At 44.6% G+C, this 144179-nt stretch overlaps 1 protein-coding gene across 1 annotated transcript; it reads right to left on the bottom strand.

Moving 5' to 3' along the window:
- Positions 1–25626: 25626 nt before the first annotated feature.
- ralba (v-ral simian leukemia viral oncogene homolog Ba (ras related)) lies at positions 25627–99163 on the bottom strand. The gene is made up of 5 exons (XM_072470198.1): positions 99031–99163; positions 56852–57014; positions 50015–50223; positions 30653–30830; positions 25627–29966 (listed from the first exon to the last, which is right to left on the bottom strand). The coding sequence occupies exons 2-5, from the start codon at positions 56963–56965 to the stop codon at positions 29847–29849; spliced, it is 621 nt and encodes a 206-aa protein (XP_072326299.1). The 5' UTR covers positions 56966–57014; positions 99031–99163; the 3' UTR covers positions 25627–29846.
- Between the last annotated feature and the right edge of the window lie 45016 nt (positions 99164–144179).

The following is a 144179-nucleotide window of genomic DNA, read 5'->3' as shown; positions in this document are numbered from 1 at the left end:
TACACCACTAGTAACTGGACTCCAGTCTGAACATTTCCCATCAACCACCACCCTTTGTCTTCTTCCAGCTAGCCAATTTCTGATCCAAACTGCTAAATCATCCTGAATCCCATGCCTCCGTATTTTCTGCAGTAGCCTACCGTGGGGAACATTATCAAATGCTTTACTGAAATCCATATACACCACATCAACTGCTTTACCCTCATCCACCTGTTTGGCCACCTTCTCAAAGAACTCAATAATGTTTGTGAGGCACGACCTACCCTTCACAAAACTGTGTTGACTATCTCTAATCAAATTATTCCTTTCCGGATGATTATACATCTTATCTCTTATAAACCTTTCCAAGATTTTGCCCACAACAGAAGTAAGGCTCACTGGTCTATAGTTACCGGGGTTGTCTCTACGCCCCTTCTTGAACAAGGGGACAACATTTGCTATCCTCCAGTCTTCTGGCACTGTTCCTGTAGACAACGATGACTTAAAGATCAAAGCCAAAGGCTCAGCAATCTCCTCCCTAGCTTCCCAGAGAATCCTAGGATAAATCCCATCCGGCCCAGGGGACTTATCTATTTTCACACTTTCCAGAATTGCTAACACCTCCTCCTTATGAACCTCAAGCCCTTCTAGGCTAGTAGCCTGAATCTCAGTATTTTCCTCGACAACATTGTCTTTTTCCTGTGTGAATACTGACGAAAAATATTCATTTAGCACCTCTCCTATCTCCTCGGACTCCAAGCACAACTTCCCACTACTGTCCTTGACTGGCCCTACTCTTACCTTAGTCATTCGTTTTTCCTGACATATCTATAGAAAGCTTTAGGGTTACCCTTGATCCTACCTGCCAAAGACTTCTCATGTCCCCTCCTGGCTCTTCTTAGCTCTCTCTTTAGGTCCTTCCTAGCTAACTTGTAATTCTCGAGTGCCCTAACTGAACCTTCATGTCTCATCTTTACATAAGCCTCCTTCTTCCTCTTGCCAAGTGTTTCGACTGCTTTAGTAAACCACGGTTCCCTTGCTCGACCACTTCCTCCCTGCCTGACAGGTACATACTTATCAAGGACACACAGTAGCTGTTCCTTGAACAAGCTCCATATTTCCATTGTGCCCATCCCCTGCAGTTTTCCTCTCTCTCCGATGCATCCTAAGTCTTGCCTCATTGCATCATAATTGCCTTTCTCCCAGATATAACTCTTGCCCTGCGGTATATACCTATCCCTTTCCATCACTAAAGTAAACGTGATCAAATTGTGGTCACTATCACCAAAGTGCTCACCTACCTCCAAATCTAACACCTGTCCTGGTTCATTACCCAGTACCAAATCCAATATGGCCTCGCCTCTCGTTGGCCTATCTACATACTGTGTCAGGAAACCCTCCTGCACACATTGGACAAAAACGGACCCTTCTAAAGTACTCGAACTATAGTAATTCCAGTCAATATTTGGAAAGTTAAAGTCCCCCATAACAACTACCCTGTTGCTTTCGCTCCTATCCAGAATCATCTTGGCAATCCTTTCCTCTACATCTCTGGAACTTTTTGGAAGCCTATAGAAAACCCCTAACAGGGTGACCTCTCCTTTCCTGTTTCTAACCTCAGCCCATAGTACTTCAGTAGACGAGTCCTCATCAAACGTCCTTTCTGCCACCGTAATACTGTCCTTGACTAACAATGCCACCCCTCCCACTCTTTGACGACCTTCCCTGCGCTTACTGAAAGGTCTAAACCCCGGCATCTGCAACAACCATTCCTGTCTCTGCTCTATCCATGTCTCCAAAATGGCCACAACATTGAAGTCCCAGGTACCAACCCAGGGACTGATTAGCACAGGACTAAATTGCTGGCTTTGAAAGCAGACCAAGGCAGGCCAGAAGCATGGTTCAATTCCCGTAACAGCCTCCCCGAACAGGCGCCGGAATGTGGCTTTTCACAGTAACTTCATTTGAAGCCTACTTGTGATAATAAGCGATTTTCATTTCATTTCAGTTCATGCCGCAAGTTCACCCACCTTATTCCAGATGCTCCTGGCATTGAAGAAGACACACTTTAAACCACCTTCCTGCCTGCTGGTACACTCCTGCAACTTTGAAACCTTACTCATGACCTCACTACTCTCAACCTCCTGTATACTGGAGCTACAATTCAGGTCCCCAACCCCCTGCTGAACTAGTTTAAACCCTCCCAAAGAGCATTAGCAAATTCCCCCCCCAGGCTATTGGTACCCCTCTGGTCCAGATGTTGACCATCCCATTTATAGAGGTCCCACCTTCCCCAGAATGAGCCCCAATTATCCAGAAATCTGAAACCCTCCCTCCTGCACCATCCCTGTAGCCACGTGTTCAACTCCTCCCTCTCCCTATTCCTCGTCTCGCTATCACGTGGGACGGGTAACAACCCAGAGATAATAGCTCTGTTTGTCCCAGATCTAAGTTTCCACCCTAGCTCCCTGAATTCCTGCCTTACATCCCTATCCCTTTTCCTACCTATGTCGTTGGTACCTATGTGGATCACGACTTGGGGCTGCTCCCCCTCCCCCTTAAGAATCCGAGACATCTGGCACCTGGGAGGCAACACACCAACCGCGAGTCTCTCTCGTTCCCACAGAATCTCCTATCTATCCCCTTAACTATGGAGTCTCCAATGACTAATGCTCTACTCCTCTCCCCCCTTCCCTTCTGAGCAACAGGGACAGACTCTGTGCCAGAGACCTGTACCCCATGGCTTACCCCTGGTAAGTCCCACACCCCCCCAACAGTATCCAAAGCGGTATACCTGTTACTAAGGGGAACAACCACAGGGGATCCCTGTACTGACCGCTTCCTCCCAACCCCTCTCACCGTCACCCATCTATCTTTATTATTCGGAGTAACTACATCCCTGAAGCTTCTATCTATGACCACCTCTGCCTCCCGAATGATCCGAAGTTCATCCAGCTCCAGCTCCAGTTCCCTAACCCGGTTTCTGAGGAGCTGGAGATGGGTGCACTTCCCACAGATGAAATCAGCAGGGACACTGACGGTGTCCCTCACCTCAAACATTCAGCAGGAGGAACATTGCACTACCTTCCCTGCCAGCCCCTCTAGATAAAAAAAGAAAAATAATGAAAGAGCTTACCTGTTATTCACTCCCCTTCTGAGCAAGCACTCACTCAGCAAACTCTGTGCCTCGCACAATAACACCTGAGGGAAAATAAAAGAAAAACTACTTACCAGTCACCAGCCAATCCCTTACCTGCAGGCTGTGACGTCACGGTTCAACTTCTTTTTACTTCTACCTGCCCTCGAGCCTTCCTCTTGATCTTTACAGTGGTTGGGTTTTTTTTGGTTAGAGGGGGTAGGGAGGGAAACACTGAAGAAGAGTTTCAGGTTTAAGTGTCACTTGACAACAGCTCCTCCACAAACCACCTTCAAGTTAGGGTGAGCACAACGGTGTATGCAAATTTCCCCCACAACAGCCAATCAGCAGCTCCGCTCTACTGCCCTCTGCTGGATGCTTGTCTTCACTTGAACAGCTAGGGTCTCTTGCTCAGGTACACCTTAAAGTTAGGGTGAGCACAACGGCGTATGCAAATCTCCCAGCAACAGCCAATCAGCAGCTCTGCTCTTCTGTCCTCTGCTGGATGTCGGGAGAGAAAAATGCAGTACATGTAACAACTGTAAATGATTACACCTGAACAAACCCTAGCTAGCTTCAAGCATGGCACCTGTTTGCTTTGTAATTGGGCGAAAGACTTTCCTTCAATCAGGAAGAGCCGGAAGGTGCTTAGTTTTCTGTAGATAATGGTCAACTGTCTAAGAGGTGAATGTTCATTTCAAGCGAATGCATTGACACATTCCTCCTTTCCGTGCTTAATAAAGCCCGATTTTCAGAACGGTGGATGTCATACCAGGTCTGGACATTACTGTAGGTACCACATGTTCAAAACTAACCGTATTGACAGACTGTAAACGTGAGTACCATTTGATGTGTTTATCCTTTTTAATCAAGGATCAGTAGGAAGATGCTGCTTTATTTATTTGCTGGTATCATTTTAGGCATTTGGATTCTGGATGTTACGAAGATGAGTTGGCCCATCATCGTTGGAGCTGCGAGCTGAGAAGAGCCTGGGTCCTGATGGACTTCATCCTAGAGTCTTAAGAGACGTGTCTCATGAGATTGGATTTGTTTATTGTCACGTGTACCGAGGTGCAGTGAAAAGTATTTTTCTGCGAGCAGCACAACCGATCATTAAGTACATGGAAAGAAAAGGGAATAAAATAAAATACATAATAGGGCAACACAAGGTATACAATGTAACAACATAAGCACCGGCATCGGATGAAGCATACAGGGTGCAGTGTTAATGAGGTCAGTCCATAAGAGGGTCATTTAGGAGTCTGGTGACAGCAGGGAAGAAGCTGTTTATGAGTCTGTTTGTGCGTGTTTTCAGACTTCTGTATCTCCTGCCCGATGGAAGAAGTTGGAAGAGTGAGTAAGCCGGGTGGAAGGGGTCTTTGATTATGCTGCCTGCTTTCCACAGGCAGCGGGAGGTGTAGATGGAGTCAATGGATGGGAGGCAGGTTTGTGTGATGGACTGGGCTGTGTTACAGAGATAGCTGTTACATTGGCTTTAATTTTCCAAAAAACCCCCGGTTTGGGGAAGACCCTATTAGATTGGAAGATAGCAAATGTAACTGCATTATTCCAAAAGGGAGGGCGACAGAAAATGGGAAACTACAGGCCAGTTAGCCTCACACCTGTTGTCGGGAAAATATTAGAAAGTATTATTAAAGTAGTTTTAGTAGGGCACTTGGATAAGCACCAGGTAATCAGGAAGAGTCAAGAATGTTTTGATTCTTGGTGGATGTAAGGTATTCTGATTTCCAGAAAACATTTGATAAAGTGCCATATCAAAGGTTATTGTGGAAAATAAAAGCTCATGTTTAAAGGGGTAGCATATTCCATGGATAGTAGTTTGGCTAGTCAACAGGAAGCAAAGACTAGGCAGTAATGGGTCTTTTTCAGGTTGGCAAATGTAACGAGTGGCATGCCATAAGGATCAGTGCTGGGACCTCAACCGTTTACAATTTATGTAAATAACTTGGATGATTGGATTGGATTTGTTTATTGTCACGTGTACCGAGGTACAGTGAAAAGTATTTTTCTGTGAGCAGCTCAACAGGTCATTAAGTACATGGGAAGAAAAAGGAATAAAAGAAAATACATACTAGGACAACACAAAATATACAATGTACCTACATAAGCCCCGGCATCGGGTAAAGCATACAGGATGTAGTGTTAATGAGGTTAGTCCATAAGAGGGTCATTTAGGAGTCTGGTAACAATGGGGAAAAGCTGTTTTTGAGTCTGTTCGTGCGTGTTCTCAGACATCTGTATCTCCTGCCCGATGGAAGAAGTTGGAAGAGTGAGTAAGCCGGGTGGGAGGGATCTTTGATTATGCTGCCCGCTTTCCCCAGGCAGTGGGAGGTGTAGGTGTAGTCAATGGATGGGAGGCAGGTTCATGTGATGGACTGGGCGGTGTTCACGACTCTCTGAAGTTTCTTGCGGTCCTGGGCCGAGCAGTTGCCATACCAGGCTGTGATGCAGCCAGATAGGATGCTTTCTATGGTGCATCTGTAAAAGTTGGTAAGGGTTAATGTGGCCATGCCGAATTTCCTTCGTTTCCTGAGGAAGTATAGACGCTGTTGTGTTTTTTGGTGGTAGCATCGACGTGGGTGGACCAGGACAGATTTTTGGAGATGTGCGCCCCTAGGAATTTGAAACTGGATGAAGGGATTAAAGGGATGGTTCCCAAATTTGCTGATGTCACAAAGATAGGTAGTAAGGTGAATTATGAAGCAGACACAAAGAGGCTACAATAAAGACATAAATAGGTTAAGTGAGTGGGCAAAGATGTGGCAAATGGGGCGTCTTCTACGAAAAGGTTGGACAGGCTTGTATCTGCTGGGGTTCAGAAGAGTAAGATCCTGAGGGGTCTTCACAAGGTGGGTGTGGAGAGGAGATTAGAAGAGTAAGAGGTGACTTGATTCAAACGTATAAGGTCTTGAGGGGTCTTGAGAGGGTGGATGTGCACAAGATGTTTCCTCTTGTGGGAGAATCTAGAACTAGGGGCCACTGTTTAAAAATGAGGGCTTGCTCATTTAAATTGGAGATGAGTCAAAACATTTTCACTCAGAGAGTCATGTGTCCTTCCTGAAAAGATGGTGAAAGCAGATCCTTTAGTTGATAGATCCTTAATAAGGGGGGGTGGGGTGATAGGCTATCGGGGGTAGGCAGGGTGCAGATTTGAGGTTCCTATCAGGTCAGCCATGATCTTATTAAATCGCGGAGCAGGCTTGAGAGGCTGAATGGCCTCCTCCTGTATTCATTAAGCTCTGAATCTAAAAGGTATTCTGTAGGGACAGCTGCCTTGATGGGAGTTAATAACCAGATGATGTTGTACTGAGATGAATGCGATGCTTAGCTCGAGACCATTAAAACTGAAGATACTTAAGTTTCCAAGTTTTCAATATGATCCAGATCTCATTGTTTCAGATGTAAACATAATATAATAGCATTAAATTAAATCCCCATGGTGCCCTAAGGTATTGGCCCGTCATGATACGCAACTCATAATAAACACATGTTTGCATTATTACCAAGCAACATAGAAAAGAGACTGGTCTTGTGACTTTTTTCACACTAAGAATTGATAAGAGATTTGCAGTCTTGTGAAGGGGAGGGTGAGATAATGTTGTGACCTGCATTGAAATCAAATGGGCTTTAGGGTATTAGTGGCTCATATTTCGGGAGGGGTGTTGGGGGGGAGGATAACAGGGTAAAACAGCTTCAGATCAGATCGAGATCATATGCGTGTCAGAGATCACAAAACTGCTGCTGGGTTATTATAGGCCATCATGCAAAGACGACAGCTGCTGTAATTAACATATTTTGTGCGGTTTTTTTGCACACCATGCAAATTATTTTGATTTGTTTTAATTAAAAGGTAGCAGAGAGCGATACTACCCTCTTATGTGTCCTGTGCTGTCAGCTTTTAATAATCTCCTTACTTTACAGAGTATTCATATATTGAAGGGCACATACATCAGACAACATTGTAATAATCCATGTGAAAGTAAATCAGACATGTCATGAATATCAAATAGGGATTCGTGCGGGTCATATGCTATATACCATTGTGCACTTGCTTATTGGCCAAGGTGTAACATTACTCTCTTGGACTCTCTTGACTTTGAATTGCTTTCCAGCCCTTACTTTCAAAATTATTTTTCCTCCTTGGCGTCCATTCTTTTTCCCCGCACCAAAAATGCTTTTCCCACAGGGAGACATTATACACTGATCAGGAAAAGCCATTTTCTTTTTAATGCCTTTTCCCCTTACAAACCTCTGGCGGGGGAAAGGGGGGGGTAGATTCAGTGACAGTGCCCATGACGCTACTGCTACCTTTGATTGTCACATAACTCCATCCCCCCCCCACCCCCCACCCCCCCCCCCCACCCCCCCCATTTTGGTTTACTAATATCCTTTGGGAAAGGAAATCTTTTAAGGATGCACAGCAAGAAGGAAAAATACTTTGATGGGGTCATGGGGGTAGGTGTGGGGAAATGGAAGGACTTGAGAACAGAGTTTTGGGTGAGCTCTGAAAGTAAAGGTGGCAGGGTGGCACAGTGGTCAGCAATGCTGCCTGACCGTGCCAGGGTTCCAGGATCAATGCTGGCCTTGGGAGACTGTGTATAGTTTGCACATTCCCCCAGTGTCCGCGTGGGTTTCCTCCGGGTGCTCCGGTATCCTCCCACCGTCCAACGATGTGCAGGTTAGGTGGATTGGCCATGCAAAATTGCCCCTTAGTAACCAGGGATGTGTGGGATAGGGTGGGGTGAACATGGATTGGGTGCTCTTTCGGAGGGTGGGTGCTGACCCGATGGGCCGAATGGCCTCCTTCTGCGCTGTTGGAGTTCTATGATTCGATCAGAACCCATATTCAATGCTGCTGACATCTGTCTGATTCACTTTTATGTGGATTACAGTGTGTGCGATGGATGTGCCCCCCAATATATAATACTCTGTATGACAAGATTATTAAAAGATATTCTTACCTGGTCTGGCTTACATCTGACTCCAGACCCAAGGTAATGTGGTTGACTCTTAAATGTCCTCTGAAATGGTACAGTAAATCACTCAGTTCAACGACAATTAGGGATGAGCAACAAATCCTGGCCTCGCCAGTTACACACACATCCCATAAAAAAAATGCATTCTGTTTTCGCATTAAACAATATTTTTTGCAAATGTTCCTTTCAAAGAATATTCATATTCTCTCCTCTTCCACTCCTTTATCACTTCAACATTATTTCTTTCCACGTTTATGCCAAGAAAAATCAAGATTTTATTCAAGTTAAAATAATAAATGATGTGCCATCTCCAGACCATTTCAGGTTGTGAGCTGGGCAATTGATCCAAGAAAAGGACCTTATGCTGCATTGAAAAACAATCAAACTGTCTATTGATCTATTATACATGACTCTTCTAATCCAGGGTGATTGATGTGTGACTACTGCTTATTGTTCCCTTGTAGCCTTCCTTATTTGCTCAATTAAGTGTACATCAATTCCAACACTCTCTCTTTTTTACAAATATTTTTATTCAAGAAGAGAAAAAAATTCCAATACTAACATGCAAAACAAAGTTATACATTTTAAGAAAAACCTTCTCCCCCCACTCCAAACCAGCACACCCAAGTCCGACTTTAACAAAACCCTTACCCCCCCCCCCCCGCCCCCCCCCCCCCCCGCCCCCCAATCCCCTTGCATTTCCCCCCATGTAAAATGAACATACAGCCCTCAACTCCACTTACACAGGCAGGTAAAAATGATACTTGAATTACAGAGCATCTTTCTGCTGGTAGTGAGGCTCCTACAGATCCTGTCCAAAAGCCTGTCTCTATGGTAGTTTTTACATGGCCTCTCTCAATCATTCCCCAAATCCTTCTGCTTCCACCTGTCCAAAAAAAATTATTTTACCTCTCTGAGCTCCACTCAGCCCCGCTCAAAGATGATGCTGTCCAGACTTGAACTCCTCATCACTCTCTGTATTTTTGATTGCCCACTCCTATTTAGAACAGGGCCATGCTATGACTATGCAACTAATCTCCAATTTACATACAAGAGGCCATCAGACTCAGTAATGGGCTAATGGCTGGTCAGACAAGTGTGTCCCGGAGGATAATGGATCTTGAGTGAATCACTCCGGCTGAACAGGAGTATCCTGCTCATTTACATTAAGAGTTTAAGTCGGAATGGGACAACGTAACTCAGGCCAGGTGGGTGTATGCTTCTGACTTGGTGCTAGCAGTTTTACACTCAGGTTGTTAACCCCTAAAATTCCCACTACATCTTTGATGCAATTTCCTAACATCTCCCAGTTGTCACACACCAGAGCGCCAACCAGCACCCCATTCACTATCACATATCTCCATCCTGCATCCACCAAAATATCAGCCACCAAGAAACCATCCTCCTATTGATCAACATTGCAGCTCCCCATATCCTAGCATTAAAACTCAAGCAGGGGCAGCACGGTGGCGCAGTGGGTTAGCCCTGCAGCCTCACGGCGCCAAGGTCCCAGGTTTGATCCCGGCGCTGGGTCACTGTCCGTGTGGAGTTTGCACATTCTCCCCGTGTTTGTGAGGATTTCGCCCCCACAACCCAAAGATGTGCAGGCTAGGTTGGTTGGCTACACTAAATTGCCCCTTAATTGGAAAAATTAATTGGGTACTTTAAATTTATTTTTTAAAAACTCAAGCAGAGCACTTCCCCTTTCCACAGCCTTGTCTGGTCCCTCACTTTCAGATCAGTCTTCTGCAAGAAAACCACATCCACCTTCAAATTTTTCAAATGGGCAAATACCCGGGACCTTTTAACTCGTCCATTTAACCCCCTCGTTTTCCATGTGACTAACCTGATCGGGGCCTCTGCCCCCCCCCACCCCCCTATTATGCTCAGCCATACCTCCCCCACACGGAAGCTCAACAGACCCTGACCAGCACCCACTCCAGGTCCACCCAGGACCTAAACAAAGGAACTTTCATTGTCAGCAATCTACCCACCCCCCTTCCAACTCCTCCCTCTCCCCCCCCCCTCCCAACCTCACTTTTCTCTGGGCACCAAACCATCCATCTACCAAAATCCAACACCACCCGCCCATCCCAAACAAACAAAACCCAACAACCCTAGGCACGTTACCTTAACAAACAAAAGAAAGAAAGGGAACCCCTCCCCCAGGTAACCAGTTGCAGCACTCTCCCCCACTCCGCTCCCGTTAACTAGCATAACTGTTAGCAGGGTGGCCCCCGCCTGGGGGAAAAATCACACAATGGCTCAGCAAAATAGCCCCCCTACCCAAACCCAACTGTAATATCAAACACCACAAGAAAAAAACCATAACCCCACCCCCCACACACACACATACACACAGTTCCAACAGCACAGTAAATATCCCCAAATTCACCCAAATACCACCTCCTCCATAACTCCCCTTCCAGCCTTCCTTCAAAAAAAGAAAAAAAAAGAACCATAAATACAGAGCAAAGAATAATAAAATGAGAAAAAAAAACAATCAAGGACTTCATCCTCAAATCTGCCCCAGTTCATGCTTCTTCAGAAAGTTATTCACCTCCTCCGGCTCGGCAAAATAGTGGTTCTTCTCTGCAAAAGTGACCCAGAGGCGAGCCGGGTACACCACACCGAAGTGCACTTTGCTCCTGTAGAATCCACGGTAGCACACATGGCTAGAACTGTGGCTTCACAGCACCAGGGTCCCAGGTTCGATTCCCTGCTGGGTCACTGTCTGTGCGGAGTCTGCACATTCTCCTCGTGTCAGCGTGGGTTTCCTCTGGGTGCTCCGGTTTCCTCCCACAATCCAAAGACATGAAAGTTAGGTGGATTGACCATGCTAAATTGTCCGTAGTGCCCAAAAAGGTTAGGAGGGCTTAAGTGGGTTGGTGCAGATGCGATGGGCTGAATGGCTGCCTTCTGAACTGTATGTTCCATGTAATCCAGCCTTGGTGAATCCAGCTCACCCTTTTGCCAGCTCTGACCCGACGTCCTGATCAATTCTGACGGGCTGCGCTCACCCATCTGCACCCTCAAGTGTCTTTCATCCACCTCCGAACCTGTTCCTTGTCTCAACAACCGGTGGGCCCGGTCAACTTTGGGAGGGTTTGCGAAGACCCCTCTTCCCCACCAACTTTCCAAACACCTTCGCCACATAGTCCGTGGCATTGGTACCCCTAGGCCTTCTGGCAACCCAACAATTCTGAAATTCTGGTGTCTGGAGCGATTCTCCAGGTCATTGATGTTTGGCCTTCAGTACCTTCTGCCCATCCACCAGCCACACCAACTGCGCCTCCAAAGAGGCAATCCAATAACTGTGATTCGCAAGCGTCTCCTCCACCTTCCTAATCATTGTGCCCTGTACCTCCAACCGCTGCGCCACCTAATCATTGTGCCCTGTACCTCCAGCCGCTGCTCCACCCTGCCCAAAGTTACACAAATGGTTGCCACCACTGCCTCAATCGCCTTCGACAGGTCCTTGGAGACCGCCCTGTCGCTCTTTTTCTGAACTCTCTCGTTGTGAAGTCCACCAACTTCTCAATCAACCACTGACAGGGTAATGACGCCACAGAGGCCTCCGCCATGTTTTCCACCTCTGAAGCCCGAGGGGCCTCGGAGTCAGACGAGGACCCCTTGTTCGACTTATTCCTCATGCTATAACCTCCAGACATCACACATATAATTCTGTCACTTTTGTCATGGAACAACAATTAGCGAGAAGCTGCCGCAAGCCAGTAATTCTGTTTGGTTGTTCAGATGGGAGGCATGACCATATTACTCATACGTGTAGAATAAATTAGGAGAAGAGTACGGGTGCAATGAAATGAAGGATATATGGAAGAAGGGACTTGGATGCTCTCTGATTTTAGTCTTGCTTGCTTTTGTGTTATAACTCCTTGTCTCCTATAGCTGACTTTCTTTCTCCCCGCCTATTTGCATCTTTTTCTTACCATACCTTGATCGAATAGGCTGACCATCCCAAACAATTGAGGTGTAAAGAAGGGGCTGGAGGTCTTGTGGTGCAGTGGGTTCTTATCCTTGTCGCTAAACCAGAAGCTCTGGATTCGAGCCCCACCCCTGGACTTGATGGCCAAGGAAGGTGTGTTTACAACACAGTCAAACAGGTTCTCAACCTGCAAATTCCTTCCAACATGCCAACTGGCAGGTGGCAACAGTGGGAGAGACTCCCGGTCAGCCATGCTTGATGTGGAGTGGTGCCCCTCAAGCTTTGAGAATTAGTGGCTATGGAAACGGACAACAGTCTGCCTTGTTGCACCCATTAGGTGCGGGAGAGAAGAAGAATGAAGAGTATTGCCATGTTAGCATTACCAATGGATACTGAATGGAGCAGGATTTGGAAAAGCTTCTTACTGATTAAAACATCTTTCTAAATGTCCTCAAAAATTCCCAATTAATATGTCATCTGTTGTGAATTTAAACAAAACTACTTTATTAACTTTATTAAAATGCCAGTGCTAAACGACAAGCTTTTCCAATTTTCCTGGCTATCTTTGCTCTCTATTAAGACCATGGGACATAAGACATAGAACTAGAATTAGGCCATTCGACCCATGGAGTCTGCTCCGCCATTCAATTACGGCTGATACGTTTCTCATCCCCATTCTCCTGCCTTCTCCCCATAACCCTTGATCCTCTTATTAATCAAGAACCTGTCTATCTCTGTCTTCAAGACACTCAATGATTTGGTCTTCACAGCCTTCTGTGGCAGAGTTCCACAGATTCACCATCGTCTGGCTGAAGAAATTCTTCCTCATCACTGATTTAAAGGTCATCCCTTGAGTCTGAGATTGTGTCCTCAGGTTCTAGATTTTCCTACAAGTGGAAACATCCTCTCTATGTCCACTCTATCCAGGCCTCTCAGTATCCTGTAAGTTTCAATAAGATCCCCCCCTCATCCTTCTAAACTCCAATGAGTATAAACCCAGAATCCTCAACCGTTCCTCATATGACAAGCTCTTCATTCCAGGGATCATTCTTGTGAACCTCCTCTGGACTCTTTCCAAGGCCAGCACATCCTTCCTTAGATATGGGGCCCAAAACTGCTCACAATACTCCAAATGGGGTCTGACCAGAGTCTCATTCAGCCTCAGAAGTCCATCCCTGCTCTTGTATTCTAGCCCTCTCAACATGAATGCTAACATTGCATTTGCCTTCCTAAATGCCAACTGAACTTGGACGTTAACCTTAAGAGGATCTTGAACTAGGACTCCAAAGTCCCTTTATGCTTCTCATTTCCTAAGCCTTTTCCCTTAGTCTATGCCTCCATTCTCCCTACCAAAGTACATAACCTCATGCTTTTCCACATTGCATTCCATCTGCCACTTCTTTGCCCACTCTCCTAGCCTGTCCCAGTCTTTCTTCAGCCCCCTGCTTCCTCAACACCATCCGTCCCTCTGCATATCATTGTATCGTCTATAAACTTTGCAACAGTGCCTTCAGTTCTTCCAGATCGTTAATGTGTATTGTGAAAAGTTGAGGTCCCAACACCGACCCCTGAGGCACACCACTAGTCACCAGAATTAAGGAGTAAATTCTATGCTTTTTGTCATTTTGAAGAAATGTATCATATTCCTTCAAGTCTTTTCTCCAGTTTTGTCATGAGACTGTCATTCACTAAGATTGGTATATTTTCCACCAATTCTTTTTACGCTATACATTTATATATGGAAATTGGGTGAGAAAAAATCTGCACCTTCATTCTCGGTCTCGCCATCAGTATCAGTACAAGTTTTGCTGACCTTCTGATGCACCCCAGTACACCCAGTCACCTTTTTAATAACTGCCTGACACCAACCAGATGGTTTCAGAGCACGATCACTCCCAAATTCTTTTTCTTCTATTTCAAAGACCTGTATCACGCGAATGGAAATCCTTTCAAGTTGTACACGTTTGCTGTTACTTGATCCTGGATGCATTATCCTACATTTATCCATATTAAATTCTATCTGCCATATCTCACTCCCACCTAAGTAATTGGACCAAGTCTCTCTGAAGATATTCAGTCTCCTCTCAGCTTGCCCACAAATCTCTGTATCATCAGTAAATGTAATACTGGTCCAGGTACTTCACAAATCCTGTAAAAATCCTGTAAAAAGCTGGGGGGGGGGGGTCCCAGACTAGATTCTCATTGAAATCCATGTTACTTTTCCTTACGTGGGGCATTATCCACTTGGCATTGATCAGCATTTTGTTGTGGTGCTAGCCCTCAATCTATTTAAATATTGGGTGTCACAGTAATACAGTGGGCGGCATGGTAGCACAGTAGTTAGCACCGTCACTTCACAGCTCCAGGGTCCAAGGTTGAATTCCCGGCTTGGGTCACTGTCTGTGTGGAGTCTGCACGTTCTCCCCGTGTCTGTGGGGGTTTTCTCCCACAGTCCAAAGATGTGCAGGTTAGGTGGATTGGCCATATAAATTGTCCAAATAAAAAAGGTTAGGTGGGGTTACTGGGATAGGGTGGAGGTGTGGGCTTAAGAGGGGTGCTCTTTCCAAGGGCCGGTGCAGGCTCGATGAGCCAAATGGCCTCCTTCCGCACTGTAAATTCTATGATGGAATCAATAATAATCTTTATTGTCACAAATAAGCTTACATTAACACTGCAATGAAGTTACTGTGAAAAGCCCCCAGTCGCCACGTTCCGGCACCTTTTCGAGTACACGGGAGGGGGAATTCAGAATGTCCAAATTACCTAACAGCACGTCTTTTGGAACTTGTGGGAGGAAACCGGTGCACCCAGAGGAAACCGGGAGAACACAGACACAGGGAGAACTATCTCATGAACCTTCAGCCTCATGTGACAAACTTTTACACAACAACCAAGTGAACATTATGTACTGGATTATCATCATACACCAGCTTAGTTACCCATTCAAAGAATTCTAGTCAGTTTGTAAGTTATGAACTGTTACTATTACAGGTATGCTGACTGCTTTGTGTAAAAAATTAAAAATATATTGTCTATATTAAATGTTCAGTTATAGCAGGTGTGAAATACTTCATGATTTCCTCATTATAACACTTAAATGGGCCATTTAAGCCAATCAGTCTATATTGGTGTTTGTTCTATGGGAAGTAGTAGTTCAAACCACTGAGCCAGCTCGGTTCTCATATCACTTCACCACCCATTTATTTCAACGTGCTATCTCATCTGTTCATAAATATTGACATGTACTTTGCATCAATCATTAACTCCAGTGTTGCATTCCACCAACCTTCTGCATCAAAATAGTTTATCCTGCTCTTTGTCCAAAATCTTTTATATTTGATCTTATAGCTGTAGAGTATTAGAGTATTCAATGACCGAAGTCTGTTTCCATGTACTCTGTCCCATATCTTCTGAATTTCAAACACCTCCACGAACCATCCCATAATCTCCTTTGTTCTAATGAAAACAATCCTGGTTTTCCAAGCCTTTCAAGTGAATATAATTTCAATATTTTTTTTAAATATGAAAAACTCAAATTACAGGCCAGTTGGGTACGCCTTGGAATTAGCAGTTGTGTGCTTTACTATTTTTTAAAAATAGATTGAACCTACACTAGTTATTGTCCAGTCCTGGAGAATATTTGCCACTGCATTTCTACTTTCTTCCTTGAATTCCCTGAAGGTTCTTGGGTATATTCCATTTTTGCTCGGAATTTTGTGGATATTTAGTCCTCACAGTTTTCACCTATAATATTCTTTACTAAGCTCTAAGTGCTGTAAGTCACCTATCCCTGTTTACTAGGACTGGAGTTTGCCTGCAGTCCTTAATGAAGACTGATGTGGAAAACCCATTTATATCGTTGCCTTATCCTGTGCAACTGTAACCATTTGATCCAACTTATCCTGGCCATATGAAGGAGCTGCACTCCGAAAGCTAGTGATTCAAAACAAACCTGCTGGACTTTAACCTGATGTTGTAAGACTTCTTACTCTATCCTGGCATAGACTATCTGCTTTTCTTTCTACTTCTAATGTAGTTGTGCCCACAATCTGACGTCAAATAACTCGCATAATGCCTTCAGCAATGTCAAGACTTAGATTCATGCCCCCCATCCCATCTCTATTTCTCCAGTAAAAAAACCTAATTGCTGCATGTATCGCCCCATAACTTAGAGCAGTGTCCCAAAACCACCTCCTTGTTCTGCAATCTCTCCAAGATGCCAATGTGCTTTGGCGAGGGGTTCTAATGACCGGCCATGGACTGTTCCCTCGCCACAAATGTTGCCAGATCTGCTAAGTGCTTGCAGCATTTTCTGCTTTTATTTCAGATTTGCAGAATCTGCAGTATTTTGCTCTTGCTTTGAAGACAGGTTGCCCAGAATTACACACTACATTCCAAAAGGGACCTCAACGGCAACTTATGAAAGGTTGGAATAACGTGTCTTGACTAATGTTCTGGTGTCTTGCTTATAATTACAGTACCTTTCAAAATGATAACTGGAATTCTTTGTAATAGTCATACCCACAGCTTTTTCCTTTCCCACCTTTGCTAATGGACACACCTTCAGTATTGAACGTTTGATGCGTCCCGCTACAGCAGACACATCGGGTTGGGTGGATTTTCCTCCACCCCTGCCCTGACTCATTTCCCCGAGTCAGCCATTGAAGACAAATTACAGGTTTCCAGCGGGACTCTGGTAGCCAAGAGTCGGGCCTGCTGCCGCCAAGTACTTGAAGGAACAGAAAAGTCCCAAAGAGGGTGGCAGCTCTCAACGGAGACCGCTGCTTACACAGGAAACTGTGGGAGTAAGATGTTCCCTCTTTCCATCCAGCAACAACTTGTATTAACCCTCTAACATAGTAAAACGTCTCAAAGATGTTTCACAGGAGGCAAAGCTTGTTACCCTGCAAGAGTCATTCGGATTGGAGGCCAGGACATTGGTCAGGCTGGTGTGGAAGAACGACAGAAAAGAGAGGAAGGAAGTCCAAAACTTAGGGTTTCAGCAACTGAAGACACATCTGACAGTAATGGAGCAATGAAAATCACAACCGTAACTAGTCTTACACTGGCATACTATCAGCTTACACACAGTGCCAGTAACTAGGGCAGGCAAAAGGAAGTTGACTCAGGAAACCAGGGTTCAGCCTCCTTTTAAGCTTTTCCAAGCAGTGGGCAGAAGCAAGAGCAGCCAACTCGCTCCCAGGGTGGGAGGAGGAAGGGATACCTAAATTTAGACAGTGAGGCAATACTCTCTGCCAGATATTGCCCCATTCCCTATCCTGCTGAAGAAGCAGCACGGTGGCACAGTGGTTAACACTGCTGCCTCACAGCGCCAAGGTCTGGGTTCGATTCCCGGCTTGGTTCACAGTCTGTGCGGAGTTTGCACATTCTCCCCGTGTCTGTGTGGGTTTCCTCCCAGTGCTTCGGTTTCCTCCCACATTCCAAAGATGTGCAGGTTAGGTGGATTGACCATGCTAAATTGACCCTTAGTATTCAAAGGTTAGGTGGGGTTATTGGGTTACAGGGATAGGATGGGTAGGGTGCTCTTTGAGATGGTTGGCGCATGACTCGATGGGCCAAATGGCCTCATTCCACACTGTAATGATTCTATTCTTTTCTAAGCACCAGCCTATTATCATACATTTAAAATTACATTGTATGAAAATCATTCTGCCACTCATTAACTGGTTCAAATCACATACGGCAGCAAGGTGGCACAGTGGTTAGCGCTGCTGCCTCACGGTGCCGAGGCCCCAGGTTCGTTCCGGGCTCTGAGACTCTGTCCGTGCGTAGTTTGCACATTCTCCCCGTGTTTGCGTGGGTTTCACCCCCCCACAACCCCAAAGATGTGCAGAACAGGTGGATTGCCCCTTAATTGGAAAAAATGAATTAGGTACTCCCAATTTTTTTAAAAACTGATTCAAATCACATGAAATGCTAATGCTCGCCCTTATATTGGGTCACCTACTTTATGGCTTGGTACTACCATACCCAATCAATTAAGAAATAACCAAATGGGAAGGGACTCCTGTAGTCACAGTCCCCAGATAGTTTTCTCCATTTTCTTTAAATTATCCGTTTCATAGAGATTGGGGGGGGGGGGGGGGGGGGGGGGGGAGTCAGGGAACCAAGAGGTGAAGTAATCAGTGGGAAGCGTAGCTGCTGAGGAATACAAAAAAGCACGAAAAGACAGAAATCAGGAGAGGTTACGATAGTCCCCATCCCACAAAAAATGACACAGTGTATGGAAAGGCTCAGTAAACCAAGGTCCACCACACTAAGAAAACAAAAAGGGACGGTCAATAGAGAATTAAAGGTGCTATATTTAAATGCGCGCAGTGTACGGAACAAGGTAGATGAGCTTGTGTCCCAGATTGCGACTGGCAGGTATGATGTGGTAGGCATCACAGAGACGTGGTTGCAGGGGGTTCAGGACTGACATTTAAACATCCAGGGATTCACAACCTATCGAAAAGACAGAGAGGTGGGCAGAGGGGGCGGGGTTGCCTTGTTAATTAGGAATGAAATTAAATCAATAGCACTAAACGACATAGGGTCAGATGATGTGGAGTCTGTGTGGGTAGAGTTGAGGAACCACAAAGGCAAAAAAACCATAATGAGAGTTATGTACAGGCCTCCTAACAGTGGTCAGGACCGGGGGCACAAAGTGCACCACAAAATAGAAAGTGCATGTCAGAAAGGCAAGGTCACAGTGATCATGGGGGACTTCAATATGCAGGTGGACTGGGTAAATAATGCTGCCAGTGGACCCAAGGAAAGGGAATTCATTGAATGTTTACAGGAGGGCTTTTTGGAACAGCTTGTGATGGAGCCCACGAGGGGACAGGCCATTCTGGATTTAGTGTTATGTAATGAGCCAGACTTGATTAAAGATCTTAAAGTAAGGGAGCACTTAGGAGGCAGTGATCATAATATGGTAGAATTCAATCTGCAATTTGAAAGAAAAAAGGTAGAATCAGATGTAAAGGTGTTACAGTTAAATAAAGGTAACTACAGGGGCATGAGGGAGGAACTGACGAAAATCGACTGGGAGCAGAGCCTAGTCGGAAAGACAGTAGAACAGCAATGGCAGGAGTTTCTGGGAGTAATTGAGGACACAGTACAGAGGTTCATCCCAAAGAAAAGAAAGGTTATCAGAGGGGGGATTAGGCAGCCATGGCTGACAAAGGAAGTTAGGGAATGCATCAAAGCAAAAGAGAAAGCCTATAATGTGGCAAAGAGTAGTGGGAAGTCAGAAGATTGGGAAGGCTACAAAAACAAACAGAGGATAACAAAGAGAGAAATAAGGAAAGAGAGGATCAAATATGAAGGTAGGCTAGCCAGTAACATTAGGAATGATAGTAAAAGTTTCTTTAAATACATTAAAAACAAACGGGAGGCAAAAGTAGACATTGGGCCGCTCCAAAATGACGCTGGTAATCTAGTGATGGGAGACAAGGAAATAGCTGAGGAACTAAATAAGTACTTTCGTCAGTCTTCACAGTAGAAGACATGAGTAATATCCCAACAATTCAGGAGAGTCAGGGGGCAGAGTTGAATATGGTAGCCATCACAAAGGAGAAAGTGCTAGAGAAACTAAGAGGTCTAAAAATTCATAAATCTCCGGACCCAGATGGGCTACATCCTAGAGTTCTAAAGGAGATAGCTGAAGAAATAGTGGAGGCGTTAGTTATGATCTTTCAAAAGTCACTGGAGTCAGGGAAAGTCCCAGAGGATTGGAAAATTGCTGCTGTAACCCCCCTGTTCAAGAAGGGAACAAGGAAAAAGATGGAAAATTATAGGCCAATTAGCCTAACCTCGATTGTTGGCAAGATTCTAGAATCCATTGTTAAGGATGAGATTTCTAAATTCTTGGAAGTGCAGGGTCGGATTAGGACAAGTCAGCATGGATTTAGTAAGGGGAGGTCGTGCCTGACAAACCTGTTAGAGTTCTTTGAAGAGATAACAAATAGGTTAGACCAAGGAGAGCCAATGGATGTTATCTATCTTGACTTCCAAAAGGCCTTTGATAAGGTGCCTCACGGGAGACTGCTGAGTAAAATAAGGGCCCACGGTATTCGAGGCAAGGTACTAACATGGATTGACGATTGGCTGCCAGGCAGAAGGCAGAGAGTTGGGATAAAAGGTTCTTTTTCGGAATGGCAACCGGTGACGAGTGGTGTCCCGCAGGGTTCAGTGTTGGGGCCACAGCTGTTCTCTTTATATATTAACGATCTAGATGACGGGACTGGGGGCATTCTGGCTAGGTTTGCCGATGATACAAAGATAGGTGGAGGGGCAGGTAGTATGGAGGAGGTGGGGAGGCTGCAGAAAGATTTAGACAGTTTAGGAGAGTGGTCCAAGAAATGGCTGATGAAATTCAACGTGGGCAAGTGCGAGGTCTTGCACTTTGGAAAAAAGAATAGAGGCATGGACTATTTTCTAAACGGTGACAAAATTCATAATGCTGAAGTGCAAAGGGACTTGGGAGTCCTAGTCCAGGATTCTCTAAAGGTAAACTTGCAGGTTGGGTCCGTAATTAAGAAAGCAAATGCAATGTTGTCATTTATCTCAAGAGGCTTGGAATATAAAAACAGGGATGTACTTCTGAAGCTTTATAAAGCATTAGTTAGGCCCCATTTAGAATACTGTGAGCAATTTTGGGCCCCACACCTCAGGAAGGACATACTGGCACTGGAGCGGATCCGGCGGAGATTCACACGGATGATCCCAGGAATGGTAGGCCTAACATACGATGAATGTCTGAGGATCCTGGGATTATATTCATTGGAGTTTAGGAGGTTGAGGGGAGATCTAATAGAAACTTACAAGATAATGAATGGCTTAGATAGGGTGGACGTAGGGAAGTTGTTTCCATTAGCAGGGGAGACTAGGACCCGGGGGCACAGCCTTAGAATAAAAGGGAGTCATTTTAGAACAGAGATGAGGAGAAGTTTCTTCAGCCAGAGTGGTGGGTCTGTGGAATTTATTGCCAAAAAGGGCGGTGGAGGCCGGGACGTTGAGTGTCTTTAAGACAGAAGTTGATAAATTCTTGATTTCTCGAGGAATTAAGGGCTGTGGAGAGCGGGTAAATGGAGTTGAAATCAGCCATGATTGAATGGTGGAGTGGACTCGATGGGCCGAATGGCCTTACTTCCGCTCCTATGTCTTATGGTCTTATAGAGCATCTACTTTTCAACCTATGCAGCTAATTTGGGGATGTTGATATTGGCCTTCAAGAACCTGATATCAGGAATTTATAATAATAATCATTGTCACAAGTAGGCTTACAGTAACACTGCAATGAAGTTACGTGAAAAGCCCCTAGTCACCACATTCCAGCGCCTGTTCGGGTACATGGAGGGAGAATTCAGAATGTCCAAATTAGCTAACAGCACGTCTTTCAGGACCTGTGGGAGGAAACCGGAGGAAATCCATGCAGACACAAGGAGCTCGTGCAGACTCCGCATAGACAGTGACCCAAGCTGGGAATCGAACTTGGGACCCTGGCGCTGTGAAGCAACAGTGCTAACCACAATGCTATCGCGCTGCCCACAATTTCATCTTGTTTGAAATTTTCAGTTAGCTTGCCAACAGAATAGATAGGAACGTTTATGGATTACTCTATGCATTTTTATATGGGTGGCATGGTAGCAGAGTGGTTAGCACTGTGGCTTCACAGCACCAGGGTTCCAGGTTCGATTCCCACTTGATTCACTGTCTGTGCACAGTCTGCACGTTCTCCCCGTGTCTGCGTGGGTTTCCTCCGGGTGCTCCAGTTTCCACCCACAAGTCCCGAAAGGAGTGCTTGTTAGGTGAATTGGACATTCTGAATTCTCCGTGTACCCAAACAGGTGTGGTAGTGTGGATTTTCAGTCACTTTATTGCAGTTTTAATGTAAGCCTACTTGTGACAATAATAAAGATTATTATTGATGGAAACACAGTACCCTCTGAAGGCATTTCATTGAATGTCCATGCCAAACTAATTGGCTGCTCCTCTCTTTTTCCTGCTATCAGAATAATTCTTAACTTAGGTCAGTGCTTCTTCTCTGCAGTTATATTTTCCCCTTTCGAGGCATTGACAGGTATGATACTGCAATGGTCATCAGACGAATAATACAAAGCCCTGCATTACCAGACCATCCAGACAATAGTTTAAATCCCCCCACAGCAGTTTGAGAATTTGAATTTAGCATATCAGTAATCACCATCAGGTTGATTTTAAATTCCTAACTCGTTTATCATGTCCTTTAGTGAGATTTTCTGTCTGCTTGGTCCGACCTGTATGACATTCCCAAATTCCCAAACATGGTTCACTTCGGCTTACCCTCTGAATCAGCCTAGCAACTCACTGAAGTTGTATCAAACCATTACAATAGCTCAAGATGATGGCCTACCACCTCCTTCCTGGGCTGGCTAAGAGTACAAGTCATTGATGCCCAATGTGAGAGAAACGTAAAAGACGATGTGCTCTTTGTATTACATTTCTTAACTTCAGCCAGAGGAATTTGGTGGAGAGAGGAAATGAAAAGGAAATGATTAAAGAAAAACAAATCAGGTCACTGAATGAGTTGAATCCAACAATTTAAAAATTAATTAAGTGCCATCCAAGAAGCGTGACAATGGCCTTTGAATGTTGCACCCCTCACTAATCTACAGTTTATCGTCAGGAGAAAATTCTTGGAGCTCCTGACCTCTCTTCCATGATTGATCAGGGTGAGAATCCAAAGTTGGAGGCCTTACTGCACAGTGATAACGTCCCTACCTCTGGACCAGAAGCGCTGGGTTAAGAGTCCAAATTTAGGACTTATCGGCCATGGAAGGAGCGTTCAACAGGGTGACAATCAGCTCGGGAATCCTTCCACCACTTACCCCCAAAAGGGTAATAAAGTGAGAGTGTGAAGATATACTTAAAAAGAAAATCCAAAGCCAAATGAAAATTCTGCCTTATGGCAGTGGGAATTTGCATTTCAGAAGGTTACAGCGTCTGGCCGATGAGTATAAAATAATTATTTTTATATCAGTGCATCTTATTTCATTTTTTGTTACTGATTGGTTTCACATTAAGACTATCAGTTATCAGAATGCTCGGTTTGAGCTGTGTGAATCACTTTTATGTAGAAGTACAAAGTGAAAAGCCTTAGGACAACTGTCACATGAAACCTACATTATCAAGATGACAAAGACAATTTGTAACAATTTGCTTCTTCCCACATGGGTACAATTTATTCAAAGTAGTCGTTTTCACTTCCAGTCACATATTATACTCTTGGTGACACTGGCTGAGCAGAGATTCTCCATCTGTTCAATGAGTACAAAATTCATTACTGAAATTAAAGTATACGGCTTGACAGGTACTTAAACCCATTAGAAGATTTAGTTTCAGCTCACTGGCAATCAGCCATCGCTATACAACAGGTGTGGATCGCCAGAGTAACAGCAATGGTTATCTTTCTTACAAAACATTAAAAAGGGGAGATTTTTCTGGATTTTTAAAAGCCTGAAGATTGGAGGAAGACTCCAGCAAGTGAGAATTTCAGAGATTTCCCTTGGGAAAGGGGAAATTAGAACAGCAAAAATTGACTAACGCAGTGAGGGTACAGGGCACCAGGAAAAAGCATTCTTCAAAGGAGTGCTGGCATATGGAAGTTTTTTTTAAAAACGCAAGAGATTGTGATGGACGCAGAATAAAATACCAAGAGTATAAAAGCATTGGTGCTATAAAAGGGGTCTAATTTTTGAAAAATATATCTGCACATCAATTCTTTTGTTACTGAGCATTATCGAAAGAGAAAAATTGAATCCTTAAAGTGGGTGGAGCGGTAGCACAAGTTGATCCACAGCTCCAGGATGCCAGGTTCCAACTCCCGGCTTGGGTCACTGTCTGTGCAGAGTCTGCACGTTCTCCCAGTGTCTGCATGGGTTTCCTCCAGGTGCTCCGGTTTCCTTCCACAGTCCAAAGATATGCAGGTTAGGTGGATTGGCTATATACTAAATTGTGCTTGGCATCCCCCAAACAAAAGTGGTTAGGTGGGGTTACTGGGTTATGGGGATGGGGTGGAGGTGTGGGCTTGAGTGGGGTGCCTCTTTCCGGAGGCTGGTGTGGATTTGATGGGCTGAATGGCCTCCTTCTGTACTGTACATTTGATTATTCTAAGTGAGTGCAAATATAAAACTTGTTACAGGTTCCTTTCTGGGCCAGGAGAAGCAGACGTTCTTCCTCCAGGCACCACAAGGTTTGGACCTCTTCAGAAGCAGGCATCCACCAGCCATCCCCCAAATAACAATTCCCCTTCTTGAACTCTGATGGACTTGCCTCGAGACATGGACAATTCCCCTTCCAGTTTGAATGGTTGAGCAGCCTACTCGTACTGACCCTTTTGTTGAGATGTAAACAAGTAGCATCCAAATAAGGCTAGGCCTTTTAACACTGGTCAAGCCTCACTGCAATCCCTTATTCGGCTGCATTGCCTTCCGGGATTAAAAATAAATCAATCCCTTTGTGCATCAGATCAGTATCAAATAAAACTTGTGTCTATATCCCAACTCTTCTCTCCCGAGCTGTCAAACTACTTTATATGATTTAACGTGTTTCTATAAATTCCTATAACTCATCCAGGGAATCCATTTCCTCAGCAGGATTGGTAGAGAGCATGGGCTTGATTTTACCAGCCTCTTTTGGAGACTGGCAAGGATTTGAAAGGCACTGCCCGAGATTGGTTGGTCGATACAGATTCCGGAATCTTCAAAAGGAAATTAATAAATAAAGGAGAAGAAAATCCCTGCAGGGTTGCAGAGAAAGAGCACGAGTGGGGTTCCAACTAGGCTGCTCTTCAATCAAGGCTCCCGACTCGATGGGCTGAATGATCATTTTCTGTGCAGCACGGTGGCAGTGTGGTCCAGGGACCCAGGTTCAATTCCAGCCTTGTGGCTGTGGGTTTTGCACTTTCTCCCCATCTGCGTGCGTTTCCTCGCACAGTACAAAGATGTGCCGTTTAGGTGGATTGGCCATACCAAATTGCCCATGTCCAAGAATGTGTAGATTAGGCAGGGTTAGGTTACAGGGATAGAGTGGGGGGGAGTGGGCCTGTAGGGTGTTCTTTCAGAAGGTTGGTGCAGACTCTATGGGCTGAATGGCCTCCTTTTGCATTGTAGGAATTCTATTACTCATATGATCAGCTTGAATTATCTGATACCACTAACTGGAAAGCAAAGACTAGGTCATTTAATTACCTTGTCACTCACCATGTAGACTTGGGGCTTGCCAGCCTTTTAGAGCATTAGCTGGACCTAAACATGCATAATGATGGGAATGGATGAAAGATATTTGGGGAAGAATGGAAGGGGCATAAAGAATAGGCACAGCCCAATATAATGGTTCAAACCATTTTTTTTTTTTAAAAATGGATATTTAGTAACATACTTTACCATTTCAGAAAGCACATGACTCGTAAAATATAACTGGCATCTTGGGATTAGTGAACAGGTTTTCAAACTGAAATGAAGCTTGCAAGCCAGAATCTAATAGCATTCCACTACTCATGATAAATGAGAATTTCCATTACATTCAAAGTCAAAAGAATTCAATTTATTGCATTTGCTATTTATAGTTTATTGTACATGTGTACATGTCAAGTTATAACATTAGAAAATTAACTAAAACGAACCAAAACATGCCTTAATAAAAAAAGAGCATTGAGATACAGGTGAGCAAATATTCCAACTCGTGCAATGAAGTTATGAGATATAGTTTTAACATAACACATCAGGACCCACTGAAAATTGGCTGAATTACAAGGGTAGTTAACATTTTAATATATACATTTAATAACTCAAAACAAGAATAGGTTTGGCAAGTAACCTATGCTGAGATCATGGTTAATTATATAATTGGATGAATCAAAGGATTTGAAAAACACGCATAGTGTTGAAACAAAAATCTCAATCAACATACTACCAGAGTATAAATGTGCAAATATTCCTTCAAGAGTATGAAGGTTGGAAAAATCAGGATGTAATTTGTAAAAGGGGCAATTAATGTAATAGTTTATACATGGCAGCACTTTACAGTTTTAAAGAGTAAAGTTTCACATTACAATGGGGCAAAGTTACAGATAGTGAGTAAAATTTCCTATTAAACAAAATGCTGGTTTCATCTCACTCAAGCTTCAAACAGCGCTTTGTAGTTGGTCCCTCGAATTGAAATATTAATTCAATGTATTTTGAGCTGCGGGCATTCAATTTCAAATCAGGGATATTTTAATAGAAAAGAATGGTCCAGTTACCCGCTTAAAAGGAGTACCAACTAAAATACTGATCAGAACACTGCTAAACGTTTGGTCGTCAAAGCTAGGATACAATAAACCTGCTCGAGGCAACTTTCCCTTAAAATATCATATCAGTTGCCTTTTATCTTTTGTTATTTCTCTGACTTAACAATTCAACATCATTTTGCCATGTGCACTGTTCTTGAATATAAAAAGAAAATTGGAAATTATTCTACTGAATCTTGTAAGATGTACAATAATAGCCAAGTGTTTCTGGAATGTGCTCCAAGCAAAGAATTACTTTTACGTGGGCCCAACAAGCATGTCCAGACTAGATTTTTGACCAACACAGGCTATTCAGAAAGCAGCATCTGTTGGACTTCAGGTATAAATAAAGTTGTCAATATTCTAATTCTTCCATTGCATGGACACAGAATGCCTTCTAGATAAACACCAAACACTATGAAATCACCAAAATTCATTTTGTGCATGTTCATTAAGACACTCCCCTCGAGAAGGAATTCTCATTCCTGTTCATTAGGCAAAAATTTAGGCCAAGGTACCCAATAAAGAGGAACGGTTTTGATGGCTATTGCACCGAGCAAAATGCCCTTTTATTCGAGCACCAGCCTAGAGTTAGGCAACTGATTAAAACTGGATAAGGTCGAAAAGCAACAGATGAAAGCAAGATGGCAGTATTTAAAGAAACAGTACACTCAGTGAAAGGTGTCTGGCGAAAGTAGGATTACCCTAAATCTAGCGGGAAAAGTGCAAGATTAACTTTTATTTAACAGTTGTCTTTTACCAAAATAAGAGACTTCAGAAGATTATTCTCATGACCACACAGGTCAACGTGGTTTTGCTTTTATTACAAGTCATATCAATAGCATTAAAACCACTAATGGCCTTACTTCATCTGCTGGAAATATAGTTAAGACCTAGGTTGGAAGTGCTGATACAATGCTGCATGATCACCCACAGAGAATTGCCAAAACACAACTGGTTGCCTCGAGATGCAAGAAGTTTACTGAGACAGCAAGGGAAAGTCAAACAGTACTGATTGAGTGAGCCAAAAGAGAAGTCATCAGGCTGGCTTCATCAGCAGCCTTCCTCTCCTCATCAGGATCAAAAGGTGCAGCAGAAAGAAAAATGCAAGAAATAAAAAGGGAGGATGCATGGGAAGAAGAAGCAGCATTAATCAGTAAGATTTAAATGTTCCAGAATCAAACAGTTAAATACTTCTAGTTCACATAAAACATACGATAGTTTGCAGCTCCTCAATCCTGCAGCTCCTCAATCCTGCAATGTGCATGGAGCATACCCAGTCAGACCAGCATCACACCATAGCAACATTTCTCTTTCACACTCCAGCCATCCTTCTGACCAGCAATGTTAAAGGAGGACTGAATTGTACACCGTGCACTTGTACTTACTGAGAATTTACAGGATTGGCTAAACTCCCTTTTCTTAGCATCTTTCCATCTATCGGGGAGTGTGGGGGGGGGGGGGGGGGGGGGGGGGGAGAGGGAGAAGGAAAAGACTGCATCAGATTTTAACAGATCCCAGGATGTGAAAACAGTATTTTAGAACACTATGATATCTTCTTTTTTTTTATTCCTAAAATTGGTTTCAAGGAATGCTGGAGACAAGATATTAGTCAGGTTATGCTATCGGTTTTATTCATAATTCATGTCAAAATAATTCACATTTTCATAATGACATTAGTTTTGTCTCAATCAGGAAACTTCCATCTTGAAATTATTAGTTTTGTTAAGCAATGTAAACAATCTGGGTAACTATTAGTTTTTGGCAAATACAATACCACAGTTCATTACTGGCATAGAACCCTAACCCTCTTCAGCTCAACAGAAACGTTGTATTAAATCACAAAGGTTCAGTTAGTTATATCTACAATCAAAAAAAAAAGGTGAAGTTCATATTACATGCAATTTATGTTAAGGCAAATGTAGAAAAATTAATTGCTGTACTGTCCCAATAACCTAGTGTTTTAATGGATTAACTACACTAACAATCTACCTCCATTCAGAAATCATTCTTTAAAAACACAAGTCAGTATAGCCCAAGGTTTGTACAAATCATTCACATGATACTACATAAAAACTAACACCATCCAAATCTCATTTCTTTACAAATGTCTAAAAATCAGTGCGAGATATTGGTCCATTGCACACGAGTCAATTTTTGTGTTCTTAAAAACATCTGAAGAATTGGATTATTTTTCATTATTTTCTTTTACCACAAGACCAAAAAAAAGACTATGTACTTTAAAAAAAAACTATGAACTCTAAACCTATGATTGCTACTTGTGTTTCATATGTGCTCAGTCATTTGCAGTATTTGCTCCCACAAATATTCAAACGTATTTTCTCCATGCCAATGCTTTACCAAAAAGACAGACAAGCACACAATCCAACTCCTTGCTAACACAGGTGCTGGTCTGCTGAGTAGACATAGAATACTCTTCAGTGCCAGTGATGTGTTTGTGTATCAGATCTTGGAACTCCAGCACTCTTGATACATCACACGAGGAGGTAGAGAATGCAATTCATTGACAGAGCTACTTACAATATTGGGTGCAGAATATCAAAACCGTGAATGGGTGGCTGGGTTAGGAGAGGAGGAGGTTGTTGCGCACGAATTTGGTCCAAAATAACCAAAGAGTAATGTTTCTTTAAGTCCAGTAATTACACTAACGCTCAATTTTGTGGAGAATGTACCTCCAATCTATTACAACTTAATGAGCAAGAATAGCAGAAAATGATCATACTGTACATGGGAAATTATTTCTTTGGACTTTTTTTAATGCCAGGAAGTTGTCCTAATAAATCTGACTTATTACAGTTGGCCTGCAGCAGTCAGAAGGCTAGGTTTTTAATAATTTGCCTCTCCCTCCAATGAATGGCACAAGTTTGAGTTTAGCTTCTCTGCAAGACCACATGTGGTGCGATATAAAAGAGGATCAGAGTGTTCAAACTACTTTATCAAATGTCATTTTAAACACAAGGTCTTCACATTAAAAGAAAATTAAACTTTGAACACGCTTTTTTTTTTTATAGAACAGCTTCAACTTGCTGCTTTTTAGAAATCTGCAGTTTGCTTTTGATGCATTAGAAATCTGCCCTTTAATTACTTCCCAAATTGATTTTGAAAGGAGAGGTTATGATAATTAGCTGTTCACTGGACAAGGGAATCCAGGGATCTACATGGAAGTTGGAAGCATGTTACTGCTTGATAAGAACAGTTGCGCAAAACTAATTGTGTTTGCAATAAAAGGCAAAGAAATGCACATCCTACAAGTAGATCCAAAGGATACAACTCACTTTATAGTTCAAAGAGCACTGTATTGGTAATGAACCTAACATTACTCAATGCTTTGAATAAACACCATTTTACTATAAAATAAACAGTGATTGATTATAAACAAATTGAGTGGCTAAATGAATATTAAGTGCCCAAGTTCAAATTGCTGCCAATTGATCCCCCCCACCAAAAAATTAATCACAGTATGCAACATCGTTCTCGGAAGCTCTTTTTGTTCCGGGTGCTTTTCTTCCCATTTTTGTCCTTATTTTCTGACATCTTCTTTGCTCGAACCTCTCTCATCAGGTCAAAAAATACCTAAGGAAATTAGAAATATCATTTTATACAAAGCCAACAGCAATTTAAAAATATACAAATTGTTGCTTACAGTTGAATTCTATCCCAAATGTCCAATGAACTTTAATATCATTGAACTTTGACAAAATCTTCACTGGACCCAAATAGTCTGCATGGTTGGCCCTAAAAAAGTTATATCATAGAATTTACAGTGCAGAAGGGAGCCATTTGGTCCATCGAGTCTGCACCGGCCCTTGGAAAGAGCACCCCAAATAAGACCAGACTTCCAACTTAATCGCTGTAACCCAGTACCTTTTTGGACACCAACAGCAATTTAGCATGGCCAATCCACCTAACCTGCACATCTTTGGACTTGTGGGAGGAAACCGGAGCACCCACGCATACAGGGGAAGAACGTGCAGACTCCGCACAGACAGTGACCCAAGCCAGGAATTGAAACCTGGGACCCTGGAGCTGTGATGCAACTGTGCTAACCACTGTGCTACCGTGCTGCCCTTTAAAAATGTTGGAAGCAGATAGGTTACAATATTTAATAACCATTCAGCAGAATGGATGAAGGTTCATTTGGAATTCCTGTGGAAATATTACATCAACAGTAGGTTAAAACATCTCCCTTTCAGATGCTATTGCACTATTCTTGATATTTTTTGGTGGAGAAATTATACAAACAAAATGGGAATTCTTACCTTATCTACATTGGCTCTTGTTTTAGCTGAAGTCTCAACATACTGAACCCCCCACTCTTCTGCTTTGCTCCTTGCTTCGTCAACAGACACTTGCCTCCGATCTTCCAAATCAGACTTGTTACCCACTAGAAGCAAGGGGATTTTATCTTCTTCTGCTTTCACTCGGAGGATTTGTTCTCTAAAAATGAAGAATCATTCATTACCTACCAAACTGTATTTTTGTTTTAGAAATTAACTAGCCAACAGTACACAGCTGGAACAAGTTTAACAAAATACATTGTTTAATAAAATGGCCATTTCAGCACCACTGAAAATTTGGAGGAAAACAATGCAATGCCAACAAGGAAAGTCACAGATCTCTTATGAGTGATGAGCAATGATTCTCAGCAACTGTGTTAACTGAACCTGATTTTGAATTTATTGCCCATGTGCGGAAATAATTACTTTACTACAACAGCCTCGACTTTCAGTCAACCAGTGCAAGCACTGCTGAAGGAGGGCTCCCAATCGTACATAGCAATCTGGAAATGTATAGACGCATCAGGAAGCCAGAGAATAAATAAATAAACCTGCAAAAGAGCCCAGGAGAGAACCTTGTGCGATCAGGAGCTACAATATTTAGGAGCAACAGTAACCACAAACTTTTTATTTTCAGTAAAATGCGCTACTTCATTGCCAGAGCCCTTAAAGCAATGTGAAACAGCAGCACAGTATGGCTAACTTAAAAGGGAAGAAACATTAAATGGGGAGTGTGGTAGGCTAAGTGAAACTTAAAAAAAAAAAATCTGCACTAAAGGAAAGTTACTTAAATCGAGCAGCAACTGAGATGCATCGAAGAGAATCAACTAAATAAGAATTGAGACACCAGAGAGAAGCACAGAGGAATAAAACAAAGGGGACATGGTGAAGGGTGGCATTTAGCACTTTTGCCTCAGCGCCAGGGACCGGGGTTCAATTCCCACCTTAGGTGACTGTGTGTAGTTCATACGTTTGCCCAGTGTTTCTGTGGACTTCCTCCCACAGTCCAAAGATGTGCAGATTAGGTGGATTGGCCAAGTACACTTGCCCCCTCGTGTCCAAAAGAAGAAAAGTTAGGTGGGGTTACAGGGATAGGACGGGGGGCATGGGCCTGGGTGGGGTGCTCCATTGGAGGGTCAGTGCACTCGATGGGCCGAATGGCCTCCTTGTGCACCAAAGGGCATGATTCTATGACAGAAAAGTAATAATAGTTACATGAATATAGGAGAATATTTTTTAAATGAGCACCTTAGGGGAGCATCTAGGATGATTAAAAACTGCAGATGCCAGAAATCAAATAGACAAGTAATTTCAGAAGTGGATCCTTTGAATATGGGGACATCTGATAAAGGGCCCACACTTGCAACATCTTTCCTGTTTGCTTCACAGCTGCTGCCTGACCTGTTTGCAGCACTGTCAGTTTTTGTCCTGGAAGCAGAGGTGCTTTCTGGTGAGAGGTCCCTGTGCAAGAAAGTTGGGTATAAATAGACAGGACAGAAAGATACAAAGATATATGTTGATTGATCTGGACAGAAAGTTGACAAATGTGCCAAAACAGACAGGGGAGGAGATCAGTACGCCATTAACAGGGTTATGAGGGGGTCGGAGAGATACCAGTAAACTAGAAACAAACAAAAGTGCCCTTTTCCCAAAAAGGATGTTAAATAGAAAACTGCAGACCCAATCTACTTTGGTAACTTGTCAAATAATGGGAAAGATCAAGAATAACTATACGTACAAATAATTTTGAAAACAGCAATAAAGATGGGTTCAGAAGGGACCAGACTCTGAATGATGAATGTCCTTAACTTTTCTGAAGAAGTGACATCTCAGTGGAAAACCCAAGACTTAGATCAGAGAAGGGAAGTAAACTGGTAAAAGTTACAAGAATCGGCAGGGTGGGTGTGGAATGCTCAATTTTTGTAAAATTAAAGCGCCTAGGATTGGGGGTAGTGTATTGAGATGGATAGAAAACTGGTTGGCAGACAGGAAACCAAGAGTAGGAAGATATGGGTCTTTTTATAAATGGCAGGTAGTGACTAGTAGGGTACCACAGGGATCAGTGCTAAGACTCCAGCTATTCACAATATATATGAATGATTTACATGAGGGAATGAAATGCAATATCTCCCAATTTGCAGTTGACACATAGTTGGGTGGGAGGGTAAGCTGTGAGGAGGATGCAGAGATGCTTCAGTGTGATTTGGAGTGAGTAGGCAAATGAATGCCATGATATGGAGATGCCGGCATTGGACTGGGCTGGGCACAGTAAGAAGGTTTACAACACCAGGTTAAAATCCAACAGGTGTATTTGGAATCACTTGCTCCGAAATCTAGTGATTCCAAATAAACCTGTTGGACTTAAGCCTGGTGTTGTAAGACTTCTTACTGTAGGCAAACGAATGGCAGATACAGTATATGTGGATAAATGGGAGGTTATCCACTTTGGTAATAAAAACAGGAAGGCTGATTATCTTAATGGCTATAAATTGAATGGGGAATGTGCAATGAGACTTGGGTATCCTTGGGCAGGTGGCACTAAAAGTAAGCATGCAGGTGCAGCAGACAGTAAATAGTATGTTGACCTTCATAGCGAGAGGATTAGAGTACAGGAACAGGGATGTCTTGCTGCAATTACACAGGGCCTTGGTGAGGTCACACCTGGAATAGTGTGTGCAGTTTCAGTCTCCTGATCTGAGGAAGGATGTTTTATGTTCTTGATATAGAGGGAGTGCAGCGAAGGCTTACCAGACTGATTCCTGGGATGACGGAATGGACGTTCGAGGATCGATGGAGTCGGTTAAGATTATATTTGCTGGAGTTTAGAAAAGGGGGGAATGGGGCAATCTCACAGAAATGTATAAAATTCTAGCAGGAAGAATGTTCCTGATGACTGGGGAGTTCAGACCAGGGATCACAGTACAAGGACACTGGGTAAAACATTGAGGAAGGAAATAAGGAAAAGTGTCTTCACCCAGAGAGTAGTGAGCCTGTGGTACTCACTACCATAGAAAACAGTTTAGGACAAATATATGTATATTTTCAAGGAGTTAGATATTGCTTCTGGGGCTAAAGAGATAAAGGATATGGGGAGATAGCGGGATAGGTTACTCAGTTGAGTGATCATCCATGATCATAATAAATGGCAGAGCAGCCTCGAATGGCCAAATTGCCCACTCTTGCTCCTATTATCTATATTTCTATGTTATTTCTTGAGAGCCTGGGTTTGTTTTCCAACAATGGATATTAAATCTGAATCATGGAAAATATATGCAAGATAAAACAGTTCCAAATTTTCTTCATGGCTCCCAAAGATGATCTGTTTCATCTGCAAGCAAAGGAATAGGCAGAAAGCCCATTCTGAAGCTTTCGTTACACTACCGCAAGATGTGCACCCCATTGTTCAGTGGCACAGTGAGTCAATCCACAAATACACATTACAACAGACTAAGTGCTTAAGAACTAAACAGAGGTTCACAGCGTGGTAAACCACTTGTCTAACAACTGGCAATTCATCCTATAACCATGGGTGTGGTTTATTTTCCACTTTGCTGACTTCTGAGAGATCATAGAGCCTTGGGTTACAATTAAACACTACAGCATGCTGCACTGCAAAGTGCATAGGTCACACATCTTTACAGGGACAGACCATAGTTTCCGAACAAGGAAATGAAGTTTAAGTGAAATCTGGATAAAAAAGACAAAAAGTGAGCCTTCAAGTAAAAATGAAAATATGTTTGGAGTTCCTGCAGTGATACAGTACAGCACCGAGAGAAAGCACATGTACTTTGTCTTCAAACCGCATGAGATCAGGTTTGATACAAGTTTTACATTGCGGATTCAAACAGTAAAAAACCCTCCACATACACTACTGACCCATCTCAGAAGCTTCTATTTCAACGTGAAGTTTTAAAAACTTGATTTTTCATAAATCAGTGTAGTCTCATTCAAATTTCACACATGTGCACAAGGTTCCAGATTGGTCACGGTAGCAGTGGTTAGCACTGTGGCTTCACAGCACCAGGGTCCCAGGTTCGATTCCTGACTTGGGTCACTGACTGTGCAGAGTCTGCACGTTCTCCCCATGTCTGTGTGGGTTTCCTCCAATTTCCCCTCTCAACTCCCGAAGGACACGCTTGTTAGGTAAATTGGACATTCTGAATTCTCCCTCGGTGTACCCAAACAGCTGCCGAATGTGGTGACTAGGGGCTCTTCACAATAACTTCATTGCAGTGTTAATGCAAGCCGCCTACTTGTGACAATAAAGATTTTTTTTTAATTAATTAATTAATTAATCACCTGCAATTGCTGACTAGTGATAGATAGCTATGTTGTAGTATCTTGGGAAGATATTAAAGAGCTCATCTGCATGCTAACTTGGATTTATGTAGCATCTGTAATTGTGCTTCATAAGAATGTTAATCAAATAAAATTTTGCTCCAAGCTACATAAGGAGGTATTGAGGCAGGCGACCAAGGTGAAAACATAGCAAGTCATTCCCCACATTACCAGATGCATACTTTTTTTTTTTTTTGCAAGGTAAAGAATGTTTAACTAAAAGCTTGGTCAAAGATGTGGGTTAAGGGATTTAATGCTGGAAAGGAGATGAAGCAGAGGAGTCAAGAAAGGAGTTCCACAGTGGGGTAGAGGTGGACAAATGCATAGCTGCCAGTTATGGGATGCAGGCACCAAGAAGGGTGGGGGCAACGACACACAAAAATGTCTGGGGAAAATGTGCCTTTCTTATCTCTAGACTGGACTGTTCCAATGCTCTACTAACTGGTCTCCATGTACTATCCTCCATAAACTTGAATCCAAACCTCTGCTGCCTGTGTCCCAAGTCCTGTTCACCTATCACCCCTGTGCTCGCTGGCCTATACGGATTCCCAGTCAAGCACCATCTTAGATCATAAAATTCTCATTGCTGTTTTCAAAACCGCCAAGTCTCGCCCCTTGCAGTGTGTAATCCAGTCCAGCCCCACAACTCTTCGGACTTCTTGAGCATCCCTGACTAATCACTCCACCATTGGTGGCAGTGCCCTCGACCCTAAACTCTGGAACTCCTTTTTGATATCTTGCCACCTCCCTTTCCTCCTCAAGACACTCCTTAAAAAGCTCTTTCTTCGTCCAAGTGTTTGGTCATCTGACCCAATATCTGGTTTGGTGTCATGTTGTGGTTTATAATGCTCCTCTGAAGCAGCTTGGGATGTTTTATATGATTACGGCACAATGTAAATACATGCTTTTATTAGAGGAGACAGCAAAGGGAGTGATCATGAAGGAATTTAAATATGAAGATGTTTAGATAAAAACAAAACAAAAACCCATGACAACAATTTAAGAGAAGCAGAGAATTCACCCCATGTTCTCCAAATCAACACCACCAAAAGCAGATTAACTGGTCACTTCTGGTTTGCTACTAACTGGATTTGGTTTTGTACAAGTTATCTACTATGTTTGCCTCTGTAATGAAAAGCATCTGCATTTCAAATTAAATCCACTGGTTGCAAAGCACTGTGAAGCATCTTTAGGTGACAAGGCACCACATCAATTTAGATTCATTTTTTAATAATTCTTTCCAGTTTGCAGCCATAAAAAACTCAGTTACTACACTGCACTGTTAAAATGCACTAATTTGAGTTGCCAAGCATGCTGGAAGTAACTGATAGTAAAATGGTCAGAAAGTGACGAAAGCTGCTTTTGAAAATCAGTATAAAAGGATAGCGCACAGAAAGGCAGAAATTAGCAGTGGAAACTGAAAGGATATTTGAGAAAACGTGAACACACGCTTAATCTGTTGTCGTTGTCATGGTAGACCTGCTCTTCAATAGTTGAGTAAGCTCTTCAGCTGTTGAAACTGCAAGTCAGATTTCAAGCATAAAAGCACCTTAATTTCATTGCTATTAGAGATATACTCAAACAGCTTGCATCCTACAACCAGATTGGCAATCCAACAGTTTATAATTACACACCCTTTTTTTGATTTGTGAAAAGGTGAAGTTTGATTCTTTATTCTTGCACTTTGAGGCCACTATTATGGAACTCAGCTTCCCTCCAGAGATGCTAGTGTCCAGAAGGGAATGTCCCTCATGCCAGAAAGCCTGGTTTACTACTCGCACCACAGACGGACAATTCGAACTGGGTGGACTAACAGCGTACTGCTGTGCATTAGCCAGCAGAGGGCTTGCCAGTGCCAAGGAACTCGGTCAGCCACCAGGAGTTGGCTCCTATTTAAAGAGTGCTGTTCAATTCATAGGCAAACAATCCTTGTAACTAATGTCAGAGGGAAATACAATGTAATAAGCCCGTCTCCACAGGGGGTAATTTAAAACCAAAAGGCCTAAGTTTTTCAAAGTAACAGGCGGCGGAGGGTGGTGGATATGAAGTGTTTCAGTCAATAAAAAAAAAAAAGGGAGCTTTCCCAATTTAACAGCGTTGCCTTTCAAACATTAAAAAAAATGTAATCATGCTGCCATTTCTTAACTGTTCCATTACCGACCAGTGTGAGGCTGACTCAAGATGTGATTCAGCACCTTCCTCTACTCCTGCTGCCTTCACAATAAGCCACTGTACGGTGTTCTTTCAAGCTTAAAAGTTTAGTCTGGGTCTAAGCAATTTCATTTTTCTTAAAACAAAGTGATTATCTACATTGTGCAGATCATACTGGCAGCTAGAAACGGTCATAATGGAAGGCCATTAATCACTCAGACCGGTTGATTAACATTTGGTAGCTTTAAAGCAGATTTATTTCTGAAAAAGAGCCTTTGGTGCACAAAGCAGAAGCTTCAGGAGTTGTAAAACTATCCAGATTTAGAGAGGAAGGAAGGCAGGATGCCTTATAGTTACCATGGGGAGAAAGAAAATGCAAATAGGGAGTTCCCAAAACCTCCCGAGTTATCTTTTCCATTTCTGCAGCTGACACTTTGAAATAACTAAAATCTAGTCACAGACAAGTCATAACCAGTCACCAGGATTACAAGACTGAGAAAATGTGTTTAAAAGTGGCTCATATGTAAACACTAGCTGCAACTTGTTTAGTAGGCAACATCTGTGCAGAATGGACATCAACAGACAAAAATCTGCATTCTTAATGGATTAGTTGCAACATTGGTGATCCTTCAATGAGTATCATATTTTAGTCCCCCCCCCGACCCTCACCCCGATAGCGTTAACCAGAGTCGCACCTCAACACAAATCAATTTGCTCATGGGGTCAAAGAATAGCAAGTCTCACCAGTACCCAGAACTGCTCAAAGTGAATAGCAATGCACATATCCCCCAGTAATATGCTCAAAAGCTCAGAGTAGTTTCAACTGACCAAATTTGTACCCATATATTTTGGGGACGTGGGGGAAGGAAGGAAAAATCACAAAAGAATATTACAAGTTGTTCAGTCATTCATAAGGGCAGTTTTCCAAACACTGAAAAGACTGCACACAAGATTTTTAAAGTGACATTAAAAATACATAAATAAGTAGCATTTACTTGCCCAAGTGTGCAAACTTTCAGAAAATGCAGAACAGCTGACAAACATTTACTTGTAACAAAATCAACAATGAATACTAAATTGAACTTCAATAAAATAAACCATGATTATCAACTATAAAAATAATCCAAACTTGCAGCAAACACGTTGCAGTCTCGAGGAGGACAGAGTATAGGAAGACTGTGCATGACACGAACAGAAGATGATTATGTGGCAATGTTGTAAAGCGGATTCTCATCGAGTTTATGGAAAACTGCTACATTTATATTAAAAAAGGGAGAAATCAAATAAGTTATGAGAAAGATACACAGCTCAAATACACATCCCTGCCAATATCAAAGGCAAAGATAAAAGCAAATTACTGCGGTTGCTAGAATCTGAAAGAAAAACAGAAAATACTGGACAATCTCAGCAGGTCTGACAGCATCTGTGGAGAGAGAAGGGAGCTAACTTTTTGGGTCTGGCAATGAGAATTATCCAGACCCTAGGGGGATCTGTTCATAACCAAATCCAGCTGAAAGCAAGCCTATTTATATTCATGCACCATCACATACAGTATGTCTGTTTATACAATTATTGCAAAGTTACAACGTGTTTGTCAATTATTTTTCACCTACATGCCAAGGACACATTTCTAATTCGCATCAATTCCAAGGAGGAAGTTTCAGCTATTAAAACAGCAAAAGTTATAGTAAATGGAACAGCACGATCTTCCCAGTTTGTAAAATGTTTACGGAGTAATTAAAACTTCAAATTTATAGCTCAAATATATTCATTACATTGCTTCTTTTTAATAAAAGGAGACACTCTTATGATGATGCAATTATCTGGTTATGTAACACATGCCTAGACGGTAATATGTTCAGACCAAGTATTTTACATGTGCTCTTATGGCTCGGTTCTGGAATTTGTTAACAAGATGAATAACTTGCGCAACAGTGCCACAAAATTCAGTTGGACTCATTAGTAGTACTCTTGCTTCCGAGTCAGAAGCTTGTGGGGTCAAGCCACACTCTTAAGGCCTCGAACACAATGTAGATGAAGCTTCAGCGTGTACGGAGTACTACATTGTGAAGTGCTCATTTTTGATGCTTTGAGTGGATGTGAAAGATTCTATGGCATTCAAAGAGGAGCAGGGGAAGTTCCTCTGACCAATACCCATCCATCACAAAAATGTAACAGCTTCAGTTTAGACCACAAGTTTATACAAATCCAGCATGCCATTGGCACAGATTACCCAAGACGGACTTGTGCGAAGCTGGTGACATTTTTACGGTATAAACCCAATATAAAAGTAGCTTTACTCAAAAAGATCCAAAGCACCATAAATATAGATCCATCCAAGGTGCAGTCTGGTAAGAAAATAGAAGGTTATAACATGGAGCTGCGAGAAAACACAGGCAGCAACAAGTGTGGCAGCTTGAAGTGGACTGGTGGGAAGGACAGTATTTGATCTTAAAGTTTACATAAATCTTTTCAAACATCTGCCATCTTTAGCCTGGGGTCTGATCTTAAAAAAAAACTTTTGAACTTCAATTGAGAGGGCACAGTAAATCAGAGTAATTGTAGCTCCTGGAAACCCAGAGTCAATTCAGTTCAATTTTCATTCAGGGTGTTTGCAGCAGGCAATTTGTCAAGCTTGGCTTCCTGGACAGAAGAATCGTGCGTTGCATCATGCAAATGTATGCTAGTAGGTGGAAGATAAGAGTACTGACAATGTTGTCTGTTCAGGGGGTATAGAGAATTGCATAGTCCTGACAGTAGAATGTGTGAAAAATATCAAGGCAAGAGAAACAAATAATAAAAGGGTCCAAGTAGAAAAATAAAGAAAGGACTGGAAAACAAAAAAGAAAATAGAGATGGACATCTTTCCATGTGCAAACCATCTTTCAGATATGGTTGAGAAGATCCTGCCTAAGATTTCCTCAAAAATGTACTAATTCTTTACATCAGCTCGACATTGTCAGACAAATTCTCATCTACTCACAAATATGACAAATCCCCTCCAAATAAAGGATTTACAGACAGGTTACTTTGCAGCCCTGGGTTGACAGAATAGCACCAAAGTTGCACTGTATTGCTGTCAGAGCATAAATGTTGCATCTACGTAAAATGAAGAATATGCAGCAAATTAAATAAGATGGGGATGGTTGCACTTTTGTTGATGATTGAAGAGCTGCCTACGACCAGTACCACTTATGAAGTAGTTTGTTGTTGTTGTACAAAACACAGATATGTCTAAAATTACTACAGCTTGTTTTTGGTTTTGACACCTGTTACCAAGTCACTATAGCCACTGATAGTCATGGCGGTCCAGGTCAGCTCACAGATGATGTCCCCTCTCAAGTGTGAGCATCGATGTTCAGGCCCTTCATGTCACCTTCACAAGCATCCTTGGGAGTGAAGCTACTGGTTGTCTGGCTCAGTTGCCATGCCATGAAGAAATTCCTTAGGTTATACAACGGTCTTCCATTTTCAAACATACCCAAGCCAGCAACGTTGTCTGTTTGATGAGTGCCAACATTCTTGGGAGCTTTGCGTTGGCGAGGACTGTCACATGAGACTTTGTCCATCCAAAGGTTAAGTGGGGTTACTGGGTTATGAAGATAGGGTGGAGGTGTGGGCTCGAGTAGGGTGCTCTTTCCAAGGGCCGGTGGACTCGATGGGCCGAATGGCCTCTTTCTGCACTCTAAGATGTCAAGAGTGCATTGCAAACAACAACGGTGGAAATTGTGGAGGTTCCTTTCCTGATAGTTGTAAAAGTTATCCACGTTTCATGTTGATAAGTCCCCAGGGCCTGATGGGATCTACCCCAGAATACTGAAGGAGGCTAGAGAGGAAATTGCTGAGGCCTTGACAGAACTCTTTGGATCCTCACCGTCTTCAGGTGATGTCCAGGAGGACTGGAGAATAGCCAATGTTGTTCCTTTGTTTAAGAAGGGTAGCAAGGATAATCCAGGGAACTACAGGCCGGTGAGCCTTACGTCAGTGGTAGGGAAATTACTGGACAGAATTCTTCGAGACAGGATCTACTCCCATTTGGAAACAAATGGACGTATTAGCGAGAGGCAGCATGGTTTTGTGAAGGGGAGGTCGTGTCTCACTAACTTGATAAGAGTTTTTCAAAGAGGTCACAAAGATGATTGATGCAGGTAGTGCAGTGGATGTTGTCTATATGGATTTCAGTAAGGCCTTTGACAAGGTCATGGCAGACTGGTACAAAAGGTGAAGTCACACAGGATCAGGGGCGAGCTGGCAAGATGAATACAGAACTGGCTAGGTCATAGAAGGCAGAGAGTAGCAATGGAAGGGCGCTTTTCTGAATGGAGGGCTGTGATGTTCCGCAGGGATCAGTGCTGGGACCTTTGCTGTTCGTAGTATATATATAAATGATTTGGAGGAAAATGTAACTGGTCTGATTAGTAAGTTTGCAGACGACACAAGGGTTGGTGGAATTGCGGATAGCGATGAGGACTGTCAAGAGGATACAGCAGGATTTAGATTGTTTGGAGACTTGGGCGGAGAGATGGCAGATGGAGTTTAATCCAGACAAATGAGGTAATGCATTTTGGAAGGTCTAATGCAGGTAGGGAATATACAGTGAATGGTGGAACCCTCAAAGAGTATTGACAGTCAGAGAGATCTAGGTGTACAGGTCCACAGGTCACTGAAAGGGCAACACAGGTGGCGAAGGTAGTCAAGAAGGCATACGGCATGCTTGCCTTCATTGGCCGGGGCATTGAGTATAAGAATTGGCAAGTCATGTTGCAGCTGTATAGAACCTTAGTTAGGCCACACTTGGGAGTATAGTGTTCAATTCTGGTCGCCACACTACCAGAAGGATGTGGAGGCTTTAGAAAGGGTGCAGAAGAGATTTACATGGATGTTGCCTGGTATGGAAGGCATTAGCTATGATAAGCAGTTGAATAAACTCGGTTTGTTCTTACTGGGACGATGGAGGTTGAGGGGCGACCTGATAGAAGTCTACAAAATTCTGAGGGGCATAGACAGAGTGGACAGTCAGAGGCTTTTTCCCAGGGTAGAGGGGTCAATTACCAGAGGGCATAGGTTTAAGGTGCGAGGGGCAAGGTTTAGAGGAGATGTACGAGGCAAGTTTTCTTTTCTTTTTTATACACAGAGGGTAGTGGGTGCCTGGAGGAGGTGGTGGAAGCAGAGACGATAGTGACATTTAAGGGGCATCTTGACAAATACATGAATAGGATGGGAATAGAGGGATACAGACCCAGGAAGATTTTAGTTTAAACGGGCAGCATGGTCGGCACAGGGTTGGAGGGCCGAAGGGCCTGTTCCTGTGCTATACTTTTCTTTGTTCACTACCATACAGCAAAGTGCTGAGAATACAAGACTCAAAGAGAGCCAGCTTGACGTTAGCAAATTTGAGTGTTGGCCAAGTAGTTGCTTTCCCTATGCACGTGTTAAGTCCTGCATCCAGATTGCTTCTCGGCCTTTTCACTAAGATAGAGTGAGTGAGTACTGCATCCAGAGACAGACTGTGTCGAGTCACCTGTGGATCCAAAACGACAGACATTGCTAACAACTTCTGCAGAGTTGTTATTTAGTGTGTTCAAGGCAGAGATGGGACACCTTGTCCCATGACCATGTCTTCTTTGACACGGTTTGAGAGAAAAAATACACCCCCTCCCCCCCAAATCAATGTCACAACCCCTCCCCCCAAATTCAACTCCACACTCCCTAACCCCCCCCAAAAAAAAAATCGACGTCACACTCACACCCCCCCAAAATCAGCATCACACCACCCCACCCAACAATGGTACTTTCAAACGTCAATATCGCGGAACTCATTGTACTTATCAAATAATTAACTTTTTAATACAGGAAAAGAACGTTCACCAGAAGTATTTGTGACAGGTATTGTTAAAACTATTTTCAGAATGGTTTCCACATTTGGAAAAATTGCCTGCACACCCATCATGTACAAGTCTGTACAAATCATCTGGTGATCTCAAAACTCAGAACTCATCATTATCGATGAAATGAATGAATGGTTTTACTTCTTCAACACGACTGGTGCCTGGGTCCTCTTTGCAGAATTCACTTAATTTCTTACTGCAGTGGCTTTTAGCACTCTCATCCAAACATATGCCAAAAAGCATGCAAAATAAATCAGTTTTCTTAGCGATTAATTCCTACTCTGCACATGGGCACCATTATTGGGTCACAAATGACATTGCCAATGCAATCTCAATGATGATCTTCTCTGTCCCTTTCAAAGTGATTTCATTGTCTCTGGTTTCGCGAATAAACCTGCTGTGTCTTGTATGCTTATCGGAGGGATTTTTGGTTAATATTAGTGCCTCTGCTTCCACCAAGCGATAGTCATTTCGAGCTTCCATAAGCAGTATTAAATAAAGTTGAATTAACACTTTGAAGCAATTTGCCGGCAGCATTAATTCTTTGAAGTACACGGTTCCACAAAACAGTTAAAACTGAATGTCGTACTTTTCAAACTTCCTTATTAAGGATTTTGCTTTGGCTTTCACACATTTTTTCTGAATTTGATGAGGTAATGTTAATAAGATTTCCTTTATATCAGCAAAGTTAATTTTCAAAGCCAAAACAACACCTGCTAGAGTGAACCACCTTGACCAAATGTTTTCCATTTGCCTGGTCCAAGCGTGATCGCAACATATTCAACCGATGTGTGGGAACAGGAAAAAAGCATACATGTTTGAAGTCCAAAAAATGTACAGCTCCCACACAGGATTCAGCTGCAGCATCGCAGATTAAATTCAAGGCGTGACTAGAAGATGGGATGAATAATGCACAGGGGCTTGAATTGTTCAGTCTTACTTGTAGACCCGAATATATTCCTGCCATATCTGTGGCATTAACAAAGCTCTGCCCGCGACAAATTTTGCAATGATTTCCGAAACAGTTGTCACTAGGCACTCAGAAGTGTGGGATTGTAACTGGACAAAACAGAAATCGCTCTACAACTTTACCATCGGTCACTTATCTTTTATGGAATAGTATTTGGCATCTTTTACTTGGTGAATTGGTTTCCAAGCAGCTCTGCCATTTAGTGATGAAGTTATCATAGGTATTGTGGATCAAAATATTGGTCTTCCCTGAGCCACAACATTGATAAATTTTTCAAAGGCTCGTTGGAGAAGCTCATCAAATTCACGGAGATATTCAAGGCAGGCTAAAAAAGTAGCTCTTCGATTTGACAATGATGACTCGATGTTGCGCCGAGTCCACTACTGTTGCAGGAGGGGTCCCATCCAGACCAGTCATAAGGGAAGCGAAGTTGGTCATTTAGCCCAGTCATTTTCAAACTCGGGGTCGCCGGCAGGGTCTCAGGGCGTCGCAGCTTGCACAATCGCGAGAAATAGCGGCCAGCGGCCGCTACCGTCTTTTAAAGATGGCCGGCTGCAATCGGTTTTCAGAATGCCAGCCGGCCCGTGCATGCGTGCCACCTCAGCAGTGCGCAGGCTCGGAGCCCAGCAGGGCAGACTGCCTCCTCCGGACATCAGCTTTAAGAAAAAAAATAGATGGAGTCTTCTGCCTTGTGTGTCGGCAGATAGAAGGTCAAGTACCCCGTACATTGATGTCACGTGCCCTGGGCTGAAGAGAGATCCGTCAATTTTGTTAGCAGCAAGCAAGCAACAGGACTGCAGAATTCAAAATGGGTCGTTTTGTAAAACAGAAGACAGGGCCAGGATCTCGCAACTAAATCTGGAGAGAATTAAGGAGCTGAAATCAGGAACAAAGCGTATGAAGATGATTTTACGTATTGCTTTATTAATTCTGCCAGTGCAAATCAGGATGCAAAGTCCATGTGTGTTATATGCAGGGAAGCACTGGCAAATGAAAGTTTAAAACCCTCAAAACTTGAAAGGCATTTGAAGACTAGGCATGGCGAATTAGAGGAAAACCTCTTGATTTTTTTCAACAGATACAGTGAGAACATAAGTCGTTAACTGAAGTACTTAGCAGTAATGTAACACTGAATGACAAAGCAAGTGAGACCGTGAGGACCAAGCAGGCTCACCTGTCACATCAAAGGTAAGTGAAAATGGTGGGTGGTGAAGTTTGGGTTGTGATGGTCGGCCGGTTGGTAAAAATGGGTCCCGCGCAAAAAAGTTTGAAAAACACTGATTTAGCCCATCAAATCCATGCCATCACTCTGTAGAGTAATTCAGTCAGACTCATTCCCCTGCTCTATCCTCATAGTTTATCGCCATCAATGTTTTTAAAAAATCATTCCTCATCTCCACTTCCACCATCCTGGTGAGCGGTAGTGCCCTTAAATACACCAAATGCTTAAAAGAAATGTCATCCTCACATTTCCCCTGCACCTCTTGCCTAAAAATCTTAAAATCGATGTCCTTAGTCCTTGTGCCATCAGCTAATATGAATAGGTTTACTGTTTGCTTTACCTAAACCTACCATAATCTTCTACACATCTATCAAATCTTTCCTCAAACCCCTTCGCTGCAGGAGAACTACCCCAGCTTCCCCAACCTAACCATTTAACCAAATTCCCTCATCCCTAAAGCCATTCTCCTCTCAAGGCACCTCATATCCTTCCTTATTGCTATGACTGGAACTGGACACACAACTCTAGTTGTAGCCGAACCAGAGCTGCATAACTTCACTGTTTTTATACTCATTGCCTCTTTTGTGAAGCTCAGGATCCCATATGTGTTGCTAATTAGTCTCTAAATGTGTCCTGCCACCTTCAAACGTTCTATGCATATGAATTCCCAGTCTTTCTATACTCTTTGGAACTGTGGCACTGGCAGAAGGAATAGGGAGAGCCAAATACACTTAAATGACAGAGTTAGTGGGGTTTTGTTCACAGCTCCATTTTTGACCACTCCAGCCAAGAAAAAGAACTCCTTTAGACCAGGAGACCATAAGATATAGGAACAGAATTAGACCACTGGAACCCCTCATCTGTTTTAAAGGATCGTCCCTTCAGTCCGAGATGGTGCCCTCTGGTTCTAATTTTTGCTGCGAGGGGAAACATCTTCTCCACGTCCACTTCATCCTCGCAGTGTCCTGTAAGTTTCAATAATATCCCACGCTCATCCTTCTAAACTCCATGAGTATAGACCCAGAGTCCTCAACCGCTCCTCATATGACAAGGTCTTCATTCCAGGGATCATTCTTGTGAACCTCCTTTGGACCCTTTCCAAGGCCAGCACATCGTAAGCACATATTAAGAATTCAAGCTCTTCTCTCAGTTTATGATTTTCCCATGACTTCCAATGTGCTACTTTATGGCTTGGAATACCCATATTCCCACCCCCCCAAAAAAAACTATGCACCACCCTGGACAGAATATATGCCAAAACCACATCATAAAAACATAACTTTAGGTGAAAATATAAGCAAAGCCATTATACTAAGAACTGCTAAACAATGTCAATTGAATAAGAGTTCCAGAACATTGCATTTTAATGCAAGTGAATGGACAACTTATGCTGTGCATTTTTCTATTTGCAGTCAGGAAAGAAGAAACACCTAGAGAGAGGATTAGGAACTGCTGTCTGTTGACCAGTTTCTGAAAGGTGCAACATTATGCTTAAAGAATTCTAAAACATTACAAAACGGTATCCAGAAGGACCCCTGTAATAAGTTTAGCGAAAACTCGAGAGTCGGTTGGCCGGATAAAATATCACCCTCACTAAGCCAATTCATGTTCGAAACATGGTTTCCGTTTCAGAATGCACAAAGTCTGTTTAATGGCAGCCAGAAGTCTCCCTGATCTGCTTCAGTAAACCCATTCAAACTTGGCACTTACGTAGAATGGTGGGCAATTGGCCATCATTGCGCCCTACGGCTGTGCCTCAATGACACAGGGGCGCCGTACCCCAACAGTGGAACTGACAGCATTTATTTGGACATTGAAAGCATTTGCTCAATGGATATTACTGTGACTTTGCAAATTAATATTTTAAATGCAGGTATGTATGCTAAATTACATTTCTACTACTGGGTGGTAGAAGATATAAAACACTGGTTATTTCTACAGATTTTCCCCAAATTCAATTTATCTGCAGGTCATATTCAGCGGTCACTCACTTCACCCCTGTTTTGGGGCTGCTCCTACTCATTCACTCCAAAACACTCAGTTGATATTGTGCTTCCTTAAATTAAGTGAAGAACTGTAACAGAGGCTAAAAGCCCCAGTACAGACCAATAAATAAAACATCAACCATTTGTTCAGCCTTCATAATCCATTTCATGCATCATCACTGTTGCAGTCCAGTGACCTGGAATACCATCTCTGTTTTCCCCCACTCATTCTAATTGATATATCATAACATTTAACAGCAGAAGTGCAACAGAGCACCGTCATCACAAGGTGAAATAGAAACTAGGAGCAGGAGCTCCACTGATCCTCTATCTCAATGCTATAATCCTGGAATATGGGATATTCCTAAATGTTATTCATCTGTAACTCTTTATACTTACTTTTAATAAAGTTTAGCATTCTTAGGCTATTCCATAAAACCGGAAGCAACAGCATAGAATGTCTTATCCGTGCCCAATGTTCCATAATATAAACTGCACTTTCCTGCATAGAGACTAATTTCATCAAATCAAACTGTCCTGCCCATCTCACCACCACCACCAGGCAACACATAGCCCATTCAGCAACTGGTTAGCATAGCACAGATATGGGCTTAATCATGCCTGCATTACACAGGAAAATAAGTGTCTTTTTACAGAGTAGATGCAAATTAGAGTGACTTAATACTCTTTTCGCAATCATCCCGGTTCACTAGATACCACACGTGCTCGTGTTCATTCAATGTCCTTTATCTTGGGACCCCCGCGTTTGGGGACCCCCTGCCACTACAAGGTTTGTTTCACGGCAAATTCACCATTGCCTGTCAAACAGCATCATTTCACACTTCTCTGTATTAAACTGAGTCAGTCGCTACCCTGCCCATTCTTCTAGCTTCCCGGTCCGGTCTACTCGAGTACCGCGGAACTTTTCAGTTGCTCCTCTTTTTATCTGATCCAATTTGTCTACCATCTCCTCCTGTTGTGGCATCTAAAGCATCACCATCACCTTTAGGGAAGGCAGATGCAAAAGGACTAATTTAGTACAACAGCAATGTCCTTTGCCTCTACAAAAATCTACTCATTCCAAATCAGCCCCACCATTCCATCAACTCCCATTTACTATTGATTTTTGCTATTAATACTTTTAGGATTCCTTTTAGGTTATCCACTAATCTGCTCCCAATCTTATTTTGTTTATCAGGCTCCCTGTAGTTCTTGCATGCAGCAAGGTTCACTACTGAATACTGAACCCCTGACATTCATCATAAATCTTTCTTTATTTCACTTTAATCTCCTATCTTTAGTCAACCAGAGTGTTCTAGCATCGGAAAAGACCTTCCAAAAAAAACCCACAATGAATCAGACTCTGAGAAGTACTCCCATAACAAGTAGTATGTAAGTTGCTTTACAAAGGTTTCACACTGGAAAGCATTTGACTTGTTTCAGTAATTTTCAATATCTTGATAAATTATATATCCTTCCAAATCATGCCAACACCCAAATAGAGAGATTAGGGCAGGCCATGCTAAAGGTGCTGTAATCCTCAGAGAGGGGGTGGTGGTGTTACAGAAATCGGCGGAGGAAACAGGCCTGGATGAAGTTGGTAGCATGGTGTCACAAGCCAATGTTCCCTCCAACCCCTCTGTTTGCTGCTTGTGGCCCACTTGTTGTACTGCGTGGTCCCTTCAACAGAGCTGCGCATCTTAAAGAGAACATAGATTGTGCACTGCAGTGCAGGTTTGTTCCCTGCACAACACATTGCCGATTCCTGTACATTGGGCGTCAAGGATTGTCCATTTTTTTTTTTTTTAAATTTAGAGTACCCAATTATTATTTTTTCCCAATTAAGGGGGAATTTAGCGTGGCCAATCCACCTAACCTGCACATCTTTAGTTTGTGGGGGTGAAACCCACAGGCATGGGGAGAATGTGCAAACTCCACACGGACAGTGACCCAGGACCGGGATTCGAACCCGGGTCCTCAGCGCCGCAGTCCCAGTGCTATCCACTGCGCCACATGCCACCCTTAGATTCTCCATTTATTATCCTTTCAGCCTGAAACATATTTCCATATCATCGCAAAAAGGGTGAAATTTGCAAAGCTGGAGCATAATATAAAACGCTAACACTTCATCTCCCTTTGAAAATTCTGCATCAGAAAACTACAACAACTCTTATTTCTTCCTAAAGCAAGTTTAGTAATATTCTGTATTGGTAGATTACTTGGTTTGAGCTGGGTAAACTCTTGCCACTGTGCACACTTGGAACACCCTATGCCATCTGAACTGTGATTATGAAGGGGAACAGGGTCCTTCAGGTAGGGCCAACACGTTCTACATGTAGATTTCAGAGAAGCACCTGCCAAAGACTACATGTGGCATCGGGATTCAACACGTCAAACAAAAAAAAAATGTTATTCATTAGGAAGGGTTTCAATAGTGGGAGACTAAGTTCCTGGAGAAACAAGTGATTGAGGGATGTGGTGAGAAGGTGGTACGTGATCTATAAAAATGGGTTAGATATGATCGGGCCTTTGGTCGTTTCGATTAGAAGATTCAAAAGACTGGCATAGGTCGACTCTCCTTCAATTTTAATTCATCTCAGGGGACAGGTATATTTTCGTTGCCACAACCCTCAGAAAGCAAGGAACCAGTAGTTTCATGTTGCTCCCTTGTGCAATATGTTAACATACAACATTTGACGTGTGCAATTCAGAACTCCATGGCTAGAAATACTTCAAAATGGCATGAAAGTGTGGCCGACAGCAAATACAAGTCAGTCACCAACCACTTACCTAAATTCTACAGTGGCTGTAAATGATTCCTGCTCAGTTATTGAAAAGACACAGAGAAAACCCTCCCCACTGCGGAAATAATTGTCCCGAATAGCTGCATAGTCTTCCTGTCCAGCAGTATCCAAGATGTCTATCTGGACCTCCTCACCATCCAGAACAACTTTTTTCCTATAACTGTCGGCTTTAGTAGGCTCGTAGTCTTCAACAAACTGCAAGGAAAGATTAAAAGAGCACAGACATAATAAATCGGAGGCATTGGAGAAATTTTACCCTTCTCCAGTTTAATATTATTTTTATTATTTTTTAGTAAAGGAGGTATATTGCTGCTCGAATATCACTTTGTGGGTACCTTTCAGCACCTCACTGCAGTGGATAGTTTCACACAGCAGCACCAAGTTTGTTATATTTTCCATTTTCCTCCAATAGATCAGACTGCTGTATATTTATTTGGGGGGGGGGGGGGGGGGGGGGGGGGGGGGAAAGAGAGAAAAAAAAAAATCAATCCAACAAATTTCCTAGACTGTATACCTGAACTAATCACTGCCTTAATTTAACCATTAAAAAATAAAGCTTTATTCAACATCTTGGATTTATATAGCACCATTCATGTAGGAAATAGTCTCAAAGCCTTCCACAGGAGTTAAGTGCCAATGCTTTGCAGGACAGCAGGGAAAACCAGATAATAGCTTTGAAGCTGTATTTTCCACAAGGTTAATAATGGCGAGGAAGCTGCTAAGAGGCAGATCCAATTTGGTTTGGAGTTACAAAGCAGTACAAGATGAGGTAGCTAGAAGGCTCTTCCAATAAAAAAGGTAGAATGTCAAGGGATAAAAGTTAAGTTGGCAAACTTGTGTTAAATAGTGTATAATGTGGGAACATGAGGTTTTCCACTTTGGCAGGAAGAATAGAAAAGCAGATTATTTAAATGGATGGAGAATACTAGGTACACAGGGATATGGTTCTCCTGTTTCATTCATCACACAAAGTCATCATGCAGGTACAATAACTAATTCGGAACAAAAATGGAATGTTGGCTTTTATTTCAAGGTGGATAGAGTATAAAAAGTAGTGAAGTCCTGGGGCATTAGTAAGACTGCATGTAGAGCACGGTGTGCAGTTTTGGTCACCGAGGTAGAAAGAGCAATCACTAGGCTGACTCTTGCCATGAGGGGGTTGTCTTCCAAGTAAAGTTGAGTAAGTTGGACCTATATTTACTGAATTTAGAAGAAAGATAGAAGATCTTATTGAGACAGAAGATTCAAGGGCGGCTTGACAGGGTAGATGCAGAGAGGCCGCTTCATTTATAAATAAGGGGGTATCAACAGAGATGAGAAGGAATTTTTTTCTCCAAGGGTCACTAGTGTTTTGAACTCACAAGAGAGCAGTGGAGGCTGCATCATTAGATTTTCTGATCCACAAAGGAGTTGAGGGTCATCAGCAGTTCAGGCACACCGAGGGAGAATTCAGAATGTCCAATTCACCTAACAAGCATGTCTTTTCGGGACATGTGGGAGGAAACCAGAGCACTGAGGAAACCCACACAGACACGGGGAGAACGTGCAGACTCCGCGCAGACAGCGACTCAAGCGGGAATCGAACCTGGGAGGCAGGCAAGTGGAGTTAATGGCACAATCAGATCAGCTATGGTCTTACTGAATGGTGGAATAGGCTGATGGAGCTGTTTCTTATACTCTTGAGGCAGCTAAAGAGGACTAGAGGGTGCACAAAAGAGCAGAGAGTCTGCAGGATTTGAAGAGGTGGTTTTCAAAATTTTATTTGTTTTGGGACTGAGTCAATGAGGTCAGGCGAGCATAGGAATGATGGACAAGGAGGAGCCAGGGACACAGGATGCAGGTTGCATCAGGCATTTGGAGTTTATGGAAAGTAGATGCCAGAAGGATGACAAGAGTTTGACATTACTCTTTTGGGTGACCAAATAAAAAGGCTGATTTTGTACCTGCATTATTTATTTTGGCAAGATAATCCCTTATCCATAACACAAATAAATTAAAATCCATATTAGCAAAGGTTAATGGAATATTGGCCTTTATCTCAGGCACTGGGATGAAAAGGGGAAGTAGTATAAACTCTTGGTCAGAGTCCTTTGAGTGAAAAATGAAATGAAAATCGCTTATTGTCACAAGTAGGCTTCAATGAAGTTACTGTGAAACACCCCTAGTCGCCACATTCCGGCGCCTGTTCGGGGAGGCTGGTACGGGAATTGAACCGTGCTGCTGGCCTGCCTTGGTCTGCTTTCAAAGCCAGCAATTTAGCCCTATGCTAAACCAGTGCTATATTCAGTTCTTAATACCAAAGGAAGGATATAGTGGCTTTATAGTGGGTGCACAGTAGATTCCAGTGTGATACTGGAGGTTAAATTAAGATTAAAGATAAGCAAAGTAAATTTAAATAGGTTAGGTAGGACTTTGAGAATGACAAACATTTTGAATAATAAGCTGGATGGGGAGGAAAAAGAGGGTAGAATAGTAAAGAATTTATAGACATGATCAGTATAGTGGAAGTATTAAACGGTACCAGCAGGATGAAACGACTGGCCATTCCTCACTTTCATTTTTCTTTTGCCAAATTCTAAATAGCTTACATTAACACTGCAATTAGGTTACTGTGAAAATCCCTTAGTCGCCACATTCCAGCGCCTGTTTGGGTACACGGAGGGAGAATTCAGAATGTCCAAATCACGTAACAAGCACGTCTTTCGGGACTTGAGAGAATAAACCGGAGCACCCAGAGGAAACCCATGCAGACACGGGGAGAACGTGCAGACTCCACACAGATAGTGACCCAAACGGGAATTGGAACCTGGGACCCTGGTGCTGTGATGCAACAGTGCTTACCACTGTGCTACCGTGCAGCCCAAAAAATTCTAGACTTTAAAATTGACAACTGCAGAGTTGATCTCAGAGTAACATCTGCAAAAAAAACTATCAATTGTACACATTGCCATGCTATCCTAATATCATTCATCACACAACATTTTATGCAAAGAATTGTCAGTATATGTTCTCAATCCCCAAAGGATCCTATATGAATGAAACTGGGCAGTCTCAATCCAGTAATTTGTGGACATGTACAAAATTGTCTCCGTTATTTCAAACGAGTGATCAGGCAAGCCATAAAAATTGTTATGCTAGTACAGCAGAGGGAGCTCTTCTAAAGTTGAAACAAAGCCTAGCCAGCTTTATTCTACATTTATCCGCTACAGATCATTTGGTGGTGCCCAATGTGAATTATTCCATGTGCAAATTCCGGTGCTCTCCATGAGCAGAAAATTCACAAAAACAAATATTCCTCTCAGAAGCCATCAATCAGAATGGTTAATGTATAAAGTTGTTACCACACTTTCCAATATAGATTTTGCTGCAAGAACAACACTTGTGTACGAGACATGTTATATTCAGATCAGAAAACATAAAGAAAAATGGTCAGGCTGTGTTTACATCCAAATAGAAATATTACAAAATAAATCAAAATGTAAGACAGAAGCTGATGGCATTTAGGCATTTGTGTAAATAGCAGATACCATCAAATGAAACAGCAGGGGGAACATTGCAGGCAGTTTCAAAACCATCATGTAGAGGACAAGGGCAAGACGTTACTCAAGGGAATAACTTCTCTTAAAAAGGAAAGGTAGTTCTGCTCCAAAAGGGGCTGTTTAGCACAGGGCTAAATCGTTGGCTTTGAAAGCAGACCAAGGCAGGCCAGCAGCACGGTTCAATTCCCATAACAGCCTCCCCGAACAGGCGCCGGAATGTGGCGACTAGGGGCTTTTCACAGTAACTTCATTTGAAGCCTACTTGTGACAATAAGCGATTTTCATTTCATTTTACTGGCTTCAAGGAAACAACAATGATCAGTTTGTATACTGAAGAAACAACACATCCAAACAGCATTTCAAACATATTAAACTTGCTGTGTTCCCAGAGGTTTGTGGCAGGATGTAATTTACCAGATCAGACTTCGCCTTCAAGGCATGATGTATGGTGATGGTATGCAGGAAAATACTTTTCAGTCTAAATTATATCCATGTACAACAGCAAGTCAACTGAGTTACTGCAGCATTTCAAATACATACAAGGGGCTGGTTTAGCACAGGGCTAAATAGCTGGCTTTTAAAGGAGACCAAGGCAGGCCAGCAGCGCGGTTCAATTCCCGTACCAGCCTCCCCGGACAGGGGCCGGAATGTGGCAACTAGGGGCTTTTCACAGAAAACTTAATTCGAAGCCTACTTGTGACAATAAGCGATTTTCATTTTCATTTTTTTTTCATGCCAGTGTTTAACTATTCTGTTGAAATAAAGCAGGATTTCTACCCAAACTCAAAACGCTAAAGAATCACAAATCTACTATGCTTCTAGCTCCCATTATAAAACTTATACATATTTTTTAATTCATTTATGGAATGTGGGCATCACTGGTTGGCCAGCATTTATTGCCCATCCCTATTTGCGGTTCAGAAGCTGGTGGTGAGCTGCCTTTTTGAACCACTGCAGTCCTGGAGGTGTAGGTACACCAACTGTGCTGTTAAGGGGGGGTTCCAGGATTTTGCCCCAGCGACAGTGAAGGAACTGCAATATATTTCCATGTCAGGGGTGGGCGAGTGACTTGGAGGGGAACCTCCAGGTGGTGGGGTTCCCAGGTTCCCAGGCTCTAGTCCTTCTAGATGGTAGTGGCCATGGGTTTGGAAGATGCTGTCTGAGAAAACCTCCCATGTCAACATGTTGCAGGCACTCACCACCTGTCAAAAATCTGCCTCGCACATCTTCTCTAAACTTTGCTCCACGGACCTTAAACCTATGCCCCCTGGTGACTGACACCTCCACCCTGGGAAAGAGTGCCTGGCAATCAACTCTATCCATGCCCCTCAATCTTGTAGACCACAAATAGGAATACTCCCCTCAATCTAAACCAGGGGGAATTTACAAACCTTGAATAAGACCGTCTTATTAATCAAACTACAGCTAACTTTGGACTGCCCGCTTTGATAATAATTTCAGCTTTGTGGAATTTTCTCTAAAATTCATTTATGGGATGTGGGCATGGTTGGTTAGGATCTATTGGCAATCCCAAGTTGCCCTTCAGAAGGTGGTAGTGAGTCGCCTTCTTGAACTGCTGCAGTCTTGGAGATGTAGGTACACCCACTATGCTGTTAGGGAGGGAGTTCCATCCCCAATAAATAGAACAAAGAACAAGGAAAAGTACAGCACAGGAACAGGCCCTTCGGCCCTCCAAGCCTGCGCCGACCATGCTGCCAGTCTAAACTAAAATCTTCTACACTTCTGGGGTCCGTATCCCTCTATTCCTAACCGATTCATGTATTTGTCAAGATGCCCCTTAAACGTCACTATCGTCACTGCTTCCACCACCTCCTCCGGCAGCGAGTTCCAGGCACCCTTTGTGTAAAAAAATGTGTCTTGTACATATCCTCTAAACCTTGCCCCTCGCACCTGAGCCCTCTACCCTGGGAAAAAGTCTCTGACTATCCATTCAGTCTATGCCCCTCATAATTTTGTAGACCTCTATCAGGTCACCCCTCAACCTCCGTTTTTCTAGTGAGAACAAACAGAGTTTATTCAACCTCTCATCATAGCTAATGCCCTCCATACCAGGCAACATCCTGGTAAAACTCTTCTGCACCCTCAAAGGCCTCCACATCCTTCTGGTTGTGTGGCGACCAGAATTGAACACTATACTCCAAGTGTGGCCTAACTAAGGTTCTATACAGCTGCAACATGACTTGCCAATTCTTATACTCAATGCCCCGGCCAATGAAGGCAAGTATGCCGTATGCCTTCTTGACTACCTTCTCCACCTGTGTTGCCCCTTTCAGTAACCTGTGGACCTGTACACCTAGATCTCTCTGACTGTCAATACTCTTGAGGGTTCCACCATTCACTGTATATTCCCTACCTGTAATAGACCTTCCAAAATGCATTACCTCACATTTGTCCAGATTAAACTCCATCTGCCATCTCTCCGCCCAAGTCTCCAAACAATCTAAATCCTGCTGTATACTATGACAGTCCTCATCGCTATCCACAATTCCACCAGCCTTCGTGTCGTCGGCAAACTTACTAATCAGACCAGTTAAGTTTTCCTCCAAATCATTTATATATACTACGAACAGCAAAGGTCCCAGCACTGATCCCTGAGGAACACCACTAGTCACAGCCCTCCAATCAGAAAAGCACCCTTCATTGCTACTCTCTGCCTTCTATGACCTAGCCAGTTCTGTATCCATCTTGCCAGCTCACCTCTGATGCCGTGTGACTTCACCTTTTGTACCAGTCTGCCATGAGGGACCTTGTCAAAGGCCTTAAAGAAGTCCATATAGACAACATCCACTACCCTACCTGCATCAATCATCTTTGTGACCTCCTCGAAAAACTCTATCATCAAGTTAGTGAAACACGACCTCCCCTTCACAAAACCTTGCTGCCTTTCACTAATACGTCCACTTGCTTCCAAATGGGAGTAGATCCTGTCTCGAAGAATTCTCTCCAGTAATTTCCCTACCTCTGACGCAAGGCTCACCGGCCTGTCGTTCCCTGGATTATCCTGGCTACCCTTCTTAAACAAAGGAACAATATTGGCTATTCGGGACATCACCTGAAGACAGTGAAGATCCAAAGATTTCTGTCAAGGCCTCAGCAATTTCCTCTCTTGCCTCCTTCAGTATTCTGGGGTAGATCCCGCCAGGCCCTGGGGACTTATCCACCTTAATATTTTTCAAGACACCCAACACCTCTTCTTTTTGAATCCATTTGGATAGATTTCCTTTTTAAAAATATGGATAAACTAAAATAAGATATTCTCTTACCTCGTCATACATGAACTGCAATGTTAGTGCCGACTTGCCTACACCTCCACTGCCCACCATAATCACTTTGTGCAGTGCCAACGAGCTCTGATTCTTGTTCTTGTTAGCTGCCATTTTAGGCTAGATTGTCAATGGATATGTAGCACTTGATTGGCAAGTCTGGCTGTGTACAAAACAAACATTTTGATCAGTTTTTAAACTATAGAAGTACAGCTACATTAGGTCAATATTTTTCTTAAACAATAAATGGGGGGGGGGGGCGGCGGCAACATGGTGGATGTGAATATTAAGATATTGAAGCAGCACAGATTAGCTTTTCTTTCTTAAAATTAAACTCACTCCCCTCATTTCCTCAGGATATTTCTTTCAAATGTAGTTCAATATTATGTTGCTATAGAATAGAAACATGCTGGCACGTTATTTGTTCCAGTTAACTTGGAACTAATCATCCAAATGATGCAGTTCAGGAAACAGAAGGAATCAGCTTACACTGCTAGTCAGTCACTTGACGGAGTGTAGAAAAAAAAAAAAATCAGACGAGTTATATTTCAGAAAAATACATTTTTCAACATGAATTAAGAAAGGGGAGTTGGGGCTGCAAATTTAACTTCTTCCAATGTGTACCAGAGAACAGATCCAGAATTTCCCACTTTATTCAGCTGTGAAAGTATTTAACATATTCTTGGGATTACACTGAAAACAATCTAAAGATTGACTTTAGGGCTGTGCGCTTTCTGATCATTTATCAGACACTATAAACACTTCCACTGTGCAAGTTTGAACTATAGCTTCACACTTACACAATGACATTTGTGCTTTTTGTTTTACAATTAATCAACACCAATTAGGTAGAGTGACATATAGTACCAAATATACTATTGGAAATGCCAAGTTATTCAGAATAGTTAATTAATTTATTGAAACGTTATATTAATCACAATACAATTAACATTCTTACTGCAAAAGTGAACTCAATACTGCAAAAGTGAACTCAATATTGTCAATGTGCATAAAATTGTTCAGGAGTAAACAGGGAGACAGTTGGGAAGTCTTACATGAAGACAATTTCTGCAGATAAAAATATCATGGACCACTCAGCCATAAAAACTTTGGCAAGGAATGGAAAGTATATACTGAAAGAAATGGCAAGTTAGAATCACTGTTGAAACTCCGTTTCTCCCCCCCCCTCTGTATTTTGAAGTGTTGTGATTAGTTTGTGAGAAACACATGAACATAGATCTGTACAGCACAAGTGGCCACCATTTGACCCATCAATTCTGTACTGCTCTTTACAAGAGCAATCCAGTTCATCCGACTCAACCACTCTTTCCCAAAGCCTCGTATTCTCCAAACAAGGGATGTAGTTACTCCGAAGAATAAAGATAGATTGGTGACGGTGAGAGCGGCTGGGAGGAAGCAGTCTGTACAGGGATCCCCTGTGGTCGTTCCCCTTAGTAATAAGTATACCGCTTTGGATACTGTTTTTGGGGGGGGGGGGGGGGGGGGAAGGATGGGACTTACCGGGGTAAGCCATGGGGTGCAGGTCTCTGGCACAGAGTCTGTCCCTGTTGCTCAGAAGGGAAGGGGGGAGAGGAGTAGAGCATTAGTCATTGGAGACTCCATACATAGGGGGATAGATAGGAGATTCTGTGGGAACGGCAGCGACTCGCGGTTGGTGTGTTGCCTCCCAGGTGCCAGGGTGCGTGATGTCTCAGATAGTGTTTTTGGGATCCTTAAGGGGGAGGAGCAGCCCCAAGTCGTGGTCCACATAGGTACCAACGACATAGATAGGAAAAAGGATGGGGATGTAAGGCAGGAATTCAGGGAGCTAGGGTGGAAACTTAGATCTAGGATAAACAGAGTTATTATCTCTGGGTTGTTACCCATGCCACGTGATAGCAAGACGAGGAATAGGGAAAGAGAGGAGTTGAACGCGTGGTTACAGGAATGGTGCAGGAGGGAGGGTTTCAGATTTCTGGATAATTGGGGCTCATTCTGGGGTCGGTGGGACCTCTACAAACGGGATGGTCTACACCTGGACCAGAGGGGTACCAATATCCTGGGGGGGGGGGAATTTGCTAATGCTCTTCGGGAGGGTTTAAACTAGTTCAGCAGGGGTTTGGGAACCTGAATTGTAGCTCCAGTATACAGGAGGTTGAGAGTAGTGAGGTCATGAGTAAGGTTTTAAAGTTGCAGGAGTGTACCAGCAGGCAGGAAAGTGGTTTTAAGTGTGTCTTCTTCAATGCCAGGAGCATCCGGAATAAGGTGGGTGAACTTGCGGCATGGGTTGGTACCTGGGACTTCGATGTTGTGGCCATTTCGGAGACATGGATAGTGCAGGGACAGGAATGGTTGTTGCAGGTGCCGGGGTTTAGATATTTCAGTAAGCTCAGGGAAGGTGGTAAAAGAGGCGGAGGGGTGGCATTGTTAGTCAAGGACAGTATTACGGTGACAGAAAGGACGTTTGATGAGGACTCGTCGGTTGAGGCAGTATGGGCTGAGGTTAGAAACAGGAAAGGAGAGGTCACCCTGTTAAGGGTTTTCTATAGGCCTCCGAAAAGTTCCAGAGATGTAGAGGAAAGGATTGCAAAGGTGATTCTGGATACGAGCGAAAGCAACAGGGTAGTTGTTATGGGGGACTTTAACTTTCCAAATATTGACTGGAAACGCTATAGTTAGAGTACTTTAGATGGGTCCGTTTTTGTCCAATGTGTGCAGGAGGGATCCTGACACAGTATATAGATAGGCCAACGAGAGGCGAGGCCGTATTAGATTTGGTACTGGGTAATGAACCAGGACAGGTGTTAGATTTGGAGGTAGGTGAGCACTTTGGTGATAGTGACCACAATTCGATTACGTTTACTTTAGTAATGGAAAGGGATAGGTATATACCGCAGGGCAAGAGTTATATCTGGGGGAAATGCAATTATGATGCGATGAGGCAAGACTTAGGATGCATCAGATGGAGAGGAAAACTGCAGGGGATGGGCACAATGGAAATGTGGAGGTTGTTCAAGGAACAGCTACTGATTGTCCTTGATAAGTATGTACCTGTCAGGCAGGCAGGAAGTGGTCGAGCAAGGGAACCGTGGTTTACTAAGGTAGTCGAAACACTTGTCAAGAGGAAGGAGGAGGCTTATGTAAAGATGAGACATGAAGGTTCAGTAAGGGCGCTCGAGAGTTACAGGTTAGCTAGGAAGGACCTAAAGAGAGAGCTAAGAAGAGCCAGGAGGGGACATGAGAAGTCTTTGGCAGGTAGGATCAAGGATAACCCTAAAGTTTTCTATAGATATGTCAGGAATAAGAGAATGACTAAGGTAAGAGTAGGGCCAGTCAAGGACAGTAGTGGGAAGTTGTGCTTGGAGTCAGAGGAGATAGGAGAGATTCAAAATGAATATTTTTCGTCAGTATTCACACAGGAAAAAGACAATGTTGTCAAGGAGAATACGGAGATTCAGGCTAGTAGACTAGAAGGGCTCGAGGTTCATAAGGAGGAGGTGTTAGCAATTCTGGAAAGGGTGAAAATATTTAAGTCCCCTGGGCCGGATGGGATTTATCCTCGGATTCTCTGGGAAGCAAGGGAGGAGATTGCTGAGCCTTTGATCTTTAAGTCATCTTTGTCTACAGGAATAGTGGCAGAAGACTGGAGGATAGCAAATGTTGTCCCCTTGTTCAAGAAGGGGAGTATAGACAACCCCAGTAACTATAGACCAGTGAGCCTTACTTCTGTTGTGGGCAAAATCTTGGAAAGGTTTATAAGAGATAGGGTGTATAATCATCTGGAAAGGAATCATTTGATTAGAAATAGCCAACACGGTTCGTGAAGGGTAGGACGTGCCTCACAAACCTTGAGTTATTTGAGAAGGTGACCAAACAGGTGGATGAGGGTAAAGCAGTTGATGTGGTGTATATGGATTTCAGTAAAGCGTTTGATAAGGTTCCCCATGGTAGGCTACTGCAGAAAATACGGAAGCATGGGATTCAGGGAGATTTCGCAGTTTGGAACAGAAATTGGCTAGCTGGAAGAAGACAAAGGGTGATGGTTGATGGGAAGTGTTCAGACTGGAGTCCAGTTACTAGTGGTGTACCACAAGGAAATGTTTTGGGGCCACTGCTGTTTGTCATTTTTATAAATGACCTGGAGAAGGGCGTAGAAGGATGGGTGAGTAAATTTGTTTGCAGATGACACTAAAGTCGGTGGAGTTGTGGACATTGCGGAAGGATGTTACAAGTTACAGAGGGCCATAGATAAGCTGCAGCACTGGGCTGAGAGGTGGCAAATGGAGTTTAATGCAGAAAAGTGTGAGGTGATTCATTTTGGAAGGAATAACAGGAAGACTGAGTACTGGGCTAATGGTAAGATTCTTGGTAGTGTGGATGAGCAGAGAGATCTCGGTTCCCATGTATAGATCCCTGAAAGTTGCCACCCAGGTTGAAAGGGTTGTTAAGAAGGCATACGGTGTGTTAGCTTTTATTGGTAGAGGGATGGAGTTTCGGAGCCATGAGGTCATGTTGCTGCTGTACAAAACTCTGGTGCGGCCGCATTTGGAGTATTGCGTGCAATTCCGGTTGCCGCATTATAGGAAGGATGTGGAAGCATTGGAAAGGGTGCAGAGGAGATTTACCAGAATGTTGCCTGGTATGGAGGGAAGATCTTATGAGGAAAGGCTGAGGGACTTGAGGCTGTTTTCATTAGAGAGAAGAAGGTTAAGAGGTGACTTAATTGAGGCACACTAGATGATCAGAGGATTGGATAGGGTGGACAGTGAGAGCCTTTTTCCTTGGATGGTGATGTCTAGCACCAGGGGACATAGCTTTAAATTGAGGGGAGATAGATATAGGACAGATGTCAGAGGTAGGTTCTTTATTCAGAGCAGTAAGGGTGTGGAATGCCCTGCCTGCAACAGTGGTGGACTCGCCAACACCAATGGTATTCAAATGGTCATTGGATAGACATATGGACGATAAGGGAATAGTGTAGATGGGCTTTAGAGTGGTTTCACAGGTCGGCGCAACATCGAGGCCGAAGGGCCTGTACTGCGCTGTAATGTTCTATGTTCTAAGTATTTATCCAATTCCCTTTTGAAGGCCACCATTGAAGCTATATTCACCGCCCTATTGGACACCACATTGGAAGTGGGGGGGAGGGAGAAACGGTTTACCTCAGTTGGCTAGACAACTGGTTGTGACGCAGAGAGAGGCCAAAAGCACGGGTTTAATTCCCGTACCGACTGAGGTTATTCATGAAGGCCTTGCCTTCTCAACCTTGCCCCTCGCCAGAGGTGTGGTGATCCTCAAGTTAAATCACCACCAGTCAGCTGTCCCACCTCAAAAGGGAAAAGCAGCCTATGGTCATCTGGGACAATGGCATCGGCAACTTTATTTTTCCACATTCTAAATCCTAACCACTCGCTGCATAAAGGTTTGCCTCACGTCACCGCTGAGCCTTCGGCCAAATCAGCTCAATTCTGCTTACTAAACCTTCCAACCATTGGCAGGTTTCTCCTTTATCAAATCTACTCTCAAGAAAACTCAAGTTTTCCAGTCTGTCCACATATAGGCCGGTGATGGGCAACCTGCAGGCGGGGGTGAGGGGCCACATGCAGCCCATCAAGATTCTGTTCATTGCTGTCCACACACACACGCTCACATGAGTTGTCACACGTGTAGCTTTTTTCCTGCCAGCATACCTGAAGTGCTACACACAAAGAAAGAGCATGTGAATGGAGGTGCATGCTGTTTGCACACAACATTGACTGTGAGAGCCAAGTGATCCCTCTGCGTCCAATCAAGTTTAAATATTTATTTTATTTTTACCACTGGCTGTTCTATTAATACATTAATGATAAGCATTTTCTAAAGCTTATGAAATATTCAGGATGTATTAAATCTTATTCAAGGGTCCAAGGGTCATAGGTGTGAACATGCCCAATTTCAATCTTGCAGCCCACTGAGATAAAGGAGGGCCACTCATGCGGCTCACTCATTAATCTTGGTTGCCTATCACTGTTCTAGGCCCTCATTGGAACCTATCTCTTCTGCACCCTTTCCAAAACCATCACATCCTTCCAAATGTATAGTGCCCAGAATTGGACACAGAATTCCATGTCAAGCAGAGGTCTACAGTACTTTTTATTTTGGGGGAAGGGGTCAGGAAAGTACAAAAGAACCAAATTAAAATATCAGAGTTTTTGAATAGTTCCTCAAAAAAAGAATTCCAGAACAGTCAGTCATTGTCATAGTCTGAGCAGAAACTATTTTGTAAGTTCAAAAAAAAAAAACTTAATTCTAAGTACAGATCTGAACAATTTCCAGCACATACCACCACCGCTCCAACTTGGTTAGTATGTTGGCTAACATTTTAACTGAATGTCTCAATGATTTTTTAAACTTTAAATGACAGAAGATTCAAAGAAAACGAAATACTACATAAATAGCTTTATCGGCCTTAAATTTAAAATTTTGAATGATTCTTAAAGTTTGACTTGCCTCCCAATTTTAAAAATTAAGAAAGTAATTTTTTTTTGGTAAAATCTCGAGTCCCCAATTCTTTTGGCGCCGGAGTGTGGTGACTAGGGGATTTTCACAGTAACTTTATTGCAGTCAGTGTTAATGTAAGCCTACTTGTGACACGAAAAGATTATTTTTTTTCAAATTAAGGGGCAATTTAGCATGGCCAATCCACCTACCCCACACATCCTTTTAGGTTGTGGGGGTGAGACCCACGCAGACATGGGGCGAATGTGCAAACTCCATACGGGCCAGGAACAAACCCGGGTCCTCAGGGCTAGGAGGCAGCAGTGCTTACCACCTCACCATGCTGCCCTTAAAAATTAGGAAAGCAATTTTAATGTCAATCATAATCACAATAATACAGGGTACAGAACTTCCAGCTAGTAATTCCTGTAGTATTCCATCTAAAGTAGCAGATTCAGGTTACTTTCGCTTCAACCCATCCCGATCGCAGCATACAGGAGTGCAGTATTAATCAGGTCAATCCATAAGAGGATTGTTTGAGTCTGGTAACGGCAGGGAAGCTGCTTTTGAATCTGTTTCTGCGTGTTCTCAGACTTTTGTACCTCCCCCTTGGTGGTAGTGGTAGTAGTCATACTAATAAAAAAAATCACTGAAAAGCCTCTAGTCACCACATTCTCCGCCTGTTTGGGGAGGCTGGAACGGGAATTGAACGCGCGCTGCTGCCATTGTTCTGCATTACAAGCCAGCTATTTAGCCCAGTGCGCTAAACCAGCCAAGCCGGGTGGGAGGGGTCTTTGATTATGCTGCCCGGTTTCCCCAGGCAGTGTGAGGTGTAGATGGAGTCAATGGATGGGAAGCAGGTTCGTGTGATGGACTGGGCTGTGTTCACGACTCTTTGTGAAGTTTCTTGCGGTCTTGGACCGAGCAGTTGCCATACCTGGCTGTGATGCAGCCAGATAGGATGCTTTCTATGGTGCATCTGTAAACGTGGTAAGAGTTAATGTGGACATGCTAAATTTCCTTAGTTTCCTGAGGAAATGTTCTATGTTCTATGAAGTATAGGCGCTGTTGTGCTTTCTTGGTGGTAGCGTCGACGTAGGTGGACCAGGACAGATTTTGTGATGTGCATCCCTCGGAATTTGAAGCCGTCAACCATCTCCACCTCGGCTCCGTTGATGTAGAAAAGGTGTACACAATACTTTGCTTCCTTAAGTCAATGACCAGCTCTTTAATTTTGCTGGCATTGAGGGATAAATTGTTGTCCCTGCACCACTCCACTAGGTTCTCGATCTCCCTTCTGTATTCTGACTCGTCGTTATTTGAGATCTGGCCCACTATGGCAGTGTCGTAAACCTCGTTGATGGAGTTGGAGCAAATTTTGCCACGCAGTTGAGAGTGTACAGGGAGTATAGTAGGGGGCTAAGTACGCAGCCTTGCGGGGCCCCTGTATTGAGGACTATTCTGGAGGAGGTGTTGTTGTTCATTCTTACTGATTGTGGTCTGTGGGTCAGAAAGTCGAGGATCCAGATGCAAAGTGAAGAGCCAAGTCCTAGGTTTTGGAGCTTTGATATGAGCTTGGCTGGGATTATGGTGTTGAAGGCGGAGCTGTAGTCAATAAATAGAGGAGTCTGATTAGGAGTTCTTGTTGTCGAGATGCTTTAGGGATGAGTGTTGGGCCAGGGAGAAAGCATGTGCTGTGGACCAGTTGCGGCAGTATGCGAATTGCAGTGGATCAAGGCATTCTGGGAGTATGGAGTTGATGCGCTTCAGGACCAACCTACCGAAGCACTTCATTACGACGGATGTCAGGGCCACAGGACGATGGCCATTGAGGCACGTTGTCTGGTTCTTCTTTGGCACTGGTAATATCATGGTCTTCTTGAAGCAGATGGAGACCTCGGAGCGGAGTAGGGACAGATTAAAAACGTCCGCAAACACATCTGTCAGCTGGTCCGCGCAGGCCGAGTGCACGACCAGGGTTCCCATCCAGACCTGTCGCCTTCCGAGGGTTCCCTTTCAGGAAGGTGGATCGGACTTCGGAAGCTGTGACGGTGCGTATGGGTATGTTATGGGCTGCTGGGGCACTCGACAGCAGATCAATGGTTTCCTGCTCGAACCAAGCAAAGAATGCATCGAGTTCACCAGGGTGGGGTGCGCTGCTGCTGGAGATACTGCTCGGCTTCACTTTCTAGCCCGTTATATTGTTTAGGCCTTGCCACAACCGCTGAGTCTGTAACACTAGCCTGTGACTCTAACTTGGTCTGATATTCTCTCTTGGCATCCCGTTTGGCTTTGCAAAGGTCGTACCTGGATTTCTTGTATAGGTTAGGGTCGCCTGACTTGAACACCTCAGACCTGAGCTTCAGTAGGGAGTCAATCTCACGATTGAGCCATGGTTTCTGGTTGGTAAACGTACATACTGCTTTCTTTGGCACGCTGTCGTCCACACATTTGTTGATGAAGTGGTCAAGAGTGTTGTCGCCTCTGGTGGGACAGGAGATACGCTGCCGGAATTTTGGCAGTACACTCGTGTTTGGCCTTGTTGAAGTCCCCGGCCACGATGAACAAGGCCTCCGGGTGTTCTGTTTTGTTGTTGTTTATAACGGTGAACAGTTCATCCAGCGCCTTCTTCACTTCTGCCCGGGGTGGGATGTAGACCGCTGTGATAATGGCTGAAGTGAGTTATGGGCAGGACAGATATCACCAGACTAGGGGCAGCACGGTAGCATTGTGGATAGCACAATTGCTTCACAGCTCCAGGGTCCCAGGTTCGATTCCCGGCTTGGGTCACTGTCTGTGCGGAGTCTGCACGTCCTTCCAGTGTGTGCGTGGGTTTCCTCCGGGTGCTCTGGTTTCCTCCCACGGTCCAAAGATGTGCAGGTTATGTGGATTGGCCATGATAAATTGCCCTTAGCGTTGGGTGGGGTCACTGGGTTATGGGGATAGGGTAGAGGTGTGGACCTTGTGTAGGGTGCTCTTTCAAAGAGCCAGTACAGACTCGATGGGCCGAATGGCCTCCTTCTGCACTGTAAATTCTATGAAAAAGTAATAATTCTAATGTGCGCTGTGCTCAATATTAGAACTTTAAAATGTTGATATGCACAACATGTATTTCACAACTTAAACAGCCATTAATTGCTCACCCGGACATTGCTGGAGGAGCGACTCAAGGCAGGCTTAGGCCCAATCACCTTCAGCTGTTTCATTAATAGCCAGCTGTTTCAATGACTTTCTTCCCAATCATTAGGACAGAAGATTGCTGATGACTGTACGGTGTTCAATACAATTTACAACTCCTCAGATACTGAATATGCATCAAGGCCTGAATATTACATGCAAAAGGCCTGAACAACATTCAGGTTTAGCCTAGTTAAGTGGCAAGTAACATTTGCCTCCCCACAAGTGCCAGGCAATGTCTATCTTTAACAAGAGAGAATCACAATCATCTCTTGACATTCAATGGCAATGAACTAAAGGGTTAGATGTGTAAAGAGGCACTGGAGAATAAGGGGATTAAACTGCCCACTATCAACATCCTGGGGGTTACCACCGGTCAGAGACTGAACTCGTGCGATCTAAATACTGTGGCTACAACAGAAGATTAAAGGCTGGGAATTCTGCAGCGAAAAACTCAACTCCTGGCTCCCCAAAGCCTGCCAGCCACCTACAAGACACAAGTCAGGAGGAGTGTAGTGGAATACTCTCCACGTGCCTAGATGCGTGCTATGCCAACAACACAAAGAAGCTCAACATCACCAAGGACAAAGCAGGTCGCTTGATCGTGACCATATCTACTACCGTAAACATTAATTTCCTCCACTATAGATTTGCAGTGACAGCAATGCACCATCGACAAGAGGCACTGCAGCAACTCACCAAAGCTCCTTCAGCAGCATAAACCCATGACCTCAACCACCTAGAAGGGTAAGGGCAGATGCATGGGAACATCAACACCTGCAAGTTCCCCTCCAAGCCACACATCATCCTGACTTGGAACTATAAATCGCCATTTCTTCACGGTCATGGGATCATAATCCTGTAGCCCTCCCAGCAGCACTGTGGGTGCACCTGCACCAGACTTCGGTTCAAGGCAGCAGTTCACCATCACCTCCAAGAGCAATTAAAAGCAGCAAAATGCTTGCCTTGCCAGCAAGGCCTAGATCCCTTGGAATAGAGAAAAGAAAAAAAAAAAAAAACTTGCATTCATATAGCATGTAAAACTTTCATGACTCTGAAGCATTTCACAGGTAACAAATTATTTTTGAAGTATAAACTCCATTGGGCTGCAGGCCTCAATACCTCAGTTTCTACAGACACACGGGTCTCACAAATAGCAAATCAGATACCCTGGTCAGATAATCGATTTTGATGGTATTGGTGGAGGTGGTCAGTTAGGAAAACCGCACCAGCTCTTCTGGCAAATGTGTGGCACATGTTCAACTTAAATAATGCAACAAATGACAACTTGTATTAAAATATCACTCATAAATCGTAGGTGCCTCGGAGAAGCATCAGGTTAAAATTGACAATGAGCAAAAGGAGCTATTAGGAGGATGACCAGAAGTCCAAAGTAGTGTTTTGTAACAAGGATGGGGAGGTGCTGGGAAAGCAGAGACGTGTGAAGACGAAATTCCAGAATCTAAGGTTCAGACATCCGAAAGCAGGGCCACTAACAACAGAGCAAAGGGATCTTGGAATCCACAAGATGTGGGAGTTGGACGAATGCAGAGTTCTTTGCACCACGGAAGAAGTGTGTGTGTGTGGGGTGGGGGGTGGGAGGAGAGGGAGGGAGAGAGAGAGAGAGAGAGAGAGAGGGAGGGAGAGAGAGAGAGAGAGAGAGAGAGAGAGAGAGAGAGAGAGAGAGAGAGAGAGAGAGAGAGAGATCTGAACCCAAGGGTTAGGCATTTAAAATGAGGTGTTGAAAAACAAAGGGATAAGGTCAGTCAGCAAACACAGAAGTGATGGGCAGACTTAAGTGTGGATAGGATACTGGTAGCAGAGATCTGGAAGAGTTTAAAATCATGGAAGGTACAGAACGCAAAGCTGACCAGGTGACCTTTGGCATAGTCAAATTTGTGACAGCATGGACGAGAGGCTTGACAGCAGATGTAGTTGAGCCAGGGACAGAAAAGAGCTACATTGTGACATTGGGGTTTTCACTCTGAAAACAATATGGGGTCATAAAATTTAGTTCAGGTTCAAATAGGACGACAAGGCCAGAGAGAGGGTGAAATCAGTGGCAAGATTATGAAGCTTGCAGTGGGGGCCAATGATGGCGGCTTTGGTCCTCCAAGCGTTTGACTGGAGGAAACGTCAGCTCATCCAGGTTTGTGATAAATTTGTTCCATGATCGTTAGAAGGTAAATCAAGCAAAACTTTAGATATGAATCTATTACATTATTCAATCCTGATCATATATATTCAGGAACTGGAACAGTGCTTGACCATCAGAACCTGGATTTGTCCTTCTAATCTTCAATCTAGTTTCCAGCCAGTCAACTAGTTACTTTTTTCCTGTATAGGATATTAGCTGGATTTAAGGGCCCGCTTCACAGAACTACCATCGGAGGGGAAAACCCCTTCAAAAAGACAGGTAAATGCTTCTGATACCACTATAGCATTTGAAAAATTAGATCTCATTTCCCCACAAACACCTACTCTCCGGCGAAAGTTTCATTTTGTAGGTCTCAAATTAAAACTTATAGAATTAATACTTTTTCACTGAACCTTTTCCACTAATCAATTACACAATCAATTCTGTATTACTAAAGCCATGGATGATTGAACGATTCATTGTATTCAAATGACCAAGGGGTAAATTTATTATATTTCAGGAGGGCAGCTTTCCGCACCAGTCTTCCCCACATAAGTTTGCATCTGAGGTTTTAGCAGGCCAAAACAGATAAGACTCATGGGGAAAATGAGCCTCCATTGCCAGGAGGATATTTAGATTTTAAAGGCAGGTGATGGCATATGAACTGCGTATCTGCCACTGGCTTTAAACTTTATAATGTAAAAACACCTCAGGCCAAAGTAAAGGTGGTACTTCCAGTACAGTGTGCCAAAAAAAAAAAAAAAATCAAACCAGTACAAAAGAGTCTGCGCTTGAAATTCCACTATCTTCAGCATATAGAATTTCCACAATCTTAATGCTAGTTTAAAAAGCATTGCACCGGAAGTCACTCCCACCTCCTTCCATCACTCAAAAAAAAGAGCACACTCCCAGATCAAATTAATCACTGGTGCATGTTTCTGCTATTATGCCCATTTACAGATCTTCAAAGGAGGTTCTTAAAATTAAGCAGGCAGGCGCCTTTTAAATTGACTTGTAGATGTCAGCTGTAGCTCACTTGGCAGTTCTTTCACCTCTGAAGTAGGCGGTTCTGGGTTCATGTTCCACTTCAACACAATATCTTAAATTGACATGTGTACACTAATGAAAGTAGTAAATGGGTTTGTAGGGATATCTTGGAAGATATCTATGTGAAAAGCTTGTTTCAGATGCAAATTTGTCACTTCTGGCATTACTTTTTGAATGCTCAACTGGACAGTCTCCCTTCCTCTGAATTTCTCATCAAATCTCAGTTGCGTACATTGTACCCCTTCTGCTCATGCAACACTCCTGTCTTTGCTAAACAATGTTGGCTTCCAATTCTACAACACCACAAAAAGTTTAAATTCTCTGCTTATATAGATCTCTCATTGCCTCACACAACCACCCCACACACAACCACCTCACACACACCCAAACCTTTCTAGAATCGCCTATTAAAACCTCATCTTTGACTGTGGCCTTGTGTACCCTCCCCCTTCATCCCATCATTGGGAAATATTTATGAGCTGACAATATCCATCACGCTGGGCTGGCAAGTACCAAAGTGTAGTCACTGTTTTAGTGCAAGAACGCAGCAACTTATTCATGCACAGCAAGATCCCACGAACAGCAATGACATTTGGACATGTATACACTGATTAACGTACCTCTTGCAAACTACAAAAGTACTATTCCAACTCAAATTCTCAATGAGAGCAAACTCCATACAAGATTCGATCCTGGCTCTGGGTCACTGTCCGTGTGGAGTTTGCACAGTCTCCCCGTGTTTGCGTGGGTTTCGCCCCCACAACCCAAAGATGTGCAGGCTAGGTGGATTGGCCACGCTAAATTGCTCCTCAATTGGATAAAATGAATTGGGTACTCAATTTTTAAATTTTTTTTTTTTTTTTTTTAATAAACTCCATACAAGATTAGAAATGGAAACAAATTTCTTGACACCCAATTGGTTGCGAAAAACTGTAAATCATTTCTCAATCACAGAATAATCTCCAACGTGGTTTCCATCTCCATGGTAGGTCTCAGCAAACTCAGGTGCGTGGGGACCAGTTATAGAAAAACAAGGAATGCTTTAACCTCCGTTCAGAAAACAGGCATAATGCTCATTTTAAAAAAGTATACCAATTAAAATTATCAGAGCTGAACCGCCATAAAAGTGAAGATAATGTGAAGGGGAATTTTAAGTCCTGCATAAACATGTATTTTAGCTCCATAACCTTGTCACAAAAGAACTACAACTTTAATAGCTTTGTACCAAATGTTTCAGCATTAGTGAAAGAGCTGAAAATTTAATGACCAGTTCAAGGAGACTGGAATTTCCCTATGCCTATTGGCAGTCCTTTAAAATGTAATAATACTATTTATAGATTGCCTTTTAGATCCTCCTCAGGTGTACTGAAGTGCTTCATCTTCAATGAATTACTTCTGAAGTGTAATCATTGCAGTGCAGGCAAATGCTACAGCGAAGGCGAGCAAGATAAATTACTAAACCTTCAGGGTTTTGCATTTCCAGGATATGGACAATTCAAAAGCCACATTTATTGCATGCCCCGTGCTAACTTGAGAAGCTGGATGTTGGGTTCTCACCTTGAACCACTGCAGCCTTGATGATGCTGCTTACGCAATAATGCAACTTCCTCCAGCCCTCCTCCCATTCTGGCCACTTGAGCACCCTGATTTTAATTGCTCCACCACAGGCAACTTTACCTTCAGCAGTCAATGCCCTGAACTTCCCCAACCTTTCTTTCCTTCCCTCAAGATGCTAAATCTCTTATCAAGCTATGATCTTCAGCCCCAATATCTCCTTAGATGGTAGCCATGACCATTGTAAATACGCTCCAACACATGAGGGTTAGGGGAGCAGCACCACCAATCGTGGAAGAAAACCTATTCTGGAAAACACACATTCGGATCTATGGGAATAGGACCGCTTGTTACCCTTCAGCGCGATCAGTAAACTCCCTATTCATCGTGACACCAGGGTGGCTCCCACAAGAGTTATTCACTATCGACACATCAGGGGCGCACTGCAAGGAACATAGTGGGTACTTTAAACAAGGGATACAAGGGAGGTGTGTAGAGCTCACTGAGCTGGGAATTCGAGGGAGGGTGGCACCCCAACGAGTAGAGACACATGGGGACTACCCACAATGTTTTAAGGGAAAGGGATGGGGGTGCGTGCATGCCTTTGTCCCTAAAAATGATTCGTGCGCTGAGACACATTGTGCTCTCCAGGAGTGCCGAGACCGGGAAGGACACTTCACCTGTGACTGCAAGCAACAAAAATGCATTGCAGCCACTGCGGGTAGGCAGCTCATGTGTGGCAAGTGCAGCGGCACCCACGTAAGCTCAGCCTCGTGGACATACCCATTCCATTCTCGCCAAGGGGTACAATCGAGTGGGCAGTCCCGGGGGAGGGAAGGTTCCACAACATGGAACCATGGGGTCAGGCGACCCAGGGTAATGCATGTTATCGGGTTAAAGAGGGTTATGGGTTTTTATTTTAAAATATATACACGACGGCCACAGACAGGCCTCCAAGGTTCTTTGCCGTAGGGACAATCAGACCCCTCACGGTTCCATGCCCAAGCGAAGGCCATGTCCAGAAACGCATAGTGACCAGGGCCATCAGCGCAGAATTCTGCGCCGACTGGCAGGCCCCTGTCACATTAGGATCTTCTTTGGGATATGGATTTCTGGGGACACTATCCCTAGAGGGCGCAGGAGTGGTCAGTGCCAAGAATAGGAATTTCTTCATATGCGGACTGACCATCTTAGGGAACAGCACCCCACAAGCACTAGGGGCAATTGACCAAGAACCCGCGGAGCTCAAACTATACACACAGCAAACAAGATATCAGTTAGCCAGAAAAGGAGGGGTATGCACCACCATCAAAGAAAAATGCATTACATATGTACATGACAAAACATTAAACATAACAGCAGCCATGTCCAGGATACAAAAGCAATTGGATAGCTTTAAATATTGGATAGCTTTAAACAGGGATTCGCAGGGTCTGATGAGTGGTTAGGGTGGTTGTTTAACACAGTTTGGGGAGCATACATCATGAAAGGATTAATTTTAGTAGTAGCCATTCTGTTCACACTCTGCCTGGGCCTAACTTGTATTAAAATGATATGTGCACATATTGTATCGAGAACGCTACCCACTGCCAGCATCCAGATGCAAGAATCTCACCACACCATAGAGGAAGAGGAACAACAGCAAGGACGACATCTGTACAGGTCTCTATACCTCTGAAGATCATCCATGGGGGGGGTCAGCCATAAATGGGACCCCCTGGACGAGGAGGGATTGAAGTAGGCCATTTTCCAAGACCATATTTTTATCTCATCAAACATTCTTCATTTATTGGACTGTTTTATTGGACTGATTGGCACCGTTTATACTGTGCCCACAATGCAGAAGGGAACACCCGGATGGACATTCGTTTAAATCCCTTTCTGCACAGCTGAGAGACCTTTAATTCGAAATTGATGGAAGACCCTTGTTCTGCCCAGCAACAGCACGAAGCTGCATCTTAAAACGGCCCCATGGCCAGGAGATCGGGATATCTGCGAGTCAAGACCCTGGCAGTGGGATATATGGCACAACTGTATTGCAAAGACTTATGAAAGAATGAAATAGTATATTAATAAAATGGCCAAGGCAGGCAAAGAAACCAGAATAGAAGGAATAAAAGAAACGTATAGATTAGATTAGCGTCCCCTACACACACAGCAGGACAAAGATGACATTAACACCTCATCTAGCAAACACAGAAACAAAAGCATAGCACAGCCACAGACATTGGAGGTCGATTTAGTTAAGGGGACACATCAGGGAGATAATGGAAAACACATTAGAGAAGGGAGGGACACCGGAGCGAGCACATATAATCTCATCAACACGGACACACACCATACAGATGCAAATTGACAAAGTCTACCAGGGAGCTTCCTGGCCAAATAGGATGCATATTCTCAGTTTAAACCTGTCTGAGAGATCTAAATCAAACCTACCCGCCACCTTTTAACTATTATGTATGAGCAAATGTTCCCGCTCGAATTTCGATTCCTATAAAAATCCAGAGCGAATGTGTAATTGTCGAGATCAATGTGGCCAAGCCACTGTTTCTGAGCTGGCTGCGTGGGTCTCCCTGAAGGTTTCAGTAATTGTACAATAAAGAACAACGCTTTGAACCTTGCCTTGAGACTCGGCCTCTTGACTGCACTGGTACAAGGGATCTTTCCCTACAACAAAGCTGATGTGTTACTTTGCAGTAATAAGCATTCACAACATTACTGTCCATAATTCTCATGGTGGGTTGAGTGGAGCCGTGACTTGATGCCTCAGTAATCATGGGGAATTATTATATTACTTCCCTGTGGTTGACATACCCTGAAAAATAGTGTCACGCTGGTGGAGGGGTTATAATAAGTGACAGATCAACTAAACCCCTTGTCCTAGATGGTGTCAGAGACTGAATGACTGTACTCAGCCATACAATACACAGATATTCCATCATTTCTTAAATTGCCCTTGAGAAGGTGGTGATGAGCTGCCTTCTTGAACTGCTGCAGTCCATGTGGTACAGGTATACCCACTGTGCTATTAAGGAGGGAGTTCCAGAGCTTTGACCCAGCAACTGTGAAGGAATGGTAATACATTTCCAAGTCAGGATGGTGACTGACTTGGGTGGGGAATTTCCAAGTGGTGCGGTACCCATGTATCTCCTGCCCTTGTCTCGCTTGATGGTAGTGGTCATGGGTTTGGACGGTGCTGCCTAAGGAGCCTCAAGTGAGTTCCTGTGGTGTATCTTGTAGATGGTACACAATGCTACTGTGCATCAGTGGTGGGGGAAGTGAATGTTTGTGGAAGGGGTGCCAATCAAGTGGGCTGCTTTGTCCTGGACGGTGTCGAGCATCTTGTGTTGCTGGAGCTGCACTCATCCAGGCAAGTGGGGAGTATTCCTCATCACACTCCTGATTTATGCCTCCCTCTCTGCTCCAATCAGGACATCTGCTATTGTGGTCTGTCACATTCCTGTAATTGAACATTTTCATGACAGAGTAATATAGCAAATGAACTCCCTGGTTCAGAGGCTTGTCGTGTTGCTGTTGTGAGACTATGGCTTGGCCCTCCCAACTTGCCGCACTGAGAAATCAAGTCAGAATATTCCAAAAACTGTTGAGAGACACTGACGACAAGTCTCTGGGCCACTTCCAGTTTTAGGAATTAGTTGAACTGGTTCACTCTTCAGGATCTATGGGTTTCTCCTTCAACACAAAAGCAACATTTTAAATTAAACCCTTTATAACAGCCCAAGGAACTTGAAAAAATACAAAACAAAAGCAGAAAATGCTAGAATTATCTAGAACAGAAGTTTATGAGATGCAACAGGTTTTTAAGCAACTGCAGAGGCAGGAGAGGAAAAGGGTTTGCAAAGTGAAAGGCAGAAGAAATTAAATGAGAAGGGATGATTGCGCAAGGAAAAAGGCCATGGTAATAGGGACAAAAAAATGGATCTCGAGGAAGTGTAACTGGCAATAACATTCACCATCAACATCATGTAATTAATAATAATAATCTTTATTATTACAAGTAGTCTTACATCAACACTGCAATGAAGCTACTGTGAAAAGCCCCTAGTCGCCACTTTCCGGCACCTTTTCGGGTACACAGAGAGAGAATTCAGAATGTCCAAATTATCTAACAGCGCGTCTTTCCGGACTTGTGGGTGGAAACCGGAACACTCGGAGGAAACCCACGCAGACACAGGGAAAACGTGCAGACCCTGCACAGACAGTGACCCAAGCCGGGAATTGAACCTGGGACCCTGGAGCTGTGATGTAACAGTACTAAACATTGTGCCGCCCGGTAGTGTGAAAGTAAATGGGAACAATGATTGTTATCTGAAATTGCTGAACTGTGTTAAGGCTGAAAGGCTGCAAAGTGACAAATGAGAGAAAGAGAGAGAGAGAGAGAGAGAGAGAGAGAGAAAGACACTAGGCAGGCAGCAGGAGCATAAAATAAATACCGTTGAGGGCATTAAAGGTGGCATCATCAGAACTGGTGTGATAAGATGTGGAGAAACTGGGAGATATGGTGGGACTAAGTATCGCAGTTCTGGGAGTCAGTGTGTTTATAGTAGATATCAACCCCCACCCCACCACGAAAAATGGACAGATAAATCAAGGAAGCAAAGATGGAGTACCTGACTATGTCATAAGGTGAAAATTGGAAGAAATGTTGGGGAAATTCTCAAGAAAGACTGGCATTCATATAGTGCCTTTCATAACTTCCATGTCCCAAAGGCTTTTGAAGTGTAGTCACTGTAGTAATGTTGGAAACATGCCAGCCAATTTGTGCTCAGCAAACTCTCAAACACAGCAATATGATAATGATCAGATAATTTGCATTTTTGTTCTTTATGATGGGAATAAATATTGGCTAAGATAAGGAGAACTCCAATGCTTGACTTCAAAGTAGTGCCGTGGAATTTTGTGTGTTAACCTGCTCCTCTCAAGTGGACATCTCTGCCAAAAGATAGTACCCTGCATCTCTCACACAACTGCACTATAGTATCAGTCTAAATCTTGTGCTCAAGTCTCCAGAGTGGGACTTGGAACTTGAACTCTCAATTGTCTGAATCAGAAGCGAGAAAGGTACCCAGTAAGCCATTACTGACCCTCAATCTAACACAGTTTATAGCACAAGTCCAATATCACTCAAAGGTTTTAACTAAATACTTGGTGGCTATATATTTGGGTGTAAAAGTGATCTCAATGTAGCTGAAGCACTCCAATTATCACAAAAATACTAGACAAACCGGATACACACCCCTTAAGCAAAGCAAACATGAAGAAAAGTCAACAAACATTTTCATTACAACTTGGCCTCAGAACATCCTAGTACGAAGTCTTACAACACCAGGTTAAAGTTACCCGGAAGCGTTCTCCAAGGCGGCCTTCAGGACGCGCGACAACGCAGAATCGCCGAGCAGAAACCTATAGCCAAGTTCCGTACACATGAGTGCGGCCTCAACCGGGACCTGGGATTCATGTCACATTACATTCATCCCCCACCATCTGGCCTGCAAAATCCTACCAACTGTCCTGGCTTGATACAATTCACCCCTCTTTAACCTGGGGTTACCCCATCTCTGGATCTGTAAAGATTTAATCACCTGCTAATGGTCGCATTCCAAGCATTGTTTGGCATCTTTGAATTTGTCTATATATATGTTTCTGGAACATACCTCTTCATTCACCTGAGGAAGGAGCAGCACTCCGAAAGCTAGTGACATCGAAACAAACCTGTTGGACTTTAACCTGGTGTTGTAAGACTTCGTACTGTGCTCACCCCAGTCCAACGCCGGCATCTCCACATCAGAACATCCTTGTGAGACACAGTCATGTGGTATCAACTTATCACAAATACCATTGTTAAAGCAGCTTTATTTATAAGCAACTCTAAGAGTTAACTACTGCAGTAATTAGGAGCAAATTTACCTAGTGAAACTTATTAGAAAGGCACAATTCCATTGCTGTATTGAAAATATTTCTCCTTACAACTTGCAAATTAAATCTGCTTTAGTGCAAATGTGACAAAACAGCTAGTCAACTATAGATGCTGTCACACTGAAAATGCACGATTCAATTGCTTTCACACTGAATTGCTTGGCAAAGGCAAAGAATATTTATTTCCTGCAACGAAACCTAAACTTTTCCCAATCTTTAGTCTGAATAATCACAAGACAAATTCATTCCTGATATACGTGCAACAAACAGCTCATCAAAACAGATCTGATGACTTAATACGAAAAATTCTTTGTATGTTACACTATACAGGGCAACAAATGGAAGTTTGCCAAGTGAGTACAACAAAAAACATTTACACAGTAATTTTGTGAACAGTTGTTTACACCATCTTAGCCAAAGCATATTCAAAATGATACCGTACTCCTGCTTACATAGTACTTTCAATGTAAGAGAAACTTCACAGGGAAAGTTTCACAACCACTTATATACACTTGCTGTCATGCAATGTTGAAAAAGCAGCAATCAATTTGTTCACAGTAAGGTCCCACAAAACACCAATGGTAACGACCAGATTGTTTAGTTTAGTGATGTTGATTTATTCCTCAATGCTGGTCAGGAGACAGAGAAATATGGAAGATAGGAATGGAGTAGGCCATTTGGCCCTGCTCCACCATTCAACATGATCATGGTTGATAACCTATCTCAACACCATACTCCAGCAATCACCCCATGCCCCCAGACAGCTTTCGAGTCTAGAAATCTATTCCCTTCTTAAATATATTCAGTGATTAGGCCTCCGCGGCCTTTTGTGGCAGAGAATTCAACAAGTTTACCACCCCCGGAGTGGTAAATCCTAAATGTATCTGGAGATTGTGAACCCTTGTTCTAGACACTATCCAGCCAGAGGAAACAACATCTTCATATCCAGCCAATCAGAATTTTATGTTTCAATTAGGACCCCTTGCATTCTGCCAAACTCCAGAGAATACAGGCAGTCGACCCAATCTTTCCTCACATGACAATCCTGCCACCCAAGGAATCAATCTGGTGAACCTTCGCTGTACTCCCTCTATGGCAAGTATATCCTTTCTCAGGTAAGGGGCTGGGATAGCACAGTGGGCTAAATAGCTGGCTTGTAATGCAGAACAAGGCCTGCAGCATGGGTTCAATTCCTGTACCGGCCTCCCCGAACAGGTGCCGGAATGTGGCGACTAGGGGCTTTTCACAGTAACTTCATTGAAGCCTACTAGTGACAATAAGCGATTATTATTATTGAGACCAGTCAGGGAGAGAGAAGAGCAAACATGTAGACAAATAACATAAGAACATAAGAACTAGGAACAGGAGTAGGCAATCTGGCCCCTCGAGCCTGCTCCGCCATTTAATGAGATCATGGCTGATCTTTGTGGACTCAGCTCCACTCTCCGGCCCATACACCATATCCCCGAATCCCTTTATTCTTTAGAAAGCCATCTATCTTTTTCTTAAAAACGTTTAAAGAAGGAGCCTCAACTGCTTCACTGGGCAAGGAATTCCAGAGATTCACAACCCTTTGGGTGAAGAAGTTCCTCCTACACTACGTCCTAAATCTACTTCCCTTATTTTGAGGCTATGCCCCCCTAGTTCTGCTTTCCCCGACCAGTGGAAACAACCTGCCCGCATCTATCCTATCTATTCCCTTCATAATTTTGTATGTTTCAATAAGATCCCCCTCACATCCTTCTAAACTCCAATGAGGTACAGTCCCAGTCTACTCAACCTCTCATCATAATCTAATCCCCTCAACTCTGGGATCAACCTAGTGAATCTCCTCTGCACTCCCTCCAGTGCCAATATGTCCTTTCTCAGGTAAGGAGACCAAAACTGAACACAATACTCCAGATGCGGCCTCACCAACACCCTATACAATTGCAGCATAACCTCCCTAGTCTTGAACTCCATCCCTCTAGCAATGAAAGACAAAACTCGATTAGCCTTCTTAATCACCTGTTGCACCTGCACACCAACTTTTTGCGACTCGTGCACCAGCACACCCAGGTCCCTCTGCACAGCAGCATGTTTTAACATCTTACCGTTTAAATAATAATCACATAATCATAAAAACTAGTTAACTGTTAGAAAAATATATAAACCCGAAGAAAGGGGACAGAAAGCAGAACCAAAACTCAGAGGGAAGCAGGCGGAGAAGCAGATAAGGAACAAGCAGCTCAGAGTCAGATTACAGTCAGCTCGGCCATGGGAAAGGGACAGGGCATAGCAGCCAAGCTAAAACAGCTAAGGAAGACTAGAATTTAAAGAGGAGGCAGAGCCAGCTCGGTACATGGGAAAGATCGGACACAGCAACCGAGCTCATCAGCGAATACATCTAAAGAAGACCAGATTTGAAAAAGAAGATTGATTGTCAAGTTGGGCCTGAAGGTCCCTTCAACCAACCAGAAAGATCCAGAAGCAAGATTTTTCCTTTCTGTAAAGGAAGTAATTGCAGCTATTAAAAGAAAATATATAAGAACATAATAACTTAATTTAACCTGAAAAAGTGGTTATTCCAAAGTCTACTTTACTTACTTAGCAATGCAGGACCCAGGATCGATGTTACTAAGTGGTAAGTAGATGAAATCTTCGGTGAAGGCATGGGTTATACCGGGGGATAACTTGAAAATATAGTTTGACCTGAATAGCACCCACTGAAGCCTGCATCAGAGTCAGGGAGTGAGAATCCCTTTTCACCATTTAGAATATCAACCCTTTTTTGGTATAGGGGGAATTCTAAGAACAGTGGTGAGTTTTCAACAACACACTTTGCCTTTTTTGTGGAGGACTTTGCTGTTTAGATTGGCTGCCACACTTGCCTAATAGAAATCAGTGCATGACCGCATTTCAAAAGTAATTGAATGGTTCAATGTGTTTAGGAGGGCCTGAAAATGTAATTAGACGCAAGATAAATGCAAGTTAATTCACTCTTAAGGTGATGAAAGTGTGTCTAAGGCCCTGCAAAGTGGGGCAAGTAGAGCAGGTGAGCAATAAAAGGGTGGAAGTAAACAACCATGGTGATGGATGGGGTGTGAAATCTTTGTTAGGTCAAACAAAACCCTGAAATCTACCGAAACAAAATCAATCCGGTGTTCTCAAATTTCAAGCTGGCTCACCATAAATTAGCAATTTAGCAGCTATCCAACAATGCCACTTACAATGGCACGGGCCCTACCATAAACCAAGTACATCTGCATGTTTTGTTTGATTACTTCGAGATTTCTTCTGTACTTTTTCAAGTAAATACTACACAGCTTCGAGCAGCAACTTGCATTTATTTACTGCTTTTATCCCAGTAAGAAGTTCCACTTCACAGATGCTACGAAACAAAGCTCGACACCGAGCCATTTTGGATGAAAGGTCTTTGTCGAAGAGCTAAGTTTTAAGGAACGCCATGGAGGAGAGAGGTGCAGGGGGAGAAATTCCAGGGCCCAGGGTCCAAGCAGCAGAAATTCAGTCAATGGTCTAATGGTGAAAATCAGGGCTGCGTAAGAGCCCAGAACAGGAGGAGCACAGACCAAGGGATTGCAGAGATAGGGAGATAGGAGGTCCCAAAAAAAAAAAAAAAAGGGGGGTGGGGGGGAGAAAGAGAAGTGAAATGGATGAATAGGACTTAATGTGACAAAAGCAAAACACGGCAGATGCAGGAAATCAGAAAATCCTGGAAATATTCAGCAGGTCACGCAGTAGCTGTGAAGAGGGAACACAGTGAACCTTTCAAGTCAATTATACTTATTCAGAACTTTGGTGCGATAAATACAGACTGCAGAGTTTTGGATGAGCTCAATTTTATAGAAGGTGCAAGATAGGTGGAAAGTCAGACAGCATGGGAACAGTCAAGTCTACAGATGACAAAGGCATGCATGATGTGCATTACAGATGAACAGAGGTGGGGCAGAGATGGGCATTATTGAAATAGAAATCAGATTTCTGGATAACTGGGGCTCTTTCTGGGGAAGGTGGGACCTCTACAGACAGGATGGTCTACATCTGAACCTGCGGGGCACAAATATCCTGGGGGGGGAGATTTGTTAGTGCTCTTTGGGGGGGTTTAAACTAATGCAGCAGGGACATGGGAACCTGGATTGTAGTTTTAGGGTAAGGGAGAATGAGAGTATAGAGGTCAGGAGCTCAGATTTGACGTCGCAGGAGGGGGCCAGTGTTCAGGTAGGTGGTTTGAAGTGTGTCTACTTCAATGCCAGGAGTATACGAAATAAGGTAGGGGAACTGGCAGCATGGGTTGGTACCTGGGACTTCGATGTTGTGGCCATTTCGGAGACATGGATAGGGCAGGGACAGGAATGGATGTTGCAGGTTCCGGGGTTTAGGTGTTTTAGTAAGCTAAGAGGGGGAGGTGTGGCGCTGCTAGTCAAGAGCAGTATTACGGTGGCGGAGAGGATGCTAGATGGGGACTCCTCTTCCGAGGTAGTGTGGGCTGAGGTTAGAAACATGAAAGGAGAGGTCACACTGTTGGGAGTCTTCTATAGGCCTCCAAATAGTTCTAGGGATGTAGAGGAAAGGATGGCGAGGATGATCCTGGATAAGAGCGAAAGTAACAGGGTAGTTATTATGGGAGACTTTAACTTTCCAAATATTGACTGGAAAAGATATAGTTAGAGTACATTAGATGGGTCGTTTTTTGTACAGTGTGTGCAGGAGGGTTTCCTGACACAATATGTTGACAGGCCAACAAGAGGCGAGGCCACATTGGATTTGGTTTTGGGTAATGAACCAGGCCAGGTGTTGGATTTGGAGGTAGGTGAGCACTTTGGGGACAGTGACCACAATTCGGTGACGTTTACGTTAAGGATGGAAAGGGATAAGTATACACCGCAGGGCAAGAGTTATAGCTGGGGGAAGGGAAATTATGATGCCATTAGACGTGACTTGGGGGGGGATAAGGTGGAGAAGTAGGCTGCAAGTGTTGGACACACTGGATAAGTGGAGCTTGTTCAAGGATCAGCTACTGCGTGTTCTTGATAAGTATGTACCGGTCAGGCAGGGAGGAAGGTGCCGAGCGAGGGAACCGTGGTTTACCAAAAAAGTGGAATCGCTTGTTAAGAGGAAGAAGGAGGCCTATGTGAAGATGAGGTGTGAAGTTTCAGTTGGGGCGATGGATAGTTACAAGGTAGCGAGGAAGGATCTAAAGAGAGAGCTAAGACGAGCAAGGAGGGGACATGAGAAGTATTTGGCAGGAAGGATCAAGGAAAACCCAAAAGCTTTCTATAGGTATGTCAGGAATAAGCGAATGACTAGGGAAAGAGTAGGACCAGTCAAGGACAGGGATGGGAAGTTGTGTGTAGAGTCTGAAGAGATAGGCGAGATACTAAATGAATATTTTTAGTCAGTATTCACTCAGGAAAAAGATAATGTTGTGGAGGAGAATGCTGAGCTCCAGGTAAATAGATTAGATGGCATTGAGGTACGTAGGGAAGAGGTGTTGGCAATTCTGGACAGGCTGAAAATAGATAAGTCCCCGGGACCTGATGGGATTTATCCTAGGATTCTCTGGGAGGCCAGGGAAGAGATTGCTGGACCATTGGCTTTGATTTTTATGTCATCATTGGCTACAGGAATAGTGCCAGAGGACTGGAGGATAGCAAATGTGGTCCCTTTGTTCAAAAAGGGGAGCAGAGACAACCCCGGCAACTATAGACCGGTGAGCCTCACGTCTGTAGTGGATAAAGTCTTGGAGGGGATTATAAGAGACAAGATTTATAATCATCTAGATAGGAATAATATGATCAGGGATAGTCCGCATGGCTTTGTGAAGGGTAGGTCATGCCTCACAAACCTTATTGAGTTCTTTGAGAAGGTGACTGAACAGGTAGACGAGGGTAGAGCAGTTGATGTGGTGTATATGGATTTCAGCAAAGCGTTTGATAAGGTTCCCCACGGTAGGCTATTGCAGAAAATACGGAGGCTGGGGATTGAGGGTGATTTAGAGATGTGGATCAGAAATTGGCTAGCTGAAAGAAGACAGAGGGTGGTGGTTGATGGGAAATGTTCAGAATGGAGTTCTGTCACAAGTGGAGTACCACAAGGATCTGTTCTGGGGCCGTTGCTGTTTGTCATTTTTATCAATGACCTAGAGGAAGGCGCAGAAGGGTGGGTGAGTAAATTTGCAGACGATACTAAAGTCGGTGGTGTTGTCGATAGTGTGGAAGGAAGTAGCAGGTTACAGAGGGATATAGATAAGCTGCAGTGCTGGGCTGAGAGGTGGCAAATGGAGTTTAATGTAGAGAAGTGTGAGGTGATTCACTTTGGAAGGAATAACAGGAATGTGGAATATTTGGCTAATGGTAAAGTTCTTGAAAGTGTGGATGAGCAGAGGGATCTAGGTGTCCATGTACATAGATCCCTGAAAGTTGCCACCCAGGTTGATAGGGTGGCGAAGAAGGCCTATGGAGTGTTGGCCTTTATTGGTAGAGGGATTGAGTTCCGGAGTCAGGAGGTCATGTTGCAGCTGTACAGAACTCTGGTACGGCCGCATTTGGAGTATTGCGTACAGTTCTGGTCACCGCATTATAGGAAGGACGTGGAGGCTTTGGAGCGGGTGCAGAGATTTACCAGGATGTTGCCTGGTATGGAGGGAAAATCTTATGAGGAAAGGCTGATGGACTTGAGGTTGTTTTCGTTGGAGAAGAAGGTTAAGAGGAGACTTAATAGAGGCATACAAAATGATCAGAGGGTTAGATAGGGTGGACAGTGAGAGCCTTCTCCCGCGGATGGAAATGGCTAGCACGAGGGGACATAGCCTTAAACTGAGGGGTAATAGATATAGGACAGAGGTCAGAGGTAGGTTCTTTACGCAAAGAGTAGTGAGGCCGTGGAATGCCCTACCTGCTACAGTAGTGAACTCGCCAACATTGAGAGCATTTAAAAGTTTATTGGATAAACATATGGATGATAATGGTATAGTGTAGGTTAGATGGCTTTTGTTTCGGTGCAACATCGTGGGCCGAAGGGCCTGTACTGCGCTGTATTGTTCTATGTTCTATAGGTGATCTTGGTGAGGGAGGGAATTGTGGGGGTCAGAGGCTCTTATTATTATTCAACAGAAATTAAACAGGTGGGTGGGCGGGGTGGAAAGAACTTGAATTCAACTATGCAGTAACTTTAATCTGGATTGTGGACAGAGCTGCCGTTTACAAATGTGGGTGGTGCCAACCTAATACTCCATAGAAACGTGAACACAATTGTATATTAGTTGCAATTTGCCTGGTTTGCATCGACAACTAAACATAAAAATGCATTACAGATTTAGATGCATTGCCTCTGGAAAATAAACAATAAATGTAGGCATCGCAAGTATGTGTTCTTATGCCATCTCTTCGCATGGTCATATTGTTGAAAAACAATGCATCCCTTCTATTTTCTAAAAAATTTAGACCACCCAATTCTTTTTCCCCCCCAATTAAGGGGCAATTTAGCATGGCCAATTCACCTATCCTGCACATCGTTTTGGGTTGTGGGGTGAGACTCATGCAGACACGGGGAGAAGGTGAAAACTCCACATGGACGGTGACCCGGAGCGAGGATCGAACCCGGGTCCTCGGCGGTGTGAGGCAACAGTGCTACCGTGCTATCCTTTGCATCCGTTTTTTTTTTTTTTTTTTAATTAGAATCTCCAATAGTCAAACTGGTCACCTCACTTCTACAATTTACAGGGTTAGCATTATTAAATACCACCCAAGTCACAGTGTAGATGGAAGCCATTCAGCACATCCTGTCTGTATCAGCCCTTTGAAAAAGTTGCCCAATGGAGTCCCATTCCTCTGCTCTTTCGACAGCTTAAAAAAAAAATGTTTTTAAATTTAGAGTACCCAATTCTTTTTTTTCCCCAATTAAGGGAGAATTTAGTGTGGCCAATTCACCAACCCGGAGCTTTGAAAATTTAAGTATTAGCCAAATCCCTTGTGAAAATTACGACTGAATCTCCTTCTGCCACCCTTTTAGGTAGTGCATTCCAGATCATAATCTGTGTTAAAACATTTCTCAATACCCATCGCCCACTCCCGGTTCTTAAATCAATTATTACAATCTTGCGTCCATCTTCTGGTACCCAACCCCGCTTTCAAAAGGATTTCCTGATTAACCTTAGCATCACTCCAACTGTTTTCAGGCTTCGGCCCAAACATGTTTAACGCCAGGTAAGGAACAGAAAAATGCTCAAGTCAGGCTGTATCTGTGGGTTATGGTTCAGGTCTGTGGCCTGTCGTCAGAACTTGAAGGAGCTAGAGATTAAATGAATTTTAAGCAAACACAGGATGCAGGGAAGGGGTGGGTGGGTGGAAGGCAGAAGAGATTGGTAGTTCAGTCTTCCAGCATCTGCAGCACCTTGCTTTCTAAAAACAATTCACAGAACATGAACTGTACAAACACAGATCAGCAATTCTGAAATATTATTCAGAGCATTTCAGTTTAAATTAAATTTAAGCTTTAAAGGTTACATGTACATATGATAATGGAGCTCAAAATCATATGTATCGGCACAAGCAGCACTCCGAATTCAACGTCCTCAAGACAACATTCTAGAAACACAAGCACCAACTTACTGCATTATCTACTCATTTAAAAATGAATGAAAAACTAGCAATTGGATGTGAAGCTTATTAACACTAATCTCTAGTAACTGATGGGAATTTCAAATCATTGGGACAGAACAAAAGGGAAAGATTGATCATTCTTCCTTAATTAGTTGTGGAAATTCTGCAAACTAAAATAGGCAGGCTACAATCTGTTGATATGAAATAATGTCCGTAACTACAAGGATGGAAAATAAAATCCTGACACACATCATAAAATTCAGTGTACATTGGACCTCTGTAGAATTTTACAACCTACACACCTAAAGTTCTGATCCATACCCATTTGCAACCACGCTTTTGCCTGAAAACTGGGACCATTGATTTAGTCAGCTCCAGTACCTTGTAAAGTTCCACTTCACTATCCTTGCTAATCTCAACTTCCGACAGGTTTACACTGACAGATTCTTATTTTGAAACTTACTTCCCTCACGACACTTTGTTATTCCAAATTAAAATAGTTTGTTGAGATTTCATTCCCATCACTCAGTAATATTTACTGACATACTCACCAACTCCCCCAGTTAAAAACTTCCAAGTTACATTCCAGATGTGATGGGACAAAAATACTGCTCACAGGATGTGAGTAACTTAAATAGCAGTGAACAGGACAACGTGACTAATAACAATTAGTTCATTAAAGACAAGACCGTCCTGCACAATTTAGTTTTGAAAAATGCCGAAAAGAAAACATCAGTTCTCGATTCATGTGGTTCTCCATGAGGTGCCTCGAATGATTGCATACTGCCAGGATTTTATCTACTAAGAGTCAGTTAGCATCTACAAGCACTTCTCGCTCAAGAGAAAGAAATGGGAGGAAAATCATCAGGGAGGTTGATTTGGAGGAAGTGGCAACCCCACCTTTGGCCACAGCAGCAGTATTCTTCATTTCTGCTACGGAATTATTGGGAAAGTCCTAGTTACTGTCTAGAATTGCATTAATTAACCCAGGAGACTAACATTTCATGCAGAATTAGGACTTTCCGATCTTCAGTTGTACTCTGGACAACGGACTTAAAAATAGGAAATAAATGTGTATTTAATATAGCAAAGCATCTGTTTCAATTCAGGACCTTTAAAGTAGCAATTAATAGGGAAGTTAAAAGGGTGGAGGAAGCTATTTTCACCCCAAATGTTTTTCTATTTCCCTGAACAAAGGAAATGTGGCTGTGCCCTCCTTCAGGAACCCCAATTTTCTGCCTGACTTCTCTTCAATGATGTGGCCAGGCCCACAGCTCAACTCTGCGGGGTATCAGCTCTGAATCCATGTGCCACAGTTTGGTCCTCCACCCTCAAACCTTGGAGCTCTACATTTGACTCGCTGGGCTTTGACACTGGTTATTGTAGCAAGGTTTGTTACCTCAGGTGCATTAATTAAACAAAACGCTTATGATTCAAGATCCATCAGAAAGAAATAAAAAGTAGTAGGAGTAGTAGGCAATTCAGCATCCCGAGCATGCTCTGCATTCAATACGATCGTGGCTGATCTCATCTCGACCTCCTTGCCCTCTCCCCAGAACTATTAATCCCACTACAAATTAAAAACCTATCTTCTCCAAATTGTTTAGTGTTTTGGTGTCCACTGCACTCTGGGGTAGAGAATTCCACAGATGAGTGAAGCAATGCCTCATTCCCACTTTAAATCTGCCACCTTTTAGCCTCTTGCTCTAGAAGGTCCAAGGGAAAACATCTGCTCTACATCTGTCAATCCCCTTTCGCACCTTCTGTACCTCAATTAAATCTCCTCTCATTCTTCTAAACTCCAGCAAGTACCGGCCTAAACTCTCTTCATAAAACAAGTCCTTCATCCCTGCAGCCAACCTAGTGAACCCTCTCTAAATGCACTTACACCCTTCCTCGAGTAAAGGAACCAAAACGGTGCCAAAACAAAAAGCCCCACACCACTTTCTTTTTTTATAAAAGGATTGCTGGTACATTTGTTTCATAAATAAAGCAAGTGACTGTTAGCAATGACATGTAGAACCAGAGGAAGTAGGTGAGGTCCTCAATGAGTATTTTGCATCGGTATTCACAAAGGAGAGGGACATGTTGATTGATTGGTGGTGTCTCAGAGGGATGCGTAAACACTTTAGAACAGGTCGTTATTACGAGGGAGGAAGTGTTAGGTGTGTTAAAAAGCATTACGGTAGACAAATCCCCGGGGCCTGATGGCATCTATCCCAGATTGCTGAAGGAGACAAGAGATGAAATCGCTGGGCCTCTGACAGAAATGTGTCCTCGTTGGCCACAGGTGAGATCCCAGATGATTGGAGGATAGCCAATGTCGTACCGTTATTTAAGAAGTGTTGCAACGATAATCTGGGTAATTATGGGCCAGTGAAATTGATGTCAGTGATAGTGAAATTGTTGGAAAGATGCTCAGAGATAAGATCTATGCACATTTGGAAGTGAATGGTCTTATTTGCAACAGACAGCATGGTTTTGTACGAGGGAGGTCGTGTCTCACTAATTTCATTTAATTTTTTGAGGTGGTGACAAAAATGATTGACGAGGGAAGGGTTGTGGATGTTGTCTATATGGACTTTAGGAAAGCATTTAATAAGGTCCCTCAAGGCAGGCGGGTGCAAAAGATTAAATCACAGAATCAGGGGTGAACTAGCTATATGGCTTGGCCAGAGGACAGAGGGTAGCAGCGGAAGGGTGTCTTTCCGAATGGAGTCTGTAACTAGTGGTGTTCTGCAGGGATCAGTACTGGGACCTCTGCTCCATATAGTGGCAGATGGAATTTAACCCGGACAAATGCGAGGTGATGCGTTTTGGTAGATCTAATTCAGGTGGGAGCTATAAAATAAATGGCAGAACCATCTGTGTCTCAGGAGCATAGAGACACAGAGATCTGGGTGTGAAGGTCCACAAATCTTTAAAAGTGGCAGCACAGGTGGAAATAGTGCTAATGAAAGCATATGGCGTGCTTGCCTTCATAAGACGAGGTATCAAGTATAAAAGCTCGAAAATTATGTTACAGTTATATCGAACGTTGGTTAGGCCACATTTGGAATACTGTGTCCAATTCTGGTCACCACACTACCAGAAGGACGTGGAGGCTTTGGAGAGAGTACAGAAAAGGTTTACCAGGATGTTGCCTGGTATGGTGGATATTAGCTCGGAGGAGAGATTGAATAAACTGGGATTGTTCTCCCTAGAGACGCAGAGGCTGAGGGACGACCTGATAGAAGTTTATAAGAAGTTTTTAAAATTATTAGGAGTATAGATAGGGTGAAGGGTGAACAGTTGGAGACTTTTGCCCAGGGCAGAAATGACAATTACAAGGGGGCACAACTTCAAGGTGAGGGGGGGGGGGGGGGGGGGGGGGGTTCAGCGGAGATGTGCAGGGGAGTTGTTTTTTTTTTTTTTTTTTTTTTTTTTTTTTTTTTTACACAGAGGGTGGAACGCACTGCCAAGTGAGGTGGTTGAGGCACATACGTTAGCGACCTTTAAGACTTATCTGGATAGGCACAAGAACAGACGGGGTATAGAAGGATACAGGCGGTTGGTCTAGATAGGACACGTGATTGGCGCAGGCTTGGAGGGCCAAAGGGCCTGTTCCTGTGCTGTATTGTTCTTTGTTCTATGATAGGTCGGAGGCTCACCTCAGGGCATCCTCCATAAAAAGCAACACATCAGACTGGTCCCAGATACCATTAATTCACAAGGTAGAGAAGACCCTCTGGTGGGACTTGGGCATAACAATGAGACCAACAATTTACAACAAGGTACAGCACCATGCTCAGATAATAATAATACCCGCCCAGACGCAAAGCTCAGAAACCTTAACACCACATACCACTTCAGAAGCAGATTTTGAATAGCTTAATTTTAAAAATGTTTTAAATTGAAACAAAATATATCTACATACAGCAAACCCAAGGGTCGGTTAGCTCAGTTGGCCAAATGGCTAGAATGCGATGCAGATTAACACCAACAGCACGGGTTCAATCCCCGTATCGGCTGATGCAGTTCTTAGGGACTGCGTCCTTTCCTTGTCCCACAGAAATATCATGGTATAAGCCATAGAGAAAATGCTGGAAAATCTCAGCAGGTCTGGCAGCATCTGTAGGGAGAGAAAAGAGCTAAGGTTTCGAGTCCAGATGACGCTTTGTCAAAGCTGGACAACCCAAAGGATCATCTGGACTCGAAATGTTAGCTCCTTTCTCTCCCCACAGATGCTGCCAGACCTGCTGAGATTTTCCAGCATTTTCTCTTTGGTTTCAGATTCCAGCATCCGCAGCAATTTGCTTTTATTTATATGGGATAAGCCATAGTCAGTAGCCCCAGACACTACAAGAAAGAACTACAACAACATATGATGTGTGCCAGGATAGTAACAAATTAGGTAATACTACGTACTCAAATTTTAAAAATTCATTCGTGGGATGTGGATGTCAGGGCATTCAAGAGTCAGCCACATTGCTGTGGATCTGGAATCACTGTGGATCTGGAATCGAAGGTAAAGACGACAAATTTCCTTCCCTAAAAAAGGACATTAGTGAACCAGATGCTTTTTTATGACAATGTTTCATGGTCATCATTAGACTTTTAATTACAGATTTTTATTGAATTCAAATTTCACCATCTGCCATGATGGGATTCAAATCCAGATCTCCAGAACATGAACCTGGTTCTCTGGATTTCTAGTCCATCGACAATACCACTAACTCCCCTTGGGCACGATAGAATTTCAGGTCCATCAGTCCTGTCTCAAAGCAAGATATGATGAATGCTGAAAATCGCAATTAAAAACAGAAAAAAAAACAGAAAACGCTGGAAACACTATCAGCTCGGGCAGCACCCGTGGAAAGAGAAATATAACATTTGTGGCAAGGGAAATCTAACATTTCGGGTTGATAATCTTTCATCAGAACTGGGAAAAGTTAGAAGATGTAATAGAGTTTGTTCAAGAGGTGGGTGGGACAAGGACAGAGGGAAGGTCTGCAACAGGGTGGAAGACAGGAGAGATCGAATGCCAGAAGAGTTAGTCCTCCAGGGCAGAAGAGAATGGCAATTCTGCCTCCAACAGCCCCCCCCCCCCCGCCATCGGTTTCCTTTTCTTTGCACATTTTGGTTGTTCCCGCTTACTTTTGCTTTCAGTCAGCAGCTCAGCTGCTCTAGGCACATTTTTCCCCCCAGTTTATTTTCTCCTGCCCCATCAGCATTCCCTCTGGTTCTTTGTCATCCAGAATGCTACCTGACCTGCTGAGTATGTTCAGCATTTTCTGTTTTTAGATTATTCCTGCCTATAAACATTCGCTAGGTTCATCGCCCAACAACTGAAAAATTAAGCAGCTGGCGGTAATGATCATTAAAAAAACCAACAGTAGAATTACAAGGCATTAATCTAATTGAACTTAATTAACAGGTAAATGCGACAAGATTTAGGAGCTGCACTAGACTGGCAAGATGCAGGTATGACCTAATTTTTCTGCACTGAAAGCTTCCAGTTGCAACTGAGGCATTGGATGGCACAATCAAAGAAAAGCGGGGGTTGGAAGTAGAAAATTTCAGTGCAAATTTAATTGCATGGAATTTTAATTAGCTCAATTTGTGGCTGACGTACCCAATACTTAAACTAAAATCCTCTATCGGAACAAGTTTCATGAATTTTACAGTGTTGTCACTGGGTATCCAAATGCACAAGCAGAGCTTCCCATGTTTTCTTTTTTTTTTTAAAAAGATACAATTTAGGGTTTCTGCTTCTACCACTCAGGCAGTGAGTTCCAGCAATAGTTTAATTAAACTTCTAAACTTAGGTGCGAAAAGTCAACCCATATGCAGATTTTCAAAACAACTCAATCCATTCCACTGTTGTGTAGTTAACAATATTTTCATAGCAAAAGTAGACACTTTAAAAAGACACTACATTAACATAGATTAACATAGAGTTTACAGTGCAGAAGGAGGCCATTCGGCCCATCGAGACCGCACCGGCTCTTGGAAAGAGCACCCCACCCAAGGTCAACACCTCCAACCGATCCCCATAACCCAGTAACCCCACCCAACACGAAGGGCAATTTATCATGGCCAATCCACCTAACCTGCACATCTTTGGACTGTGGGAGGAAACCGGAGCACACGGAGGAAACCCACGCACACACGGGGAGGATGTGCAAACTCCGCACAGACAGTGACCCAAGCCGGAATCGAACCTGGGACCCTGGAGCTGTGAAGCAATTGTGCTATCCACAATGCTACCGTGTTGCCCTAATTGATGAAAAATTAATTCCTGGGTTAACTTCACTGCAATAGTTATATAGGCAGGTGTGATAAAGGAACGAGTTTGAGTGAGAGTATCGAGTTATCGTCTCACTCAATGAGAAACATGAATGGTTATAATTTCTCCAGTGGTCTTCCGGTGACAATATGCAGGGGAGCAGTCGCACATGAGGTGGCTCCTGTCAGAGAACTTTATTTAGGCCCTTTCCACCCAATTTTGTAGGAAATTTGGGCTGAAGTTTGTTCATATTGATGGGTTAAGTATCCCACATCAAGGGACTGGGCGGCAGAAAAAGGAGGAAATATCGAACTTGGAAGCTTCGAGAGCATGGTCTGTGAAAGAAAGTGGCAGAGGCTGCTGCAGTATCAGGGTCCACCCCACCAATTGCTGAGATGCTTACAGGCATCTTGAAAGCAACTGAGGTGGTGATATTCTCGATTCGAGCGACTTTGTCTAAGGTGGACGAGGTGGTGAAGGTACAGGGCACAGAGCAGAAAGAGATGGAGGGAGGCTCCGTCTATCACATCCCTGGAGGTGGCTCTGGTGGCGGCCGATAACAAAATATTAAGGGTCAAGGTGAACGACTTGGAAAACTCAAGTCTAGAAGACAGAACTGGAGAGAGGTTAGGTTGCCGGAGGGTCTCGAGGTCCCGAGCCCAACCAAAGGGGGGGGGGGAAATGGCGACCCCCTCCAGAGTTGAATCAAGCCCGTTGAAACAGAAGTCCCATGCAGATGCACCGTGTGTGAACATCGTGCGCTTCCAGGATAAAGAAAGAGTTTTATAGTGGGCAAAGGATCATCGCGATTGCAGAAGAGAGGTCATGCAGTGAGAATTTATCAAGATGTTGAAGCAGAGCCGCCCAGGAGGCGGGCAGAATTTAACAAGGCTAAGGCTGCGTTATAACGCAATACAGTTCGATTTGCCGTGGTTTACCCCACACGCCTCCGTGTGACTGACAAAATGGGGAAACCTCCTTGGCGGGTAGGGTTCAGTCGGTAAAGATGAATATCCTCCCACGGTTTCCATTTTTGTTTCAGCGCCTTCAGTTTTCCTTCCTAAATCGTTCTTTGTTTTTAAAAAAATAAATTTAGAGTGCCCAATTCAAGGGGCAATTTAACATGGCCAATTCACTTACCCTTCACATCTTCTTGGATTGTGGGGGCGAGACCCACGCAGACATGGAGAATGTGCAAATACCACACGGCCAGTGACCCGGGTCCTCGGCGCCATGAGGTAGCAGTGTTAACCACTGCGCCACCATGCTGCCCCCCTAAATCATTCCTTGTGAGTCAGTAAAATTATATATTTTATTTGAGTGGGCAAAACCCTACAGATTCGCAGGGTGTCTTTGCAAAGGGATAGGCAATCAGGAGGCTTGAATTTGCCCAATCTGTTACTTTATTATCGGGCGGCAAATATTGATACGGTGCGGGGGTGATACAGGGGGATAGAGTATGTGTGGGTGCAGATGGAGAGGAGTGCCACGAGAAGTTCCAGTTTGAGCGCCTTGGTTACAGCTCCCCTTCGCCCCAGCAAAATGGACTTCCAGTCCGGTGGTGGTGGCCACCTTGAGAATGTGGACACAGTTTAGGCAGCATTTGAAGCTGGATGCTATATCATTTTTGACCCCAATCTGTAAAAGTCATCATTTTGTGGCCTTGGACTCGTCATTTGGGATATGAGATAGGAGGGCCTGGAGCATTCCACGAATTTGCTTATAGATGGGAAGTTCGCTGCTTTTGAGGAGTGGTTGGGCAACCGACTTAAGAGCAAACCTGTTTCAGTATTAACAGGTATGTAACTTTGTGCGCAACAAGATTTCTTCCTTCCCCTTGGCACTCTCGCCCTCGTTGTTGGATAGGGTTCGTTCAGTGGTAGATAGAAGGGAAGATGTTGAATATTTAAGTTGGCTTGTGTCGATGGAATAGGTTCCACTGGATGAGGTCAAGAGGAAGTGGGAGGGGGCGCGGGAGCTGTGCTCTAGTGTCAAGCACATCACATGCACAAGTTCTGGTCTTGTTCGAAGCTTATGAGCTTTTGGGTCTCCTTCTTCAGCCCCAGATCAGGAACTCTTGGGGCGAGTTGGAGACTTGCCCTTTGGTGGCTATCTTTGGCGTTTCAGATTTACCGGAGCTGCAGACAGGGACAAAGGCAGGTACCCTCGTCTTCACCTCGCTAATAGCCCGAAGGAGAGTTCTGTTTAAATTGAAGTCTTTGATCCCGCCCAGTGCATTGGTGTGGTCAAGTATACCTTGAGGGTCGGCGGAAGAGTTCAACCTGAAGTGGCAGCCGTTCATTTCCTACTTCATGGAGCTGGTCACAGCTAGGGCTTTTTGTTCTTTTTTTTTGTGTGTGTGTGGGGGGGGCGGGCAGGGGGGGAATTATTGTAACTGTTGTATGAATATGGTTGTGAAGGGGTTATATTGGTGGAGGGGGGTTATATAAGTTTCTTAATAACTTTTTTAAAATAAAAACAATGCCAATCACATACAATTCCTTGTAAACTAGATGCATTCAGAATGCATATGGGCTGCACGGTGGCCCAGTGGTTAATACCCGGGTTCAATTCCAGCCTTGGGCAACTGTGTGGAGTTTGTACTTTCTCCGTGTCTGCGTGGGTTTCCTCCGGGTGCTCTGGTTTCCTCCCACAGTCCAAAGATGTGCAGATTAGGTGGTTTGGCACAAATTAGATGGGTTGGCCCTGAAGCGTCCAAGGATGTTTAGGTTAGGAGGGGTTACGGGGATAGGGCAGGGAGTGGGCCTCCTCTGGGTGTTCTTTCAGAGGGTCGGTGCAGACTCAATGGGCCGAATTGCACTGTAGGAATTCTATGATTCTAGAATTCTTTTTCACACTATACTATGCTCACATCAATTCTCTTCATTGCTAAATCTCTATGAATACCAAATATAGATTAGCAAGACAGTTTTTTAAAATTTAATTACACAGCTGCTCACACACATGAACAGTACAAAACAAAGCAATACTGCTGAACCAGAATTCAGACACTGACTGTCCTAAAGCACCAGCAATTCTATGTAAATAGTGCAAACGACAAAAGCCTGTCAATTCAGCTCCCAAAGGGGCAGTGCAGCCTGCTAGTCATTAAACTTCAAACTTAGCCTAGCCCAGGCTGCTGTGATAAAATGTAGTAGGAAATCAAGGAAAACAGCATTTGGATAATTTCAATTCAGTTCCTTTCAGGTCCGAACTTACAAAACAAACTGCCTATAGTTTGGAACTAAAGTATCATTGTCACTCAAAAAGAGGGTGTTATTGCAAGGAACAACAGTCAACATCAGGCAATGAGGTTGCTCAAAAAAAGAGATTAAAACTCACTGCAGCACAGTACTTTCAACCCAATTCACACTTATCCTACAGCTCAACTGGGCAAGTGAGAGAAATGCTCTACTCTCAGGGGCCACATCCTCCTTGACGATAGCATTTTTAAACCAGCTCATATTTTAAGTCAATTGTTCACTGGATGGGGGTGTCACTGACAAGGCCAGCATTTATTGTCCATCCTTTATTGTTCTTGAGCAGATCATGGTGAGCCATTTTCTTGAACACCACCATGATATTTCAGTTAGGAGTCAACCATAATGTTGTGGGTCTGGTGTCCTCTATAGGGGAAGGTCAACAGATTTCCTTCCTTCAAGGACATTAGTGAACCAACACAGGTAGTTTCATGGTAATCATTACTTAAATTGAATTCAAATCCCCGGCTGCTGTGATCGGATTTGCATGTGTGTGCCTGGATCATTTGTCCACTCCTCTGGATTTCTAGTCCAGCAACATGGCCACTGTGACAACATACACCATTAGGTGTGTGCTGATAGTAAATCAGCGTACCAGCGCCAAACTCCAGAAGGTGTCAAATAAATCAATCTTCAATTAATAAGAATTGTAATATAATTACTGGAACAATTTCAGGAACAATGTTGTTATTGACAGAACAGGCCTCTTCTCTCAGCCAAGACCCGAAGTAATGCAAACAATAATCACATGAATCAGAAAGGACACACCTCAGGGAGCTACACAAGCACTTTAGCACCAAAATCAACATGAACATTTCTCTTGATTAATTTTAGCAAAACTGTTTCCATTTCTAATATTTGCCATTGGAAAATAAATAAGAAATTGAGAAATATGAAGAGCCTTTCTAAAAAATTAATACAAGGGGCATTTTTCTGTATAAAATATATTAATAAGCTTTTGACGCTTGCACCAAAAGAAGGCCTTCAAAATAAACGCTACACTCCATTTTGTTAGAACTTTCTATAGACTCTAAAGGTGTCAGGGAGTATGGGGAGAGTGTGGGTGCATGATGTAGAGATAAAGGATCAGCCGTGATTATACAGAGTGGGCGAGCAGGCTCAAAGGGCCCATTTTCTACGTTTCTATGTAACGTTTAGGCATATTGCGAGGCAGCATCTCCTGCATGCTGACAGAAAGCTGGAATATGTGCATGTGTTAATGTTAACAATTTTTTTTTTTTAAAACACCCTCAATAAAGACTGATAACAGCAATTGGCGTAAACTCAGCAAAATTGGAGTCTTATATCAAAATTTGATTCCTCATCTGTGCATATTTAGCTGGCTTCAGCTGGAATGGCATGGAGATCCAATAATTGGTCTCCGGATCAACAGGACAGATATGGCTGGGAAGAAAAGAGTTCTGACCCTGGCTGCCATCTATGAACAGTGCTCAAAGTGTGTGGACCATGCTGCGGGAGGCTCACTTCCACTGCTTTCAAGTAAAAATTGGGTAAGTTGTGCAACGGGATGATAATCCACTCCTTTGGTTTACCACCCAAGTGAAGTGGAAAACAACTCCTTGTAGTGCTTTAAAGGCAGTCTCAGAGCTGCTCTGCTCTCGCTCGTGACCTGCATACCAGTCACAGCTATACTGCTCCCACATTATCCAAGATCTAGTTATTATGCTGCATCTATGGAGCTCGAACAACCAAGTCACTTGATCATATCCTGTGGACAGAGAGGAGGAAGGAGGGAAAACAGAAAACATTTTGATTTCTTACAGACCCTAAAAATGTTATATAATGCAGAGACAGAATCTGATCCACCTCCAGGGAAAGATAAAGAGTCTTAACTCAAACTCAATTTCCACAGATGCTGCCTGACCTGCTGAGTATTTCCAGCATTTTCCAGCTTTATTTCAGATATCTAGCATCAAAAGCATTTTACTTTTGTACTTGCACACTTAGAACAATGCCTTTCAATTGCTAGACAAAAAAATTAACATATATAAGATGCCAGAATACTGTGTAAAACATTGTTTGGAGGTCCACATTCTAAACATGCCTTCAGGCAAATAAAGCTTAGCATCACATTGCGTATTGTGCACCTCAACCAGAAACTCCAGAATATAAAACAGAAAATTGACAAGAGCATTAACTGCAGCAATATCAAGGGGCTGTTTAGCACAGGGTTAAATCGCTGGCTTTGAAAGCAGACCAAGGCAGGCCAGCAGCACGGTTCAATTCCCGTAACAGCCTCCACGAACAGGTGCCGGAATGTGGCGACTAGGGGCTTTTCACAGTAACTTCATTGAAGCCTACTTGTGACAATAAGCGATTTTCATTTCATTTTTCATTTCAAGTAGTTGCGACACCCTTCAGGGTGAAAAAGCTCACTCAATCAAAAGCCCATCCACCACATTAAATATCCACTCCCTCTCCCACCAAGCACAGTGTGGCTGCAATGTGTTTTACCTGCAGGATGCACTGCAGCATCTCTCAGTTTCTTTGAAAGCACCTACCAAACCAACAACATGCAACATTAAGGGCAAGGTCAACGGACATCGGAACACCACCACCTCTAGGTCACACCATCCCCACTTGGATGTGCATTGCCATTCCTTTAAAGTAACCAAGCCAAATTTCTCAAGCTCTCTATATAAGAGACTGCAGCAGTTCAAGGCGGAGACTCACCACCAAATTATCAACAGAACCTAGGGATGGACAGTAAATTCCTGCCTTTCCAGCAACACCCACTTCAAGAGCTCTTTCTTATTTTGAAAGATCATTGCAGTATCAACACCAAAAGATTTTTCTTTCCAGCAAAATGACACAGCTTCAGACATTCCTGAAACACGTGTATTTGCAAATATTCAACAACAAAAACTGGCTTTGACAAAGAGTCATCCAGACTCGAAACGTCAGCTCCCTTCTCTCGCCCCCAATGCTGTCAGACCTGCAGAGATGGTCCAGCATTTTCTGTATTGGTTTCAGATTCCAGCATCCGCAGTAACATGCTTTTACATTTCTGAGCCAAAACAACTGTTGGGCTTATATATGAAAATGAGCCCCCTTTTAGAGCTGCAACTGATGCCGGCAAACCGTGCACAAGTTGCTTTTATCCAAGCAACAGAAAAGAAAATCGATTGAGCCATCTCTAGATTGGAAATGGAAACAGACGCCAAAATGTTTCGACTAGGGGCTTTTCACAGTAACTTCATTGAAGCCTAGTATGACAATAAGCAATTATATTATTATTGTGGAAGTGGGGCTGAGAAATGTGATGCGGCTCAATGGCAAAGAATAAACTCTCCCAATTTTTTTCAGCTGGCACGGTTTATGGTGACATAATTAGAACATAAAAAATATGCACACAACTATTAAGCTTAAAACAGCAATGGTCCCGAGGTGCCTGCTAGCAGCTCCAGAGATTGGCAGCAACCCTTGAAAGAGAACACCGCAACCAACCTTGCTGAGTGGGCCCCCGTCCCGCCCTCCCGTAGCGCCCATTGGCCAACCGGAGGCTGATAGCAGATGCCGATTGGTCAGGCCAGCTGTCAATCACAGCTATCACGTTAGGTTGAGCGGTCGCGATTCCTCCCTCCCCTCCTCTCCTCTCAAGAGTAAATTTTCTGGATTGACCCATGGAGCGAGGTCGGCGGGCGAACGGCGGCCTTGGATGGACCGGACCGGACCGGAGCAGAGGCGCGGCTACTTACGAGAGCGTAGACTATCTGCGGACGGGCATGAAAGCGGCGAGGCGCTCGGTCACTCCACGGGCTGGAGCCGCGGCCGGGGCAGACAGGAAGTGACGGCGCACAACCCGCCTCAAAAAAGCGTCGCCCCCGCTCGTGGGAAAGAGGCTGAGTGGGTGGCGGAGAAGAAAGGTTCCGCCCCCTGGCCACCACCCATTCTGGCTCCACCCACACACGCAACAGCAGTGCAATAAAAAAAAAAGGATTGGAATTATTTATTGTTATGTGTATAGTGAAAAGTATTTTTCTGCTTGCAGCTCAAACAGATCATTTAGTACATGAAAAGAAAATACATAGGGGAAGGGGTGGGAATATATACATCAGGTCAGCCAGCATCTGTTTAATGAACAGACATAGGTTAAGTTCAAATTCCAAATATTTCAACAGGACTGGAAATTAGATCACATGAAGCTCTGCTGAAAGATATGCAATTTAAGATTGAGCTCTGGGAAAGTGCAACATGAGGCAGACTGGAGTGGCAAAAAGTCGGGGCGGCGGGGGCGGGGGGGAGGCATGTTGCAGCTGTAAAGAACCTTAGTTAGGCCACACTTGTAGTATAGTGTTCAATTCTGGTCGCCACACAACCAGAAGGATGTGGAGGCTTTAGAGAGGGTGCAGAAGAGATTTACCAGGTCGGATCAGGGGGTTGGTGTCGTTCGGGTCAAGGAGTCAGGCCTGGGTGTCAGGCCAGGGGAGTGGTCTGGTCAGGTTGGGGGTCAATGGCATTTTGGTTGGGATGGGGACTCCCATGCAAGTGGGGAATATTGTGAGAGGACCTGGGGTGGTTAATTGGGGGGTGTAGGGAGCGTATGGTGCGGGGCTCAGTCTGGGTGTTTAAAATAGTTACTATGAAGCTAGAAGTGTCTTTCTCTTCGTTCTAACTCTTTCAGAGTAACTGTGAGGGGAAAACTGGCAGAACCATCTGAAGTCGGCAAATTAAATTGCTATGTCACATGGTTCCAAGCACAATTGTCCAGGGGAAGTTAACCCTTCTGGAGAAAGGCAATTATGGAAACTTAGATCTAGAACAAACAGAGTTATTATCTCTGGGTTGTTACCCGTGCCACATGATAGCGAGACGAAGGATAGGGAGAGAGAGCAGTTGAACACGTGGCTACAGGAATGGTGCAGGTGGGAGGGTTTCAGATACCTGGATAATTGGGGCTCATTCTGGGGTAGGTGGGACCACTACAAACGGGATGGTCTACACCTGGACCAGAGGGGTACCAATATCCTGGGGATGAAATTTGCTAATGCTCTTCGGGAAGGTTTAAACTAGTTCAGCAGGGGCTTGGGAACCTGAATTGTAGCTCCAGTATACAGGAGGTTGAGAGTAGTGAGGTCATGAGTAAGGTTTTAAAGTTGCAGGAGTGTACCGGCAGGCAGGAAGGTGGTTTAAAGTGTGTCTACTTCAATGCCAGGAGCATCTGGAATAAGGTGGGTGAACTTGCGGCATGGGTTGGTACCTGGGACTTCGATGTTGTGGCCATTTTGGAGACATGGATAGAGCAGGGACAGGAATGGTTGTTGCAGGTGCCGGGGTTTCGATATTTCAGTAAGCTCAGGGAAGGTGGTAAAAGAGGCGGAGGGGTGGAATTGTTAGTCAAGGACAGTATTACGGTGGTAGAAAGGACGTTTGATGAGGACTCGTCTACTGAGGTAGTATGGGCTGAGATTAGAAACAGGAAAGGAGAGATCACCCTGTTAGGATTTTTCTATAGGCCTCCGAAAAGTTCCAGAGATGTGGAGGAAAGGATTGCAAAGATGGTTCTGGATACGAGCGAGAGTAACAGGGTAGTTGTTATGGGGGACTTTAACTTTCCAAATATTGACTGGAAACGCTATAGTTCGAGTACTTTAGATGGGTCCGTTTTTGTCCAATGTGTGCAGGAAGGTTTCCTGACACAGTATGTAGATAGGCCAACGAGAGGCAAGGCCATATTGGATTGGTACTGGGTAATGAACCAGGACAGGTGTGACGATTTGGAGGTAGGTGAGCACTTTGGTGATAGTGACCACAATTCGATTACGTTTACTTTAGCGATGGAAAGGGATAGGTATATACCGCAGGGCAAGAGTTATATCTGGGGGAAAGGCAATTATGATGCGATGAGACAAGACTTAGGATGCATAGGATGAGGAGGGAAACTGCAGTGGATGGGCACAATGGAAATGTGGAGCTTGTTCAACGAACAGCTACTGCATGTCTTTGATAAGTATGTACCTGTCAGGCAGGGAGGAAGTGGTCGAGCGAGGGAACTGTGGTTTACTAAAGTAGTTGAATCACTTGTCAAGAGGAAGAAGGAGGCTTATGTAAAGATGAGACGTGAAGGTTCAGTTAGGGCGCTCGAGAGTTACAAGTTAGCTAGGAAGGACCTAAAGAGAGAGCTAAGAAGAGCCAAGAGGGGACATGAGAAGTCTTTGGCAGGTAGGATCAAGGATAACCCTAAAGCTTTCTATAGATATGTCAGGAATAAAAGAATGACTAGGGTAAGAGTAGGGCCAGTCGAGGACAGTAGTGGGAAGTTGTGCGTGGCGTCCGAGGAGATAGGAGAGGTGCTAAATGAATATTTTTCGTCAGTATTCACACAGGAAAAAGACAATGTTGTCGAGGAGAATACTGAGATTCAGGCTACTAGGCTAGAAGGTTCATAAGGAGGAGGTGTTAGCAATTCTGGAAATTGTGAATATATGTAAGTCACCGTTGCCGGATGGGATTTATCCTAGGATTCTCTAGGAAGCTAGGGAGGAGATTGCTGAGCCTTTGGCTTTGATCTTTAAGTCATCGTTGTCTACAGGAATAGTGCCAGAAGACTGGAGGATAGCAAATGTTGTCCCCTTGTTCAAGAAGGGGAGTAGAGACAACCCCGGTAACTATAGACCAGTGAGGCTTACTTCTGTTGTGGGCTAAGTCTTGGAAAGATTTATAAGAGATAGGATGTATAATCATTTGGAAAGGAATAATTTGATTAGAGATAGTCAACACGGTTTTGTGATGGATCGGTCGTGCCTCACAAACCTTATTGAGTTCTTTGAGAAGGTGACCAAACAGGTGGACGAGGGTAAAGCAGTTCATGAGGTGTATATGGATTTCAGTAAGGCGTTTGATAAGGTTCCCCACGGTAGGCTATTGCAGAAAATACGGAGGCATGTGATTCAGGGTGATTTAGCAGTTTGGATCAGAAATTGGCGAGCTGGAAGAAGACAAAGGGTGGTGGTTGATGGGAAATGTTCAGCCTGGAGTCCAGTTACTAGTGGTGTACCACAAGGATCTGTTTTGGGGCCACTGCTGTTTGTCATTTTTATAAATGACCTGGAGGAGGGCGTAGAAGGATGGATGAGTAAATTTGAAGATGACACTAAAGTCGGTGGAGTTGTAGACTGTGCGGAAGGATGTTACAAGTTACAGAGGGACATAGATAAGCTGCAGAGCTGGGCTGAGAGGTGGCAAATGGAATTTAATGCAGAAAAGTGTGAGGTGATTCATTTTGGAAGGAATAACAGTAAGACAGTACTGGGCTCATGGTAAGATTCTTGGCAGTGTCGATGAGCAGAGAGATCTCGGTGTCCATGTACATAGATCCCTGAAAGTTGCCACCCAGTTTGAGAGGGTTATTAAGAAGACATACGGTGTGTTAGCTATTATTGGTAGAGGGATTGAGCTTCAGAGTCATGAGGTCATGTTGCAGCTGTACAAAACTCTGGTGCGACCGCATTTGGAGTATTGCGTGCAATTCTGGTCACCGCATTATAGGAAGGATGTGGCAGCATTGGAAAGGGTGCAGAGGAGATTTACCAGGATGTTGCCTGGTATGGAGGGAAGATCTTATGAGGGAAGGCTGAGGGACTTGAGGCTGTTTTCGTTAGAGAGAATAAGGTTAAGAGGTGACTTAATTGAGGCATACAAGGTGATCAGAGGATTAGATAGGGTGGACAGTGAGAGCCTTTTTCCTCGGATGGTGATGTCTAGCACGAGTGGACATAGCTTTAAATTGAGGGGTGATAGATATAGGACAGATGTCAGAGGTAGGTTCTTTACTCAGCGAGTAGTAAGGGCATGGAATGCCCTGCCTGCAACAGTAGTGGACTCGCCAACATTAAGGGCATTTAAATGGTCATTGGGTAAACATATGGATGATAGGGGAATAGTGGAGATGGGCGTTTCACAGGTCGGCGCAACATCGAGGGCCGAAGGGCCTATATTGCGCTGTAAGGTTCTATGTTCTATGTAAACCCTTATATGGGAACTTTCAAGAGGGCTTTCCAGGGCATCTTTTGGGTACCCCCCCCCCCCAATGGTGCCTGAGCATGGCGACTCTCTGCGAGCTCTCTGCCACATCCTCTTCCTCCTTTTATAGCCGTACTCATCTTTTAAAACGTGATTCTTTTTTTTAGGTTTTTTTTTAAGATAACATTTTTTCCAATTAAGGGGCAATTCAGTTTAGCCAATTGATAGAAATCAGCTTTTCTAGTTAGCTATAGATGAGATAGATAAAAAGAACTCATTAAGAATAATTAACTGAAAATCATATTAAGCATTAATTCAGTGCATCTATAGCTGGGAATTAACCAGATAAGACTCTCGATTTTCACTAGGTGCAGACTGCTGGAGACTGCGAGGTCAAATATCTAAAAGACCCTATTGTGTTATAAAGAACTGGGCTGAGGTCCCAGTTCTGTTTCTATGTTAACAACCAGTCCATGGTGATAGGTCCTAGCGGGAAATGTGTTTTCCTCATGCAACGGTATGAGAAAATCAGACCAATATATTTAAATACATATATCACTAAACATTGACAAACAGACACTTTGGTCGAATTGAGTGAATTATAAATTAGTTAAAGCCAATCAGAGATGCAAAGAAGGCAAGACTTGAAGATAATAATCTCCTTAAAAATCACTTGTCGGGATGGAAAAATCCATTCCGGAATCAATCTACTTCTTTCTGCAACTTATTTTCTTTGCTTGCTTTTGCTAAATCGCCATCTTTCTTTTGTTTAAATCAATCAGTAATTTTGTACTGTGTATCATGATATGAAGAATAATCAAGATATGTAAACTCAACTACTGTATTCGCTAAAGACAATCAATCTGACCTAAGTTTGTATTGTAACCAAAGTTTACCAGTATACATAGCTGACAAATAAAGTTCAAAGAAACTTTGCCAAAAAGCACAGCCTGAATCTCTGTTTTTTGGGAACTAAGGAGGGTTAACGAATATCCAGTGTTCCGAATAGACACAGAGATCCATCACCAATCCACCTACCATGCACATCTTTGGGTTGTGGGAGTGAAACCCACGCAAACACGGGGAGAATGTGTAAACACCACACTGACAGTGACCCAGAGCCAGGATCAAACCTGTTTTTAAAACTTAATTCTAACACTAAAATTATCTTTAACCGTCCTCCTTTATGTTTACTTACAGGTCTGAAGATCCTCCGACTTCCGTGTACCGGCCCACATGACCGGACACAACCTGACCCGGCAGCACTCCTCCAGTGACCTGACCCTGACCTTGCCCTGGAAGCAGAAGAGGCCCGACGCGGAAGCCTGACCCTGACCTTGCGTGGACCCTTCCCGCCCGGGTTATTCTCTCTTCCAAACACTTCCATCGGGCAGGAGATAAAAAAAGTCTGAGAACACACACCAACAGATTCAAAAACAGCTTCTTGCCCGCTGTTACCAGACTCCTGAATGACCCTCTTATGGACTGAACTGATCTTTTCACACATCATCTCTATTGTGTAGCACTACACTCCGTATGCTTCACCCAATGCCTATGTTTGTGTATTTTTAAAATTACTTTGTACAGGAGAAACATAGTTTGGCACAGAGAGCATAGGTGTTGTTTGGTGAGTATACCTTGATATGGGTAGCATGGAGGGCCTTATAGTGTGGGCTATAAGGGAATTAAATTGCTTTGTCAGATGGTTCCCAGTTCAACACAATTGTCCAGGGGAAGTTAACCCGTCTGGAAAATTGCCAGGTAAACACTTACATGGGAACTTTCAAGAGGGATTTCTCAGGGCACCTTTCGGGTACCCCTCCCCAATGGCACCTGAGCATGGCGACTCTCTATGAGCTCTCTCCCACAGATCCACTTCCTCCATCTTTTACAACCCTGGGAAATTACATTGTGTGATTATCGTATGGCCTATGTTTTTTCATGTATGGAACGATCTGTCTGGACTGTACGCAGAACAATACTTTTCACTGTACCCCGGTACACGTGATAATAAATCCAAATCCAAATCCGATGCTGGGGAGCCAGGAAGATATAACCCTGGCCCGACCTTCCAGGGAGTGGTAATCAGGGTTGAATAGTCTATTTTTCCACCTTCAAACCTTTCCAATCCTTTCTCGCCCTACCTTCTGATGTGTTAGACCGGTCGGTTCGGTGTGGACTGCACTTGATGCAGCGAAGCGAGAAACAGACCTCTAACACTGTAGAAGATCCAACATGGATTTATTGAACGATAGAACTAACATACATATTTAACTGTGGGTCGACACTATACTGAACTGACTGGAAACCTTGTACTAGCCTGACCAGACTTACTAGCTACCGCATGGTGTTTGCACTGTGCTAGCTCGTGGACTCTGAATGTCTCAGTAGCTGGGTCCCGAGAGAGCGGGAAACCTAGTGCCCTCTGGCTTTATAGTGGTGGTGTCCTGCCTGGTGATTGGCTGCACTGTGTTGTGTGCTTACTGGTCATCCTGTGTGTCAATCACTGCCTGTCTGCACTTCATTATTTCCATGTGTGGATATTATGACACCTTCCATTCCAGGCCAAGTGAAAACTATGCAGAGTAGCGTGCTTCTGGGGCCTTCTGTCGACGACTTCAGAGTCAGATGCAAGGATGCCACGGCCCCCTTTCTACATCACCAGCTGCCACAAATCAACTAGGTTTAAAGGTCCAGCCACTATCAAGCCAAGGAGAAGATAGCATTGTCAGGCAAGTGGTTAGAATTGGGAATAGCAGGGAAAGGGGTAATTGACTGGGTGCTGCAAGCTGGCATTGATGACTGGCTGACCCCGGAAGAATAGAGGAGGCTCTAAGTTACAGCGATAGGCTGGACAGTAGGTCTGCCTCGGGGATTTGGCACTGTGTCCAAAGTTTAAAAGTGAAGAATAAAACACGAGACTTTCCTTCAACCCTCTTCCCTCACCCCACCCCCCTCAACCCTGCACACACTTATCATGCCCCATCCATTCCAACCCATGCTCCACACCTACCCCAATGGTCCCTCATACCCCTTATGCCAGGCTATGCCCCCGTCCACACTATAAGGCGACCCATATCAAGGTATACTCACCAAACAACACCTATGTTCCCTGTGCCAAACTATGTTTCTCCTGTACAATGTAATCTTAAAAAATTGAAGCATCATGAACATGCACGATTTGGGAAACAAAAGATAATATTATACACAATCTAATATAAAACTGTGAAATGCATTGACAAAGAATCGTCAAACTCTATTACATATAAGAATGCCATTTGATTCATCATCTCTGTGTTTGGTCTCTGGAATTCCCATTCCCCTACCCTTTGCCCATACAACTTAAGGATTTTATTTTTCAAATACTTATTCAGTTTTCTTCTAAAGCTCTTTTTTGCTGCTTATACCACTGAGTCTGCCAAGTATCCTACATTCTTCTAACCCTCTGTGTAAACAATTCTCCAATATGTTTCCTTTCTTTTGTTACAGTTTCATCTTTATGTCCTTTAATTACTAATCATGGGCTTGTGGAAGTAATTTTTTTTCCCTATTTAGCTTTTCAAAACTGTTCAAACTTTTGAATATCTCAATAAGAACTCCTCTGAGCGTGAAAAATAGACATTACAAAGTCCAATTTCGCAGCCAATATTCTACCATTTGTCTAAACAATGATTTGTACAGGTCTGGCATTACTTCTTTGATTTTGTACTCAATAACATTTTTTACAGAATATTGGATCTCATGTGCTTTCTTACAGGTTGCCATATTTGGTTTTGGCAAGAAATTAGATTACTATTTTAAGATGACTGAAAATATAAAGCCTGATTATATGTGGCTTTTCCACAAATCTGAAGTTATTGTGAAAGCAGAAAGTCCAGAGTAGCCTGTAGTTTGATTAATAAGGCAGAACTGTTCAAGGTTTGCAAATTCCCTCTGGTTTCTTTGAGTGTTCCTGTTACGTAAGTGATTAATGAAATGGTCCATTTGGAAAGTGCTTATCGGAGAAAAGAATGGAGAAATCCAAATGCAAAGGGTAAATTTAACAAATGAATACTTTTAGCAAAAGTAACCACAGATACTCTGGGGACATTTCTTTAGTGATCAATGGGTATTTTGATGACCTATTTTCATTATTATTTTGATATATGTCTCTGGGAGTAAACTCTTATTATCTTGCAAAAGAAAGTGACAATTAAGTATGACCCCCTAACAAGATGATGCCAATCCATAATTGGAAAGAGGAAATTTGTATAATTTTGAACCTTCCTTCCTATTGTTTCCTCTGCTTCCAAATCTATGGGCAGGACTTTCCAGCCCTGCCGTGACATATTTTCCAACAGCGGAGGCTGCTAATGGGATCTTCCGTTGAGGTCGATGATGTTTGTATGGCTTGCCCGCCCCGCCACTCGGGAACCCCCTGTGGGAAGGACCGGAAGAATCCCACCCCACATCCATCTATTATCAAGGCTGCCTATTCACATATCTGTAAAATTGTCTTGCTTGTCTTTTACCCCACCTCCAGTTGATTCATTCACTCATAATCTTCTCACATTCAGATTTAACTCACCCTCACTGATTTCCCAAAGCTCACCCCAAACAGCTTCCAACTACAATAATTCAAAATGCATCAGCTGCTTCTCATCCCATACTAAGCCTGCTTACCTTATCTTTACAAATCTCCAATGACTCCCTATCCCTCAATGCATTGATTGCAAAATACTAATTCTCCTTTGCATGTTCCTTGTCTTCCCCAACCTAACTCTACACCGCCACAGTCCAGTGTTCCATGTCAAAATCTTCACTTTTTTGGAAATGGTCTACAATTTGTTGCTCACTTTGATTACAGCTGTTTATTGTACGGCCAAACAAGAAATATCATCAGTGATTCCAAACTGATTGTAGTGAATGGATGTTTTTTTGATTGGAGGAAAGTATATAGTGGGGTTCCCCTCGTGGTCAGTATTAGGACCCTTGTTTTAGTGTCTGGACTTGGGTGTACAGGTCACAATTTCAAAATGTGCAGATAACATGAAAGTGGAAGTGTTGTGAACTGTAGGTGGACATAGGACATCGAATGAGTGTGCTGATGATTCATTGTTCTGGACAGCAGGGCACCAGTTCAAACAGCACTGTTTTCTTCTTCCACCTGTCTGTGTATTGAATGAGTTTCTTTCAAAGAATAAGTGGTGGTGTAATTTTAAAACCCCTTGGTTTTAGAATTCAGAATTTTGGTGTGATCCAATTTTAGTAATACTCCCACAGCAAACTCAAGTTAGGATGAACTCAAAAGGTTAGTTTATTTTGCGCATTCAAAACCCCACAATATGAAGTGTTGGCAACTACCCACTTTGCATTCACACAGTACAAGAAGGGATGGAGAAAAGGAGGTTTACAATGCCATGATCGCAATAAAAAGTGAATGTTGATTTATGTGAGTTCTGGAGTCCCAAGGTCAGAGCCCAATGAAGAATTCTTTCACATAGGTGTTCGATAGTCGGCTGATTGGAGACCGGTCTAAGATTTGCTTTTCAGGTGGAGTTGATGTTGCAAGTTGAAGTTGGAATTGCAGAGATGGTGTCAGTTCTATTGGCGATGATGCAAGTTCTCCCAGTAGAGTCAGGTCATGTGTGCCAGCAGTCCAACCTGGGCAGACCTTGCTCTATGTGACCTGCCAGTTGGACATTAAACAGCAGACTGCCTGCACAGCTCTGAAAGGTAATACTAAACTGCTCAAAAGGCCTGAGTCTTGGGTCATGTGACGATCCTTCGCCACAGTGGCTTCAACAATGGATGGTTTCCCAGCACCTGAGATTTGGCTCTGTTTACAGGGCAAATAATGTACCAGCCATTATGGTTTATAAGTTGTGCCATTCATATTGAGGGTCTGATGTTTGGGAAGCCATTGCTGCAGGAGACCCAAATACTCCAATCATAAGATTGGCTTATCACATTCAAATGTCATTCTTGTAGCTACTTTTGAAATTGCTCTGAACTGTCCCAGGTGGTCGGTTAGAGGCTCTTTAGACATAACGAGGTGTGACTTTCCTGAAATTGAGAAGATATGCCTGTTTTTGTTCTAGGGACCACTGGGGGATAATTTCCAGACAGAGCATCAACCACAAAATAAGGATAAAGGTTTTCAAATATGCACAGGTTGGGTTACTGTTCCATGTCACAGGAACCCAACATATTCTTGAATGAGTTTGGTTCAAATCTGTATATCATGCTTTCAGTATTCATAGAGTCATGTCAAAGTTATGCTTTGTAAGCTATTTATCTTCAATCATTGAATACAGACTCCTAAAGGAAAGAGTTGGCAGGTCATAGAAAAGGTAAAATGCAAGCTGAGCATTTGACTCAACTACGTTGTATAGTCTTTCTAAATAAAGTAATGACTTGCATTGAGATAGCAACTTATGACATCTCTCAAAGACATCCAAAAGCACTTCACATAGAACAAATGCCATCATGCTGTCATGTTGTCATGTGGGTGATCACAACAGCCATTTAGGACAAGTAATGTGCTACAAACAACAATGAGATGAATGACTAACTATTTTTGCTTGTGTTGATTGTGAGATGGATATTGACCAGGACAGATCTCTGCCTTTCATCAACTTGTGACATGGTGGAAGGTGTGGAGAAGTTTTAATTAAGTCACAAAGGAGTCCACACCGAGTAGTTCAAAGAAACTTTGTTTCTTGACAATAACTATTAGATACATCACACGGTAGATCCCAACTGGGTCTGTGTTATAACCTGCCTGCTTACCATTGGCTGGGGACTAATGACAATCCCACAATCCTCTGGGAGTATGAGCTTCCCCAATGAGGGGGGGGCGGAGAAATCATTAGCAGACTCCCTGTATAAATAAAGCTGGCCAGTTTGGAACCAGCCAGAAAGGAGTTAGCAGCAAGCGAAGTTGCTGCTGCTGTTGTATATATATGTTATTGTAAATAAATGTTATTTCTTTGTATCCTTAAAACTCGTGCTGGATTCTTCGTGCCCCTCACAAAACTGGCGACGAGGGTTAAAGTGAATAGCTGTCTACACTGCTGAAGCCACCTCCCTGGATTTTTGTTGGATACAGGTTGGAAGTTGTTTTCTATTATTCCATGCCTCTGTACGGACGTTTGGATGTTTTTGATGCTGCGCTGGAAAGCTGGAACCAGTTCGCACAACGAATGTGTTACTATTTCCGGGCAAACAACATCACCGAAAACGAGCGCCAGGTGGTCATATTGCTCACCGCCTGCTGCCCGCATACGTTTGGGGTGATTAGGAGCCTTACGTACCCGGCTGCGCCGGACACCAAAACGTTTGATGAACTTGTGAACTTAGTGAGGCAACATTTTAACCCAACCCCGTCCACGATAGTCCAATGTCATCGTGCTAGACATCACCTTTCCTCAGATGGTGATGTCTAGCACGAGGGAACATAGCTTTAAATTAAGGGGAGATAGATATAAGACAAATGTCAGAGGTAGGTTCTTTACTCCGAGAGTAGTAAGGGTGTGGAATTCCCTGCCTGCAACAGTAGTGGACTCGCCAACACTAAGGGCATTCAAATGGTCATTGGATAGACATATGGACGATAAGGGAATAGTGTCGATGGGCTTTAGAGTGGTTTCACAGGTCGGTGCAACATTGAGGGCCGAAGGCCCTGTACTGCGCTATAATGTTCTATGTTCTAACGATACCGGTTTAATACCGCTGAGAGGACCCCAGGAGAATCCCTTGTCGACTTTCTATCCAGGCTACGCAGGATTGCGGAGTACTGTGACTGTGGTGAGACCTTGTCAGAAATGTTACGCGACCGTTTGGTTTGCGGTATTAACAATGCGGCCACCCAGAGAAAGTTGTTAGCTGAGCCAACATTGACTTTTCAACAGGCCATTCAAATAGTATTGTCCCGAGAGAGCACAGAACGAGGAGTGCAGGAGCTACAGGGAATGGAGGTGCAGGACTTGGGGCGCAACCCCTTCCGTCCGAAAATGACCCCCCGCACTCCTGCGGTACCTTGGCCAGAGGCGCCGTCGTTCCGACCGAAACAGGGACCAGCCCAGGGGCCGTATCTTCCATGTGGATGAACCTGCGGCGACTACTCCTGAGGACATGGAGATGGAGGATGCCTGCAGCTGCATTGTGTGGCAGCTCCCCGTGTGGCCCTCATTAAGGTGACAGTACGGGTCAATGGTCACCCGCTTGAGATGGAGTTGGACACTGGCGCAGCGGTCTCCGTGATCGTCCAGAGGACATTCGACCGCATCAAGCGTGGTATACAGACCCTTACATTAACCGACTCACAGGCCAGGTTGGTCACCTACACGGAGGAACCATTGGACATTGCAGGAACTACGATGACCCCTGTTGTTTATAGACGCCAGGAGGGGCGTTTCCCACTTATCGTGGTGCGCGGCCATGGGCCCAGCCTTTTGGGTCGGGACTGGTTGCGCTATTTGCAGTTGCAGTGGCAGCACATCCTCCAAACAGTTTCTGGAGGGTTGACTGAGGTGCTAGGACGATACCCAGATGTATTCCAGCCCGGTTTGGGGAAAATAAAAGGGGCCGTAGCCCATATCCAAGTTGAACCAGGAGCCACGCCATGCTATTTCCGGGCGTGCCCGGTGCCTTACACCTTGCTCGAGAAGGTAGAAGGGGAGCTCACTCATTTAGAGACTTTGGGTATTATCAGGCCCGTCCATTTCGCTGACTGGGCAGCACCAATTGTACCTGTAATGAAGCCAGATGCCACAGTTCGCTTGTGCGGCGACTATAAACTTACAGTGAATACGGCTTCCCGACTCGACCGATATCCAATGCCTCGCATAGAGGATCTCTATGCGAAGCTTGCAGGTGGACTCTCGTTCACAAAATTAGATATGAGTCACGCCTACCTACAGTTGGAGCTGGACCCTGCCTCCCGACCATATGTAACGATTAATACACACCGAAGCCTGTATGAATATACACGTTTGCCCTTTGGAGTATCCTCTGCCTGCGCTATTTTTCAACGCGTTATGGAGGGCATTTTGAGAGGTTTACCATGTGTCGCTGTCTACTTAGATGACGTTTTGATCATAGGGACGTCGGAGCAGGAACATTTGGAAAATCTGGAGGCTGTCCTTCGATGTTTTTCGGAGGCTGGCGTCCGTTTACGTCGCACAAAGTGCGTCTTTCTGGTGAAGGAAGTAGTCTACCTAGGTTATCGGGTGGACCGCGAAGGTCTGCACCCCGTCGCAGAGAATGTGCGTGCGATTCAACAGGCCCCCGCCCCGACTGACACTTTGCATCTTCGTTCTTTTCTCGGCTTCGTAAACTATTACGGGAAGTTCCTCCCCAATCTGGCAACTACGCTGGCCCCGTTGCACCTTCTGCTAAAGAAAAATCACACCTGGGTTTGGGGTCAGCCGCAAGAAACCGCTTTCCGGCGGGTAAAACAACAATTGTCGTCGTCTGGGTTACTAACCCACTATGATCCTGGAAAGCCTTTGCTTGTCACATGTGATGCATCCCCGTATGGTATTGGGGCCGTCCTGTCCCACAAGTTGGAGAACGGGGCCGAGCGGCCGATAGCTTTCGCCTCCCGCACATTGACTGCAGCGGAAAAAAAGTACGCGCAGATCGAGTAGGAGGGCCTGGCAGTGGTCTTTGCGGTGAAACGTTTCCATCAGTACGTGCATGGCCACCACTTCACTATCGTGACTGATCAGGACTTTTCAGAGAGGATAAGCCAATACCGCCCGTTGCTTCCGCACGGATCCAGCGCTGGGCTTTGTTGCTCGCTGCATACGAGTATTCTCTGGAGCACCAACCAGGAACGCAGATAGCAAATGCCGACGCACTGAGCCGATTGCCTTTATCGACCAGCTCCATGTCGACCCCCACGACCGGTGAGGTGGTTGCAACCCTAAATTTTATGGACACCTTACCTGTCATGGCATCACAGATCCGTGAGTGGACCCAGACGGAGCCAGTCCTGTCAAAGGTTCGGCACATAGTCCTGTATGGTGGGCAGCATAGACAGCTCCCAGGCGAGTTGCGGGCATTTTCCTCCAAGCTGTCAGAATTCAGCATGGAAGACGGCATCCTCTTGTGGGGGACCCATGTGATTGTCCCGGAAAAAGGACAGGAGCTGATACTAAGAGACTTGCACAATGGGCATCCAGGCGTGACCAAAATGAAAATGTTGGCCCGGAGTTATGTCTGGTGGCCAGGCCTCGACACCGACATTGAGAAGGTGGCCCAAAACTGCTCCATTTGCCAGGAGCATCAGAAGCTTCCGCTGGCCATGCCCCTACATCACTGCGAATGGCCAGGACGGCCTTGGGCGCGCTTGCATGCGGATTTCGCCGGCCCTTTTCAAGGATCCATGTTCCTTCTATTAATCGACGCCCAATCTAAATGGCTAGAGGTGCATAAGATGCTAGGCACAACATCCTGCACAACAATTGAGAAGATGCGTTTGTCTTTCAGCATGCATGGCCTCCCCGAGGTGCTGGTCACGGATAACGGCACTCCATTCACGAGTGAGGAGTTTGCGAGGTTCATGAAGATGAACGGCATACGCCATATCCGCACTGCCCCTTACCACCCGGCTTCAAATGGGTTGGCAGAGCGCGCAGTGCAGACATTCAAATGAGGCCTAAAGAAGCAGTCTTCCGGGTCAATGGACACGAGACTGGCTCGCTTTTTGTTTTCGTATGGGACCAGCCCCCATGCGGTGACTGGGGTAGCTCCCACAGAACGCCTAATGGGCCGGAGACTTCGCATCCGTCTTAGCATGGTTTTCCCGGACATTGACGCAAAAGTACGTCGCACACAAGAACGGCAGGGACATGGTTTTTCTCGGCATCGGCTGATTCGGCAGTTTGCGGCCGGTTACCCAGAGTTCGTTTGGAATTTTGCTGGTGGTGCCCAGTGGGTCCCTGGCATAATCGTTCGCCAAACGGGCCCTATATCTTACCAGGTGCAAGCCTAGGGCCGTCTTCAGCGCAAACATGTAGACCACGTTCGGTCCAGAAGACCATCCCTTCCAAAGATTCCCCGCCCCCGGAGCTCATTTCTACAGCCACAGAGACCAGAGACAATGGAAAGTAGTCCTCACAATCTTCCACTGGTGCCTCACTCAAAGCCTGCGCAGGTCGTTACAGAACCGCATGGAGATAGAGACGCCGAGATGACAGAGGCAGCAGACTCTGACTCCGAGATGGAGACACAGGATGCATCAGAGGGGGAATCCTCCGGCCCACGGGCCGTGGATGTACAACCGTTACGCCATTCATCACGGAAGCGCCGGGCTCCGTCTCGTTACATGCCACCCGATCCAGCGCCTCATGCAAATGTTGTCCGGCCTGCAGCAAAACGAGTCCGACGCCCTCCTTCGCCAGGGTCTTCGGTGGATTATTTGGATTTTGGGGGGGAGGGATGTTATAACCTGCCTGCGTACCATTGGCTGGGGACTAATGGCAATCCCACAACCATTAGCAGACTCCCTGTATAAATAAAGCTGGCCAGTTTGGAACCAGCAGGAAGAAGTAAGCAGCAAGCAAAGTTGCTGCTGCTGATGTATAAACATGTTATTGTAAATAAATGTTATTTCTTTGTATCCTTAAAACTCGTGCTGGATTCTTCGTGGCCCTCACAAGTCTGCCTTGCTGGTGCCTAACTTTCCAGCTTTATGTACCATACAGCTCTACATTGTTTAGAGGTCCCCTGGCCCCTTAACGGGGGAGCTCATATTCTGAAAGATTGTAGGCTTGAACTCACAGCCTTTTGCCGAGAGACAATGCGTATCAGTATGTTATATTAAAATAGAGAACGTTTTCAGTCATAAGTGTTACAAGGCTCCATTACCGTACTGAACCTTTGGAGGAGCAGCTCAAAGCAGTGGTAGAGAAGGGAGGGAAGAAATCATTTAAGGAAGGCACTTTGCACCAACACTCCTGTTGCAATTTGGTTGCTGGTGTCTGTATCGACTATTAAGTCAGGAACAAAGTTGTGTGCTCTAGTGGACCTGTGGATCTGGTTGGAGCACGGTGAATTTGTGCTTGTGAGAAGTGTTATGTTTTCTATGACCTGCCCAACTCTTTCCTTTAGGAGTCTGTATTCAATGATTGAAGATAAATAGCTTACAAAGCATAACTTTTGTCATGATATCCATATTAACATATCATGGTGTAATCACACACACACACTGATGGAAAGATCGACGGACCAATCAACACACACACAACATCACAGCCAATGACCAGTGAGAGCACATGCACTATAAAACAGGGAACACCACAGTTCCCGCGGATTCCAGCAGGAGATAGCTCAGAGAACAGAGCTCACAGCATGCCACTCAGACATACACCATGCTGAGTTCCTCTCTAAGATAGCGCTAGGGATGGGTCCACAGGTTAACTGGAGAAGTACGAACCACAGCCAGAAGTTTACAGTTGTTGTTATCCGGAATAATAAAACAGAGTTGTACCATCTACAACCGTGTTGGTTCGTTTGTATAGCGGAACACCCAACACGACATAGTACCAGGATTGGAACCCAGCAACTGTGAGACCTACCTTCACATTTCAGAAATCCGCCGTCCTGCGCCATGGGCAGCATCAGCCCGCCACAGCCGCTCCAAATCGCTGGAAATCTCGGCGTCAACTGGAAGCTGTTTAAATAGCGCTTCCAACTCTTCTGAGAAGCCACAGACAGGGAGAATGCATCGGACACCAGGAAGATCGCCCTCCTCCTCTCCACGGCGAGGCAACACGCCATCCACATCTACAATACCCTGACATTCGCGGGAGGCGAGGACAAGACGAAGTACAAGACGGTCCTTCTAAAACTTGAGCAACACTTCAGCGTCGAAGTAAATGAGAGCTTCGAGAGGTACCTCTTCCAGCAGCGCGGCAATTGTGGATCCGCACATTTAAAGGTGTGCGCGTCTATGTTGACGACTTCATCATCTGGTCCACCACACCACAGGAGCACATCAGTCGTCTCCAGCGCGTCTTTGCTCGGATACGAGAACACGGCCTGCGCCTCAACCGAGCCAAGTGCTCTTTTGGCCAAACTGAGCTAAAGTTTCTGGGGGACCACATATCCCGGTCAGGGGTGCGTCCAGATGCAGACAAAGAGACAGCCATTGCACCTCTTGAAAAGGATGAGCCTTTTCAATCTTTTTTGACACACCTCCGTATCCTCGCGCAGTCCTGCGGCTATGAGGCCACCTCCGATTCCATGATTCGGGACCAGATAGTTTTTGGGGTCACCTCGGGCACCCTACGCCAGCAGCTCCTCAAAATCAAGAGCCTCACCCTAGCCACCGCCATCGAAACCTGCGTCCTCCACGAAAACGCGACCAGCCGGTACTCCCAATTCCAGGCGGCCGAATCGGCACGTCAGGGATCCTACGAGGCCGAGCGGGTCCACTCGATCGAGTTCCTCCCAGCCCGCGCCCAGACGAGGGCGGCCATTTCGCGTGCTTTCCGAGGCCTCCCGCGCTTGTACGCGCCAAAAGAGACATCGACGCAGAGGGACGTGACGCGCAGGCGCGCTCTACGCAGGACCGAACTGCGCATGCGCGGTGGCGCAACGAACGCCATGACATCACGACACGCGGCAATTGTGGATCCGCACATTTAAAGCGGCAATGTCCAGCCAAAACTCAACAATGCCTCTGCTGTGGCAAGATGGGCTACTACACTGCCTGCTGTCGAGCAGCTCAACCTGCCAACGCTCCCCAATTCCGCCAGCCTTGCAGGGACGTGCGGGCCATTCAGCCTCCATACACCGAGTCATACCCTGACGTCATACAGACCGGTGATACCGACGACCGGGAAGCCTTCCACGTTGCGGTTCTAGACAGAAATCGGATGTCCCCAAGTAGGACCCACCAGCCGATGCCAGTGAACAGTGTTAATCCGGGCGATGAATGGTGTGCCACCCTAACGGTCAACCGATCACCCATCACATTCCGTTTAGACACTGGTGCATCCGCCAATCTCATTGCATGGTCAGCCTTCTATGCCTTGAAGGTCAAACCACCGATTAGACCATCCTGCTGTCAGTTGGTCGATTACAGCGGTAATGTCATCCCGGCCATGGGATCCTCCCAGCTCGAGGTTACACACAATTCATACACAGCCACACTCTCTTTTGAGATAGTTAGATCCTTGAAGGACTCCCTGCTAGGCACACAGGCATGCAAGATTCTCCACCTCGTTCAGCGGGTACACACTCTGTCTCCAGAAGGCACGTCCGATTTCACGGTTGCAGACTTTAGGGCGCAGCTCCACTCGCTCCTCGCCCACAACTAGGAGGCTTTCGAGGACATGGGCACACTGCCCTACACTTACAGAATACGGCTCAAACCGGACGCCACCCCGGTCACTCACGCACCTCGTAGAGTCCCAGCACCACTCAAGGACCGCCTCAAGCAGCAGCTGCAGGATCTCCAGGACCAAGGAGTGCTTTCCCGGGTCACGGAGCCTACGCCATGGGTCAGCTCCATGGTGTGCGTAAAAAAGCCCTCTGGCGAACTCAGGATCTGCATCGACCCGAAAGACCTGAACAACAACATCATGAGGGAACACTACCCCATACCCAAACGGGAAGAGATCATGAGCAAATTGGCCCGGGCTAAAATTTTTACCAAGCTTGATGTCTCAAAGGATTTTTGGCAGATTCAGCTGGATCAGTCCAGCAGGAAGCTGTGTACTTTCAACACTCCCGTTGGCAGGTACTGCTACAACAGAATGCCGTTTGGCATCATCTCGGCATCCGAGGTGTTTCATCGAATCATGGAACAGATGATGGAGGGCATCGAAGGGGTACAAGTCTATGTTGACGACTTCATCATCTGGTCCACCACACCACAGGAGCACATCAGTCGTCTCCAGCGCGACTTTGCTCGGATACGAGAACACGGTCTGCGCCTCAACCGAGCCAAGTGCTCTTTTGGCCAAACTGAGCTAAAGTTTCTGGGGGACCACGTATCCCGGTCAGGGGTGCGTCCGGATGCAGACAAAGAGACACCCATTGCAGCCATGCCGCAGCCGGCAGACAAGAAGGCAGTGCTATGCTTTCTCGGGATGGTCAACTTCCTGGGGAAGTTTATTCCCAACCTTGCCTCCCACACAACGGCTCTTCGCCACCTGGTGAAGAAGACTACGGAGTTCCAGTGGCTGCCCGCACACCAGAAGGAATGGGAGGAGCTCAAGATCAAGCTCACCACCGCCCCGGTATTGGCGTTCTTCGACACTACTCGAGATACAAAGATCTCGACTGATGCCAGCCAGTCCGGCATTGGGGCGGTACTCCTGCAACGGGACGACACTGCATCATGGGCCCCGGTCGCCTATGCCTCGCGGGCCATGACCCCCACAGATCAGCGCTATGTGCAGATTGAGAAGGAGTGCCTGGGTTTGCTGACCGGCATAGATAAATTCCATGACTACATGTATGGTCTCCCTCAGTTCACCGTGGAAACCGACCATCACCCCCTGGTCAGCATCATGCAAAAGGACCTCAATGAGATGACACCTCGCCTCCAGCGCATTCTGCTCAAGCTCCGGAGGTACGACTTCCAACTGGTCTACACCCCGGGAAAGGACCTCATCATCGCGGATGCCCTATCCAGAGCAGTGAGCACACCGCCCGACTCGGAGGGGTTCATCTGTCAGGTCGAAGCGCATGTAGCCTTCACGTCGGCCAACCTGCCAGCTATTGATGCAAGTCTGGCCCGTATTCGAAATGAGACTGCGGCTGACCCCCTTCTATAACGTGTGATGCACCACATGATGCACCACTACAATGTCCGGGACGACTTGGTCGTCATTGACGGTGTCCTCCTAAAGTTGGACCGGATTGTGATTCCACACAGCAGGCACAAGCTGGTCCTCGAACAATTGCACGAAGACCATCTCGGGGTTGAGAAGTGCAGGCGGAGGGCCTGAGAAGCTGTGTACTGGCCGGGCATCAGCGACGACATCGCCAACATGGTGCTCAACTGCTCCACCTACCAAACGTTTCAGCCGGCGCAACCCCCTGAGACGCTTCAGCCCCATGAATTGGTAACGTCCCCCTGGGCGAAGGTGGGTGTGGACCTTTTTCATGCGCTCTGCAGGGACTACGCCATCATAATTGACTATTTCTCCAATTATCCGGAGGTCATACGCCTGCAGGACATGACATCGTCAGCTATAATCAGAGCATGTAAGTAAACTTTCGCTCCCCATGGCATTCCGCTTACCGTCATGTCGGACAATGGGCCCTGTTTTGCGAGCCAAGAATGGTCTTCTTTTGCCGCTTCATATGGCTTCACACACGTGACGTCCAGCCCTCTGCATCCCCAGTCAAATGGCAAGCGGAAAAGGGCGTTCACATCGTCAAGCGGCTCCTCTGCAAGGCTGCTGATGCCGGGTCTGACTTCTGTTTAGCCCTGCTGCCCTATCGCTCGGCCCCACTGTCCACAGGCCTCTCACCAGCCCAGCTGTTGATAGGTCGCGCCCTCAGGACCACTGTACCGTCCATTAATGTTCCCAAACCCGACCATGCTCCAGTACTGCAAAGGATGCGTCAGCAGCGTGCTCAGCAGAAGGTGGCACATGACACTCGGGCAACTGATCTTCCTGCCTTGGCGCCTGGAGACAACGTCCGCATACACCTACCAGAAGGTGGCTGGTCGGCAACTGCCGAAGTTCTCCGCCGCGTGGCTTGCCGCTCGTTCCTGGTTCGAATGTGTATCCACCTAAATTGGCCAGCTCCCGATTTAAAATGGCAAACGGCAAAGGCTGATGGGAAAGTCAGCCAACATAGACAGAAACCAGCAGCTGCAGGTTTGCTGTGTATTTACCTCTGCAAAGGCCAGACAACATCAATACCAGTGACCATCAGCATAACAAAGTAGCAGCCATCTGCATACTGATGAGCAATCCCCGGGAACAATAAGTAACATTTTGGACACATAAAGCAAAGCCAGACTCCTCGGCGCCAGCAGGAGCCAACACAAAGGAGGTGAACGAGCACCTGAAGACCGCCCATCGATCAAGGAACCGCTCCAGTATTGGAGAAATCGAACCAAGCGATTGGGACAAAGTCCAATCACTTGGGACCAGGTACAGGGTCCGCCCCGAAAGGCGGGAAGCCCCTGGGGACTATAAGAGTTAAGCCCCAAGTTCAAATCGCTCTCTTCAGCTCTCTCTTCACCTCTGTATCCTGCCCAGGTCACCCAGCAACACAAACCAACATTGACCGTGACCGGTGCAGTGACCCCCGACGAAGTAAGTCTTAATTCAACGCTCGCTATGAGATAGGCGCTCCTAGCTACCAATCCGTACCAACTTCGAATCCTGCAGACTCAGAACCCGAACGAAAGGCCTTCTGTTCCCCTGACCTGGTGGGCCAGTCCGAAGTTAAGTATAGGCCTGTTAGTTGTAGAAGTAGCTTACAAGTAGAAGTTGTGCATGAGTTGCGATTACTGTGTATAAAAAATGTGCTTTGATTTGAATCTTACTAATCGGTGTACTAGGTTATTGATCATTACTCGGACTTGAACCTCGTGGCGGTATCATAAAGATACCTGGCGACTCGAGAGCAAAGGTAATAAAACAGAGCAACTGAACCAAGGAGAAAGTTAGCAACACATGCCTGATGGCTCCATTCGCCGGCATAATCGGCGGGCCCTTCGGCTGCTTCCGCGCTCGCTACGTGATCATGCACCGGTGCCACGCCCTCCTGTTTTCCCTGATGTTGACTTCGTGGAGCTTCCTGCCACCATGCCTGTTCCTCTATCGCCCGTGGCCAGGCCCATTGCTCAGCCGGTGGATCCTGACCCACCCTTGAGGCGGTCAACCCGAATTCGTCGCCCACCTACTAGGCTGGACTTATGAGCCTGTTTGCACATTGGTCTCACTGAATTGTTGTGCAACAATGTTAATGTGTTTCTCTTTTTGTCGTTCCAGGAGTTTCTCTTTCGTTATTTGATGATTGCACTTGTTTTGTCTGTGGTACAACCTCGTTGCTATGTTGCACCTGACACCTTCCTATGTATATAGTTTAGCCTCATGTTGTAAATATTGCACAAACAGATTTAGCTGCACTCAGTACACACCAATATTTATTACCATATAGGTGCATATTCTTGTGAAAAGGGGGGATGTCATGATATCCATATTAACATATCATGGTGCAATCGCACACACACACTGATGGACAGATCGACGGACCAATCAACACACACGCAACATCACAGCCAATCACCAGTGAGAGCACATGCACTATAAAACAGTGAACACCACAGTTCCCGCGGATTCCAGCAGGAGATAGCTCAGAGAACAGAGCTCACAGCATGCCACTCAGACATACACCATGTGCTGAGTGCCTCACTAAGATAGTGCTAGGGCTGGGTCCACAGGTTAACTGGAGAAGTACAAACCACAGCCAGAAGTTTACAGTTGTTGTTATCCAGAATAATAAAACAGAGTTGTACCATCTACAGCCGTGTTGGTTCGTTTGTGTAGCGGAACACCCAACACGACAACTTTGACATGACTGCAGGAGCTCTATGAATACGGAAAGCATGATGTACAGATTTGAGCCAAACTCATTCAAGATTAATGTTGGGTTCCTGTGACATGGAACAGTAATCCAACCTGTGCATATTTGAAAAACATTATCCTTATTACTATTTCTTCTTTGCAAACTTAGACTTTTCTGCTGAACAAAGGGAATTAAGATGGTTGATGCTCTCTCTGGAAATTTGCCGCCAGTGATCCCTAGAACAAAAACAGGCATATCTTCTCAATATCAGGAAAGTCACACCTCGTTATGTCTGAAGAGCCTCTAACAGACCACCTGGGACAGTTCAGAGCAATTTCAAAAGTAGCTACAAGAATCTCTTGTCTCCTCTACTAATGACTTGTGCGAGTACAAATAATAGGGGTTTTCAAGGTGGGTGGGGGCGGCGGAAACAGAGAATTGATACAGCGTGAAGACTTCATGGCAGCTGTCAGAAAATAGAGTGCAGACATGCACAACTCACTGGTGGTGATCACACACCAGCACATTCAGAAAATGGAGGCTTTTGTGATTCATGAAGACAGTGACCATAAGACGTGGGAACAGAAGTGGACCATTCGGCCCATCGCGTCTGCTCCGCCATTCAATGAGATTATAACTGATCTGATATAATCCTCAACTCCACTTTCCCGCCTTACCCCCATAACCCTTGATTCCCTTACTGATTAAAAATCTGTCTATCTCAGCCATGAGCATACTTATTGACCCACCCTCTACAACTCTCTGTGGTAAAGAATTCCACAGGTGCATTACTCTCTGAGAGAAAAAAACTCCTCTTCATCTCTGTTTAAATGGGTGAAGCTTTACTCTGAGATTGTGCACTCTGGTCCTAGACTCTCCCACAAGGAGAAACAAGCTCTCAGCAGCTATCCTGTCAAGGCCCCTGAGGGCAGCACGGTAGCACAGTGGTTAGCACAGTTGCTTCACAGCTCCAGGGTCCCAAGTTCGATTCCCGGCTGGGTCACTGGCTGTGCGGAGTCTGCACGTTCTCTCCATGTCTGCGTGGGTTTCCTCCGGGTGCTCCGGTTTCCTCCAACAGTCCAAAGATGTGAAGGTTAGGTGGATTGGCCATGCTAAATTGTCCTTAAGTATCCAAAAAAGGTTAGGTTGGGTTACAGGGATAGAGTTGAAGTGTGGGGCTAAATAGGGTGCTCTTTCCAAGGGCCGGTGTAGACACAATGGACTGAATGGCCTCCTTCTGCACTGTAAATTCTATGGTCTATGGATCCTATATGTCTCAATAGCGTTGCCTCGCATTCTTGTGGACTCATTTGCAAGGGTCCTCATGATGGTGCAAGGGTCCTCATGATGGTGTATGTGCAGTAAATACTTCCCAGGACTTGGGCAAAGCCTGCAGCGTCCAAAACAAGATATTTTGTTGTTTTCAGTTGCCCATGAGAAACATGATGCGAACATTTGCTTTTGCAAACATGGCATCATATACTTACATAATATAGGCATGAATTCCAAAATGGCTAATGTTGCTGATAACCCCTTCTGCAGCCTGGAAATAGCTTGAAGCTAACAAATTGCTATCACTTGCAGTGTTGGCTGTTCAGTGGATTTGAGATCATGTTCCAAGAGGCAAAACAAGCTCCTTGAAGAAGCGTAACCTCCTTATGGTTTTCACCTAGATCTTCAGTAGCTGACCTCAGGTCTATATAATCTATTTGGAGAATAAGGATATCTACAAACTCTCCTCCTCCTCCACTAGATATCTACTGAACAATTTCAGAAATCTAAGCAATAGCCAGTAAGCACTCCTTTCAGAATCGCCTAAGGATTCTTCATTCCCCATAGCGGATGTCTACAATGGGCTTGGTTTATTCTGTAGCCGAGCATTGTGCACTGGTACGAATCAGAAGTGGCCACATTTGACTTATTGATGTTTAACCGAGCACTGCAATGTGATGCGTCACTGAAACCCTCAAGTCAGCTCCTCTGCTTGATGTGTTATGCAGGTTGATTCGATGTGGACTGTTCTCGATGCAGGGAAGTTAGAAACAGACGTCTAACACGGGAGAAGATCCAACACTGTTTTATTCAACTAGATGAACTACTGTACATATTCAGCTGTGGGTCGACACTATACTGATCTGACTAGTGACCTTGTAGTAGCCTGACCAGACTTACTAGCTACCGCATGTTGTTTGTGCTTGCTAGCTCATGGACACTGACTGTCTCAGTAGCTGGGTCCCGAGAGAGCGGGAAACCTAGTGCCCTCTGGCTTTATAGTGGTGGTGTCCTGTCTGGTGATTGGCTGTGCTGTGTTGTATGCTTACTGGTCATCCTGTGTGTCAATCACTGCGTGCTTGCATCTCATTATATACATGAGTGGATATTATGACATCTCCCCCCCTTTTTTTTGAGTTAAATAAATACTGAGGTGTGTATATATATATATATGCCTGAATATATACAAACGGTGATTGAACAAATGTATATACATGGGAAGGTGTCGATAGTGCAGATACTTGGCAAACTAAGCAATATTTACAAGAGTTAAGTCGATGGATTCAGTCACAATTTACAAAAGTTAAGTCTCCAGATTCAGTCTTTGTGGCGGGCGACGAATTCTTGTTGATCGCCGCAGAGGTGGATCAGGAGCCGCCTGCACGTGGATAGGCGGGATCGCTGCCATTGCGATAGTCGCGTGGGCTGGCAGGATCGCTGGCAGATTGGTGGCCTCGTGGCAGGGTACGTCCAGAGGAAGCATGATAGCCGGCGGAGCACTGCGGTCAGGTGGTGGGCGTGGAACTCTTTGCAATGCCCTTCTGTTGCACGGTAACAGGGAGCCATCAGCCATGTGAACAATGAAAGACCTCGGGGCAACTTGTTTGACAACAACAGCTGTGGCTGACCAACCGCCCTCAGGCAACTGGACACGAACATGAATTAAATGAAATGAAAATCGCTTATTGTCACGAGTAGGCTTCAATGAAGTTACTGTGAAAAGCCCTTAGTCGCCACATTCCGGCGCCTGTTCGGGGAGGCTGGTACGGGAATTGAACCGTGCTGCTGGCCTGCCTTGGTCTGCTTTCAAAGCCAGCGATTTAGCCCAGTGAGCTAAACCAGCCCCTAATGATCGGATGGAGCCAGCTCAGGTAAATCCGTGGCATGAGCATCATATGTGGCCTTAAGTTGGCCCCGGGACTGCTGCACTTTCTGTAGTACCGTGAGCTGGTCAAGGTCTGGAACATGGATGGCTGGAACTGTGGTCCTCAGAGTGCGATTCATGAGCATCTGCGCTGGAGACAACCCAGTGGACAGTGGGGTTGCCCTGTATGCCAGCATTGCCAGGTTGAAGTCGAAGCCTGAGTCTGCAGCTTTGCACAGCAACCGCTTGACAATATGGACCCCTTTCTCGGCCTTCCCGTTTGATTGCGGGTAGTGGGGACTGGAGGTAACGTGACGGAAGTTGTAGGACTGTGCAAAATCGGACCATTCTTGGCTGTAAAAGCATGAACCGTTGTCGCTCATTACCGTGAGCAGTATCCCGTGCCTAGCGAACATTTCTTTGCAGGCTTTGATGACGGCCTTCGACGTGAGGTCGGACAGTTTCACCACTTCTGGGTAACTGGAGAAGTAGTCGACCAGGAGTATGTAGTCACACCCCTTGGCGTGAAAAAGGTCTACATCTACTTTGGACCACGGAGAGGTCACGATCACGTGCTGTTGCAGTGTTTCCTTGGGTTGAGCCGGTTGAAACTTCTGACAGGTGGGGCAGTTGAGGACCGTGTTGGCAATATCCTGGTTAATGCCTTGCCAGTAAATCGCCTCCCAAGCTCTGTGTCGGCATTTCTCGACTCCAAGGTGACCCTCATGGAGTTGGCCCAGCACCATAGCCTGCATGCTTTGAGGAATAACGATCCTGTCGAGTTTCAGAAGGATTCCCTCCACAACCGTCAGCTCGTCTTTAACATTAAAGAATTGGGGACATTGTCCCTTCTGCCAGCCATGGGTAAGGTGCTGCTTCACACGCTGCAGTAAAGGATCCTTGGCCGTTTCCTCACAAATTTGGACCACCCATTCGTCATAGACTGGGTGGTTGGTGGCACACAATTGCACTTGCGCTTCTATGTGGCAAATGAAGTCACCTTGTTCACACGGTGTGGTGATGGACCGGGATAGGGCATCTGCAATGATCAACTCTTTGCCTGGCGTGTAGACAAGTTTGAAGTCATAGCGGCGGAGTCGAAGAAAAATTCGCTGTAACCGAGGTGTCATGTCATTTAAATCCTTCTGGATTATGTGGACTAGAGGCCTGTGGCCCATTTCCACTGTGAATTTCGGCAGGCCGTAAACGTAGTCATGAAACTTGACTATTCCTGTCAGGAGACCAGACACTCCTTTTCGATCTGGGCATACCGTTGCTCAGTGGGCATCATGGCCCTGGAGGCATATGCCACTGGAGCCTAGGACGAGGAGTCATCTCGCTGGAGGAGCACCGCCCCAATGCCGTCCTAGCTTGCATCAGTTGATATCTTGGTTTCCTTGGTTGGGTCGAAGAACGCTAGAACTGGGGCTGTGGTGAGCTTTGCCTTCAGCTCACGCCATTCCGCTTCATGTGTGGGCAGCCACTGGAATTCCGTTGACTTCTTGACGAGATGGCGGAGGGCCGTGGTGTGGGATGCCATATTGGGAATGAATTTCCCGAGAAAGTTGACCATCCCGAGGAAGCGGAGGACCGCCTTCTTGTCCTCCGTGGTCTTCATGGCGTTGATCGCCAAGACCTTGTCGGCGTCTGGCCGCACAATCTGCCATGAGATGTTGTCGCCTAGAAACCTTATATCCGATTGACCAAATGAGCACTTGGCCCTGTTGAGCTGGAGTCCATGTTCATGAATTCGCTGGAAGACCTGCTTGAGGCGAGCGATGTGTTCCTGGGGCGTTGTGGACCAGATGATCACGTCGTTCACGTATACTCGTACCCCCTCGATGCCCTCCATCATCTGCTCCATGATGCAATGAAACACTTCGGAGGCAGATATGATACCGAAAGGCATGCGGTTGTAACAGTAGCGGCCGAACGGGGTGTTGAACGTGCACAGCTTGCGACTGGACGTGTCCAGCTGTATTTGCCAAAAGCCCCAGGAGGCGCCAGCTTAGTGAAGAATTTGGCATGAGCCATCTCACTGGTTAACTCTTCACGCTTCGGGATCGGGTAGTGGTCCCGCATGATGTTGCGGTTTAGATCCTTGGGATCAATGCAAATGCGAAGCTCCCCTGATGGCTTCTTTACACAGACCATGGAGCTGACCCAGTCTGTTGGCTCCGTGACTTTCGAGATGATGCCCTGGTCTTGGAGGTCCTGTAGTTGCTTTTTCAGACGATCCTTGAGGGGCGCCGGCACCCGGCGTGGTGCATGGATTACAGGGGTGGCGTTCGGCTTGAGCAGTATTTTGTATCGGTACGGGAGCGTGCCCATTCCATCGAATACGTTGTGGTACTGTGTGATAATGTCGGCTTGCAATTTTCCATCAGGCGAGGCCGTCGCCGGTGATGATGACATGATGTGGACTTGTTGAACCAGATTCAGGAGCTTGAGGCATGAGCACCGAGCAGGGATGCCCTGTCAGGCCTGACGATTTCAAATCGTAACGTTGCCTTGATCGCCTTGTTGGATACCCCTAGTTGACACGAGTCACTGGCAGCTATGGCATTGCCATTGTAGTCAAGGAGCTGGCAGAAGAATGCTTGTTTGGGCCCGGATGGTGTTGAGGTCGGATTGTGAGAGGAGGTTCGCAGTCGCGCCGGTGTCCAGTTTAAATCGGATGCGAGCCTTGTTAACTGTGAGGACAGCACACCACTCGTCGTCGGGATCCACACTGAGGATCGAGAGGCGTTGCGCAGGTGTGGTGGAGGCCACCTCGTGTGGTTATGATGCCCACCCGATATGGAGACTTGAGGCAGTCAGCATCAGGGTCCGTTGGGCTGTCGGGATCAGAATCTGGCATGCCTTGTTGTATAGAGCGGATACTTCTGCGCCGCAGCTGGGATCGCTGGCTGCTGAGCGGTGGAGCGGATCTGCAAAGGGCTGCGTAGTGGCCAAGCTTGCCACACTGGAGACATCTGCGTCCTCTTGCCGGACATTGCGGCTTTAAATGGGCGGGGCCACAATTCGGACACGTCATGACGCTGACGTCAGTGCGATCCGTGCACCATCGCGCATGCATAGTGCGGTTGGCCGTGTACGCACCTGCGCAATCGGGTTTTCGGTCTCGTCGTCCACTCGGTCGTGGCGCGCATGAGCAGGGATCCGGGAAAAGTGTGCGAAACGGCCACTCTCCTCGATGCTCAGGCTCTGCATCTGTGCAATGGCCTGGACCCTTTCTGCCTCGTGGGAGGCCAACTTTGCAGTTTCTGCCGCCCTGATGTGGAAGTAACGATTCTTGGCAGCTCATGGACAACGCACGTCTCGATAGCGACAGAGAGGGTCAACTGTTTGATTTTAAGGAGCTGCTGCCGCAGGGAGTCGGAGTGGACCCCAAAAACGATCTGATCCCGGATCATGGAATCAGCCGTCGAGTCATAGTTACATGACTGCACTAGGATGCGTAGATGGGTCAAGAAGGACTGAAAAGGTTCATCCTTATCCTGAAGCCTCTGCTGGAAGATGTACCGTTCAAAGCTCTCATTCACCTCAATGTCACAGTGGCTGTCGAACTTCAGCAGGACTGTTTTGAATTTTGTTTTGTCTTCGCTGTTGGCGAACGTAAGCAAATTGTAGATATGGATGACGTGGTCCCCCGCAGTGGAGAGAAATAGCGCGATCTTCCTGGCATCCGATGCTGCCTCGAGGTCGGAGACCTCGATGTACAAGAGGAACTTTTGCTTGAAGATTTTCCAATTGGCGCCGAGGTTGCCGGAGATGCGGAGCTGCGGAGGAGGCTGGATGTTTTCCATTTCGCTGGATGGCTGCTTGCTGGTCGATGCTGATTCGCTCGAGGTAGGTCCGTCAAGATCAATATCACTCTGGTACCATGATTTGTTAGGCAGGTTGGTTCAATGTGGACTGCTCTCTATGCAGGGAAGTTAGAAACAGACGTCTAACACAGGAGAAGATCCAACACTGTTTTATTCAACTAGATGAACTGCTGTACATATTCAGCTGTGGGTCGACACTACACTGATCTGACTAGTGACCTTGTAGTAGCCTGACCAGACTTACTAGCTACCGCATGGTGTTTGTGCTTGCTAGCTCGTGGACTCTGACTGTCTCAGTAGCTGGGTCCCGAGAGAGCGTGAAACCTAGTGCCCTCTGGCTTTATAGTGGTAGTGTCCTGTCTGGTGATTGGCTGTGCTGTGTTGTGTGCTTACTGGTCATCCTGTGTGTCAATCACTGCCTGTCTGCATCTCATTACATACATGAGTGGATATTATGACACTGCTGTCACACATCACTCGCAGAACTATTTGCCTATACATCATAACCTTGTGGTAAGACCAGTGAACATAATCGCCTTCGCATCCACCAGGGCTTCAACAACATCCTTCAACACTGCCAAAGTTGCACCAGCCGCCCCCACTCGCTAACCTTCAACAGTGCAACTTCAACCCTGATAAAACTTGAAAAGCCAAAGGCAGTTCACAATAAGTCATCACAAGAACAAGGTGTAAACAAGTGAATGTCCCAAGGGAAAACAATGACATGTAATTCAAAATGAACAGGCAAATAAATAACAGAGGCTTGACATGTATTTTCACAGTAGGTGATGAAAATATTTAATCCAGTGGTCATGATTTTCGCTACCTGGCAGCACGGTGGCGCAGTGGGTTAGCCCTGCCGCCTCACGGCGCTGAGGTCCCAGTTTCAATCCCGGCTCTGTCCGTGTAGAGTTTGCACATCCACCCGAAACCACATTTCACAAACCAGGACAGATATGTATACTTGATGCACAAATGCAAAATTAAAACTCTTCAGTGTGTGACTGTGGTCCCTCAGAATAGACTATGGGACATACAATGGAATCAATGCCCGATCCACAATTACAAAGGAGCCCTCACGGTGATACCATGATACTTCTCTTGGCGCAATGAGTTGGGGCAGTACGGTAGCTCAGTGGTTAGCACTGTTGCTTCACAATGCCAAGGACCCGGGTTCGATTCCCGGCTTGGGTCACTGTCTGTGCGGAGTCTGCACTTTCTCCCTGTGTCTGTGTGGGTTTCCTCCGGGTGCTCCGGTTTCCTTCCACAAGTCCTGAAAGATGTGCTTTTTAGGTGAATTGGACATTCTGAGTTCTCCCTCAGTGTACCCGAACAGGCACCAGAGTGTGGCGACTAGGGGATTTTCACAGTAACTTCATTGGAGTGTTAATGTAAGCCTACTTGTGACAATAAAGATTATTATTATTAATTACCTGAATGTAAAATTTGAGCTGCTGCTTTACATCTACATCAGCGATAAGAAGGAATAACTATACGTTAATAGCGGGTGACTTTAAACGTCAATGATGATAGCTTGACTGACACCAAACTGGCGCCAAAGTCCTAAATATATCCTAGGACCCTGCATTGAATATTTGCATCAGTCTCCCAGCTGGTTCCAGTGGAAGTGCTAATGATCTGTATTGAGGCCTCCCTCAACATTGCATCAGGACAGTGTTGTAGTCCGAGTCCTGCCGAAAAATGTGATGGAAAGTTGGCGAAAATCATTTTTTTTTTAAATTTAGAGTACCCAATTCATTTTTCCAATTAAGGGGCAATTTAGCATCGCCAATCCACCGAGGCTGCACATCTTTGGTTGTGGGGGCGAAACCCACGCAAACACGGGGAGAATGTGCAAACTCCACACGGACAGTGACCCAGAGCCGGGATCGAACCTGGGACCTCAGCGCCGTGAGGCAGCAGTGCGAACCACTGCGCCACCGAAAATCATGACCACGGGATTAAATATTTTCATCACCTACTGTGAAAATACATGTCAAGCCTCTGTTATTTATTTGCCTGTTCATTTTGAATTACATGTAATTAGGAGTTTACTTCAAAACTACGTCCAGTGTTTGCCACGTCTCAAAGGGGAGGAAGATCTTGTGAATGCTTGGGATCGAACCAGCAGTGATCAGCAATCTAAGGGGCAGCACGGTAGCCTTGTGGATAGCACAATTGCTTCACAGCTCCAGGGTCCCAGGTTCGATTCCGGCTTGGGTCACTGTCTGTGCGGAGTCTGCGCATCCTCCCCGTGTGTGCGTGGGTTTCCTCCGGGTGCTCCGGTTTCCTCCCACAGTCCAAAGATGTGCAGGTTAGGTGGATTGGCCATGATAAATTGCCCTTAGTGTCCAAAATTGCCCTTGGTGTTGGGTGGGGTTACTGGGTTGTGGGGATAGGGTGGAGGTGTTGACCTTGAGTGGGGTGCTCTTTCCAAGAGCCGGTGCAGACCCGATGGGCCGAATGGCCTCCTTCAGCACTGTAAATTCTATGATAATCTATGATAAACAAATGTTTTCTGTTCAGAACCATGGGCGTGCTACCAAATTTCCTGAGATATCAACTTAGGAACAGAATGAAGTAGTTCAACCTCCAGAGACTGTTCCATCCCATCATTCAATTAGATCATGATGATATGTACCTCAACTTCATTGAACTAACTTTGTTCACTCGCCCTTGAAAACCTTACTGAGCAAAAATCCATCTCTCTGAGTCTTGAAAGATAAATTTAAATGCTTGCAAGAACACACTTATAAGGGCTGTCTGTAAAACGAATTATCCGTTGGAGGGATACTCCGGTCTCCGGCAGTGCACCCACGCCCGCGGATTTCCCGGCGGCGTGGGGTGGCCACAATGGGAAACTTCATTGTCCAGCTGTGGGAACGGAGAATCCCACTGCCGGTGGATTGGCGCCGCGCAGGAAAACACGGCTGGCGGACCGAACAATCTCGCCCACATACATCAGAAGGAAAGAGCAAAGTCATCCAATTTACAGCGATACCTCTTTACCCATTGAGGAAATTATATACCCGTTCGGACTTTGCTAATGGATACATGAAACATACAATGGGCTAATGTATTTTATTTGATATTAAAAATCGTTCATCCATGCATTGAAAGAGACCATGCATATTAAATATTGATATTAGGTCAAATACTTTATTTTATAAAAATTGATGTGGGGCTATATGGCATGCTTTATGAGATAAATGGAAGTAAATTATGTTGCAAACTCCATAGAGGCCAATAATCTTTAAAAAGAGATTTGCATTCCCAGAAACAAACATAAAGGATCCCAGGGCAAGATTTCATGCTTTACAGCTTTTACTGTAACAAACAGGTTAAACGTAACATTGACTAAACACACTTTTTTTTAGGCAACTTAAACTTTACATTAAAGAACAGAACTTAATCTTCCAACATTTAAAACAACCCAAAATCTCACACTCCATGGTTATACTTTACACTGTCTCTTAAGTAGAAATTCAATTCTCCTGGAAAGATTCCGATGTGATTCTACAGCCTCCCCGAACAGGCGGCGGAATGTGGCGACTAGGGGCTTTTCACAGTAACTTCATTTGAAGGCTACTTGTGACAATAAGCGATTTTCATTTTCATTTCATTTCTAATCTCTTGAGGGTTTACTTCTATAATTTTTATTAATCATTAACTCCATAACTGTCTTTGATGTCCTGGAGATTTCCCCTCTTCCATGCTCATTTTTACATTCTCACAAATTTGGTCTTTTCAGTCTGAGCATGAACCTTCACCTTCATTCCTGCATGGTGAACCATAGAGGCTTATCACTTTTACCTGCTCTCTTTCTCTCTCTTGTTTCCTGGTCGACTGTCTGTCAGTGAAATTCAGAGATCTTTCAAGAGAATGTTGTAATCCAATCCTACAGTGGCTTCTTATGCACTCTCCCCTCTCAAGTGTCATCTCTAAGGCAATGTGAATCACATGGGCCTTGTATCCAGGTATAAATGCAGATTAAGCAGCAGATCAACAGGCAGCACGGCAGCACAGATGGTGTAATGACAGCACAGTGGTTAGCACTGTGCTTCACAGTGCCAGGGTCCCAGGTTCGATTCCCAGCTTGGGTCACTGACTGTGCAGAGTCTGCACGTTCTCCCCATATTTGCGTGGGTTTCCTCCGGGTGCTCCGGTTTCCTCCCACAAGTCCCAAAAGATGTACTGAATTAGACATTTTGAATTCTCCCTTAGTGTACCCAAACAGGCGCCAGAATGTGGCGACTAGGGGCTTTTGACAGTAACTTCATTGCAGTGTTAATGTATGCCTAATTGTGACAATAATAAAGATTATTATGATTATTATTATTAAGACCCCAACATTAGTATTTCTTAGAATTAAATGGACAGTTTAAGGTACAATCATTTACAACATTTGGAAACCACAATCTATCCACTGTTCACACAAAAGCTTATATCATTGGTGGCAAGTGTGAACACTTTGCATTTTTTCACAGTAAAACAAACTGGCCCCTTTTTAATTCTTAATGTTCATGCTGTCAAGGCTTGCTGTCAGGGGAATTCCGAACAGGCCACATGACCCCCTTCTTTCCTCCATTTTATGCTATATTAAAACACCATAAAAATAAAAACCTGATAAAATCTCACATTTGTAACAATGAATACTTAATATTGTGTTCACTTTGTACCTTATTGAATAATTTTAAATCGCAACATAAATTTGCCTGAAGTGGAAAATCATGTGGGCTATTTTAAATCAAACAGTTAGTCCTTTATAATTTTAAAACAGTCATATTCTCATCATTGAACACATTGATAATACATTAAGTCATGCAAGTTAATCTGGCAATATACTGTTGAATTATAGCTGTACCCCCTGCACAGGAAGCTAACTGTAGATAGTCATGAAGCAACTAAGTTCCTGTTTCCTCTTGTGCTGCTCTATCAACCTTTAACAAACTTCCTCTTTTCGATAATTTGCTCCCCTGCTGTCTTTTAGACACCATTGGATGTCAACAGATTTTGGAATGCAGTGAAATGTGCAGAAAACACATTTGCTGAAAAAAAAATCCATTTTGTTTATTTTCTTCGGACTGTGAAGGGAAGAAGTGAAGCGCAGCGAAGGGAAACAGATGGAGACAGTGCAAGGTCACCTTGCCTGTTCATCTCCTAGTTAATTAGCTGACAAGATAAGTGGCACGTTGCACAACTTGTCTCTTTTAGCCTTGAAATTTCAACCTGTGCTGCTCTTGAAAAGCTGTACCCATTTATCTCCTTTTTCTCTGGTCTCCTCATCATAGAACTCACAAGGATTACAAAAAAGTGACTTACAAACAGAAAGACTTGCATTTATGTGGGTCCTTTCAAGAGCACCAGACATCTTAAAGCACTTTAGAGCCAATGAAAAAGTTCTGAAGTGCAGTCATTGCTGTAATGCAGGAAACGCAGCAGCCAATTTGCGCACCGCAAACTCCCACAAAGGGCAAGGTGAGGACGACCAGATCATCTGTTCTTGCAATTTATATTGAGGGATAAACATTGGCCAGGAATAACTCCCCCACTCCTCGTCATCCCTCACATCCACCCAAGCAGGCAGATGCGGCCTCAGTTTGACATCCCTTCTGAGAAACAGCACCTCCAACAGCGCAGCACTCCCTCAGTGCCCTACTGGAGTGTCAGCCTTGATTGCCAATTGTATTGGATCCACCAGATATCATTGTTGCAAACTAAAAACCTAGCTCAAATTAGGATTGTAGCCAAAAAGCTTCACGATTCAAGTGAAAATTCCAGTAACCTAGAATCAATTGGGCATACCTAAACTGGTCGAAACTACGGTATTCTCCGCACCAACTGAAGTTTGGGGGATTAAATCAGATAGTTGTCTGGTATCGTGCATCTAGGAAAGATCTTTAAAATAATTTCTTTAGCTGAATTAAAACAGAAAGGTTCTGGAAATTCACATCTTCTCAGTCAGCATATGTAAAGAGAAAAAACAAATGATTGACAATTTGGGCCATGATCTTTCATCAGAAAGTTTCAATTTCAGGTATCTAGTTAAAATGTCGCTACCTGTCTTTTTACGGATTCCAACCAATGTGTTGTACATTACTAGCCTTTTCTGATTTAAGTTTGGATTTATATCTATTTTTATATATTAATTATTAAATATAAAAAATCATCTAGTTAAGATTAAAATAACTGAGGGGCAGCATGGTGGCACAGTGGTTAGCACTGCTACTTCAAGGCACCAAGGACCCGGGTGCGATCCCGGCCCCGGGTCACTGTCCGTGTGGAGTTTGCGCATCCTCCCCGTGTTTGTGTGGATCTCACCCCCACAACACAAAAAGATGCGCAGGTTAGGCGGATTGGCCACGCCAATTGGAAAAAAAATAATTGGGTACTCTAAATGTATGACAAAAAAAGATTTAAATGACTGTGATTTTGTATTGGGTTGTTATGTAAAGCTGCATGGGAATTCATTCATTGTTTTCTCACCTATCATCGCGAAGATTTTATGTTATGGTTCATATGCTGCTTACAACTGATATTCATGTATATCCAAGGTTGGAAATCAAATTTTTCATACAGCTTATTAGGTATTAGCAAAGAGCAAAATGTTTGTCACTGGTTTCATAACCTTCTCTCATGGAAGATGTTAGTCTTAATCACCAATATCCTATTTACACAAAAATATGCGACGGGATTCTCCATCCTGCCTCACCTGCTTTCTGGGGCAGCGCGCCCCTGCCAGGAGCCAGATTCTCTGTCCCGGCAGCCGGCCAATGGGGTTCCCACTGTGGGCACTCCCATGCCATCGGGAAATCCACGGGCGTGAGTGCGCTGCCGGGGAAATGGAGGATCCTGCCGATGGAAAATCCAGCCCATGATTTTTTTAAAGTTGTCTCAGAATGTCTTTTGCACAGTTTAGGTGTGTTCAAATATCTAAGACTAAATGAATCGAAGGGAAGAACAAAATTACAACAAATAATCCAGAGAGGTGGGAGAAAGAGCAACACAAATCATTATTTTCTTATTGAGTTTCTTTTTTTTAATTGACAAGTTATCACAAAAAGGGGCAGCACGGTGGCGCAGTGGTTAGGACTACTGCCTCACGGCGCCTAGGTCCCAGGTTCGATCCCGGCTCTGGGTCACTGTCCGTGGAGAGTTTGCACATTCTCCCCGTGTTTGCGCGGGTTTTGCCCCCACAACCCAAAGATGTGCAGGCTAGGTGGATTGGCCACGCTAAATTGCCCCTTAATTGGAAAAAAATTAATTGGGTACTCTAAATTTATCAAGAAGAAATTTATCACAAACATAGGTGAGTTTTAAATAAAGAATGCTATTTAACACAATGTAACGCACTCAGTCACACACACACACAAATATTGGCTACAGATAAAGATAGTGCACTTTTACAGATTACAGTCTCTGATTTACGATTTCAGGTTTCTCATGAGGCAGGCCTGTGGTTTCTTGAATGGATTTAATTATTTAAATTTGCAGTGAGCAAAATGTTCACAGCACAGTGGGTTGTTAAGTTCTTGCAGGGCAATATCTAGCAGGTTGGTTCACAAGTTAACATCGAAACCTGATTAGCGTAAGTACTTCAGCTGTTTGATGACTTGCAGTTAGTTTCAGAGTTTGGTTCTCAGACTGGCTGATGACCGATGGTTCTGATTGATTTGCTGGGGTAATAAAGGTGCAGTTTCTAAAACCAGTTTTGGTCACATGACTGTTGGGTTAACACTCTTGAGGCCCACCCAGACTGATTTGAACGGAAAGGGTTATTGTGATACAATTGGAAGTTGATAGTGACGATTGATTTTGATCTTATCTTTTGTCCAGTCTGAAAAATGGAAGCAGGCAGCCTGAAAATTCCATTGTCTTGAGGTGTTGGCCCATCCTTAAACAGTGAAGTGTGTGATCCCACAGATGTCTGTGAGGTACCCTAACCAATCCCCATATTTAATTAGATATTTGCCAGAGATTTTATACTGTCTGTTGTCCAAATGCCAGAATTCAGATGATTTATGGCAGCCATCTTAACATCTTCTTTCTGTCCAAATTTTAATATTATAGACTGAAAATTCACATTATGACAATCCTGTACTGGGCATAGAAATGTACAAATCTACTTTAAGAGGCTCTACTGTCTATTGTATATTTATCCCATTGTCTGAACAAAGAGCATGGTACAAGATTAATAAGATCATGTAACATTAACAACTGTGTTTGATTTTTGAGTTGATCAATTTAAATGTTGAGGTATGAATTTAGAATAGGAAACGTTTACATGGAATTACGCACTGAAATGAGGTTATTAATTTACAATGAGTCCACCTCCTGCTGTGTTGCTCATGATGGCTTTGTACAGTAGTGTAAAATGAATGATAGCAAATAAGCAGCCCACCTTACATTGCTTGGCTAAGGCATAGCAGATGGATGTTCAAGTGGATATAAATGTAAGGTAAATGTAGGTTGGGACATGAAACATGTTTGTATGCAATGAAAGGATGCTGATGAGCAATTATGCATAGAAGAGATTTGGTTAAGTGAGCAGTCACTGAAATCATATCAAGTTCTTAATCACTCAGTACCATTTGATTGTAAGTGAAAACGAGCTATCCTAACCTGATACAGTTCAGGAAAATAAAAAAATGCTAAGTAATTAATAATCTTTATTGTCACACGTAGGCTTACATTAACACTGCAATGAAGATACTGTGAAAAGCCCCTAGTCGCCACATTTAGTCGCAGGAGAATGTGGGTTTGAAAAATATCAGCCATGATTGAATGGTGGAGCAGACTCGATGGGCCAAATGGCCTAATTCTGCTCCTATGACTTATGGTCTTATGGTCTTTTTCTGGTACCTGTTCGGGTACACAGAGGGAGAATTCAGAATGTGCAAATTATCTCACAGCACATCTTTCGGGACTTGTGGGAGGAAACCGGAGCACCAGGTGGAAACCCACGCAGACACCAGGAGAACGTGCAGACTCCGCACAGACAGTGACCCAAGCCGGGAATCGAACCTAGGACCCCGGTGCTGTGAAGCAACAGTGCTACCACTGTGTTACCGTGCCGCGGAAGCGAGGTATGAGATCTACCTTGGAGAAGCATTGACATTTTGAATTAGGTTTAATGGAAAATGGATTTTCTGGACCGCCTCCCCCATGGTAGATTTTCTCACGGCGGAAATGGCTCCCCTATTGGCTGCCGGCAAGATCGGAAGATCCCGTCCAAATCTACACTGTTTTGCATGGCTCACCCACCCCGTTGCCAGGGAACCCTGTGCGGGATGGTCGCTTTTGGCGGCACTGGAAGACCGTGTCGGCAGAAAGGGCCAGAATATCCAGCACAGGCAGTGACTTGGAGGATTGAACCTTAATTTTCTGTAGAGATGATGATTGAGATGGAATCAGCCTCTGATACTTAAGGGTGGAAAAAGGAGGAGTCAAGCCGATTGGGGACCTAAAAGGGAATTTACACATGGAGGTTGGGGCATGGCTGAGGTATTAAATGAGTACTTTGCATCCATCTTCACTGAGGAGATAGATGTTACCCAGGACGTGGTGACAGGTGAGGAAACTCTGACCCTGGAAGGGTTCAAAATTGATGAGGAGGAGGAAGTGATGAATCGACTGTTGGTACTGAAAGTTGACAAGGCAACTGAACCGAGTGAGATGCATCCAAGCATTTTGAAGGAAGTGAGAATGGAAATTGCAGGGGCGCTGACCATAATCTTTCAGTCTTCTCAAGACTCAGGAGTCAATAAAAGGTCAGTGGCGGGCAAGCTTCCAGAAACAATTATTCAGGATAGAATTAGTAGTCACATGGAGAAATGCGGGTTGAGCCAGCGTGGGCTTCTAAAGGGCAAATCATGGGCGGGATTCTCCCCTACCCGACGGGGCGGGGGGTCCCGGCGCCGAAGAATGACGTGAACCACTCCGGTGTCGGGCCGCCCCAAAGGTGCGGAATCCTCCACACCTTCAGGGGCTAGGCCGGCCCTGGAGTGGTTTGCGTCACGCCGGCCGTCGGGGAAGTGGCTCTGCGCCATGCCACCCGGCGCCGAAGGGCCTCCGCCGGCCGGCGCGAGTTGGCACATGCGCGGGAGCGCCAGTGTGTGCTGGCGTCATCCCAGTGCATGCGCAGTGGGGATCACCTCCGCGTTGGCCATCGTGGAGGACCCCAGCAGCGACGCGGAGGAATAGAGTGACCCCCCGCGGCACAGGCCCGCCCGCGGATTGGTGGGCCCAGATCGCGGCCAGGCCAGCGTGGGGGCACCGCCCAGGGCCAGATCCCCCCCCCCCAGGACCCCGGAGGCCACCCACGCACCAGGTCCCGCAGGTAAGTACCTACTCTAATTTACGCCGGTGGGACCGGCCGGCCACTTGGCCCATTGCGGGCCGGAGAATCGCCGGGGGAGCCGCTGCCAGCGGCTGCCTACCGGCATGGCACGATTCCCGCCCCTGCCAAATCCCCGGCGCCGGAGAATTCGGCAGCCGGCGGGGGGGGGGATTCACGCCGCCCCCTGGCAATTCTCCGACCCGGCGGGGGGGCGGAGAATCCCGTCCCATATTTACCTAACTTTCAAAAGATTTTTGAGGATGTAACAGAAAGGATCGAAAGGGTAACACTGATGGTGTGGTATGTATGAACTTTCAGAAGCCATTTGATACAGCGCCACACAACAGGCTTGTGAGAAAAGTTATAGCTCATGGAATAAAAAGAAAGTAGCAACGCGATACAACATTTGATGAATAATAGGAAGCAGAGAGTAATGGTCAATGGGTATCTTGTGGGCTGGAGGAAGGTTTGTTGTGATGTTCCCCTGGGGATGGTATTTGGACACTTGCTTTCCTTGATATATATTAATGATCTAGATCTTGGTGTGCAGGGAACCTTTCCAAAGTATTGTAAACTGTGGAAGTATTGTAAACTGTGAAGAGGACAGAACCTCTAAAGGACATAGACAAGCTGGCGGAGTGGGCAGGTAGGTGGCAAATGAAGTTCAATGTGGAGAAGTGTGGGGTGATGCATTTTGGTAGGATGAACATAAAGAGACAATATAAAATAAGGGGTAAGATTCTTAACCAGGTGCAGAGGCAAAGGGACTTGGGTGTATATGTGCATTGATCATTAAAGTTGGCAGGACAGGTGGAGATAGCAGTTACTGAAGCATATAGTATTCTGGGCTTTATTAATAGGGCATACAGTTCAAGAGCAAGGCGGTTATCCTGAGCTTGTAGAGATGCTAGCTTGACCTCAGCTGGAATATTGTGTACAGTTCGAGGTGCACACTAAAGGAAGGATGTGAACACATTGGAGAGAGTACAAAAGAGGTTTACAAGAATGGTTCAGGGATGAGAGACTTCAGATCTAAGGATGGATTGGAGAGGTTGTGACTGTTCTCCTTGGAGGGGATTTGGTAGAGATGTTCAAAATGACGAGGCGGCTGGAAAGAGTAGATAAGTAGAACCTGTTCCCACTTATTAAAGGATCAAGAATGAGAGCGCACAGATTTAAAGTGATTTGCAAAAGAAGCAAATGTGACGTGAGAAAAAGCCTTTTCACACAATGAATGGTTCGGGTCTGGAATGCACTGCCTGGAAATGTCGTGGAGACAGGTGCAATTGAGGCATTCAAGGGGGCATTAGATCAGGGATTTTCAAAGTGTTGGTTGCGACTCGAGGGTGGGTGTTGGGAGGTTCGGGGAGTGTTCTGTCGGGTTATTCCCGCTGTGGTCCTGATCGCGGGAGAAGCGCCCAATGGCCGCTACTGGCTTTTACATTGAGAATGGCGGCCGCTGCCACTTTTAAATTAAAATAAATGAGACTGTGTGGAGTCTTCCGGACAGAAGTGGCAGCAGAGAGCGGGGCACAGGTCCTCACACGCACTTGACATCAAGGTATGTGCTTTTGACTCCAAATCATGGAGCACTGTTGCCCCCATTTTCCAGCTGCTGGCAAGCAAGGCAAGTGAACTGTGAAGATGAATGGTTTTCTTAAAAGTAAGAGTCAACAGAGACTGAAGTAGACAGTTTACCTATTGGACAGGATCTCACAACGGAATCTGCTGGAGAGAGTATGCACAGGAGAGTCCAGGACAGGTCAGAACGGTGCTAGTGTTATGTCTGTTCAGAGCTCCAGGGTCTCTGGTGAACAGCCTACAAAGAAGAAATGTAACTCAGAAACAAAGCAGTATAAATTTGGTTTCTTGAGATATGGTTTTGTCCATTGTGCCGATGCATATAAACATGCAAAGCCCATGTATATTATAAGCAAGGAAGTACTGGCAAATGAAAGGAGAAGTTTCAGATTTTGAAAGAGAAGTGGTGGGTGAAAAATTCCTTTTGAAGTTGGTTGAGACTCCAGAGTGGTTATTAACTTAGAGCGGAATCCAAATTAAAAGATTACGCTGCTGCAGCTGACCTGTATTACCACGTTAAAAACCACAGCAAAAGCCCATGGGGATGTCAGCATTCTGGTGTAGCAACTCCCCAGGTGTATCCAGTGCTGAGTAAAGCACGCGTTTTCGTGCTATTGCCCTTCACGACGACCTACATGTGTGAGCTTTGATTTTCCTTTCTCATGGAGTTGAAGACGGCACAAAGTACCTGGCTGACGTCTGCACCTGATATGCACATTGCCCTCGCCTACTTTGAACCGAATTCAAGTGAGATCGTGAAGACCAATCAGGCTCCCCTTTCGCAGAGCGAACGTGGCATGTGTCGTGGAGGTCGATCGGTGTGGGTTGCGAAGGTCGGCCGGTGTGGCTCCCGGGAAAAAAGTTTGAAAAACATGAATACTTGAATAGAAACAATGTGCAAAGGTACAGGGAAAAGACAGGGGAATGCCACTAAGTCATGATGCTTATTTGGAGATCCGGCCTCCTCTGCACCGTAACGATTCTGTGATTCTGTGAAATTGTTAGTAGGCAGAGGTAGAGTTATGCCAAATAGGTTTGGTTAATTTGACATGTCAATATTAACTTTAGGATTTATGAGTGCAGAAATAATAAGATCAAGTAAAACATAATATATGAAGAACATTTTACCTCCACCATGAGTTTGGAATATATTCCGAACGAACTAAATTAATGCATTATTTAGTTGCTCCTTTACAAAGTATTGAAAGCTACAAGGGAAAGGATAGATTAAGATAATCAATATGCCATGGAACACAATGGTTCCTTTAACCAATACTGGATGTCAGATAAGCAGCCAGTTAATTTAGCAACAGTGCTAGTTTAATAAAGGCGACGGGAGTCAGACAAGTAACACAAAGAAAATGTTTATTTGTAATATGTACCATTTACAAAGGGACTCGGTTGAACCTCACCGGTTCACTCTGTTGGTTGGTTCCTATCTGGCAACCTAAACACACAATATGGTATCAGTCCCATAGTTAGCGGGGGAGCTCATACTCCTCGAGCCACATGGGGGAAAACAATCAACGCTGCCCCGTGTGTTCTGTACAGGTTATTACAGCTGGAAACAAGAAAGGTGTTGCTGTAACCATTGAGCTGTCATCCTGTGAAAAGGAAGCAGTCACAGATGAATCATGCAGGTTGCAAGGTTGAATATATATTCTGGAGTTTCATTTTATTACCTCAGGGGCAGGGGGACAGGTTGTTAAATCAGTCTTCAAGTGATTAAAGAACTTGGTGTGAAATTCATGATGGGGCAATTTTCTTCAGGTCAGAAAAAGGAACAGGCATTACTTGGCTCCGTGCATTTCCTCATGAAATGCCTTCCTACGTTCTCTGGTCCTTACAGAATCTGGAGGTCAATTGAAGCATATTCTTTAAAAAAAAAGCGATGCTTCAATTCCAAAGAGAGTGATAGGGTTGAGAAACATCCAGTCATTGTACTTGATTTGCAAAGTAAGGTAATACGGCTTCAGTTCACAATAGCTACCCAGTCAAATGAGAAGTGCCTGGAATTTTATGACCACAATGAAACCGATATGGATAATGAGCAGCAGTATGTCATTTACTGCATTGGCCAGCTGAAACAATGAACCTTTGGAGTGTCTATAATCATCACTTATTGTCTTTACCTCTCTATAATCTTGGACTATCTTCTTCTCCCCTTCCTTCAATGACGTGTTTGCTAAAACAGGAGTCAGTTCCAATTTATCAAGGGAGGCTAGCTTGCAGCATTTCCTAACCCCATAATTCTGTTCTGGACTGGAATCTTAGCATGGTACAGCCATGTTTCCATGTTGCTCAAAGCAATGACCATCTATTAAAAAAGTCAAAGTGGAACAGAAAGGCCATGCAGTATTTTTTTTAAAATTGCATGGATAATAAACAAATCATTAATCTGTGACTCTGCCAAGTACTAGAATTATTTGTATCGTCAGTTAACACTTAGGGTAATGACTGACATATCCTGAGTATCCGCTGATCAATTTCTTCTCCCCCTCACCCCCTCCTTTTCTTTGCCTCTGTTTTTGCATAGATGTCAAAGGTTTCAGGGCAGGAACTCGCTGGGCCTCTTCACAGCAAACCTGAAAGAATAGCTGCAGGTGAAAACAGGCATTATCTCTGAAGCGCCCTGCTTCAGACACCATGAAGTAGACTTTGTAATCTTGAGTATGTTAACAGCAAATCTTTATTAACAACTCGTAACTATGTACATATTTACAGTGGCGGATTGGATTGGTTTATTGTCACGTGTACCGAGGTATAGTGAAAAGTATTGTTCTGCGTGCAGCACAAATAGATCAATCCGTACATGAAAAGAAAATACATAATAGGGCAAACATAAAATACACAATGTAAATATATAGACACAGGCATCGGGGTGTAGCATACAGTAGTGTAGTACTACTCAGTAGAGAAGATGTGCGAAAGATCAGATCAGTCCATAAGTCCATCAGTCCTTGAGAGGGTCGGTTAGGAGTCTGGTAACAACGGGGAAGAAGCTGTTTTTGAACAGGATTGGAGCTGACTCCAGTCTAAGAGTGCAATCTTCCCAAAAGGGAGGGGCTGGTTTAGCACCGGGCTAAATAGCTGGCTTTTAAAGCAGACCAAGGCAGGCCAGCAGCGCAGGTTCAATTCCCGTACCAGCCTCCCTGAACAGGCGCCAGAATGTGGCGACGAGGGGCTTTTCACAGTAACTTCATTTGAAGCCTACTTGTGACAATAAGCGATTTTCATTTCATTTCATTTTCATTTCAATTTTCAGTTCAAGTTCCCGAGCAAGTGCGTTTAGCTGCATGTTTCCCGGCACTCGCAGTGCCGAGAAACACATGGCTATTCAACGCGACTTGCTTTGAATAAGGGGCCTAAATGGGGAACGCATGGCCGAGGCAGCACATAGCCCATTTTTTACAATGGGGAGCTCTGCTCGCTGGAACACCCCGTTGCAGAGAGAGATCAGGACCC

Source organism: Scyliorhinus torazame, chromosome 2 (genome assembly GCF_047496885.1).
Source record: "Scyliorhinus torazame isolate Kashiwa2021f chromosome 2, sScyTor2.1, whole genome shotgun sequence".
Lineage (NCBI taxonomy): Eukaryota > Metazoa > Chordata > Chondrichthyes > Carcharhiniformes > Scyliorhinidae > Scyliorhinus > Scyliorhinus torazame.
This window is presented reverse-complemented; position numbering and strand designations above follow the sequence as displayed.

Coding starts and splice junctions, on each gene's coding strand:
- ralba (XM_072470198.1), bottom strand. CDS start 56,965: ATGGCAGCTAACAAGAACAAGAATCAGAGCTCGTTGGCACTGCACAAA. Junction 50,224..56,851: donor TGCAGTTCATGTATGACGAG/GTAAGAGAATAT, acceptor CTTTCCTTGCAG/TTTGTTGAAGACTACGAGCC. Junction 29,967..30,652: donor CAAGAGCCAATGTAGATAAG/GTAAGAATTCCC, acceptor TAATTTCCTTAG/GTATTTTTTGACCTGATGAG.